This window comes from Pogoniulus pusillus, chromosome 33 (assembly GCF_015220805.1).
Source record: "Pogoniulus pusillus isolate bPogPus1 chromosome 33, bPogPus1.pri, whole genome shotgun sequence".
NCBI lineage: Eukaryota > Metazoa > Chordata > Aves > Piciformes > Lybiidae > Pogoniulus > Pogoniulus pusillus.
The window spans coordinates 11,340,802-11,459,913 of record NC_087296.1 but is presented as its reverse complement, the minus strand read 5'-3'; the positions used below and the strand labels follow the sequence as shown (position 1 = coordinate 11,459,913).

Sequence of the window (119,112 nt, the reverse complement as noted above, 5' to 3'; positions counted from 1 at the left end):
CGGGTGAAAACTGCTTTAAGAGCAGCCGGTTCAACGCTCCTCGAACCCTACCAAGCCTGGTGTTAAACCCAGTCCCTCAGCACCACATCTCTGCCTATTCCAAACAGCTGCAGGGACGGGGAGTTTTAAACCCCCGTTTCTTTCAGACCAAGCAATGGCTGGCCCGCAGGAGCAGGAGGCAATCCCTCTGCAACGACCTCATCTGCTCCTTTTCTCTGCTGCAGTCTGTCAAGGATCATACTGCAAGCACCTGGAGCTTTGCTTTGCTCTAAAGCCGGCTTCATACGAAACAGCTGGAGCCGAAACTGCGCCGAAAGCAGCGCTGCAGCGAGCATCTGCACACAGCTGGGCACCCGGCAGGCTGCTCGCTGCTCCAAGCACCGCTGCGCTGCAGGTGCTTGGCTGGCAGGAGCAAGCTAAACTGCAGCGAAAGCAGCGCCGCAGCGAACATCTGCACACAGCTGGGCACCCAGCAGGCTGCTCGCTGCTCCAAGCACCGCTGCGCTGCAGGTGCTTGGCTGGCAGGAGCAAGCTAAACTGCACCGAAAGCAGCGCTGCAGCGAACATCTGCACACAGCTGGGCACCCAGCAGGCTGCTCGCTGCTCCAAGCACCGCTGCGCTGCAGGTGCTTGGCTGGCAGGAGCAAGCTAAACTGCAGCGAAAGCAGCGCCGCAGCGAACATCTGCACACAGCTGGGCACCCAGCAGGCTGCTCGCTGCTCCAAGCACCGCTGCGCTGCAGGTGCTTGGCTGGCAGGAGCAAGCTAAACTGCAGCGAAAGCAGCGCCGCAGCGAACATCTGCACACAGCTGGGCACCCAGCAGGCTGCTCGCTGCTCCAAGCACCGCTGCGCTGCAGGTGCTTGGCTGGCAGGAGCAAGCTAAACTGCACCGAAAGCACGTTGCAGCGAACATCTGCACACAGCTGGGCACCCAGCAGGCTGCTCGCTGCTCCAAGCACCGCTGCGCTGCAGGTGCTTGGCTGGCAGGAGCAAGCTAAACTGCAGCGAAAGCAGCGCTGCAGCGAACATCTGCACACAGCTGGGCACCCAGCAGGCTGCTCGCTGCTCCAAGCACCGCTGCGCTGCAGGTGCTTGGCTGGCAGGAGCAAGCTAAACTGCACTGAAAGCAACGTTGCAGCGAACATCTGCGCACAGCTGGGCACCCGGCAGGCTGCTCGCTGCTCCAAGCACCGCTGCGCTGCAGGTGCTTGGCTGGCAGGAGCAAGCTAAACTGCGCCAAAAGCAGCGCTGCAGCGAACATCTGCACACAGCTGGGCACCCAGCAGGCTGCTCGCTGCTCCAAGCACCGCTGCGCTGCAGGTGCTTGGCTGGCAGGAGCAAGCTGCTGTCCTCCTCCTGAGAGGTGTGATGGTTTGGGAGCTACCCACCCCACACACACGCTTAAGGAAATCACCCAGACCAGGCTCAGCTGGCTGAAAGTTAAAGAATGAAGCTATATTTACAGCTTAGCACAATATAGCAAAATATAGAGAATCATAGAAACAGGCAGGCTGGAAGAGACCTCCAAGCTCAGCCAGCCCAACCTAGCACCCAGCCCTAGACAAGCAACCAGACCATGGCACTAAGTGCCCCAGCCAGGCTTGGCTTCAACACCTCCAGCCACAGCCACTCCACCACCTCCCTGGGCAGCCCATTCCAATGCCAATCACTCTCTCTGACAACAACTTCCTCCTAACATCCAGCCTAGACCTCCCCTGGAACAACTTGAGGCTGTGTCCCCTTGTTCTGTTGCTGGTTGCCTGGCAGCAGAGCCCAACCCCACCTGGCTACAGCCTCCCTGCAGGTAGTTATACAGTTATATACAGGTTAAAAGTAATACAGAAACACAATACCCCTCCCAGAAACAGAGTCCCCAGGAGGGCTCCCAACCCAACCTCCCCCTTCCCCTCCCTTCAGAAATAACCAGATCAACCCATGTACATCTCCATGATCAATCTGGAGAGACCTGAGGTGAGATGTCAGAAAGACAAGGAGGTTAGAGGGAAAAGGGTTAGGTCAGATTAGAGTTAAGGCAGAGGCAACCACAGAGACCAGGCCACCAGAAAGAAGGCACAGCCCCAGGTGAGAGCTGAGCAGTGTGTGAGAATCATAGAATCAGCCAGGCTGGAAGAGAGCTCCAAGCTCAGCCAGTCCAACCTAGCACCCAGCCCTGGCCAATCAACCAGACCATGGCACTAAGTGCCCCAGCCAGGCTTGGCTTCAACACCTCCAGCCACAGAGACTCCACCACCTCCCTGGGCAGCCCATTCCAATGCCAATCACTCTCTCTGCCAACAACTTCCTCCTAACATCCAGCCCATGTCTCCTAAGTGACCACCTTAGCTGTATTTTGACTAGTTGCCTTTCTCAGCAGGAGGAGCGATACAGGGCACATGTTGGCTTTTTCTTTCCTTTCTTCTCACAGCTAAGGATTTCTCTCAGTACAGTATTTCAATCAGTCTCAAACCAGCACAAAACTACTAATGGCTGTTCACTTTCCTCTTACTTCACACTAAGAAAAATGTTGCCACCCTCTCAACTCAAAGGCAGCAGGCTTGGTCCCCTTCATAGACTCACAGAATGCACTGGGTTGGAAGGCAGCTCTAGAGGCATCCCCAACTAGTTTCACATGCAGTCACAGCTTGTTTTCCCTTAATGCCACCTCTGCATGCCATAAGACCAATGAAAGCCAGGAGCCAATGCCAAAGAAGCTTCTTCACCCTAAGTTTCCTGCAGCGGAGTCTCAGGTGTCAAAGCCAGGTGGTACAGCAGAAAACCAGCTCAAGCTGGGTTGCTCTGGAGAGGCACCTGAAAGAAAAGACTCTTCTGGCAATCATACCCTTGCAAGCTAAGTTTCCCTCCTCTCACATGATAGTAACACTTGGGTCCCAGGCTCCCCACTGGATCCTTTCTGTGTCTCCAGGATGGCAGTTCCTCTCCTTATCTTGTGGTTGCAGCTTGTGCTGGTGAATGTGGCCACCTCCTTTTCCACAGGATGCACTTCTGCTGACAAATGTGGCCACCTTATTCTTCACAGGATGCAGCAGCCTCAGGGCCTTCCTTCATGTAACCAAGTGCAAGGTCAGCACAAGGTTACAGCTGTGTGACATGAACTGGGACACAAGAGGTTCTGCATAAACAGAAGAGAAATAATCTTCACTTGGAGGCTGCCAGAGCACTGCACAGTGCTGCCCAGAGGGGCTGCAGAGTCTCCATCTCTGGAGGCATTCCAAACCCACCTGGACACATTCCTCTGCGACTCGCTGTGGCTGCTGCTGCTCTGGCACAGGAGTGGACTCGATGGTGTTCAGAGGTCACTCCAACTAGGTCAGTCTGCCCAGGGCCACACCAAGTCTCATCTGGAATGTCTCCAGTTACCACGCCTCAGCCACATCCCTGGGTGTGTTTTCACTGCTCTCATTGTGAAGAGATTCCTCCTGCTGTCCAACCTAAATCTCCCCTGCTCCAGTTTCAAACCATTGCCTCCCATCCTGTCACTCCAAGCCCCTCTAAACAGTCTCTCCCCAGCCTTGCTGTAGATCCTCTCAGATAATGAAGTGTAGCTCACAGGCTGAGGAACCCCAACTCTTTCACAGCCTGTCTTCATAGGAGAGTTGCTCCAGCCCTCTGATCATCTTAGTGGCCCTCTTCTGGACCTGCTCCAGCAAGCCTACATCTTGTGTTGGGGATCCCTGGACTCAGCACTCCAGGTAAGGTCTCACCAGAGCAGGGTGGCAGAATCACCTCTCTCCATCTGCTAACCATGCACTTGGTGCCGTGGTCTAGCCTTGAGCTCTGTGGTAAAGGGTTGGACTTGATGATTTATGAGGTCTCTTCCAACCTTGGTGATCCTGTGATGCTGTGATGTGATCTTTTATTACGGTCAGCAGAACCTGTAACTTCAGGTGCAGCTTTTGCTTTTCAAAAGGTGTGTGAACACAAGAGCAAAGACCCAGAGGAAGCTTCTGAATGCATAAATTCCTTTATTGAAAATATGGTGATAGCACTGCATTACATCTATTAAATATCCATCGTTTCAAGGGTCACAGAGTTTGGATTGAACACCACTGTTTGGAATACAGACCACAGCGTTTAGATATGCTCTGACAAGGCTAACATCATGGAGTAAACTGTTCAGTAGCAAGAGTGAAATGTATGGCAAATGCTGAAACTTGGTTGGATCAGGGATTCTTTTGGAAGTGATCTGCCACCAGTTGAAGGAGCAAACAGCATCAGCTTTCCCTGGTCTCTTTGAAGCATTCTGCTGCTAGCAACTGCCCAAACGTTTCACAGCGTTACCAGTAAGAACTTCGCTTCTGGCTGGAGTAGACCATGTGGAGGGGAAGTGTGATAAAGCTCACGTGCAGCGTGGTACAGGCTGGCTGGATATAGCATTGGTTGTCAGACTGTGCAATTTCTGTGCAGGGCTAAGATGCAGTAGTGCTTTTGAAAGAGAACCACTTGGCTTTTGGTTGTTTGGGCTTTAATCTATTGAACAAGGGCAGAGCAGAAACTAAATGGAGTTGGGTTACTCGGTTAATAAGGTTCCCAAATTAGACTGTACTGGTTTAAAGCATGGAAGCACTCCACCATTTCTAAACCCTGCCTTTCTCAGGACAGTGAGAGGTTTGAGGCCAAGGGCAGGACAGCAGGCTAAGGCTGGTTGGCTCTGGATAGTGTAAACAAACGCCCAGCTTCACAGGAAGGCAGAATTCTGTAGCGAGCAGTGAGACTGCCAGCCCTCTGTCACACTCTGTTGACCAAAACAGTGAGATGCTGTGACATGAAGCCCTTTTCTCTTCAGCATTGTTTGTGTGTGTGCAATATCTGATTATTTCATGAAAACCAAAGAATATTGAGTTGCCTGTCAAATCCTAACCCAGCCTGCTCCTTCAAGTCTTGTTGAGGAAGGAAATCATATATATGATTACTAAGAAAGCAATTATTCCACTAACATGACCTGGCCTGTTGGGGAAATGGCATTCTTCTCTCTATCTCAGTTGTGTTTTCTCCTTAACAAAGCAAATACTCTTTAACTGGTGGAGAAGTGCCCATAAAAGCACAGTGGGTGGCTTACTTTGAATCATTTGGTAGTGCTAGAGAACAACAACCCTCTCAGAAACGTCCCTTTGTGAACAGCCCAATAACACTAGGGGCAGATACTCAGAGCATGCTGCCCCAACTCTGACTGCAACAGAGCTGATGCAGTCTATAGCAGGTGGCACTTTGCCCAACCTATCCACACCCTGCCAAAAACAATCCTCTGGGAACAGGAATGTGGCACCAGAGTTCAAGAGAAGCACTATCTGGATACCTTCTCTTTCAGTTCAGGGGAAAAAACAGCCAAAAAACCCAAACCAGAATTATGCACTCAAGTGTTTCTGCCAGAAAACAAACCCTTTGGATTAGGGGCAAAAATGAAACTCAAGATCTCATTTACAAAATAAAACACACACACATATATATATATATATAAATATAAATTAACTTAAGAAATGAAAAGAAACTGATTTGGAATAAATGCCAACTGCACAAGAGACCTACCTGAACAGTCATTATCCAACTGATTTGAAACATTAAAAAGAAACAAACCAAATCCTCGCAGCTAAATACATTTAGACCAAAAAAAAAACCCTCAAATCCCAACCCTGCTATACAACAACAATAAATTAAAACAAAAGAAGAATTAAAAACATGTTCCCTTAAGTGCTGTGCACACCTGCTTCTGACTCTCTTCCATGGCAAACAGTATGCTGCAGATTTTGGTATAAAGTAAGCTCTTCTTTTTTTTTGGTTAGCATTTGTAGGTTGAAGGTAAATGCAGATGGAATGTACTAGCCAGAGTTTTCCCACAGGACCTCTTTCACAGTTACAGAAAAGAAGTTTTCAACTTACACACCATGAAATGTTTTCATAAGCATCGTATCTTTGATGGAGAAGTGTTGGAAGAGGAAGTAAAAAACACTTCAGGCTGATCTCTTGCTGTTCTGTCTCTTACTGCCTCTCAGAACCAGCTCCCTCTTTCTCCTTAGGTTGCTTGGTGGAGTCATGCTCTGGTACAAACTTGAGGAAGAAGCGTGTAAGGTTGTGAGGCAGCCTGCACCTTCCAGTTAGCTTTTAAGTGCCCAATGGATCCAGTCCTTAAGGCAGTCAGTGTTTCATTCAAATGTCCATACTTCCACATCCTGTATTATGAAATCTTCTTTCTTAGATAAGATGTCATTATTGAAGGTGCTGCAGGAGTTGCTTCGCCCGTGATACAGATCTGCGTCTAACCATAAGCCAAACCTGCCACTAGAAGGGAAACACACAACACACTTCAGGATATCACAGAACCTTAGAGGTTGGAAGGCACCTCCAGAGATCATCCAGTCCAACCCCCATGCCAAGGCAGCATCACCCAGGGTAGTTCACACAGGAATGTATCCAGGTGGGTTTGGAAAGGCTCCAGAGAAGGAGACTCCACAACCTCTCTGGGCAGCCTGCTCCAGGGCTCTGCCACCCTCACTGTAAAGAAGTTTCTCTTCATGTTGAAGTGAAAGCTTCTCTGTTCCAGTTTGTATCCATTGCTCCTTGGTTTATTGCTGCTGACCACCAAGAAGAGATTGGCCTCAGCCACTTGACACCCACCCCTCAGATATTTGTACACATTGATCAGATCTCCTCTCAGTCTTCTCCTCTCCAGACTAACCAGCCCCAGGTGTCTCAGCCTCTCTTTGTAGGGGAGATGCTCAAATCCCCCACTCATCCTCGTGGCTCTCCACTGGACTCTCTCTAGCAGGTCCCTGTCTCTCCTGAACAGTAAAAGTGCTGAATGCTGCAGAATCCACCAGAGAAAGGATATGGAGGAATCTAAGGTCTGAGGAGCCCTTAGACCAAATGTGAAGTGCTCAGTCCCAGCAAAGTGCTTGCCAAGCAGAAGCTGATGGAGCAGTCTCCTCCTGTCTGTTTGCAGCAGTGAGCCAGCACCTGGCCTGTGCCCACCTCCCCAGTGCCATTCAGCTGTCCACAGCACCAGCACCAGAGATTGGACACTGAGGCCCTTCCTCAGCTGTCTGGAGGTGGGCAAGACCCCTCCTGCTTTAGAAGAGGTGTTTACACCACCCCAAAACAAACCATGCTTAGATGTCCCAAGCAGTGAGCTTTAATGGCTCCTGCAGCCTTGGACCTTGATTCCATACCCACTGACCTCTGAACCTTGAAACATAAATAAGCATTGCTCTATCAGGGGAGATTTAGGCTAAATATTAGATGCTAGAAAGAAATTCTTTACAGTGAGGGTGGTGAAACACTGGAACAGGTTGCCCTGGAAGGTTGTGGATGTCCCCTCCCTGGAGGTGTTCAAGGCCAGGTTGGATGAGGCCTTGAGCAAGCTGGGCTAGTGGGAGGTGTCTCTGCCAAAGGCAGGGGAGCTGGAACTAGATGATCTTTCTTGTCCCTTTCAACTGAAACCATTCTGATTCTATGAATCAACAGAACAACAACAACTTAATCAGGACCACAGGAAAAACCTCAGAGGCTGATGGCTAAACTGCCACTAGAGATTATTTTCTGGTGGCCAACTCCTTCAGCAATGAGACATGTATCTGCCCAAAACATCTGGGTCCCTTCTAGCTAAAAAAAACCCAACCCCACAAGATCTACTTTGCTAACATCAGCACTCTCCCTAAGCAATAGAAATTGGTCTGGGTCTGCAACAGAACTCAGACTGCTGAGGTATCTGCCCTGAACAGTGTGCTAGAAGCACATTTGGGCATTTTACTGGCTAGTTTTGCTTTCAACAACCATTTTTCCTATCTCATTTGAAACAACAAAAAAGTTAAAGACAAAGCTCCATGGTTTGAAAATCATTTACTCACCCTCCACCTCCGAGCTCCAGAGAGCTGGTGTCTCCGTTGATGAAGTAGGTGTTCTCTCCACTCCACTTGAATACCTGATCAGGGAGGGGGGAAAAACAAATCTGTTTGAACTGGGAGGACTCTTGAATCCTAAGCCTACTAAGGAGTGAATCCCAGCAGCTATTTTTTTTTTGGTGTGGCCATATTGTACTTTAGTTTTTTCCTTGAAGGGGGAGGAGGAAGAGATAATAGGTAGAAAGTAAAGGAACAAAATGCATTTGAAACAAGAAGGCACTCTAATCCTTTTTTGAACTCTGCTTGCACCTCTAATCAACAGGAGCTCTGCCACAAAGGAATCATGTGTTCAGGACTGAAAAATGCATTATGGGGCACTGCAGCTGCACTCCTGTCTCTGGGCTGCTGTCACTGTGGACCTAGGCATGTGTGAAAGTACAGCCTCTTCCTGATAGCCTGCCTTCCAAGGTGAGTCTTGCACAGTCACAGGATCACAGGAGGTTAGGAGTTGGAAGGGACCTCTGGAGATCTTCCAGTCCAACCCCACTGTCAGAGCAGGACCAGAGAATCTAGTGCAGATCACAGAGGAACACATTCAGACAGGGCTGGAAAGGCTCCAGAGAAGAAGACTCCACAACCTCTCTGGGCAGCCTGTGCCAGTGCTCTGGCACCCTTACAGTAAAGAAGTTCTTCCTGATGTTGAGGTGGAATTTCCTGTGCTGCAGTTTCCATCCATTGCCTCTTGTCCTATCCCAGGGCACAAACGAGCAGAGGCTGTCCCTGTCCCTTCCTCCTTGACCCCCAGCCCTCAGATATTGAGACATTGATCAGATCCCCTCTCAAGTCTTCTCCTCTCCAGACTAAAAAGTCCCAAGTCTACTCCTCCCTGCTCTCCCCTGCAAGCCACTGCAAACCCTCTCCTCACCCTCACAGCCTGTCCTCTCAGCACTTGAGACAACCACAGCCACTTCTGCTTAGAGAAGCATCGAGTGATAAATTGCCTTCATCAACAGCTGGCACAGCTCCTAAGCTCAATTATGCTGTCTTCAGAAGAACCTCATAAATGTTTCAGAAGTGGAACCTGAAAGTGTTGTTTGAGAAAGCAAACACCCACCTACCTTGAAATTTGGGCTGAATGTGTAGAGGAATGTTTCACCAGTGCCATAGTAATGGTCACTAAACCTGAAGGGATGTGTAGCATATGCTCCAAATATCTGTTAGAACAGAATGATTACTTCTTAAGCACAGTGCAAAACTCAAAGGGAAAAAAACAAATGAACATTAAAGTCTTTTCTAAAGAACAACTGAGCTGCTGGTTCATGTTAGAAGAACCAATCAGTTGGGTACATCACAGAACAGCAGGGGTTGGAAGGGAGCTCAGGAGATCCAATGCCAAGGCAGGATTGCCTAGAAAAACAGGAACATGGCCAGGTGGGTTTTGAAAGTCTTCAGAGGTGGAGAATCCACCACCTCTTTGAGAAGTCTATTCCAGGGCTCCATCACCCTTAAATTAAAGAATTTCCTCCTCATACTTAAATGTTCAAATCTGTGCATGGTGCCCCTGTCACTGGGCACCACTGAAAAATTCCTGGTCCCATCCTCCTGACACCCACCCTTTATGTATTGATCAGCATTGATGAGATTGCCCCTGAGTCTTCTCTTTTGCAGACTAAAAAGACCCAATGCTCTCAGCCTTTCCTCAAAAGAGAGACGTTCTAGCCCCTGAACCATCTTTGTAGCCCTGCTCAGAGGAGCAAACACTCCTGCCAATCTTTTGTAACCTGCAAGTTAAAAGCCAGACAACAGCAGCAGCAGCAGGCATATGTCAGTTCTGGGAGTTGGTGACTGCTAGACCTGCAGAGGCATTGTGACAGTTCATTGAGTCAGACACCCCATGAAGACACTTCCCTGTGCACAACTAACAGAAGCACTCAGTGCAGCTCTGAAGCTGAGGCAGGGAGTGCTTCTCTGAGTGCCGCTGCCCTGTCCTGCTGCGAGCGCAGAAGGAAAGCAGCAGTGTCTCATTTCGGAGTGATGCCAGCTCAGGGTGCAACGTGCACTTGACAGCCATGGTGCCCTGTGGGTGCCTCCAGCACTGCTCACCTGGTTGTCCATGTCCTTGATGACCAGGAGGACAGGGCTGTCGAGCGATGCCGACTTGCGGTACAGCGTCTTGAGGCTGGTGCCGTGCTCCAGGGTGCTGTATGCCAGGCGCCAGGGGTACCCCTGCACGCGTGCGGGCAGGCGCCGGGCCAGCTGCACGGGGAGGGGGGCAAGAGGGTTACACCTTCAGCAGCCTGGCTCCCAGCTGCTGCCCCGGGCTGCTCCCTCCCTGCATGGCCTTCTGAGCCAAAAGGAGGCTGCCACGGGAGCAGCTGATGGCTCCAGCTTAGCATCTCCAGCACACAGTCACAGAAACATTCCAGCTGGATCATCAAGTCCAACCAATATCCCTACCCTACAAGGCTCACCCTAAACCATGACCACCAAGCACCACATCCAAATGACATTTACACACACTCAGGGTTGGTGACTCCACTGCCTCCCTGGGCAGCTCATTCCACTCCCTGACCACTCTTACTTGGAAAAAATGTTTCCTAATGTCCAGTGTAAACCTCCCCAGTGGCAGCTTGAGGTCATTCCCTCTTCTTATGTCACTGTTTACCTGAGAGAAGAGCCCAGCAGCAGCCTCTCCACAGCCTCCTTTCAGGTAGCTGTTGACAGCCATGAGGTCTCTCCTCAGCCTACTCTGTTTCACACTAACCATCCCCAGCTCCCTCCATCGCTCCTCATCAGATTTACTCTCCAGGCCCTTCCCCAGCTCCCTTGCCCTCTTCTTCACTGTCTCCAGCACCTCCACCTCTCTCTTGTATCAAGGTGCCCAAAACTGAACACAAGACTCAAGGTGTGACCTCACCAGAGCCTAGTCCAAGAGGACAATCACCTCCCTGCTCCTGCTGGACATAGCCAGGATGCCCTTGGCTTTCTTGGCCACCTGGGCACACTGCTGGCTCACATTTAGCTACTTATCCATTAGAACTCCCAAGTTCCTTTCTGCCAGACAGCTTTTCAGTCACGCTGCCCCAAGCCTGAGTCCAAATGTCTGCATTCACATCACCTATCACAGATTTCATACTGTGTCCCAGCACTGGAAGAGCTGTCAGAACTCAACATCACAATTCCAACTCCAGAGTTGCAAAACATAAGTTTTCTGGGTGAGCCAGAGCTGCAGACCTCACACAAGGACACTCCAACATGGAATCACAGAATGGTTTAGGTTGGAGGGAACCTCAAGGATCATCCAGTTCCAACCCCCCACCTTAGGCAGGGACACCTCCCATTAGAACAGGTTGCTCAAGGCCTCATCCAACCTGGCCTTGAACACCTCCAGGGAGAGAGCATCCACAACCTCCCTGGGCAAGCTGTGCCAGTGTCTCACCACCCTCACTGCAAAGAACTCTTTCCTAACATCTAGTCTGAATCCCCCCTCTGCCAGTTTAAACTCATTACTCCTCATCCTGTCATGACAAGGAGACCTTGTCAATAGTCCCTCCCCAGCCCTCCTGTAGACCCCCTTCAGATACTGGAAGGCCACTATAAGGTCTCTTCAGACTCTTGCATCAAAAGCCTCCAGAAGGCAGAACATCCCACAGTGGGCACAGCCAGCACCACAGCTAACCAGGAACTTTGACTTTGTCTAGCCATACCTGTTCTATGTGCATATTCTCCAGGAGAGCACTGTGATGCTTCAAGACAGGCAAAGCATCATCATCTTCCTCTTCATAGTAACTGCAGACGCTCTTCCGCCGTTTGGCCTCTTCTACAGTGATGATCTGGGGCAAGAGAACAAGTGTCCAACCTCAGGCACAGCTCTGACACTGACACCCTCTGCAGAAGCAAACTGATTTAACCAACACACTCCTCAGCTGCTGCACTGCATGGAGCAAAACCACTCTGGCATGGTTGTATCAAACTCTGCACTGCTTAGACCACACCTTGAGTGCTGTGTTCAGTTCTGGGCCCCCCAGTTTAGGAGGGACATTGAGATGCTTGAGCGTGTCCAGAGAAGGGCAACGAGGCTGGGGAGAGGCCTTGAGCACAGCCCTACGAGGAGAGGCTGAGGGAGCTGGGATTGGTTAGCCTGGAGAAGAGGAGGCTCAGGGGAGACCTCATTGCTGTCTACAACTACCTGAGGGGAGGCTGTGGCCAGGAGGAGGTTGCTCTCTTCTCTCAGGTGGCCAGCACCAGAACAAGAGGACACAGCCTCAGGCTGTGCCAGGGGAGATTTAGGCTGGAGGTGAGGAGAAAGTTCTTCCCTGAGAGAGTCATTGGACACTGGAATGGGCTGCCCGGGGAGGTGGTGGAGTCGCCGTCCCTGGAGCTGTTCAAGGCAGGACTGGACGTGGCACTTGGTGCCATGGTCTGGCCTTGAGCTCTGTGCTAAAGGGTTGGACTTGATGATCTGTGAGGTCTCTTCCAACCCTGATGATACTGTAAAAACACAGGCAGCCTTAACCAAATCGCAGTCACAGAGCAGTAGGGGTCGGAAGGGACCTCTGGAGGTCACTGAGTCCAACCCCTCTGCCAAGGCAGGTTCACCTAGAGAAGGCCACAAAGGGGCATGTCCAGGCAGGTTTAGAATGTTTCCAGGGAAGGAGACTCCACCTTTCTGGGCAAGCCTGGTCCAGTGTTCTGTTACCCTTGTGCTGAAGTTCCTCCTCATGCTTAGAGGTAACTTCTTATGGTCATTTTGTGCCCATTAACCCTTGTCCTGTCATAAGACACCACTAAAAAAACCCTGGTCCCAGCCTCCTGCCACCCACCCTGTAAGTATTGATCAGCACTGATGAGATCTCCCCTTAGTCTTCTCTTTTCCAGGCTAAAAAGCCTCAATTCTCTCAGTCTATCCTCAAAAGAGAGATGCTCCAGTCCCCTGATCATGAGGAAAATCTAGCTGGCAAGGCATTTTTGAGACAACATGGCCTTAATTTCTTCATTCCCTGGTGACCATAGCTGCAGAGTTCTTTGGGATTAATAAAGATTGAGGTAACCAGGTGCCAGAATCATAGAATTAAGCAGCTTGGAAGAGACCTCTAGGATCATCCAGTCCAACCTAGCACTTAACCCTTCTAATTAACTACATGATGGCACTAAGGGCCTCATCCAGCCTCCACTATGTGGTCAGACTCAGACACACCTGGTCTCAAGTCAGAAGGCCAAGGTGCACCTACTTCTTCCAAGACACACAGCATGCATCTGAGTTTAGATGTCTTGTGGGAGTATAAATGAGGAAGAACAAAAATAAAAAGGTGTGGGGGGGTCCTGCATCTGGGTCGAGGCAATCCCAAGCACAACTCCAGGCTGGGCAGTGAGTGGCTGGAGAGCAGCCCTGAGGAGAGGGACTTGGAGGTGCTGCTGGAGGAGAAGCTCAGCAGGAGCCAGCAGTGTGCACTTGCAGCCCAAAAGCCAAGCAGAGCCTGGGCTGCCACAGGAGAAGTGTGGCCAGCGCCAGCAGGGCCAGGGAGGGGATTCTCCTCCTCTACTGTGCTCTGCTGAGACCCCACCTGGAGTCCTGCATCCAGTTCTGGAGCCCCTGGGACAAGAGGGCTGTGGAGATGCTGGAGTGTGTCCAGAGCAGGGCCAGGAGGATGCTCAGAGGGCTGCAGCAGCTCTGCTGTGAGCACAGACTGAAAGAGTTGGGGCTGTGCAGGCTGGAGCAGAGGAGGCTCCCAGGGGACCTTCTTGTGGCCTTCCAGGATCTGAAGGGACCTACAAAAAAGCTGGGGAGGGACTTTTGAGGCTCTCAGGGAGTGACAGGAGTGGGGGGAATGGAGCAAAGCTGGAGGTGGGGAGACTCAGACTGGATGTGAGGAGGAAGTTGTTGAGCATGAGGGTGGTGAGAGCCTGACAGGGGTTGCCCAGGGAGGTGGTTGAGGTCCTGCCCCTGGAGGTGTTTGAGGCCAGGCAGGCTGAGGCTGTGTGCAGCCTGCTCTAGGGTAGAGTGTCCCTGGGCATGGCAGTGGGGTTGGAACTGGCTGCTCCTTGTGGTCCCTTCCAACCCTGACTGATTCTATGGTTCTATGAAAGCTGGAAAATTGAGGGGGAAACAATGAGGGCAGAGAAGGTTCTTTGTCTTCTCTCATGCAGCTACTTGAGTAGAATTATTTTCTCAGGTGTTAATACATAAGAGTATGAAAACATTGAAACTTCACTTCTTTTTCCTAGAAGAACTTTCTCCTGGTTGTCTTTACTGGCTCAGCCATGGCTTTGTGGATACCAACTGAAACAGAATGAATATAGCAAAGAGGGGGAAATGTAATTCCACTTGGAATAAGCATTTGTGCTTGGAATAAGTATTTGTAAGTTCTGTCTTGCTGGAAATGTACTAAGAAAGGTTTTGAGCATCAGGTTCTTGAAAATACTCATTCTGAGAGTGAAGGTCTTTATCAACCACATTCACTTATTTCTTTGCTTGAGACTTTACAAAGAGAGCACAGTAATGTTTTGGAAAGGTGAGGCCAGGTAAATGCCACTCATGTCAGCAACACTTCTAAACCAAAGCCCAGGCTTCTCTCCAGCAGCTGCAGGTGAGCCACACTGCCTTCCCCATCCAGCTGAAACAGCAGCAGAACACATGCCCACACATGTAATGCTTGTCTGTAGAAGGACTTAGCAGCCTACAACATGCTGAGTGACACAGAAGACAAACTCTGAACCCCAAGCAGAAGCCCAAACATGATGCAAAGGAGAAGCTCTCAGGCTGGCAGCACCCTCACAGCCCAGAGCTCACCACAGAGGGGAGGAAGGCCCTTGGTGGTCCATGTATCCTGGCTCCCAACAGGCTGCTGCTGGGATGCTCAACCTCTTGGCTGGAAGAAAGCATCACCTGGCACAGCTGGAAAGCTGCTAACCCTTCAGTGCAGCCTGAGGCACTCAGCAAGCACCAGGAGCCCCAGCTCTGCACAGCAGTGGGAGGGGAGATGGGGCACACTGTGCCTGGCAGCAGGGCTTCAGCTGGAGCTCGGCGTCACCACGACAAGTAGGAAGTAATGGCTCAGAGATGGGGCTGATGAGAAAGAAGAGGGGAAGCAAAGAGGCTCTAACTGCAGAAGGATCACAGGAAGTCAGGGGTTGGAAGGGACCCAAAGAGATCAAGTCCAACCCCCCTGCTGGAGCAGAACCATACAATCGAGCTTAGAACCTTAAACCACCTTCCTTCCCGTAAGAGGTCTTGTATGGGAGCAAGAACCTCAAGATGTGACTGCAGAGCACTGCACCACTGCCACACACCTCCCTGCAAATACCTCCCAAGAGCTTCCCTGTTACAAAGGGGTAGCTTTGCATAACCCTTCTGAGCCTTCACCGTCACTGCTTGAACTTGCAGAAGCTGTCAACAACTGAGGCAATTGCCAAGAAGTGCCTGGAAGTCCTACACATACCTGCCCCACAGGCAAGAAACAAATGCTCTGGGCTGACTCCAGGTGCAGGTTTAACCACACCACACAGAAGGAGGTTTCCCTGAAGACCAGTACCGGTGAGTAGTCCCCTGTGGGTAGGACAAAGCTCTAACACTGCCAGTCACAGCCTGCAGCTCCAGGGGAATGTCTGCTGCAAACACTCACCTCCAGCCCATCTTCACCTGCAGATGCCCAGAGCTGAGCTCAGGGCAGCCACCTCAAGCAGGACACCTGGGCACCAGCTCTCCAACTACTCCATGGGGTTAGGAGGAAAGGAGAGGGCAGGACCACAGGGCACAACCCAGGCCTACAAAATGAGCATTGTTATGTGGCCCTGCACACCCAGGCAGCACAGGTGCCCCTGCAGGGGCTACGCAGAGAGCTGTGCAGGTACTCCTGCAGGGGCTACGCAGAGAGCTGTGCAGGTGCTCCTGCTGGGGATACTCAGAGAGCTGTGCAGGTACTCCTGCTGGGGATACTCAGAGAGCTGTGCAGGTGCTCCTGCTGGGGCTACCAGGAGAGCTGTGCAGGTACTCCTGCTGGGGATACTCAGAGAGCTGTGCAGGTGCTCCTGCTGGGGATACTCAGAGAGCTGTGCAGGTACTCCTGCTGGGGATACTCAGAGAGCTGGGCAGGTACTCCTGCTGGGGATACTCAGAGAGCTGGGCAGGTACTCCTGCTGGGGATACTCAGAGAGCTGGGCAGGTACTCCTGCTGGGGATACTCAGAGAGCTGGGCAGGTGATACTGCTGGGGCTACCAGGAGAGCTGCGCAGGTGCTCCTGCTGGGGCTGCCAGGAGAGCTGTGCAGGTACTCCTGCTGGGGATACTCAGAGAGCTGTGCAGGTACTCCTGCTGGGGATACTCAGAGAGCTGTGCAGGTGCTCCTGCTGGGGATACTCAGAGAGCTGTGCAGGTGCTCCTGCTGGGGATACTCAGAGAGCTGTGCAGGTGCTCCTGCTGGGGATACTCAGAGAGCTGTGCAGGTGCTCCTGCTGGGGATACTCAGAGAGCTGTGCAGGTGCTCCTGCTGGGGATACTCAGAGAGCTGTGCAGGTGCTCCTGCTGGGGATACTCAGAGAGCTGGGCAGGTACTCCTGCTGGGGATACTCAGAGAGCTGGGCAGGTACTCCTGCTGGGGATACTCAGAGAGCTGGGCAGGTGATACTGCTGGGGATACTCAGAGAGCTGGGCAGGTACTCCTGCTGGGGATACTCAGAGAGCTGGGCAGGTACTCCTGCTGGGGATACTCAGAGAGCTGGGCAGGTACTCCTGCTGGGGATACTCAGAGAGCTGGGCAGGTACTCCTGCTGGGGATACTCAGAGAGCTGGGCAGGTGATACTGCTGGGGCTGCCAGGAGAGCTGCGCAGGTGCTCCTGCTGGGGCTGCCAGGAGAGCTGCGCAGGTACTCCTGCTGGGGATACTCAGGGGGCTGTGCAGGTGATACTGCTGGGGATACTCAGGGGGCTGTGCAGGTGATACTGCTGGGGATACTCAGGGGGCTGTGCAGGTGCTCCTGCTGGGGATACTAAGAGAGCTGTGCAGGTACTCCTGCTGGGGTTGCAGGGAGAGCTGTGCAGGTACTCCTGCTGGGGATACTGGGAGTGCTGCGCAGGTATCCCTGCTGGGGATACTCAGAGAGCTGTGCAGGTGCCATATCCACAGGTTTCCTGAACACCTCTGGGGATGGGGATTCCACCACCTCCCTGGGCAGCCTGTTCCAACCCCTGAGCACTCTTCCATTAAAGCTATCCTAGCTCCTCCAGCCCAGGCTTTGATGGGATCTAGTCCTGTGGTTTCTGAGACTGCAGAAAATCCTGTGCTGGAAAGTTTTCCACATGGACAACTGGAGGGAAGGTTTGCCCAGCCAAGTTAAGATCAATTTTTAAAAAACAATGAGCTGCTAAAGGAAAATGTTTTTTTCTACTGTTACCCTTGTTCTTTTTCCCACCTCCTGAATGTTTTCCTTCTCACCTCCCAGACCATTATTTATTTTAGTGGTTTTTTAACTAACTCCTCTTCTCAAGACTACTTTCTAGGAACAGTTTCCCCTCTACACAGAAAGGAGGAAAAAACTAAATCTCCCAATAAATCAACCAGTAAGAACTGTCTGTAGCAAAACACAACCCAACTCAGACACAGGCAACCTCCCAAACCCTATCAGAATCATAGAATCAACCAGGTTGGAAGAGAGCTCCAAGCTCAGCCAGTCCAGCCTAGCACCCAGCCCTAGCCAGTCAACCAGACCATGGCACTAAGTGCCCCAGCCAGGCTTGGCTTCAACACCTCCAGCCACAGAGACTCCACCACCTCCCTGGGCAGCCCATTCCAATGCCAATCACTCTCTCTGCCAACAACTTCCTCCTAACAGCCAGCCTGAACCTGCCCCAGCACAACTTGAGGCTGTGTCCCCTTGTTCTGTTGCAGGTTACCTGGCAGAAGAGCCCAACCCCACCTGGCTACAGCCTCCCTTCAGGTAGTTGTAGACAGCAATGAGCTCTGCCCTGAGCCTCCTCCTCTGCAGGCTGCACACCCCCAGCTCCCTCAACAGCCATAAAATGCAAATCAAACCCAGCACCTGCTCTGCAACCTCTGAATGAAGCACATCTCTGAATGAAGTTCAGAGTCCACAACGGATCTGAAAGTCCAAATATTTACAGAGCATGCAAAAGTAGCAAGACAAAACCATACTAACCACTACAGAAACTGGATCCACAAACTCTCATTCCGCAGATTTGAGAGGACTGAGAGAAGTCCGGGGTGGAAACACCCTGTTCAAACTCATCCCAGCCTGAAGCCCACTTCCAGCTGGGACAGGAATGCTGTTCAAAGAGGGACACAGTTCAACATACCTCCACAAAAGGCTCCCTCTGCTCAGGTCTGGCATAGTAAACAATTCGAATATTCAAAGGCATTTGTTTCCCTTTCATCACCCACTGGTTTGTTTGGCAGTATCCAGCACACTGCCCTGCTCCAGTGGCATGACAGACAGCTACTGCCCGTGGCACGCTGTGATAAAGTTGCTTATATGCTCCTCTAGAACCACACTTTCTGTTTCCCCACAAGGAAGAGTGAAACTTTCACATGCCCAAATTTGGACTCCCGATAGAGACTTCCTGGCAGTCTTGTCGTTAAATTTGTAAAGCCTGAATACACCACGAATAAAAGAGACACACCTTTGGAAGCCCTTTCCAGCTAATTCTTTTCCCAATACACATTCAAACAAAACACTGAGAGACAAAGTGCCAGTGGGTCCGGATCTCTCCTACCTCTGCTTTTGGCATTTGGGGGTTGCATGGAAACGGAATGGAAAGGAAAACTGCAGAGAAACCTCCTGCAATGCTCTGAGCAAAACAAGGAATGAAGCAGCTCTGTTTTTTTTACCCAGGAAGAAACTACCAAGCTGTAAGAAAAGAAACTACCTGGGATTAGGGTGATGTTGCTGTATTTCAAAGGACAAGCCCCTGCTCTGCCTCTGAACAGGACAAGGCACTTTGAAGACAGGAATGCTAAAGAAAAGAAACCATCAGAGGACAAAAGAATGTTTAAAGTAAGTTTATCTTTCAGACAAATAACCAGATCACTTCCTATCCCGTTTTCAAGGGACTTCACAGACTGACAGAAGGGTTGGGGTAGGAAGGAACTTCTGGAGATCATTTGGTCCAACTCCACTGCCGAGGCAGGTTCACCTAAAGAAGGTCACACAGGAACATGTCCTTCAGAGATGAAGGCTTCACCACTTCTCTGGGGAGCATGTTCCAGTGTTCTGTCACCTCACATCAAGTTCTTCCTCATGTTTAGATGGAACTTCCTATACTCATGCTTGTGTCCATTACCCCTTGTCCTGTCGCTGGGCACCGCTAAGAAAAGCCTGGTCCCATCCTCCTGCCACCCACCCTTTAAGTATTGATCAGCACTGATGAGATCAGCATTGATGAGATTACTCTGCTCTTTTCCAGACTAAAAAGCCCCAATTCTCTCAGCCTTTCCTCATAAGAAACATTCCATCATCTTTGATGGAACCCCCTCATCATCTTTGTAGCTCTTTTCTGTACCCTCTCCACATAAGAACTGATCTGGTTTTAATTCATCCCATATCCTCAGCACAGCAACTACTTCACTGCTTAGAAATACTTTCAAATGTGTGCCAGCTAATTTACCACAGAAACCAGGCCTTGTGTGCAGAGCTGCTAGCCAGACAACAGACATGAGGCATGCCAGGTAGGAAAAACAGACTGTAAAAGCTCCCAGATGAAAAAAGCCAAACTCCAAGGATAAAACTGATCCATCTCCCAACCAATACTCCACCAATATTGCTGTGTGCACCTGAAAAGCAAGGGGCTGGCACTTCCACACACACACCAACCCATTTCAGCCAGCACACAGCAATCTCTGCTGGGCTTTACACATACAAGTTTTGGAGATCACAGAATCAAGCAGGTTGGAAGAGATCTCCAAACTCAGCCAGTCCAACCTAACACCCAGCCCTAGACAATCAACCAGACCATGGCACTAAGTGCCTCATCCAGGCTTGGCTTGAACACCTCCAGCCACAGCGACTCCACCACCTCCCTGGGCAGCCCATTCCAATGCCAATCACTCTCTCTGACAACAACTTCCTCCTAACATCCAGCCTAGACCTCCCCTGGCACAACTTGAGCCTCTGTCCCCTTGTTCTGTTGCTGGTTGCCTGGGAGAAGAGACCAACCCCACCTGGCTACAGCCTCCCTTCAGGTAGTTGTAGACAACAATGAGCTCTGCCCTGAGCCTCCTCTTCTGCAGGCTGCACACCCCCAGCTCCCTCAGCCTCTCCTCACAGGGTTTGTGTTCCAGGCCCCTCACCAGCTTCATTGCCCTTCTCTGGACATCTTCCAGCACCTCAACATCTCTTCTGAATTGTTAGAGATGTTAGTTGTGGCACACAAACACATCACAGCTTTAACCACACTAACACACACCTGTATAGGTTTGCAAATGGCTAACATCACTTAACCAAAAAGCTGGCACAGCTTCTGCTGGTTGTTCAGCAGAGCTTCCAGTTGTTCTCCTGCTCTTTACAGGGAGGAGAGAAAGGAGGGCTGAAGGAAAACAAGAACATTTCTGAGACAGATCACGAAGCAGCAAGCATTAGAAAGAAACATAAACATCAGGAGAGCTCAGGAGAGCAAATGCTGAGATCTGTAACAGAGGATGTGCACACACATGCTTCAGGTTAAAGCAGAAAGCACTCACCTCCCAGCTTTTGGTTGTGGGCTCACTGAAGAAGTTGTCTATCATGTCAAGCTCCTCCTTTTCCACCACCACAAAACCTTGCTCTTTGGCATCTTTCCCATAGATTTCTGGTGACCACTGAACAAAAAACGTGTACAGGTGATCCACCCTGCAAGCAGAAGAGGAGATAACTGTTGTTCAGCAGTCCATGAGCACACCAGTGTCATGCAGAGGTGAGGATAAAGTGAGGTGAGGATAAAGGTGAGGTCCAGTGACAAAGGGACAACCACACAAATAGGATACCTGTGTATTTCCACACTCACACAGTGCACAAGGCAGCAGATCCCTCCATGTGTCAGCCTGAAGCACTTCAAGGTTTCTCTGCCTGCACACCCCCCATTTTCCTTCTTGCTTTGCTAAACACAGAGCCAAAGCACCATGGTAAAACCAAGTGGCTTGTGCAGTCCCACACAACTCCCAGTAAGAACTGACACTGAGTGGTATCACAGATTCACAGACTGCATCCAATTGGAAAGGACCCTCAAAGGTCCTCTTGTCTAACAACCCTGCACTCAGCAGGGACACCTCCAACTAGATCAGGCTGCCCAAGGCCACACCAAGTCTGATCTGGGATGTCTCCAGGGATATGGCCTCAACCACATCCTGGGCAGCCTGTTCCAGTGTTTCACCACTCTCATTGTGCAGAACTCCCTCCTGATGCCAAATCTAAATCTCCCCTGCTCCAGTTTCAAACCATTGCCCCTTGTCCCATCGTTCCAAGCCCTTCTAAAGTGTCCCTCCCCACCCTTCCTGCAGGTATTGAAATGCTGCTTTAAAGCCTGCCCAAAGCCTTCTCTTCTCCAGGCTGAACAGTGCCAAGCCTTTCAGCCTGTCTTCATAGCAGAGCTTCTCCAGCCCTCTGATCATCTTCACAGCCTCCTCTGGACCCACTCCCGCAGCTCCATGTAGCCTTATCTGGGGGCACCAGAACTGGACACAGTGCTCCACTCTGCTCAGTGTCACTGGTAAAGTTCCAGAGATTTTTCCAGCCAAGCCTGCATTTTTTTGTCCTACACTTCTACCAACAAAGGGCTAGGGTCTGATGCCAGTTGTGGCAACATGAACTAACAGCCCTGACAGTTTTGCCCACTCATGACAGCTACACTAACTCACAGGCAGGTGAGAAACCTGGAGGGGGGTGACTCACTCTGGCCTCAAGAAATCACAGAATGTTAGAGGTTGGAAGGGACCTCTGGAGATCATCCAACTCAACTCTCCTGCCAGAGCAGGATCACCTAGGGCAGGTCACACAGGAACAAATCCAAGCAGGTTTTGAAAGTCTCCAGAGAAGGAGACTCCACAACCTCTTTGGACAGCCTGCTCCAGGGCTCTGTCACTCTCAGCATGAAAAAGTTTTCCCCTGTGCTCCCATGGAAGCTCCTCTGCTCCAGCTTGCACCCATGGCCCCTTGTCCTGTCACTGGACATCACTGAGAAGAGGCTGGCTCTGTCCTCCTGATACTTGCCCTTCACATCTCCATACATCTGGATTCAGACAAAGGATTGACTTGACTTCATCATGGAGATGTCCTTTAAATTATGACAAAGAAACAAACTTGTATTGCCACCAGATTTCTCCCTCCCCCTTGGCACAGTCACAAGCACTGCTGTGCCACGTGGCCAAGAGATGTTCCAGCTTTGCTCCATTCCCCTCAGTCCTATTGCTCCCTGAGAGCCTAAAAAGTCCCTCCCCAGCTTTTTTGGAGGCTTTCTTCAGACACTGAAAGGCCACAAGAAGGTCACCTGGGAGCCTCCTCTTCTCCAGCCTGCACAGCCCCAACTCTTTCAGTCTGTGCTCACAGCAGAGCTGCTGCAGCCCTCTGAGCATCCTCCTGGCCCTGCTCTGGACACACTCCAGCATCTCCACATCCAGAACTGGATGCAGTACTCCAGGTGCAGTCTCACCAGAGTGGAGCAGAGTGGGAGAATCACCTCCCTGGCCCTGCTGGCCACATGTCTCCTGCTGCAGCCCAGGATCTGGTTGGCCCCCCCCAGGCTGCTTTGTAGAAGGCTAATTCAGAAGGAGTCCAGATCTAAGCTATTTGATTAACAGGAGCATGGATGAGTGATCCTTCATCATCAGGGCCATCTTCATCACCATCCCCTTTTGCAAACCCCTGCATAAGCTCATAGAAGCATCATGTAGGTATTGACTCCAGTAATTGTGCTGCAGTTTCTTCCAGGGCTCAGCACAGCTTTGTATCAGCTACAGGACGTTAGGTATGAGGTACTACCAGGAGTCACAACCAGGTAACATCTTGCTCCACAAAAGGGAACTCCACAGAAACAGCAAGAAAAAGCAAACTAGACCTCACCCAGCTCCCTGAATCGTACCAAAAATGCCAATGGGACAGAAAGCTTTGACTGAAAAAGGAAGAAAGGCTCAACCATTGCTGCCTTTCCTCCCTGAAAATCTGCCTGCTCCTAGAAGAGAAGCTTCCAAAGCAACAGAAGCCCTCTCAGCTGCATGAGCTTGGGGCAACATCTACATCAACATCAATACCTTCATAAATCAAACCTGCCTGCCAAATTGATATTATAGACAATCAATGAGATCTACTTGTGGACTACACAGTGCCACAATGAGGAAATTACTGACCAGGACACACAGTCATAAACAAATTCTGCAGCAGTGTTCCAGTGCAAGGCATTCTCCTCTGCAGTAGGCAATCTGTCACCTAATTACTGACCTACTACTCCTTAAAATCCCCTAGGGTGGAAAAATCTACACCCTCTAAACACAAATCCATGAAGCAAAAGCAGGCACAGACTTACCCTCTCCTACTGTAAGCTACACCCATGGCAAAGCCTCTCAGCCAAATAAGCGATCTCCCTAGGAGCCTCCAAAAGCTCTGCTCAGGTGCAGCTGAGCAGAAGCTGCCCTAGCCTGAGGGATCTGTGTGTGGGGCAAGGGAAGATGTCCACCTCCCCCCCGGGAGCCAGCAGCCCCACGGTCACTGATTAACGCGGGTGTGCGCCGCGGCTCACGGCGTGACGCACGCCAGGGCACCTGGCAGCCAGCAACACACCTGGGGAGAGAGGAGACCTGCAGCAGCCCCCGAAAGGCAAACAAGAACTAAGGCTTCCTGACAGCTTTTAGAAAGGGTATCCACTTCACAGCAGTGGCTTCCTTCAAGGAAGTCAAGGAAGCCTCACAGTCTCCTCGTGCAATTGAGGATGTTTCCAGAGGCTTCCATTAAAAACCACACACTAACAAACAAACCAGAAAATAAAGGGGGGAGGAGGAGGAAATAACACTGTTAAAAGGTAAGAGGATCTGTTCCCTGCAGTGCAGCTTCCCCACAGCCTGCCAAGGCTCATCAGTCCGCTAAGGGGAGAGAAGTTCTGCTGGGAGTTATGGGGCCAGGCTGAAAACGGAGCTCTTCCTGCAGCTGCTTCAACAGCAAACACTAAGAAATCATGGGGAAAAGTAGCTAAGTGCAAATCAGAGGAGGACTCAATTTGCACAGTGATTATAGACATGCCCACCAAGTTCTTTACAATCTCAATCCAGATTTGACTGAGGCTTTAGGTTCGTTTTGCTTTGTTTTCAATGACTGTGTCCAGTTCTGGGCTCCCCAGTTTGAGAGGGACATAGAACTGCTTGAGAGAGTCCAGTGCAGAGCCACAAAGATGATTAAGGCAATGTAATATCTCTGTTATGAGGAGAGCCTGAGGGAGATGGGGCTGTGCTGCTGGGAGAGGAGGAGACTGAGAGGTGACCTCAGCAATGGTTATAAAGATGTGCAGGTGAGTGCCAGAGGCTGGAGCTGATTTCCCTCTGCTGGGGGATGCTCAGTGACAGCACAAGGAGCAATGGTTGGAAGCTGAGACATAGGAAGCTCCATGGAAGCAGGAAGAGGAATTTTTGCCTGTGAGGGTGACAGAACACTGGAACAGGCTGCCCAGGGGGGTTGTGGAGTCTCCCTCTCTGGAGATATTCAAAACCTGCCTGGATGTGTTCTTGTGTGATCTGCTCTGGCAGGGAGGTTGGACTGGATGAGCTTTGGAGTTCCCTTCCAGCCCCTGACATGCTGTGATTCTGTGCCTAGGAAACATCAAGATGCTGCACAAGCTACTGTGACTAACAGCACTGGACAGAAAGTGCTTTAATTATGCTAGAGATGAGTACAGCATTCTTGGTTATTTTCATACATGAATAAAACTGCACTCCAAATGTCCTTAACATTAGTAAACTCTTACAGATGTGTTGCAAAGCTACCCCAAGTGACCTGCTGCCTATGGCACCCTAAGGTGCAGTGCTGATAACTGCATACTGTGCAATACTGATACAGGAACAGCACCAGAGGGTAGGAAGTGATGCATCTTGCTCTGGGAAGGCATCCAAGAGTTTGGAGAAATCACTGACTTGTTAGGCAAAGACATGCCCTGCATTAATGGGAAGGAGTGGCACCTAGTTTGAGGAATTTGAAGGGGTTTTTGCCCCGAGTTCTCCATGATTTTTTCTGCATCTCTGCAGTGTTCAAATAGCCAAGTATGGAGCCAGGATGGAGAGTTGGGGCTTTTCAGTCTGGTGAGGAGAAGGCTGCAAGGAGACCTTACTGTGAGCCTCCAGTATCTGAAGGGAACCTACAAGAAAGCTGGAAAGGAACTTTTTAGGATGTCAGGTAGGGATAGGACTGGGGGGAATGGAACAAAACTAGAAGTGAGTAGATTCAGATCAGATGTTAGGAAGAAGTTCTTCAGCATGAGAGTGGCGAGAGCCTGGAAGGGGTTGCCCAGGGAGGTGTTGGAAGCCTCATCCCTGGAGGTGTTTAAGGCCAGGCTGGATGAGACTCTGGCCAGCCTGATCTAGTGTGAGGTGTCCCTGTGCATGGCAGAAGAGTTGGAGCTGGCTGACCCTTGAGGTCCCTTCCAGCCCTGACAGTTTTATGATTCTAAGTATGAATAGCACCAAAAGGAGCCAGACTTCTACCACCACTCATTTTGTCACTAATCTTATTATGATCTATGTCAATAATCTTATTCACCACTAATTATGACCAAGATCTGAACAGCAGCCTCAGCAACAGAAATCTGGCCTGTCAGCCAGGACAGGCAAGTGCTGCTGCAACAGCTCACTGCAGAAATGGCCTTTCCCTCCTCCTAAAATCGAGGATAAACCTGGTGTCAACACTTCAGTTTATCTGTGGGTTAGGGCCCCTCACTATTCAGAGAATGACAAGCAGAGGAGCTGCTTTCCAAGTCTGTGAAGCTTAACAGATTTACCTGTTGCAAAGATGACCCCAGCTCAGCAGCTTTACTGAGCATCAGATACACCACCCCCAAAGCCAGAGCTGGCCTTGTCTGGTATTACAGCATCACTCCAGCTCCTTCAAGTATTTACTCGCACTTCAACCTAGAATCTTCTGAACCTGCCCTTTTGCAATAGCTGAGGAGCCAAGGACTGGCTTCAGCAGATAGCAAGCAAACCAAAAGCTATCTTCAGCTACACTCCCAATGGTAACATTCCAGCTAGATTAAGCCTCTCCCCCTCCAGGCCAGCAGCTTGCACACTAGCGGTCTGCTCTAAACACTCCTTTCTAAGAGGAAAGAAACACTGAAATGCACACAGGTGCTACAGCTTTGAAAAGAAAAACCCCATGTCCTGAGAAATGATTTCAAACCAGAAAGAAAACTGCCTGCATCTTAAAAAGCCACCTCTGAGACTGGCTCAGCTGCACAGCTTCTTGCTTCTTGGCATCAAACTCAAAGAGTGATCACTGATTTCCCAGGTTTGGTTCATCGACAGAGTTGCTTTAGCTGCCTGCCAGCAAAAGGAGCAGGGATTCGATTCCTCACAGCCACTGGCAATTCTTGGGTGATTTAAGTGGAAAATCACAGGCCTCTACTTTCTTTGTTTTGCTGTAGCACACACACCCCTACAGGCACATCACCTAAGTGTGTGTTATCACAAAGGAAGAGACGTTTTTGTGGCCTCTAAGGCTACAACAGCAACAGCCATTCAGTTAGCACCACCTCCCTTTTCCACATCGTGTCCTTTGCCCATGGGAAATAACTCTTCTTTTAGCACTTGCACCTTAGTGGAGTCTTCTGCAGCTGTTACCCTTTTCATAGATTCATAGAATGGTTTGAGTTGAAAGGGACCTTAAAGATCACCATGTTCCTGACACTGGCAGGGACACCTCTCACTAGCCCGGGTTGTTCAAGGCCCCCTGCAACCTGGCTGTGAACACCCCCAGGGCATACCTACAGCCTCCCTGGGCAGTCTGTTCCAGTGTCTCACCACCCTCACTGGAAAGAATTTCTTCCTAATCTCCAGTCTAAACTACTACCAGAGATGGGCAAAGAAGCTGGTGAGGGGCCTGGAACACAGCCCTGTGAGGAGAGGCTGAGGGAGCTGGGGGTGTGCAGCCTGCAGATGAGCAGGCTCAGGGCTGACCTTATTGCTCTCTACAACTACCTGAAGGGAGGTTGTAGCCAGGTGGGGTTGGTCTCTTCTCCCAGGAAAGCAGCAACAGAACGAGGGGACACAGTCTCAAGCTGTGTCAGGGGAGGTCTAGGCTGGATGTTAGGAGGAAGTTGTTGGCAGAGAGAGTGATTGGCATTGGAATGGGCTGCCCAGGGAGGTGGTGGAGTTGCTGTCCCTGGAGGTGATCAAGACATGACTGGATGAGGCACTTAGTGCCATGGTCTGGTTGACTGGCTAGGGCTGGGTGTTAGGTTGGACTGGATGCTCTTGGCTGTCTCTTCCAACCTGGTTTACTCTATGATTCCACTCAAGTTTCAACCCATTGTCTTCACGTTCTGACCCACAGCATCCCCTAGTGCTTGTACCATGCTACCTGCATGCATATCCCTCTCTTCACCTTCCAAGTGGCACCTGATTCTTCCTCCCTCTTCTCTGGGAGCCACAGTAGATGAGAAACAAATGCTGCTTTACCCCTCTGGCATGAAATCAAGCAAGGGCAGTCCTCTCAGCACCCCTGCTGCACTTCACATCTTGACCCACCCAAGGACAGTCAGATGCAAGGCTAGAAGGTGCCAGGTGTTCACAAGAGAGCTGAGCATGTTTCTGTGCTACTCACTGCAGCTTACCTTTCTCGAGGAACAGCAAACCAATACTCTGGCTGCTTTATTTTTTTACTGTACTGCTGAGACATGGAGGTGCTCTGAGACACAAAGGACTTTCTCATGGGCTTCCCTACTTTAATGCACAGAAACATTGGAGGAGTCTTGCTCTTTTCCTCTTTTGAAGGAAGCATATCTGAATGAGAGAAAAGAAATGGGCTGCTTACAGACAAAGTACAGATACTGCAGGTGATAAAACATCATCAGACAGAATAACCTTGTGCAAAGGAACACTCAGAGGCACTGTACACAGAAATAAACCTCAGATGTCGTTCAATGGCAACACTGGTTTCATAAAGCCCTGTTTACCCTAAACTGTGGCCATTTAGTCCCATTTGGTCACAGCCTGTATCCCCCTCAGCTGTGCACAGCATAGCCCTGTAAAGCAAAGCAGTAAGATGATCATGGTAGGTGCAAACTGCAACATGGAGCAGGCAGGAAAAGGGGACAGTGTTTGACTGGGCTCAGGACACCCATCCAGTCAAAGAGTAGCAGCCCTGCACACACACACACACACAAAGCCTGATCAGCTTTTAATCTCTGACAGTCAGAGAGCCACACAACTACCTCTTGTCAGCACAGGCAGGGTCAAAGGTAAGAGCAGTTGGAAGTTCCTTGAACTGGTAGTGGGACAAAAAAATTGCTCATTAAACTATAGCCTGGATCACGCTGAAGCTGCCTTGTTCATTTCAGGAGCACATACAGGGAGCCTTTTAGGGATTTCTCTCTCTCAGTGAGAACAAATCACCAAATACAACTGGCACCATGGCAACCCCTTCCAAAAGAAGGAAAATTAGGTTTAAAACTGTTTTAAAGGACTCCACTCTAATCATCCCTCACCACATGACACAAATCAAGGCTATGTCCAACAGTTCACTGAACTACCACAGAATCACAGAAGCATTTCAGTTAGAAAAGCCCTTTAAGATCATTCAGTCCAACCATTCTCTAACTCTGCCAAGGCTGCTGCTAAATCATGGCCGTCAGCATCACATCTCTGCAGCTTTGAAACATCTCTACGGATGGGGATTCAAGCACCTCCCTGGGCAGCCTGTGCCAGTCTTTGAGAATGCTTTCAGGGAAGAAGTTTCTTCTCATATCCAACCTACACCTCCCCTGGTGCAACCTGAGGCCATTTTCTCTCCTCCTGTCATTTGTTACTAGGCAGAAGAGACCAACCCCACCTCACTGCAACCTCCTTTCAATGAGGTCTCCCCTCAGGCTCCTCTTCTCCAGACTAAACACCCCCAGTTCTCTCAGTTGCTCCTCACCAGCCCTGCTCTCCAGACTCTTCCCCAGCTTCGTTGCCCTTTTTTAGACCCACTCCAGCAAGTCAAAGTTTTTCTTGCAGTGAGAATCCCAAAACTGAACCCAGGACTCAAGGTGTGGCTCCACCAGTGCCAGTACAGAGGCGCAATCGCTTCCCTGCCCCTGCTGGCCACACCATTGCTGATCCAGGCCACGATGCTGTGGCCTTCTTGGCCACACCTGGCTCATCTTCAGTCAGCTGCCAACCAGCACCCTGAGGTCTTTTTCTGCTAGGCAGTTTCCAGCCACTCTGTCCCATGCCTGGAGCATTCACAGGGTTGCTGTGATCCAAGTGCAAACTGCACTGAAGCAACCAACGCGACCCATAGAGAGTGACAGCTCCTAGATCATCAAGTGTCCCTGCCAATACTGCAACTTGGTGACATTTTGCTGTCCTTAAGGCCAGTAAACAGAGGTGCAGAAGTGCCAGGGATAGTATAGGCTGGATGTTAGGAGAAAGTTCTTCACAGAGAGAGTAATTAGCCATTGGAATGGGCTGCCCAGAGAGGTGGTGGAGTCATCGTCCCTGGAGGTGTTCAAGGAAAGACTGGATGAGGCATTCAGTGCCATGGAGGAGGGGACTGAGTCCAGCATCAGTAAGTTTACAGATGACACCAAGCTAGGAGCAGCTGTGGAGGTGTTGGAAGGTAAAAGAGCCCTGCAGAGGGACCTGACCAGGCTGGATAGGTGGGCAGAGGCCAGTGGGGTGAGATTGAACAAGGCCAAGCACAGGGTTCTGCACTTTGGCCACAGCAACCCCAAGCAGCACTACAGGCTGGGGACTGAGTGGCTGGAAAGCAGCCAGGAGGAAAGGGACCTGGGGGTACTGATAGACAGTAGGCTGAAGATGAGGCAGCAGTGTGCCCAGGTGGCCAAGAGAACCAATGGCATCCTGGCCTGCATCAGGAACAGTGTAGCCAGTAGGACAAGGGAGGTTATTCTGTCCCTGTACTCAGCACTGCTCAGGCCACACCTTGAGTGCTGTGTCCAGTTCTGGGCTCCTCATTTCAAGGGAGATGTTGAGGTGCTGGAAGGTGTCCAGAGAAGGGCAATGAAGGTGGTGAGGGGCCTGGAACACAAACCCTATGAGGAGAGGCTGAGGCAGCTGGGGGTGTGCAGCCTGCAGAAGAAGCGGCTCAGGGCAGAGCTCATTGCTCTCTACAACTACCTGAAGGGAGGCTGTAGCCAGGTGGGGTTGGGCTCTTCTCCCAGGTAAGCAGCAACAGAACAGGGGGACACAGTCTTAAGCTGTGCCAGGGAAAGTCTAGGCTGGATGTCAGGAGGAAGTTGTTGGCAGAGAGAGTGATTGGCATTGGAATGGGCTGCCCAGGGAGGTGGTGGAGGCACCACCCCTGGAGGTGTTCAAGAAAAGCCTGGATGAGGCACTTAGTGCCATGGTCTGGTTGACTGGATAGGGCTGGGTGCTAGGTTGGACTGGATGATCTTGGAGGTCTCTTGCAACCTGGTTGACTCTATGATTCTATGCCCAATACAGCAAGAGCACAGAAGCTGCTTCTCCAAGTAGAAGCTTAGGGAATTGGAAGGATATTTTTGTCTCCTAAGGAGTAGAGAACAGAAGAATCCAATACCAAAAGACAGGGTGTTACAGAAAGAGGGAATTCAGAGCTATCAGTTCAGAGGTTACCATCACAGTGCTGCCCAAGCCTCAGAGGAAACAAGGATAACCAGAGACCTACCTTCAATTGGCACTTGAATTTTCTGCAGCAGCCACAGTCTGATCTCTGATTGATTCTCTAACTGCGTTTCTTGACAGGTCTTGTCTACAGCTGGTGCTAATGAAGAGTCCACAGACTCTTCCAGCTCCTTCTCCTCTGCTGCTGCTGAGCTGATTCCTAATGAAGGTGCTTTCCTTTCCACACAGCAAGAAGCAAGCTCCATACTTTTAACTGTATGGACTTCGTTAGCTTGGGACTTTGAACAGCTAAGTGTAAGGTCTATGCCAACTGCTTTATTGTTGTCACCTTTCTGGATTTCAGCCTTGTGTAAGTCTTCAGATGACTGAGACCCATTCCCATCTTTATTGAGGTAAAATTCAATAAGTTTATCTTTCTCTAGCTCTTTCTTAGTGTCCAATGCAGTCTCCACCTTACCTGTAGGGGAACTGACACATTTGTTTACTTCTGGAATAACATCTTGCTTTTCACACAGCTCTAAGTCTAAGTCAGCTTTAGGTTCAACACTGTCCTTTTTTTCCAAGGAATCAACTGTCAAGTGCTGCAGGACTTCTGTAGTGGATTTGGTTGCCTGCTGCTTAGTTCTCCCCAGCTCCCTGGGGTCAGCCAGCAAGCCTTCCATTACCAAGACTTTCCTGTCCAACCCTCTGTCCACACGAGGGGATGTCTTTTCCAGCTCAGTGCAGTCATCCTCTCCTTCTTTTAAGAGAGATTTTTCTTTGGTTTCGATTTCTGAAGTGGTTTTTTCCCCAGAAGGAGGCTCCTTGGCACATGGATCTGCAGCAAACTTTTCCAAACATTCTGTGGCAGTGATGTTGTTGGGAAACTCCAGAGACTTGGATTTGACTGACTCTGCACTCTCAGATGACTGAAGAACTTCAAAATCAGCAGACTTTTCCTCATCTGAAGGCTTTACCTGTTTGGCACCCAGAGCAATGGATGGATCTCCATTCAGTTGCCTCTTTTCCTTGCTAAGGGATTTGAATTTGCTGAAAGGATTGAGATCTTTCTCAGAGGAGAGGTCTTCCCATTCTCCTGGCCTGTACAGAGGACAAAGATCCTTTGGTATGTCACTGTCAGGGAAAATGATGGATGTACATAGGATGTTAAACAAAAAAAAATGGAAACAGAAAGTAAAATGGAAAAGCAAACAACTCAATAATGCACCAACTTAAGCTCTGAAACTCAACCAAAACTTGCTTTTGCCAAAAGAAACATACACCAGTGGAAAGAGGGGACTTGAAATAAAATAGATAAAAATGGGGCAAGGATAAGAGTGAAATAAAAATGAGTAAAACCACTTGGCAGAGTGTGCCAGATGGGTGAAGAAATGGCAGCCATGGAATCACAATGTGCAAGTCATCAGGATTTCAGCCGACACGACCTGTCCTGCCGACTGCAGTCAGGAGATGATTCAGTCACCAGGACGTGTACTTAGCTGCTGGAATTTCATTCATACCACTTTAATACTGTTATTTCCCACACCTGACAATGAGTCAACCTCTACAACCATCCCTGCTTCCCTAGGCTGTACAGCTGCATCTTGGAGAAGCAAGCAGATCAGACACTAAGCCAGACTCTGCTCCAACATGTTTGATGCAAAGCAGTAGCAGCCACCTGAGCTGGAGCTGTTCCCTTTCATTCTTCTGCCTTGCTCTAATGGGCTGCTGGAATTGTAGAATGGCTTCAGCTGGAAGGGACCTCGGAGGTCATCTACTCCAACCTTCCTGCCCTGGGCAGGGACACCTCTCAACTAGACTTGGTTGCTTAAGGCCTCATCCTACTTGGCATTCAACACCTGCAGAGAGGAGGCATCCACAACCTCTCTGGGCAACCTACTGCAGAGTCTCACTGCTGTCACACTGAAGAACTTCTTCCCAAGATCCATTCTAAACCTACTCTCTTTCAGCTTCAAACCATTCCCCCTTGTCCTATCACTAGACACCCCTAAGAAAAGTCCCTCTCCAGCCTTCCTGTAGGATCTGCTCAAGTACTGGAAGGCAGCTTTAAGATCCCCCCAGAGTCTTCTTTTCTCCAGGCTAAACAACCCCAACTCTCTCAGTTTGTTCTCATAGGCAAGGTGCTCCAGCCCTTGGATCATCTCTGTAGCCTTCCTCTGGACTTGTTCCAACCTTCAAAAGCTTTCAATACTCCTCTCAGAAGTCCTGGTTCCAATCTAAGCCTCTTCACTTCCACTGAATTGGCCATGGAGAGAGGCCAATGACATGCTACCTGTACTTTTAATTACTCCTTTTTAATGGTCTCCTTTACACTTTGGTTCCAGTCTAAACCTCCTCACTTCCACTGAACTGACCATGGAGAGAGGTCGATGCAGGAGCCCAACTATGACATGCTACCTGTACTTTTAATTACTCCTTTTTAATGGTCTCCTTTACACTTTGGTTCCAATCTAAACCTCCTCACTTCCACTGAATTGACCACAGAGACAGATCACTGCAGGAGCCCAACTATGACATGCTACCAGTGCTTTTAATTACTCCTTTTTAATGGTCTCCTTTACATTCTGGTTCTCCTATTCATGACCCATTTCTCTTTAGTGCCACTGAAACATCTCAACAAGAAAGTGGAAGAAGACCATGAATGAATCATTCATTTCCTGGCACTTTCCTCCCCTGTGTGACAACTCTTCCTGTCCATTCTCCTCCCTCTCCTTTTCCGTGCCTCTTCCTGAACTTGTGTCTGGAAACACAAGTTGACAGAATCACAGAATGCTAGGGGCTGGAAGGGACCTCAAAAGCTCATCCAGTGCAACGCTCTCTGACAGAGCAGGATCCCCTAAAGCAGATCACACAGGACTGCATCCAGGTGGGTCTTGCATATCTCTGGAGAGGAAGACTCCACAATCCCCCTGAGCAGCCTGTTCCAGTGTTCTGTCACCCTCACAGTGAAGAACTTTTTCCTCACGTTTCCATGGAGCTTCCTATGCCTCAGTTTCCACCCATTGGCCCTTGTCCTGTCATTGGGCATCGCTAGGCAGAGCCTGGCTCCATCCTCCTGGCACTCAGTCTTTATTTATAAGCATTAATGAGGTCACCCCTTGGTCTCCTCTCTAAACCCCAGTTCCCTCAGCCTTTCTTCATAAGGAAGGTAAATTCAGGGAAGAATGCTCCTTACGATGGCAAAGCATCTTTGATCTTCATGTGAGAGATGTCATTGTAGAGAGCTATTGAGACAACCTCCTCCATGGGGCATATGAGCCCATATTCTTCACAGCCATTCTCAATCACCAGAGGATCAGATTTGTGTGGGTCAAACATGATATTGTTTGGAGTTACTATCATGACTCCTCCAACAACACCCTAGAACAGGAGAAGGAAGAGTTAGCACATCACATGTAATGCACTCAGCACTTGCTATTTGATCTTAGGTTGCTATCCTCTAAAGACAAACCTCTCTCCTGCCTCTTTACACCCCACCAGGCAGTGTTTGCTAACTTTTTGGGTTTTGAAGTCAGACACTGTAAGATAAAAGCTTAGTAACACCCAAGTTCCTGGCTGATAAGGAAGAACATTTCATAGAATGGTTTAGGTCAGAAGGGATCTCAAAGCTCAGACAGTTCCAACCCCCTGCCATAGGCAGGGACACCTCCCACTAGAACAGGTTGCTCAAGGCCTCATCCAACCTGGCCTTGAACACCTGAACATATTTGAAGTATTCAACTTTCCATCCTGGTTCCCACAAGCTAAAAGTGAAGAATTTTAATCAGTCTCCCACAAAACATATTACTGGATAAAACCCAAAGCCATAGCCCCTTGTCCTGTCACTCCATGCCTTTGTTAACAAGTCCCTCCCCAGCTCTCCTAGAGGCCTCCTTCAAATATGGGAAAGCTGCTCTAAGGTCTCCCTGGAGCCCTCCCTTTTCCAGGCTGAACAACTCCAACTCTCTCAGCCTGTCCTTGTTTTGTTGGTTATTTGTTTTAATCCAGGAGATGCCAAGCTGGTGGGTTGACACTGACAAGTGAGTACATGTGTGCCTGCTCCTTTGTAAAGCAAAGTCTCTGTCTAATTGCCATTTGCTTCTCCTGTGGGACTCATGTAACAAAGACCTGGTTTGGATGGAAAAAGAAAACCCACCAATATCAAGTAGGGAGGTTTCTGTCACAGGTTTGTAAGAGCTGTGCTTCTTACCCATCCACTGCAGGAAGCTAGGCAGCAAGGGGTTTTAGTTAGACTGGCTAAGAAGCCAGTTCACTTCTGATTGTTCTGACTGCAAATCTCTTTTCCAGCCATAAAATTGGCAATCTGTATCCTCTGCATCTAGCACACATCACATCACAAAGCAAAGTACTGCCCTAATTCACATGGGAAAGATCAAGCAGTCCCCTATTAGCTTCTACAAAACAGCAGACTGAAAAATTACAGAGTGGTTAACTGCAGTCTACATTCACTCAATGCCAAGAGAAGCCCAAAATTGCAAATGTAAACACATCTATCTCAGAAAAGTCAGGATGAAGGGGAAAATGCTGCAGTGGTTTAATCCCAGCTGGCAGCTAAGCATCATGCAGCCACATGCTCACTCCTTCCCCCACAGTAGGATGGGGAGAAGAGTTAAGGATTAAAAAAAGAGAAGGAAAACTGCTGGGTTGAGATAAGAACAAAAATATTACTGTAATAATGAGGAAGATTAATAGAGCAAAAGGAGAGAGAAAAATAAAAGCCAGGAGAAGACAAGTGATGCAGAATGTGGTTGCTCACCACCCACTGACCGATGCCCAAGCAGTGATCTGCCCCTCCTGACCAACTCCTCCCAGTTTACATACTGGGCATGACATTCTGTGGAGTGGAATGGAATATGCCTCTGGTCAGCCTGGGTCAGGTGTCCCAGCTCCCTCCCAGCTTCTTGGGCACTTGCTTGCTGGCACAGCATGGCAACCTGGAAAATCCTCAGCCTCTACTTGGTAACATCTGAGAGATCTCTGTGTTACCAACCACAGCCCTGCACCAGCTACTAGGGAGAAAATCAACTCTACCCCAGCTGAAATCAGTACTTCTGTTACAACAGTTAGCATGCCCAGCCTTAAATCCCAGGGAACTTTAAACCCCAAATATGCAGACATCTGAGACCAGTATCAACAAGAGCAGATGTATCAAGCAGACAGTTCAAGGTCTTGCAACCTTGAGAAAAGAGGATTAAAATACTGCCAGAGCTGTGTGCCTTCTAAAACAGCTGCTGGAAAACTGAGGATTGCAGTCCCAGTGGGAATGTGTATGTTGTAAGAATGCATGTGAGGAAAGAAAAGAGAAGAGGTAGAGAGAAAAGAAGAAGCAGAGAGAAAAAACAGAGAGAAGAGGCAGAGAGAGAAAAAGAGAAAAGAAGAGGTGGAGAGAGAAAAAGGGAGAAATAAAGAGGAGAAGAGAAAAAAAGAGGAGAGGCACAGAGAGAAGATGCAGAGAGAGAAAAAAGATAGAGAAGAGGTGGGAAGAGAAAAAGGGTGAAGAGAGAATAAAAGAGAAGAGGCAGAGAGGGAAAAAACAGAGAGAAAAGAAGAGGCAGAGAGAGGAAAAAGAGAGAGGAGGCAGAGAGAGGAAAAGGAGAGAGGAGGCAGAGAGAGGAAAAGGAGAGAGGAGGCAGAGAGAGGAGGCAAAGAGAGAGAAAAGAAGAGGCAAAGAGAGAGAAAAGAAGAGGCAGAGAGGAAGAAAAGAGGTGGAGAGAAAAAGGGAGAAGAGGAGAAATGAAAAAAGAAAAGAGGAGAGAGAAATAAAGAGAAAAGGAGAAGGAAAAAAAAAGGTTGGATTATGCAATATTTATCTTTCGATTGCAGCTTGGTTGCCATTCATTAGGAACTGCAGAAGCAACATGGATGTGTTTGGAAATGCTGCTCTGGAAATAGTTAAAATTTAGCTTAAAGCCATAAATGAAACAGACATGGCTCAGTTTCCAAAAGCATTGCACAATGGAATGGAACTGGACAAGTAATCCTGACAAGTCGTAACTCTAAAGTGCAGTTCTCTCTGTATGTAGCAATACACTCTTCAAAAGGTCCTGCTGGCAAGTCACAGTAAGGGAATGAAGGCAGGTAGAAGAGCAATTATTTCATTAAGCAATTATCATAAGTGATTAAACCATAAAAAGAACAAAATGATAGAGCCTGCAACCACAGTACCAACACACAAACACAGCGGAGCCAAAGCCAGCAGAATGCTCAGACTCTATACAAATGTGGAGCACATCTGACTCCTGAAGTATTGCTGTCTTACTTATCCAAACAGATCCTGCTTCCAGAGCACCTCAAAGGATGCCCCAGAGCCAGGTCCCACCTACCTTGCCATCTGTGAAGTAACGACAATTCATCTTCAGAAACTTGACCACCACAGGCTCATCCTCTTCTGAAGTGGAGGACAGGACTCTCTCAATGGGTTTGAAAGCCTTTCTTGCCAAATCAGCATCCTTGGAAAAAGCATACAAGCTCAGTCTGGAGCAACAGAACCAGAATCACACAATGGTAGACTGTGGACAACTAAAAGACCAGGTTCAACCAAGTAGTTTGCTTTTGCTTGAGGAAAGAAAAGTGCTGGCTCTGTACTTACGCTTCATGCTGTGCTCTGTGTGGGGAAAAAACACCTTTGTAACATCACAACGAATCTCCATGCAAATGACAATGACAGGCAAGAAATGGAAACACACCAAGGCAAGGCAGCTCAGTGAGTTTCCAGGAAGCACAAGCATTAAAAAGAGGACTAGATCTAGTCCTGCCACACGAGCTACACTGGAGATCTCTGCACGCTGAGATTGCTGGTGTGAGTCCTTGTGCAGCTGGCACTAAGGCTAAACCCAGTTACCCACTGCAGGCTTCTCTCCACTTCCCTTTTCATTAGTTATGGATTTGAAATGTCTAATTGCTTTCACATCAGTAGGTGGACAGCTAAACTCCCTAAAATTACTGTCTAAGCCCATGTTGGTCACTCACTCTGCTAAGGAAAACTAAGTTTAGTTTAAGAGGGACAGGGATCTGCTGGAGAGAGTGCAAGGGAAGGCTATGAGGATGATGAGGGGACTGGAGCACTGCCTGGTGAGGAGAGGCTGAGGGACCTGGGGCTGCTTAGTCTGGAGAAGAGAAGACTGAGAGGAGATTTCATAAATGTCTATAACTATCTGAGGGCTGGGGGTCAGGAGGTGGGGCACAGGCTCTGCTCACTGCTCCCTGGCATAGGACAAGGAGCAATGGATGGAAGCTGCAGCACAGGAGGTTCCAGCTCAACACAAGGGGGAACTTCTTGACCGTAAGGGTCCCAGAGCACTGGCACAGGCTGCCCAGGGAGGTTGTGGAGTCTCCTTCCCTGGAGCCTTTCAGGGCCTGTCTGGATGTGATCCTGTGTGACCTGAGCTAGATTGTATGGTTCTGCTGTGGCAGGGGAGGTTGGACTGGATGATCTCTTTGGTTCCCTTCCAAACCCTAACATCCTGTGATGTTAAGGCCTTCAATAAAGATTGAGTCCAGCAGTCTTGTTTATTCAAGACAAGTCTATGAACCACCATAATTCCTGAACTAGTAAAACATCCTGAGATCAGACTGAACTAACAGCCTCCTCTGCTCAAGAATCTTGATGAAGGATCAAGGCTCTGGACTGCAGAGCAGCACAGAAATCTCCAGGGTGACCAGTAGGATGAGGGAAGTGATTTCCCCCCCTCTGCTCTCATGAGACCCCACCTGGGAGTACTGCATCCAGCTCTGGTGCCCCCAGCATAAGAGAGACATGGAAGTGTTGGAGCAGGTCCAGAGAAGGCCACGAATATAAGAGGGTTGGAGCACCTCTCCTATGGGGACTGGCTGAGAGAGTTGGGGCTGTTCAGCCTGAAGAAGAGAAGGTTCCAGAGAGACTTTTTAGTGACCTTCCAGTACCTGAAATGGGCCTACAAGAAAGGCAGTAAGGGACTGGACCAAATCTTGAGGAGGGCAGATTGAGACTGGAGATTAGCAAGAAATCATTGACAGTGAGGATGGTGAGACACTGGCACAGGTTGCCCAGGGAGGCTGTGGCTGCTCCCTCCCTGGAGGTGTTCAAGGCCCGGTCAGATGAGGCCTTGAGCAACCTGTTCTAGTGGGAGGTGTTCCCATGGCAGCATAACTGGAAGCAGATGATTTTTAAGGTCCCTTCTAACCCAAACCATTCTGTGAATCTCTGAATAAACTCTTCTTTAAGAGCTACACACTACACCATTCCCAATGACAGACTCTGCACCCAGCTGAACCTGTTTCCACGCTCAGGCAGAATTCCTTTCATTTGGAATGCTGTAGGAAGATGGCAGATTTTGTGGTACAGCAAATTAAAACTCGTGGCACTCGATGCACAAGGTCTGAACTGCAACCTCAAAATCTCAGCTTCAGAACCAGGAATGCCTTTGTGAGGCTAAGGGCAGGGAAGCAGCGTTTGACTCACAGGCAGTTTGTCGTACTCGGCGTCGGACGACGAAGGAGAGACAGGAGCACCAGGACTGAAAGACGACAGCCTCGCAGCACTCGTTTCTGGCACAAAGAGAATCTGAACACAAACAGAAAGACACCAGCTTTAAAATGCTATTTACTGCCACTGCTGTGTTCTACTGAGACAACCCAATCCTGAGCACTCGGTGCAAGGCAGTCCTCAACTGCCTACAACTACCTACAACTGTCCTACAAATGTTTACAACTACCTGAAGGGAGGCTGTAGCCAGCTGGGGTTGGTCTCCTCTCCCAGACACCCAGCAACAGAGCAAGGGGACACAGTCTCAAGTGGTGCCAGGGGAGGTACAGGCTGGATGTCAGGAAGAAGTTCTTCACAAAGAGTAATTTGCATTGGACTGGGCTGCCCAGGGAGGTGGTGGAGTTGCCATCCCTGGAGGTGTTGAAGCCAAGCCTGGATGGGGCACTTAGTGCCATGGTCTGGTTGATTGGCCAGGGCTGGGTGCTAGGTTGAACTGACTGAGCTTGGAGGTCTCTTCCAACCCCTAACATCCTGTGATATATATTTATTACATGTATATCCCATATGCATTATACATAGCACAATGTATTATATCCAGCATTTATCTGGGCTTCCCAAGAATTCAGGTCTCTTGCAACAGCTACATTGCCCTCCTGAGCTTCAGAGCCTTCCTTAAGTTTACTGACAGCAGATAAATAACACAAATCAGATATGGAAATTACAAAACTCCCTTCCCCAGCTCCAGGCAATGAACTGGTGAGCTCCCCTTGGAGGGATTTAAATGACCATTCCTTATCCTTGTCTTTAAGTACATAATAGATACATGAAAGCAGTAAAGAGCTGTTAAATAATCAGGTTTCAGGTATTAAAAGGAACAACCATAAAAGCCTTACCTGGCCTGGCACAATCGTCTGTGTGAAAAGTTTATTGAGCTCCACCAGCTTGTTTGGGGTGATGTTAAACTTTAGTGCTATGCTGTTTATGGTGTCCTGATTCCCAGCCTGAAGAAAGAATTGAAGCTTAAGATACTCCAGCAAACACATTTGGCAGACCAGCTGAACCCAAGCCCTCTGACAAGCTGTTTGCAGGGAATAGGTTTGATGATCTCAACACAGCCTCTGTTTACCAGCCTACATGATAATCCAGTAGCAATACAAAGGGAAAAAAACAGTCATTCTTTCACATTCTGCAGTAGATAAAATGGAGAGGTATTATAGGTGTCCCTCTCCTTCTCTCATCAAGCTTTCTAGCACCACCTCCTTACTTAGAACTGGTCTGGCAAGTGGGGAAAGGACTCACACCAGGAAGTTCACAACAGCTTCAGCAGTTGCAGAGGCCAGGCAATTGTGCTGCTTCCAGCTGGGACTGTGGCCTTTCCCACTCCCTCTGCATGATGGGGAGTGGAGTGCAGACCCCAAGAGGGACCTAGACAACTCACAGAGACCTTCTGGGTAGAGCTAGAGCTCTGAGCCAACACAGCAGTCACTGGTGCCCTGCTCTGGCTTAGAGAGAGAGGTCTCCCATGAAGCACAGCCCAACGACTTGACAATCTAATCAATATAGAGGAGTGGAAGTACTTTTCAGCATAGTGAAACAACTGCTCTAATAAAAAGCCATGGTGCAGAAGTAAAAACAGGACTGGCAGCCATGAGAAGAGGCAGAGGAGCCAGGCTGAGTGCAAGATGTCAGCCTAGCTCTCCCCACACGATGGTATCTGGGGCTGTCCCTACTGAGATAGGCACAAACTGCAGGCAGGTTTCACTTGGTGCCTTCACTTTGTGCACTGGCTCCTTCTTAACCCCAACAACTCCCCCTTCAAAACAGCAGAGATGGAAAACCCCAATCCCAATACTTACAGTGTATTCTATGGTACCATGGGGTTTCTGAGAAACCATTTTCTTCTCTTTCTTTTCATTGGTTTTGTTTTGATTGTCATCTAAAGAGAGGGGGAAAAAAAAGTCAGTATTCATGTAACTGACTTTGATGGTATTTCCTACCAGCAAGCTCTGAAAGATTCAGAGGATGTGCAAACTGCAGCTGTGACTAGGAAGAAAAGGACACATCCACAATATCTATCCAAGCCTCTAAACTGCACCACAAGGCAAAACTTCATCAACCACAGCAAGTTTAATAATCTCAGGAACTCTGCAAGAGTAACATATACATGATCCCACTTCAACAGAGCACTGCTGCCCTGGTTTTCCCCATGATTCCACATAACTCAGATGCTGGATAGAAGGGCTCTGTGTGAGGATATGCTCTCAAGGCTGAGGCAGAAACCAGTAGATGAACACTGATGCTGAACCCGCATCTGTACAGGCACAACAAATAATGGCTCATCCCCCCCTTCACCACCAGTGCATCATATTTAAGTACTACTTTGAACTCAGAAGGTGGAAGCCCTGCAAAGCAGACGAGCACACAGTCAAGCATCAGAAAGCACAACACTTGTTCAGGAGGCATCTTCCACCAGCTGCAGCACCTAAGAAACCCTCTCAGGACCCACAAGGCACAGCTGAGCTCTTGGAGCACGGTAGGATAGCTACTTCCCATTCTTAGCACAGCAGAGGTGAGCAAAGCTGGGGAGCACAGAGGGTGCCAGGCAGCCCCAACCCCACGGGGCTCACCCTCCCCAGCCAGAGGCACGTACCTGGGGGAGGTGAGAGTGGCACACAGCCCCAGCTCCAGGAGCGGGGCCGGGGCGAAGAGAGGCCTCGCATGGCTGTCTTGCTGGGCCCTTCGGAGAGCTCCTGCTGCTGCCTGGCCCAGGCTGGCAGAGGTGAGAAGGCAAGGCAGGGCTGAGCCTGGCCAAACCAGCAGCGAGGGTCGGGAGCTGGGGAACACTGCCCTCCTGGGAAGCACACTCCTGCAATCCAAGCCAGCAGCTCCAGGAGGAGATCAGGGAGGAGAGGCTGGGGAACGGCAGCACAGTGCTTCTGGCTCGCATTCAGGCTCTGCTGCAACCTTTGCTATTCCAGAGAGCAGGAGGCAGACAGTAAAAACAAGGGCGAGGACTCTCCTGCCCCACTGTAATGTACACAGAGCTGTGCTGCTCCTCACCCTCTGCCGGCTCTGCTTCAGCGCAAGGTTAATGCTGCGGCTGCCTCAGCATCCTAGGGGCAGAGACTGCTCTCTTAAGAGACTCACAAGAATCAGAAACATATGGGCAGGTGCTCCTGCTCCCCCTCCACTACCTCCCTCGGATGCAGCCATGAGAAGCACTTTCACAGCTCAGGTGGCAAAGATGTTTGCTCCACAAGGTAAGGGAGCATGCGGGGACTGAACACAGTCTAAGTGTGCCTGCACAGCATGCTTGGCACGGAGCAGAGAGATCAGGACAACGCTGGCCTCTCCTGCTCACATTTTGGGACAGAGCATCACCCAATCAACTCAGATATTTTCCCTCTGAGACTGGAGATCTACAGTAAAATGTCTCAAATTAGCACTGCTGCTGCCTTTTCCCAACGTTTGCCTTTCCCACGCCACCCTCCTCAGATCAAAGTCGAAGCAGACTGTGGTGCAGGGTGGGAAACCAGGTAATGACATGAGCAGGTTGTGGATGCTCCCTCCCTGGAAGTTTTCAAGGCCTGGTTGGATGAGGTCTTGACAAACCTTTCCTAGTGGGAGGTGTCCCTGTCCTTGGCAGGGGTGTTGGAACTGGATGGTATTTACGGTGCCTTCCAACCCAAACTGATCTATGAATCTGTGTTGTGTAGGCTGCTCAGCTACAGGATAAAAGCAGCAGTCAGACTCTGTGAACCTGCCTGAATCCAAAATCTGACAGTGTTTGGATGGGTTTTTTGTTTCTTTTTTGTTCACACTCTGGGTTATTTTAAATCCCAGCAAGGAGAGCTTCTGGACACCACCCTTACACTGAGCACAGCTACTTGGCAGGTCTTGGCAACTCCAAACACCACGGTATCCTGGCATGATCTGAAGACAGTGAGCTCCAGAGGTAGTTCTAAAGGCACCCAGAGCTGTGGAGGTGTGACAGAATCAGAGAGTGGCTTAGATTGGAAGGGACTTTAGAGATCACCTACTCCAACCCCCTTGTCTTGGGCAGGGATGCATCTCAACTAGACTTGGCAGCCCAAAGCCTCATCCAATCTGGCCTCAAACACCTCCAAGTAGCATAACCACTCTGGTCAACCTGTTCCAGTGTTTTCACCACCCTTGTACTGAAGAACTTCCTTCTAAGATCCAGTCAAACCTTCCTGTCTCTCATCTTAAAACCATTTCCCCTTCTCCTGTCTCCAGACACCCTGATGCAAAGTCTCTCTCCAGCCTTCCTGTGATCCCTTCATGTACTGGAAGGCAGCTCTAAGCTCTCCCTGGGGTCTTCCTTTTCCAGGTTGAACACTCCCAGCTCCCTCAGCCTGTCCTCATAGCAGAGATGCTCCAACCCTTGGATCATCTTTGTGGCCCTTTTCTGGACTCACTGCAACAGTTCTGTGTCCTCCTTATAACTGAGACAGCAGAGAGAGTGCTCAATAGCCACATTCCTTTCAGACAGAAGCAGATGGAAGAGCTGCACCTATCCACAGGCTGTAGCATAAATGCCACTGGCTACTGTTTGAACTTGAACCATTGCTTAGTGGTGAAGTGACTCATGGTCTGTCTGCACTGCACTACACTGAGGATGGGACTGCAGAGGTAGGAGAACTGACTCGGTGTTAATGCAAATCTGATCACACTGCATGTTCAGCGAAAGGGCAGAGTGGGTGGACTGCACCTCCCAAAGATTTCAGGCAACATGTAAAAGAATGATGTCAAATGAACAAGAAATGAGAAGAACAGGCAATAAAAGGCAGGCCTAGTGCACAAGGACAGGGTACCACAGAATTGTCTTGGTTGGAAAAGCCCTTTAAGATCATCCAGTGCAACCATCCATAAAGCTCCCTAAGCCTGGTGCTAAGCCATGTTCCTCAGCACCATGTCTCTGCTGCTTTGAAACACCTCCAGGGATGGGGATTCAACCACCTCCCTGGGCACCCTGTGCCAGTCTTTGTGGGGGGTGGCTTCTTCTCCCAGGCACCCAGCAATAGAACAAGGGGACACAGTCTCAAGTTGTGCCAGGGAAAGTATAGGCTGGATGTTAGGAGGAAGTTGTTGGCAGAGAGAGTGATTGGCATTGGAATGGGCTGCCCAGGGAGGTGGTGGAGTCACTGTGCCTGGAGGTGTTCAGGCAAAGCCTGGCTGGGGCACTTAGTGCCATGGTCTGGTTGATTGGCCAGGGCTGGGTGCTGGGTTGGACTGGATGAGCTTGGAAGTCTCTTCCAACCTGGTTGATTCTATGATTCTATGAACCCTCTTGGGGAAGAAGTTTCTTGCCTGTACCTGGATTTTCCTGCCTGACTGTAAGCAGGATGTTGAATTTGCACAAGAACTGGGTTCCTCACCACACATCCAGGTACCAAATGACTCAACAGCTTCTCCAGGCAAGTGACAGAAAGCAAGAATGACCTGCTCAGGCTGATCTAAGCACACACGTGGCTGCTTCTTGCAGTTCCCAGGGACACAGTTTGCCTCTGCAGTGCCCTCAGAGAGTGACACACTTTAGCTGTGCTGTGTGGTTTGATCTGGTTTAGGAGTTGATAGCACAAACATTTGCAGGTGGCCAACTTACTGTCAGTAAAGCTTTCACATGCAAAATGCTGTCCAAGGAAGCCTAACCAGAGGCTTCATTGCTCTATCAAACTGATAAGAAGGACACCAAGCAGGAAGCAGGAGCCTGGAAGGGATGGGAGTTCTCAACAAGAATGGCAAGCTCCAGGCAGCTAAGCAGCCCTCCTGTCTAGGACAGCAAGATGTGCACCACTGCATCTGAAGTTTTCTCTGTGAGGATCTGTTTGAAATGTGAGGGGAGGAAAGACCTCCCACCTTCTTCCTAGAGTAAAGCTGCCTATCTGCAGTGTGAACATTTGGAGTCGTGGGGCAAAACAAAGGGGAGCAACCTAAGACAGGAGGTAGGGAGTCATTATAGCAACAGTTAAGGGCAAAACAAGTCCCCTGTGGCAGGTACTAGGTTTCTGATAGAGTAATGATCACAGGATGTCAGGGGTTAGAAGAGACCTCCATAAAGCATTGAGTCCAACTCCCTTGCCAGAGCAGGACCACACAATCTAGCTCAGGGCACACAGGAACACATCCAGACAGGCCTTGAAAGGCTCCAGAGGAGACTCCACAACCTCTCTGGCAACCTGTGCCAGTGCTCTGGCACTCTTACAGTCAGGAAGTTCCCCACTGTGTTGAGGTGGAGCCTCCTGTGCTGCAGCTTCCATCCATTGCTCCTTGTCCTATCCCAGGGAGCAGTGAGCAGAGCCTGTCCCCCCTCTCCTGACCCCCAGCCCTCAGATAGTTCTAAACATTGATTCAATCCCCTCTCAGTTCTCTCATCATCATCATCATCACTTCTGTTACCATGCACCCTGGGTAACTACTTCAGGATGTCATCACAACTGTGGACTCTTCCTGACCTGCTTTTCATTTACCACTCCTAACTCTCTCTCCCCACTGCTATTTCACAAACCTCTATCAGCCTGTGACACGGACTTGGGAGCACACTGTTCACCTGGGCTATCAACATGAGAGACCAAAGTCCTATTACACATCAACACCACCTTAGATTAACTGAAGTCAGCAGCCAAACACCACATCTTTAGCAGTAAAGTGCTCTCTCCTCCTTCAGAGCAGGAGTTTATGAACCAGATTTATCAGCCAGACAAAAGGGAGCCTATGAGCTATGGATGTCCAGTACCCAAGGCAGGTTAAATAGCTCCCATTCATGAGGTCTATAGCTCAACCTGGAGGAATACATGCTATCCTCAACCTACTAAGTGCAAATCACAGCCAAAGCAAAGATGCAGCAATAGAAACATCATTAAGGGCTGCTAACAACTCGTTAAGTACACAGAGTAGGTACATAAGCACCCCAAAAGTGCATCATTATATCCTCCAGACTGCTTGGTAACAGTGTGGTCAAGTTCCTCATCAGCACGGTTAGCACTACACAAATATGCAAGGCTAAATCAACCTTCCACAGAAATACCAACCTGCATGAGGCAATTCACACATTCAGCATCCAGAAACCTCCTCCTTACCCAGAGCTCAGCTTTACTCAGAAAAAAGCATTCTGCAGACTCAAGAGGAGAAGCTGCTCGCACAACCTAGCAACACTGAGAACCAGAGAACCATGGAACTGTCAGGGCTAGCAGGGACTTCAAGGATCAGCCAGTTCCAACCCCCCTGCCACGGGCAGGGACACCCTACCCTAGATCAGGCTTCTCAGAGTCACATCCAGGCTGGCCTTAAACACCTCCAGGGATGAGGCTTTCATCACCTCCCTGGCAAACCATTCCAGGGTCTCACTACCCTCATGGGGAAGAACTTCTTGCTAACATCCAGTCTCAATCTACCCACTTCTAGCTTTGATCCATTCCCCCCAGTCCTAGCACTGCTTGACACACTAAAAAGTCCCTCCCCAGCTTTTTTATAGCCCCTTTCAGATACTGGAAGGCCACAATAAGGTCTCCTTGGAGCCTTCTCTCCTCCAGACTGAACAGTCCCAACTCCCTCAGCTTGCTCTCATAGCAGAGCAGCTCCAGACAGCTGAGCATCCGCGTGGCCCTTCTCTGGACACCTTCCAGCACCTCCAGACCTTTCCAGTAATAGTGGCTCCAGGACTGGATGCAGTACTCCAGGTGGGGTCTCATCAGAGTGGAGTAGAATCCCCTCCCTCACCCTGCTGCCCACACTGCTCCTGCTGCAGCCCAGGCTCTGGTTTGCTCTCTGGGCTGCAAGTGCACACTGCTGGCTCATGTTGACCTTCTTGTCCACCAGCACCCCTAAGTTCCTCTCTACAAGGCTGCTCTCAAGGCAGTCACTGCCCAGCCTCTATCAGTGCCTGGGATTGCCCTGACCCAGGTGCAGAATCCTGCACTTGGTCTTCTAGTTTCTAGTTCAACACAAGCCCTGTGAGAAGAGGCTGAGGGAGCTGGAGGTGTGCAGCCTGCAGAAGAGAAGGCTCAGGACAGAGCTCATTGCTGTCTACAGCTACCTGAAGGGAGGCTGTAGCCAGGTGGGATTGGGCTCTTCTGCCAGGAAACCAGCAACAGAAGAAGGGGACACAGTCTCAAGTGGTGCCAGGGGAGGTCTAGGCTGGATGTTAGGAGGAAGTTGTTGTCAGAGAGAGTGATTGGCTTTGGAATGGGCTGCCCAGGGAGGTGCTGGAGTTGCTGTCCCTTGGAGGTGTTCAAGACAAGACTGCATGGGGCACTTAGTGCCATGGTCTACTTGATTGTCTAGGGCTGGGTGTTAGGTTGGACTGGATGATCTTGGAAGTCACTTCCAACCTGGCCATGACTCAATCCACCCCAAGCTGGCTGTGACTGACAGGGCCATCTCTCAAGTACCCTGCTCTCCTTGTCTGTTTGGATAGGAAGAAAGCCCTCTGGGGTACACCCTGATAAAAACAGGTGGAAATGGGAGGACAAAAGGAATATTGTGCTTTGCCAGACTGATCAGCCAGTAGAGCCTGGGCTGTCTTAACACGTTACAGCAGTGACCCTAGCCTTAAAACAGAAGCCTACCCACTCAAAAACTGGCAAGATGAATTAGATGAAAACCAAATCAGAAACAAACACAAGATTCCCCTCTCTGGTTTTCTTTAAACACCAGGAAAAGCACTCCACACTTCCAATGTGACAAAGAGAGTAATGAAGCACTGGTAAGCACTTCCTTGGGCAGCATCTTCCCCGTTCTCACATGCACTCATTGCATGTGAAAGAGCTTTACTGGCAGTAAGTTGGCCACCTGCAAATGTTTGTGCTATCAACTCCTAAACCAGATCAAACCACTTTAGCACAGCTAAAGTGTGTCACTCTCTGAGGGCACTACAGAGGCAAACTGTGTCCCTGGGAACTGCAAGAAGCAGCCACGTGTGTGCTTAGATCCGCCTGAGCAGGTCATTCTTGCTTTCTGTCACTTGCCTGGAGAAGCTGTTGAGTCATTTGGTACCTAGATGTGTGGTGAGGAACCCAGTTCTTGTGCAAATTCAACATCCTGCTTATGGTCAGGCAGGAAAATCCAGGTACAGGCAGGAAAGCTTTCACAGCACCTTCCTGAGGCCTCTGTTGGATGGAGCTCACTTAGGTTCAGTGGTAGGAATAAGGAGAGGCAGACTTCCAGCAAGGAACACCAGAAAACACCAGCATGGGATTTAAACTGCACATTGTTTGGGTTTTTGGGTTGCTTTGGGAGGCTTTTTTGGGGGTGTGGGTGGGGGTGTTTGTTTTTCTTTACAAGACACAACAGATAGACCTTTTTTCAACCCTTGCTTAGTCTGAAATCAACCCTTTCACACATTGGACTTTTATTTCTTCAACAAAGCCTCCTTGGCAGTGACCAAGGCTTAATGCCCCTGAAAACAGACCCAAGAGAAATCCCTGTGCAACAGTTCCAGCTTTGGACACAGCTCCATGAGTTTAAGCTATGATGAAGCAGTTGCCCAAAGGTACAACTTTACCAACCTTCCTCCTCCGTGCTGCCTGCCACCAGCACTGCAACTGGCTGAGGTCACCAGATGCCAGCCCAGGAAAAGCAGCTCCTGACTCTCTGGGCTAGGGACACCTGAAGGCCAGGGGCCAGCCAGCTGGGAGCAAGACAAGGATGAGGAACACATCCTCTTTGAGCACCAGCATGGGCACCTTATGCTGGCTTAAACTGCTTATGAAAGCACACCATGGAAGGGATGTGGTGACAGAGCCAGATCCATCTTTCCTATCACAAAGGTTGGTGATTACTCCAAAAGATGAGGGATGGGATGCAGAAAAAGAGAGGTCAGTGAGTTTTTACTCACTTTGGATGTAAAGCAGGCTCAGAGGCATGCTGGAGAGAGCTGGGTGAGAAGCTGCAGTCTGACCTTGCTGTGGTCTGACAGGCAGCACTACACAGATTTGCAGAATGGTTTGGGTTGGAAAGAGCCCTAAAGATCATCCAGTTCCTACCCCCTGCCATGGGCACCTTCCACTAGCCCAGGTAGCTCAAGGCCTCATCCAGCCTGGCCTTCAATACCTCCAGGGACATGTTTTGCTTATCAGTGGGTGATTCCAAGGGCATAGTTTACAAACACAGATTAACACCACCAAAACTACAGCCCTGGGACATGTGTCCTACTTCCATCCACTGAGATGCAATCAGCATCTGATGTGCTGCTTACTGCCAGCACTTTGTCACCCAGAGCCTTAGGAGCCTCAGCAAAGAGGAGTTCAGTTTCTGCACACTGCTTGATCCCAAGATGAGACCTGACAAGCTGCAGCACAGACTGATGAGACATGAAGGGACAACAGTGTGGAAAGCCAGGAGTCACAGTGTTAGAAAATAAAACACTATCTGCTGTAGCTTGGTGGTAATATGAACTGCAGGTGAAAGGGGGTCTGGTTTTCAGAGCATTCAGCTTAACTTCCTCCAATTTATTTCAAGCACAACATGAGAACCTGTGGAAGAGGAGAGAAAGAAATGCCTGCCCTGAGGATATCAGGCTTGAGCTATGCAGACTCCATGAGAACCACTCCCTCTTGCTCTGCTTGGAGACCAGAAGAGCTGCTATGTGATTTCAAATGCACTATCTCTGTGCTCCTTATGTTCTTGGCTTATGAATATTCCTGCCTGAAAGAGATAAAAATGCACACCTCATGTTTGAAACTACAACGGGAATGCTCTACCTCTTCTCTGTGAGCAGAGATCCTCGGAGAGCTACTGGGAGTCACTGGGAGGGTAGAGAAGCTTAGGTGCTGACATACCTGGAGGCTGCAGAGGACTACCCTAGCCATGGACCCTGGAAATCTGGGTCAGGGAGGAGGCAAAGAATCCAGCCTGACTGGTCCACAGCCCTCCAGGAAATGCTCAAGAGAAAAGCCTGCAAGAGGTTCCAGCCCTTTTCCCTGAGACAAGAACAAGATACGCTGCCAGAATCAGCTCCAAGGAGCTGCTCATCCCCTGCAGGCACCCAGGGGAAGCTCACAGGATGCCTGCACTCAGCAAGCACAAGACCCAGCAGGTGGCTGGCACCACCTGTGAAAGTGCAGATTAGCCCCAATGTGATGAGCCAGTGGATGCTGGCAGGGAAGGAGTCACCAACCATACAGACACAGAATCGTGGAAATGGTCCTGTTGGAGGAGACCACTAAAATTAAGTCCAACCTTCATCTCAACACCACCACGGTCACTAAACCATGTCCCAGAGCGCCATGGCCACACATTTCCTGAACACCTTCAGGGATGGGGACTCCACCACCTCTCTGGGCAGCCTGTTCCAATGCCTCATCACTCTTGCAGGAAAGAAACTTCTAACGTCCAACCTAAACCTCCCCTGAAACAATTTCAGGCCATTTCCTCTCATTCTACTTGGGAGAAAAGACCAACACCCCCACCCACCTCACTCCAACTTCCTTTGAGAGAGCTGTAGAGAGCAATGAGGTCTCCCCTCAGCCTATTCCAGACTAAACAACCCCAGTTTGTGACATTTCCCTTCACCAGCCCCAGCAGAACCAAGACAACTCTCTTCTTGAATTCTCCCAACATACTTCCCCTTCCCTTCCTGCACGCACACCTGCCGCAGCCTCACCGTGTGCTCTGTGCTCAACACCTTTCCTCCCTCCCTTCAAGGGCCACTTTTCAGAGATGTTAAGTGCACTTCCATTTAAATATACTTAAGAGCCTAAGTGCTCACTCTTCCTGAAAAGCCAGGCCCTGGGACAAGAGAGCCTTTGGAGATGCATCTGGTTCTTTTGGCGGTGAGATCAGTTCTAGCTGCACAGACACCATCTGCGCCGCTCCCCAGCCTGACCTCTGCAGACCAGAACACAAGATGTCACTATCTTAAATGCTACTTGGAGTAACTGCTATTGTAGAACACACCTTCTAGAAGAGATCAAATCCTGGCATTTTCCCCCATGGAACAGAAATTCCACTGTAACTCTCTTTAATTTGCTGTCTCAATAGCAGTAGGTACTACCTATGGGCTACAGGCAAAACACCTCCCTCTGTCTTGTACTTCAGTTTTCCAACAAACAGCTCATCCACCAAGATGACCACATTAAGGAGGATGCCACACAGGGAGAGCTCAAGCAGCATTACAGAATCACAGAATCTCTTAGATTGGCAAAGCCCTTCAAGCTCCTCAAGTTCAGTCATCAGTTTCACACTGAGAAGTCCCTGACCAAACCAAAGCCCTCAGCACAACATTTGATCACTGTGAATCACTATGGTTGGAAAGGACCACCAGGAGCATCCAGTCCAACCTTCAGCCCAGCAGCCTTCATCACCAGACCACAGCCTCAAGCACCACAGCCACTCTCCTTTTAAACACCTCCAGGGATGGAGACTCCACCACCTCCCTGGGCAGCCTGTTCCAGTGCCTGACCACCTGCTCAGGAAAGAACTTCCTCCCAACAGCCAACCTAAACCTCCCCTGATGCAACTTGAGGCCATTGCCTCTTGTCCTAGCATTAGTAACTGGGGAGAAGAGACCAGCTCCAGCCTCACTACAACCTCCTTTTAGGTAGTTGCAGAGGGCAATAATGTCCCCTCTCAGCCTCCTCTTCTCCACACAAAACACCCCCAGCTCCCTCAGCAGCTCCTCACAGGCCATGTTTGCCAGAGCTCTCCCCAGCCTCATCACCCTTCTCTGCCCCTGCTCCAGCACCTCAATGTCCCTCCTGTACTGTGGTGACCCAAACTGGGCACAGCACTCGAGGTGTGGTCTCAGCAGTGCTGAGCACAGGGGCATGAGCACCTCCCTACTCCTGCTGCTCACATCACTGCTGAACCAGGCATTAAGATCAAGATGTTTCCATGCAAAATGTCAGTGCTAACAACATTACCTCTAGTATTTACTGCTCAGATCCAACCTCCTGCCTGAGGACAACAGCTTCTACAAAACATCAACTAACAACCCAGCCTGACCATAACCTGGTGGCCTTAACCCTGATCCACTGGGATTTGGAATAATTTGTTCTTATTCCAGAACAAGTGATCTGAAACCAGCTGCCTTGCAGCCATTCATCCACCTCATCCTTTATCTCAACATGGTTTCAGCCCCCAACTGCCTGAAGCTTCCTAACCAGTCACTGTCCACTACTCCCAGTTCACACACATAAGTTATTCCAAACCCCTTGTTATTTTACACAGGCAATTAACAATCCAATAAACTTTTGCCTGTGATGCTTACATTTTGAGAAGCTGATTCAGGAAGCAACAACTTATTTCCCTTTCACTATTCCTTCTATCTACTCTTGTGCTGTCTGAAGCCAACATAAAACACAAAGGTTAAAGCAAAGTCTCAGCGCTTGGGGAAATTCAGATCCTGTTCCTCTTACTGTTGTGTAAGCAACTCAGTGAAAGAGTACTCCAGTTTGGAAGTCACAGACTGCACTGGGTTGGAAGGGACCCTCAAAGGTCCTCTTGTCCAACCCCCCTGCAGTCAGCAGGGGCACCTCCAACTAGATTAGGCTGTGCCCAGGACCACACCAAGTCTGATCTGGGATGTCTTCAGCGATGGGTCCTCAACCAGATCCCTGGGCAGCCTGCTCCTGTGCTTTACCACTCTCATTGATGCCCCATCTAAATCTCCCCTGCTCCAGCCTCAAACCACTAACCCTTGCCCTGTCACTCCTAGCCTTTCTAAACAGTCCTTCCCCATCCCTGCTGCAGCTCCCCTTGCTGAAATGTAGCTGCAAGGTCTCCCCAGAGTCTTCTCTTCTCCAGGCTCCTCTGCTACACCCATAGGATTGACCAAGCCCCCAGAGACTAGGGCTGACTACAGTGAGATAATTACCAGCAAGAACTGATAAGGATTTTCTCAAACCCTAAAACTTCAGAACTTAAGTTTTAATTCTACATTTTTACAACTAATGTCTTAAGGAAGTCCTCAGCTGCACCCTACTGTTGAATCATTGTACCAGGTAGTACAAAAGACAAAGCCAGAACTCAGCAGCAGAAACTTTGATTTGCAACTCAGATCATTCAGATGAAGCAAATGACCTCACTATTACAAGCTAGAGTGCAAAGTGGGTTCAGCAAATGCCCTGCTTTCCTGTTTAGTATTTCATACATTTCCACTGCATTGCAAGCAGCTTTCAACTCTGAAACAAAGTACTGCTGATATCAGGCATGGGAGTTGCCTCTGCTGGTTCTGTGCCAGTCAGGGCAAATCCCACCCCACTCTGAGTGATGAAAACTGCTGTGCCCTCTCTGTTTTATTTATTAACATTTGTTCTTGGCCAGCTACCCAGAACACTTGGAGGCTTTCTGACAGCACACATGCTGTGCTACTCCCAAATCCCTCTCTGCCCGAGTGATGGCAGGGAGAAGGAAGCCAAAAGAGCATCCATTTTCTGCCTCTGGACTCTGGGGAGACATTCTGGCACCTCCTGCAATACACTATCTCATTAAATGGGCACAGAGCATTTTCTCTCTCACATCATTTAGGAGTCCTGCATGTTTTGGACAGAGATCAGAGCTACAACAGGAGATTTTGTAGTCTCACCTCCCACTCGTGTGCTGCAGAAGTTGAACAGCATAGAATGAGTGAGCAGCACGGCCTTGTGAGTAGAGAGCAGAGCCATAAGCTAGTCAGCTGGATTTGATTTGGCTGATAAAAGTGACTGGGTGACATGGGACAAGTCACCTAAATCAAGCTTCTCTTGCTGAGGCATTCTTTAAAGGAGATCCATTTCTCCCACCTGACAACTGCTTCTGTTTTCAACCCAAATCAGTGCAATTTAGGACTACTCTGCACTTCTGGTATAAAAAACATAACATGCTGTGCTGGAACAAACACCTGGATGAAATTCAGAGCCTAACTAGGCTCAAGCCTTACTGTTATATGCTGCCTGCTCTCACAGGGTCACACTTTTTCCTGTTTCAGTATCTTCAATGGCAAAACACAACCATCCTCATCCAGTTTAGCAATTCCTGACAGGAGTTCTGCTTTCCTAATGTGACAGGAGGCCACCTAACAGATCTACCCCCAGAGATGTGCATCCTGCTACAGAGCCAAGAAACTGCTGCTTCCTGGCTGTTAAGTTCCTGCAACTCACCTTACATTTGACAAAGTGTTTTGGAGCTTGTAACACATGGGGGGAAGAAAGCAAAATTGGGAGAGGAGAGGAAGAGGAGAGGGAGAGGAGAGGGAGAGGAGAGGGAGAGGAGAGGGAGAGGAGAGGGAGAGGAGAGGGAGAGGAGAGGGAGAGGAGAGGGAGAGGAGAGGGAGAGGAGAGGGAGAGGAGAGGGAGAGGAGAGGGAGAGGAGAGGGAGAGGAGAGGGAGAGGAGAGGGAGAGGAGAGGGAGAGGAGAGGGAGAGGAGAGGGAGAGGAGAGGGAGAGGAGAGGGAGAGGAGAGGGAGAGGAGAGGGAGAGGAGAGAGAGGAGAGGAGAGGGAGAGGAGAGGGAAGGAAAAGAAAACAAGACAGAAAAAGAGAGAGAAATAAAAATCATACTGAACCTTAGCAAGCCAACACCTTCCAACAAAACCTGACTTCCCACAGACAGTGTGCCTGAACCAAGCAGCCAAGCTGCAGAAGCAGGTCTGCCAGGTCAGCCCATGAAGAAGGGGACAGCATCCTGGGCACTGGCCTGCACAGCCATTGCACTCTGTCAGAGTGACACATTCTGGGAAGTCTGAAATCAGATCACTGGAGCAACAACAGCAGAAAGGGTAAGAAAACACTTCCCACATAAACCAAGAGATGCAGTAAAAATAAGGGGAAAGGAGTGCCACTGCCCTTTGTTCTCAGCAAAGGGCAACAAAGGCTATCAGCACCTCTGTTGTTTAAGGCAAGAAAACAAGGGCAAGAGCAAACTGCACCAGGTGAGGTTTAGGCTGGATATGAGCAGAAAGGTCTTGACTGAAAGGGTTTTCAAAGACTGGCACAAGCTGCCCAGGGAGGTGGCTAATTCCTCACTCCTGGAGGTGTTTCCAAGAGGCAGAGATGTGGTGCTGAGGGACTTGGTTGAGAGATTTAAACTAGACGTTAGGAAGAAGTTCATTAAAGTGAGGGTGGTGAGACACTGGCACAGGTTGCCCAGGGAGGTTGTGGATGCTCCCTCCCTGGAGGTGTTCGAGGCCAGGCTGGATGAGGTCTTGAGTGACCTGTTGTAGTGGGAGGTGTCCCAGCCTATGGCAGGGGTTTGGAACTGGCTGAGCTTTGAGATCACTTCCAACATAAACCATTCTATGCTTCTATGGCTTAGCCCCAGGCTTGGTAGAGTTAGACAATGGCTGGACCTGATGATCTTAAAGAGCTTTTCTAACTGAAATGATTCTGTGGTTCTGCAAAGCAGTGTCTTATGAGGTGAGATTTGGAGACTGAATGGTACAAATCACTCCAGAATTCCAGAACCACTGAAGAACAACACAAGTGCCAAGAGAAGAACAAAAATTGAGTCTACACTGGAGAAACCTGGCAGTGGGAACTGTTCAGCCATCAATACCTGACACCGTGAGGTTATTTCCAACAGTGCCAGCCTAGTGACAGTAGATGCAGAGAACAACCCTGCCTGGGGAGATGGATGCCAAGCCTGCCCCGGGGAGATGGATGCCAAGCATGCCCCAGGGAGATGGATGCCAAGCATGCCCCGGGGAGATGGATGCCTACCCCGCCCCGGGGAGATGGATGCCTACCCCGCCCCGGGGAGATGGATGCCTACCCTGCCCTGGGGAGACGGATGCCCACCCTGCCCTGGGGAGATGGATGCCTACCCTGCCCTGGGGAGATGGATGCCTGAGGTTCTTCCTGGAGAACTCTCAGCTCCTCCTCGGCTCGGCCATGCCCCCTGCCGGCCGCAGGCAGCAGTGCAGCACAGCATAGAATAGAATCATAGAATCAACCAGGTTGGAAGAGACCTCCAAGATCATCCAGTCCAACCTAGCACCCAGCCCCAACCAGTCAACCAGACCATGGCACTAAGTGCCTCATCCAGGCTTGGCTTCAACACCTCCAGGGACAGCGACTCCACCACCTCCCTGGGCAGCCCATTCCAATGCCAATCACTCTCTCTGACACCAACTTCCTCCTAACATCCAGCCTGTACTTCCCCCCAGCACAACTTGAGACTGTGTCCCCTTGTTCTGTTGCTGGTTGCCTGGCAGAAGAGCCCAACCCCACCTGGCTACAGCCTCCCTTCAGGTAGCTGTAGACCTGTATAGCACCTGTATATCAAGTCAGGAGCCACTCCCTTCTAAGCTGCACCTCTGCCTCCTGCCTATGAGAAGTCTTCTAAACACTCTTCTCTACAAAGCATGGCAGGGAGCACCACCAGCCCCCAGTTCCCAAGCACTGGAACGGCCTCCCCATGGAGAAGCCAAAGCTTCGTTCCCTGGAAGTGTTTCAAAGAGGCAGAGATCTGGTGCTGAGGGCCATGGTTTAGTAGCAGCCTTGGTGGAGTTAGGGAATGGTTGGACTGGATGACCTTAAAGGGCTTTTCCAACCAAAACTATTCTGTGAGTCCTTCAGAGTCAACCACTCATGCACACATGTGTGAACAGTGAAGAAGTCTGCTTTGAGGACAGTTACCATTTTCTGTTCCCTTCCTTCTAGGATTCCTTGCAAGATGGAATCAGAGTTTTCTTAATCTAAGAGTTCATTCCTACAAAACACCAAGAGACAATTTGGAGGGAGAACTATTTCATAAATCATCTTTGAAATAGCTAACAAATTGCAATCCAGAACTGTAAACAGACACATGTTTGACTCACCTCACAGATTTATGCATGAACTGATTTCTTTCTCAATTACCTGCAAGTCTAAACCCAAAAAATTGTATTTGTGATTAACCAAGCTACTGATACTGTTGGGAGGAGTGAGGGTGTAACAAGTTCTCCAGCACACAAGACCTTCAACACTTCGTTTTAAAATGAGTAGGTAATTTACTTACTTGTTCACACTTCAACAGACAAAATGAATAGGAATTAAGATGGAAACCTTAAGCAGCATTGTAAGGCTTTGAAGCAAATAACCCTGAGCCTCAATGCTACAAACCACAGAAGACAACCCTTAAAAAGCAGTCAAAATGCAAGGCAATAATAAACTTGCACATTTTAGACCTGAGAAACAAGGAGAGAGCTCTCTCTAGAGAGCTGCAAGGTTAAAATTACAAGCAGGTGACATTCAGGAGTACGTAAATGTTGCTTGGGGCTATCCAAAGCCAACTGCCCTCTTACAGATGGCCTCCAGGATAGGACACAAGGACATCATGAAGAGAAATACATCTCAAAGCACTGTGGCAGGAACTCAACTCACCAGTAGTGTAATATCTCTTGAGTTCTGTGCGTCTGATGTCTTTCAGCTGATTGTATTTCTTCTTTTTCTTCTCTTTGTCTGGAGCAGTTTCCTTTTCCCCAGCACATTTACAGGTGTCTTCTGAGGAACTGATTTGCTCCAAAATAACTTTCCTTTCCTCATCTTTCTCAGGAGATAGTTTGGAAATAGGAGAGCCAGGGGAATTGGCAGAGACGGTCTCAGGGTTTGGTTTGGCTTGCCTTCTCTTTTTCAAACTATGCAGAAAGAGAAAAGCCACAACATTAAGATGCAGCCAACCTCTACAGACACACCTGCCAATTTGATTTTCAAAAACTATTCATTTGATACCAGAATTCCTTACAAATGTGCAAACCCCAAACCCTCTGCATCAGTAAATCCATAGAATCATGGAACGTCATAGGTTGGAAGGCACTTTACAGATCATCTCTCCCAACCTCCCCACCATGGGCAGGGACACATCTCAACTAGACTTGGCTGCTTGAGGCTTCATCCAACCTGGCCTTGAGGCATCCACAACCTCCTCTGGGCAACCTATTCCAGTGTCTCACCACCTTCATACTGAAGAACTTCTCTTAAGCTCCAGTCTAACCCTGCTCTCCCTCAGCTTCAAACCATTTCCCCTTCTCCTGTCTCTAGACACCCTTAGGAAAAGGCCCTCTTCAGCCTTCCTGTGGCAGGCAGCTCCAAGCTCTCCCTGGAGTCTTCTCCAGGCTGCACACCCCCAGCTCCCTCAGCCCATCCTCATAGCAGCCCCTGGATCATCTTTGTGGCTCCCTCTGGACTCGCTCCAATAGAGCTCCGTGTCCTTCTTACGCCGGGGACACCAGGACTGGATGCTAATGGATATCATCTTCATAACAACAAGAAAGGTTACAAAGCTTTTACTGTGGAGGAGGAATGGACAAAAAGCAACAAACAACACTGAAAAGCTGTTCTGTTTTAAACCATCACACATCTGAACAGAGAAACAAGACACCGAATCCTGTTTTGGAGATGAAACTCCGGCTAAAACCTCAGCTCATAATGCCTGATGATGCAACAGGTCACAGTTTCACAGTCCACTGCTCCAGCTTTAGAAAGCCACTTGTTTGGACATAAACTTGTTATTTCTTTCCACTTCCTCCAAGGTTATGTCCCAGTGGCCACTCGTGCTGCTCCACATCTGTTCTTGCACTACCACCAAGCATCACCCAGCAGCTCCTTCCTCAACGTGACCACCATGGCCACGAGCTGCCTGCGTGGGAGCATTTTCCAGCTGCTAGAGCTCTGCTGACACAAATCTTCATGAGCTGCCCATACATCTTCCAACTTATCACTGTAGTAACAAGAATGTTTTATTCTTACAAGACTCCTTAAAGTACAGCTTGAGTGAGAAAGGTGCCTCAGGAATTCTAACATGGAATTCTTTGCAAGTCACAAGAAATTATTCTGCCTCTCTGCTTGGCTCTGGCGAGACCTTGCCTGGACTACTGTGTCCAGTTATAGGACCCCCCAATGCAAGAGAGATATGGACCTGATGGATTGGGTCCAGAAGGCCACAAAGATCATCAGTGGGCTGCAGCACCTCTCCTATGAAGACACACTGAAAGAATTGGAGCTGTTCAGCCTGGAGAAGAGAAGGCTTCAGGGAGACCTTATGTGAGGCCACATCTGGAGTACTGTGTCCGGTTCTGGGTACCCCAGTTCAAGAGGGACATAGAACTACTTCAGACAGTCCAGCACAGAGCCACAAAGATGAAGGGAATGGAACAGCTCTGTCACAAGGACAGACTGAGGGTGCTGGGGCTCTTTAGCTTGGAGAAGAGGAGCTTGAGGGGAGACCTCATTCATGTTTACAAAGATGTAAAGGTGAGTGCCCAGAGGAGGGAGCCAGGCTCTGCTGGGTGATGCCCAATGACAGGACATGGGGTAGTGGTGGAAGCTGAGGCACAGGAAGTTTCATGTAAACATAAGAAGGATTTTTTTCACTGTGAGAGTGACAGAGCACTGGAACAGGCTGCCTGGACTCTCCCTCTCTGGAGATATTCAAAACCTGCCTGGATGTGTTCCTGTGTGATCTGGTATAGGTGATCTACAACTACCTGAAGGGAGGCTGTATCCAGCTGGGGTTGGGCTCTTCTCCCAGGCAACCAGCAATAGAACAAGGGGACACAGTCTCAAGATGTGCCAGGGGAGGTTCAGGCTGGATCTCAGGAGGAAGTTGTTGGCAGAGAGAGTGATTGGCATTGGAATGGGCTGCCCAGGGAGGTGGTGGAGTCGCTGTCCCTGGAGGTGTTGAAGCCAAGCCTGGTTGGGGCACGTAGTGCCATGGTCTGGTTGATTGGCCAGGGCTGGGTGCTAGGTTGGACTGGATGATCTTGGAGGTCTCTTTCAACCTGGTTGATTCTATGATGATCCTGCTCTGGCAGGGTGGTTGGACTGGATGAGCTTTCAAGGTCCCTTCCAGCCCCTGAAATTCTAGGATTCTATGAACTACATTTCAGTATCTGAAGGGGACCAAGAGGAAGGCTTGGGAGGAGCTGTTTAGAACGGCTTGGAGCGATAGGGATGATGGTTTGAAACTGGAGCAGGGTAGATATAGGTTGGACCTAAGTTCTTCACACAAGAGTGGTGGAGCACTGGGATGTGGCTGAGGCTCCATCTCTGGAGACACTCAGGATCAGACTCAATGTAGCTCTGGGCAGCCTGTCCCAGTCGGAGATGCCCCTGCTGTGTGGAGAAGCATTGGACAAGATGGCTGTTGAGAGTCCCTTCCAACTGGACACAATGTATGAACCATCATCTTCAGCACTGCCTTTGCTCTGTGAAAGCCAAGGCTGACTTCACTAAAGCAGTCCTCACTCACAGTCACTGACACATGCCACTGAAAATAAAGATCTAATTTATCCAATGCTCCTTTTCTCCAGTCCATTAACTTCTTAGTCACAAGGCACCCGAGGGAAGGAGCAGGATACTCATCTTGTTGATGCTAAAAACTTTTGTTAAACACCCAGGAAGAATTATGCAGGGAAAACACAGACACTGAGTCATCACAATCAGGGGAAAGGTTACAGCATCTCACAGCACTGCTCTACAGAAGGGAAAACTTAGTACATGAACTTATTCACACGAAGCAGCACTGCACAGGTTCTTCCTCCTCCCTTCCGAAGTGTACACTATCAAGGTATTTTTTCAGCCTCCAACAGAAAAAGGGATACACAAAGCATTTGAGAATGACAGGAAGACAGCCCAGACGACCCTCCTTTAGTCAGTTAGTTGACTAACATCAGAAAACAGTTTCCAAGTTTACAATATCCAGCTTCAGACCTCTTGGAAGGATCAGTTTCTCAGGCCACATGATGGATGCTGCCCAGAGAAACACTTCAAAAGCAGGTCTGACAAAAGCTGTGCCTGCCACCTACAGATGTACACACGTTTCTTAAATGCCTCCCAAAACACTGAGTCAGGAGATTGATGTTCTGCAGTCACCTTGTGGGTGGCTTAGCCTGGAAATCAGAAGAAGCTTCTCCACTGAAGGGGTTCTCAAAGACAGGAACAGGCTGCCCAGGGAGGTGGTTGAATCCTCATTCCTGGAGGTGTTTCAAAGAGGCAGAGCTGAGGTGCTGAGGGCCATGGTTTAGCAGTTTCACTTGCTAGAGTCAGAGAATGGTTGGACCAGATGACCTTAAAGTTCTTTCCCAATCAACATGGATCTGCAAGCCTGTAGTTGAGTGAGGATGTTGTGGTTCCCCACTCATTCAGAACCACTCATTTCTAAGACACTCAGTAGCAGCTCATGTTCTGTACAGCAAAAGAGACTGAATGTGTGTGTGGAACTTTACACATCAGGTCCTGACTAACTATGAAAACAAGCTACAGGGATTTCTAACAGATGGAAGTGAGTAACAACAAATGAAGTGTTTTGTTTAGACTAATGAACATCTGTGCATGCAAAGGAAGCTTGGTTTGGACTAACATGCCCAAGTCCTGATCAAAGGCTGCTGTAGCAACTGCAAAACATCACACACACAGTATCACACACACAGTATGATGAGGGTTGGAAGAGACCTCACAGATCATCAAGTCCAACCCTTCACCACAGAGCTCAAGGCTAGACCATGGCATGTTGCAGACAAAGCCTTTGCAGAGCAGCCCTCTCCACTGAAGAGGCAGATGCTTATTATGGTTGATTCCAGACTCACAAATAAACACAGCCCTGGTGTTATACTCCAAGGAATCAACAGCTTTCCCATATCTGGGCATATCATAAGGTACCCAAACCACCTGCATCAGCACAGGAAAACTGGCAAGCACCCCCTGGCAACCCCACTTGTACTCATAGTACCACAGACTTCCCTCCTCAGGTACCTACCTTGCTTGTTTTGATTACAAACTCTGTCCAGCAAGCTTTCTGTAACAGAAATGTAGCATCTCAAAGCAGCAGTAAAAAGCTGCCAGTGGGAACACAGGACCCTTTTTTGCAGGAGCCTGGAACACAAGCCCTGAAAGGAGAGGCTGAGGGAGCTGGGGGTGTGCAGCCTGCAGCAGAGGAGGCTCAGGGCAGAGCTCATTGTTGTCCACAACTACCTGAAGGGAGGCTGTAGCCAAGTGGGGTTGGGCTCCTCCTAGTCAATCAGCACCAGAACAAGGGGACACAGTCCCAAGCTTTGCCAGGGGAGGTTCAGGCTGAACATTAGGAAGCTCTTCACACAGTGATTGGCATTGGAATGGGCTGCCCGGGGAGGTGATGGAGTCACCATCCCTGGAAGTGCTTTTAAAAGGAGGCTGGATGAGGCACTTAGTGCCATGAGTTAGTTAATTAGAAGGTGATAGGTTGGACTCCATGATCCTAGAGGTCTCTTCCAACCTGGTTAATTCTGTGATTCTGTGAAAAGGGCTCAAGTCCCTCACCTACCTGAAGGGAGGCTGTAGCCAGGTGAGGTTGGTCTCTTCTGCCAGGCACCCAGCAACAGAAGAAGGGGACACAGTCTCAAGCTGTGTCAGGGCAGGTCTAGGCTGGATGTTAGGAGGAAGTTGTTGGCAGAGAGAGTGATTGGCATTGGAATGGGCTGCCCAGGGAGGTGGTGGAGTCGCCGTGCCTGGAGGTGTTGAAGTCAAGCCTGGCTGGGGCACTTAGTGCCATGGTCTGGTTGCTTGCCTAGGGCTGGGTGCTAGGTTGGACTGGAGGTTTCCTCCTACCTAGTTGATTCTATGATTCTAAATATAAAGAGAAAAACCTCTCTAGAGGTGAACAGTCCTTATGACAAAAGTAACAGCTCCCACCAGCATATTCCCTAAATCATAAAAATCATTTTGGTTGGAGAAAACTTTGAAGGTCATCAAGTCCAACCAGCCTCTGACTCTAGCCAGCCTGTTGCTAAACCCTGTCCTAGCACCACATCTATATGCCTTTTAAACACCTCCAGAGATGAACACAGTCATTTCAGCTAATTTTCAAAGTTGCCATGGGCAACATTAAGAACAAGCAGCAAAATCAGAACTGCTCCATTAGTGCTGGCAAAGCAGAGCAGAAACAAACATCTGAACTGACAGCAACAGAACTGCCTAATGCTTCTCTGTGCAGTGTTTCCATCTTGTCCAGTTCCCACATACCCCAACCCACCAAGAGCTCCTCACACAAGCTGAAGGACCTCCAGCACACAGCTGCTGCAGATGGGCAGTGTCACTGCTCAGGTAACAGTGATCAAGAACTTGGGTACTCCACAGTTTCCACTCCACCCTACAGCAGGTGTTGGATTTTCAGGCAGTTCCAAGCCTACTCCTTCTGCCCACTGCTCTGTTTCAGAGCACTGACCACTGAACTCTCAAAGCAGTGACCTCTAGTACTGCACTCACAGGCTTGCTGAGATAGGTAAGAACAAGAACATAAACACAGATAAGAGAGTCTCTCTCTGGGCTTTGGGGCTGCATGAACTTCTCTCTAACCTAACTTGCTGCCTGACTAATCTGTCTGCTTCCAATTCCCCCCTGGCTGACCTTCAAAACTCACCTTGAGGCAAAGTCTGGGGTAAGGCAGAGGGGTGGGAGAAGGTGGAAGGGTGGCTGGGAGCCGCTCCTGGGGACTCTGGTTTCTGGGAGGGCTGTTGTGTTTCTGCATCACTTTTTAACTTGTCTATTTCTGTCTATAGCTGTAGACATTGTAAATACCTTCTGCTAAGCTGTAAATATAAAGCTGCATTCAATTGCCAGCTCAACTGAGCCTAGTCTGGGTGACCTTTCTTAAGTGTGGAGGGGATGGGTAACACTCAAACCATCACACTCCCCTGAAAATCAGAGGGGCACTGTGAGCTGGTTGAATCTACCAGTGATGGACTATGCAAAATTAATCACCTGTATTAACTTAGCTATCCAGGCAAAGACTGTTAACAACTATGAGAACTGTTTATTAGCATTAAAACTTGCCAGAAAGCTTATTCCCAAGGTTCAAAACACACAGCTGGGAAATTTATACATGCAGGGAACAGGCAAAACTAGAGCATTTCTTTCTTAAAGTGGCAAACTCTAAGGGTCCCAGAGCACTGGCACAGGCTGCCCAGAGAGGCTGTGGAGTCTCCTTCTCTGGAGCCTTTCAAGGCCTGTCTGGATGTGTTCCTGTGTGACCTGAGTTAGATTGTGTGGTCCTGCTCTGGTAAGGGGGTTGGACTCAATGAGCTCCTTGGGTCCCTTCCAACCCCTACTATCTTGTGAGCCTGTGATGTGGGAGATTGAGGAAGAGGAGGCTGAGATCTTATTGTCCTCTACAACTACCTGAAAGGACAACAGAGGGAGGTTGGTGCTGGTCTACTCTCTCAGGTAATCAGTGACAGAACAAGAGGGAGCAGCTTCAAGCTGCACCAGGGGTAGGTTTAGGCTGCACATTTGGAATGCTTTTTTACTAAGAGTGGTCAAGCACTGGCACAGGCTGCCCAGGGAGTCACCACCCCTGGATGTGCTTAAAGGTCATTTATATGTGGTGAACTTGGTAGAGCAAGGTTAATGGCTGGACCTGATACTCCCAAGGATCTTTGCCAACCTGAATGATTCTGTGTTCCAAAAACTCCTAGGAAAAGAAGTCATGAGTTTAATGATGTATTAGCTTAATAAAATTCATGCAGCATGGACAGTCCTTGCTTTAGGGGGTAAAAAAAAAAGGCATCTAACAAAACAGGCCTCCAAAAGTGTTTCAAAAGAAAAAGGAAGGGACAAGAAATCTTCATTTTATCTTGAAGGTGACACAGTCTTCCTCTGGGGAGTTTTTTCCACAATGTGCATCCTCTAAATGTGCCTTGATACCTGGCAAGCAACCAGCTTAACATCCTGCACAGCACAAACAGATCATGTCCTACAGCAACCCCAAGCAGCACTACAGGCTGGGGACAGAGTGGCTGAGAGCAGCCAGGCAAAAACGGACATGGGGGTGCTGGGAGAGAGCAGCTGAAGATGAGGCAGCAGTGCCCAGGTGGGCAGCAGAGCCAATGGCATCCTGGGCTGGCTCAGGAGCAGTGTGGGCAGCAGGACAAGGGAGGTTCTTCTGGCCCTGTGCTCAGCACTGCTCAGGACACACCTTGAGTGCTGTGTCCAGTTCTGGGCTCCTCCATTCAAGAGAGATGTTGAGGTGCGGGAAGGTGTCCAGAGAAGGGCAGCAAGGCTGGGGAGGGGCCTGGAGCACAGCCCTGTGAGGAGAGGCTGAGGGAGCTGGGGGTGTGCAGCCTGCAGCAGAGGAGGCTCAGGGCAGACCTCACTGCTCTCTACAACTACCTGCAGGGTAGCTGTAGCCAGGTGGGGTTGGTCTCTTCTGCCAGGCAAGCAGCAACAGAACAAGGGAACAGAGTCTCAGGTTGTGGCAGGGGAGGTCTAGGCTGGATGTCAGGAAGAAGTTGTTGGCAGAGAGAGTGATTGGCATTGGAATGGGCTGCCCAGGGAGGTGGAGTCGCTGTGCCTGGAGGTGTTGAAGCAAAGCCTGAATAAGGCACTTGGTGCCATGGCCTGGTTGATTGGCTAGGGCTGGGTGCTAGGTTGGACTGGATGAGCCTAGAGGTCTCTTTCAACCTGGCTGACTCTGTGATTCTATCTCTAGAGGTCCCTTGACTCTGTGTCCCCTTGTTCTGTTTTATATCAAGATAGAATATGTATATATGTTTTTAAACTGTTTTATATACACAGATACATTAATGATTCCTATATAATATCCATTTATTTCTTTGTACCCTGCAAACCTTTCTCCACCTCAGCAAAACACCTAAATAAATCAAGTTTGTGACATTAATAAAACCTCTATGTACAGAAACTTTACAGTGGAAACCCCCATTAGGCACCCACTGCTCTGCTCCTGCTCAGCTATTCCACCCCAGCCCACACAGGTCATCATCCACCTCCCCTTCACCCAGCTTGATGCTCTCATCCCAGCTGATGTAACCTGACAGATAAACCATCCCAGGCAAAACAAAACACTACTGCTTGCAAAGCCAAAGGAAGTCAGATGCTTGCCAAACCATAAGATTTCATTTCCTACTTCCTTACTGTGTCTTACTTTCACTTCACAACAGAAATGAACACAAAATCCATCCTCAGGATGAATCTTAAAACGCTGCAAGACAGCACAGCCCATGATGAAACAGCAGCCTGCGGGTGGTATCCATCCTGATTCGGAAAGGAGCAAGCCACAAGTCACAGAATCACAGAATTAACCAGGTGGGAAAAGACCTCTAAGATCATCCAGTCCAACCTGGCACCTAACATCATCTAATTAACTAACCCATGGCACTAACTGCCTCATCCAGCTTCCTTTTAAACACCTCCAGGGACCATGACTCCACCACCTCCCTGGGCAGCCCATTCCAATGCCAATCACTCTCTCTGACAACAACTTCCTCCTAACATCCAACCTAGACCTCCCCTGGCACAGCTTGAGGCTGTCTCCTGCCTAGGAGAAGAGATCAACCCCACCTGGCTACAACCTCTCTTCAGGTAGTTGTAGACAGCAGTGAGCTCTGCCCTGAGCCTCCTCTGCAGCAGGCTGCACACCCTCAGCCTCTCCTCACAGGGCTGTGCTCCAGGCCCCTCACCAGCCTTGATGTCCTGCTCTGGACACATTCAGCACTTCAACATCTTTCTTAAATTAAGGAGCCCAGAACTGGACACAGCACTCAAGGTGTGGCCTAACCAGTACTGAGTACAGGAGCAGAAGGACTGGCCTTGTCCTGCTGGCCACACCATTCCTGAGCCAGGCCAGGATGCTATTGATCTTTTTGGCCAGCTGGGCACTCTGCTGGCTCACATTCAGCTGCTGTCAACCAGCACCCCCAGGTCCCTCTCTGGCTGGCTGCTCTCCAGCCACTCTGTCCCCAGCCTGTAGCACTGCATGGGGGTGTTGTGGCCACCATTTACTGTCAAAACAGTATTAGGTTTGCTGCCTATGAAAGCAAAACTAAAGGCTGGAACAATTGACTGCAGGGGGAGGGGAAAAACACTCAAAAAAGTAACTCTGGAATTGTTGTCAAAGACTTTGCACTTCAACTTCTTCACTGAGAGGGTTCTCAAACACTGCAACAGTCTCCCCAGGGCAATGGCTGAATCCCCATCCCTGAAGGTGGTTCCAGAGGCAGAGATGTGGTGCTGAAGGACATGGTTTGGCAGCAGGCTTGGTAGAGTTAGAGAATGGTTGGACTGGATGATCTTAAAGAACTTCTCAGTTCAGGAGAGACAGGGATCTGCTGGAGAGAGCCCAGCAGAGAGCCAGGAGGATGACTGAGGGACTTGAGCATCTCCCCTGTGGGGAGAGACTGCAAGCCCTGGGGCTGTTTAGAGAAGACTGAGAGGGGATCTCATTAATGTCTATAAATATCTGATGACTGGGTGCTGAGTGGCTGGGGTCAATCCCTTTTTGGTGCTGTGATAATAAGCTGTGTATTAAGACAAGGAGCAACAGCTACGAACTGGAACAGAGAAGGTTTCAGCTCAACATGAGGAGAAACTTCTTCACAGTGAGGGTGCCAGAGCCCTGACACAAGCTGCCCAGAGAGCCAGTGGAGTCTCCTTCTCTGGAGCTCTTCCAAACCCACCTGGATGCATTGCTGTGCAAACTACCCCAAGTGATCCTCTTTTGGAAGGGGGGATTGGCCTCGATCTCTGGAGGTCCCTTCCAACCTCTACTATTCTGTGATTCTCCAACCAGAACCATTCTGTGATTCCATGACAAGGCTGTGGCTGCAGATATGCCTCAGTAGCTGCACTCTGGCCATTCCCAGTGACTCACAGCATCTAAAGAAAGCTCTGCTGTTAGTAGCAGAGGTCAAAGCTGTTATTGGAAGTCTTGTTACTAATTTACAACAAACACCAGCACCAGGTTTTTACACATGGCCAGTTATCAGCAATGCCTAGGAAAGGTGGCATGCTCCAAAGAGTAAAGTGCTGTGCTGATCAACCAATGTATCACAGTATTATTAGGATTGGAAGAGACCTCACAGATCATCAAGTCCAACCCTTTACCACAGAGCTCAAGGCCAGACCATGGCACCAAGTGCCACGTCCAATCCTGCCTTGAACAGCTCCAGGGACGGCGACTCCACCACCTCCCCGGGCAGCCCATTCCAGTGTCCAATGACTCTCTCAGGGAAGAACTTTCTCCTCACCTCCAGCCTAAATCTCCCCTGGCACAGCCTGAGGCTGTGTCCTCTCGTTCTGGTGCTGGCCACCTGAGAGAAGAGAGCAACCTCCTCCTGGCCACAACCTCCCCTCAGGTAGTTGCAGACAGCAATAAGGTCTCCCCTGAGCCTCCTCTTCTCCAGGCTAACCAATCCCAGCTCCCTCAGCCTCTCCTCGTAGGGCTGTGCTCAAGGCCTCTCCCCAGCCTCGCTGCCCTTCTCTGGACACGCTCAAGCATGTCTGTTTCCTTCCTGACACTGCCACCAGCTCACACAGATTAAGTCATTCTAACTCTGTTCCAGCATCTGCAACACAGAGGGAGGGATTTGTAGTGAAGCTGCTCTGGAGTTTTAAAGACCTTTTGCCTTCTGATAGAAAAAAGTTCTTAGATTTAAAAAAAAAAAATGTTCATTTCCCCACCCTGAAGTCTTTTGGATGATATGAGGAAATTTACAACACCCCACTTAAGCTGTCTTATGTTTTTTTCCTAGGGAGAGGAGGGAATAATCACAATTTCCCAGGGTAGAACTCAAGTTGGAGTTTTGAGCTGTCAAAAAGGTTTTGTTTTCTTACACTTAAGAATGCAGCATTCTCACACAGCTTAATAAACTTTCTCTTCTCCAAGGCAAAAGGTATCCCCACCTCCCTCTCCCCTGCATCCTCACCCCTCTCTCCCCTGCCCCTCCTGTTCACTTAGTAAAACAAATTATGCTGTGTTCAGCACTTTGGTCCCAATGACAACAATTTAATAAACTCTTTCCCATAGGGAAGGGATTTTGAAAGCTGTTTTGTTTGATTTAGACCTCTATTTAATCCCATCTCTTAGAGCCTCAGTTACTGCAGGCTCTTCAAAGAACAGCTTTAGGCAGAATGAGGAGGGAAGAAATCCTCCCTTCAGACAGCTCCTTTAACTCTGCCTGAAGCTCCCTACCAGGCTCATTCACTCACACCCACACCACAGATCCATCTTGTCACAAACACTTGACTTTTACCACACTCTCATCCTGCTCCTCCTCTGCTATCCATGCCAGACACTCTCCCCTACTGTGATGTTTATCAACCACATGAAAGCCCTCCTACATATGCAGAGAAGTCTTCTCAAAGCAGTTCAGCAAGAGGCTCTCCCTCCACCAAAGCCTTGACCAGGGAGTAACAGCCTTGCTCCGTCACCTCCAACCAGTGTTGAGCTCTAGCTGCTCTCTCCCACTCTCAGTGCCAACTCCCCAAGCCACCAATCCCCTTGGCATCAGCTGGGTAAAACTGTAAGGAAAAGGCAAGTGCAGTTACAGGAAGATGTTACAGGGAAGCCATTCAGGTTCTGCACAAGACAGTTACACCCTAGACAGAGATTCACCAGATGGTTTGGGTTGGAAGGGACCTTTAAGCTCATCTAGTTCCAACCCCCCTGCCATAAGCAGGGACACCTCCCACTAGATTAAATTGCTCAAGGCCTCATCCAACCTTGCTTACTAAAACTATCAAGGTTATTTGATGAGGACATTGCACATGGCAATCAGGCTGGCTGGAACACATCTCAAGTTCTCCTTGAAGCTCTGATAAACTCTTCCCTCCCTGCCTCAGGTTGAACTCTTCAAGAAACAACTTCCCATGAGACAAAGAGGATGGCTCTTTTAAATCAGTCATCAGCTAACACAGGCAAAGCAAGTGCAGGAATTGAGAATGACCCAAAAGAAGAATGAAGGTGATGGGATACAAGGATGGCACGTCTCTTGATCTTGGGCTGCAGCAAGAGAAGTGTGGGCAGCTGATCCTCCCCCTCTACTCTGCACTGGTGAGACCCCACCTGGAGTACTGAGTCCAGTTGCGGAGCCACTATCACAATGGATGTGCTGGGAGGTGTCCAGAGAAGGGCCACAAGGATGAGCAGAGGGCTGAAGCTGCTCTGCTATGAGGACAGACTGAAAGAGTTGGGGCTGTTCAGTCTGGAGAGGAGAAGGCTCTGAGGTGACCTTATTGTGATCTTGCAGTTATCTGAAGGGGGCTACAAGAAAGCTGGGGAGGGACTTTTTAGGCTGTCAGGCAGTGACAGGACTGGGGGAATGGAACAAAGCTGGAAATGGGTAGATTCAGACTGGATGTTAGGAAGTTCTTCACCATGAGGGCGGTGAGATCCTGGAATGGGTTGCCCAGGAAAGTGATGGAAGCCTCATCCCTGGAGGTGTTTAAGGCCAGCCTGGATGAGGCTCTGGCCAGCCTGGTCTAGTGTGAGGTGTCCCTGTCCATGGCAGGGGGGGTGGAACTTGATGATCCTTGCGGTCCCTTCCAACTCTGACTGATTCTGTGGAGAGCTGTGAGAGATGTGCAGTGCTCCACACAGCTGTGGCTGCACCGCAACTTTCTCAGATGAGGTCAGCACCAAACTTTCCTGATAAGAGAGAGCCACAGCCAGCTTTAGTACTGATTAAACTGGCTGAAAACAGTGGGAAAGAAATGTAGTGCTCAGTGACTCAAATGGCAATAAACATTTACAAGGAAGCAATGAAAGAGCAGATGAAAATCGAAGATCACTTAAAGCAAAACCCACAGGCAATGTGTCATGCATTGGGCAATGGCCAGGGAGCTGGAGCCCACCCCCAACAAAAAACCTCAGTGTTTCTTACAGGAGAAATACCAAAGGCACCAAAGTCTTGCAAGAAATACTTTCAGATCAGGGGGAAAATAGCTGAAAATAAAGAGCTGAGGCATGCCAAAGATGTAAAGAGGTGCAGCCAGTGACTAGTGGTGTTCCCCAAGGATCAGTGCTAGGCCCAGTCCTGTTCAATATCTTTACTGATGATCTGGACAAGGGGATTGAGTCCAGCATCAGTAAGTTTGCAGATGACACCAAGCTAGGAGCAGCTGTGGAGCTGTTGGAAGGTAGGAGAGCCCTGCAGAGGGACCTGGACAGGCTGGATAGGAGGGCAGAGGCCAACGGGAGGAGATTTAACAAGGCCAAGTGCAGGGTTCTGCACTTTGGCCACAACAACCCCAAGAAGCATTACAGGATGGGGACACAGTGGCTGAGAGCAGACAGGCAGACAGGGACATGGGGGTGCTGGGAGAGAGTAGCTGAAGATGAGCCAGCAGTGTGCCCAGGTGGCCAAGACAGCCAATGGCATCCTGGGCTGGCTCAGGAACAGTGTGGCCAGCAGCACAAGGGAGGTTCTTCTGCCCCTGTACTCAGCACTGCTCAGGCCACACCTTGAGTGCTGTGTCCAGTTCTGGGCTACTCAATTCAAGAGAGATGTTGAGGCGCTGGAAGGTGTCCAGAGAAGAGCAACAAGGCTGGGGAGGGGCCTGGAACACAAACCCTATGAGGAGAGGCTGAGGGAGCTGGGGGTGTGCAGCCTGCAGAAGAGGAGGCTCAGGGCAGACCTCATTGCTCTCTACAGCTACCTGAAGGGACATTATAGCCAGGTTGGTCTCTTCTGCCAGGCATCCAGCAACAGAACAAGGGGACACAGCCTCAAGCTGTGCCAGGGGAGGTCTAGGCTGGATGTTGTTAGGAAGTTGTTGGTAGAGAGAGTGATTGGCATTGGAATGGGCTGCCCAGGGAGGTGGTGGAGGCACCATCCCTGGAGGTGTCGAAGCCAAGCCTGGCTGGGGCACTTAGTGCCATGGTCTGGTTGACTGGATAGGGCTGGGTGCTAGGTTTGACTGGCTGAGCTTGGAGGTCTCTTCCAACCTGGCTGATTCTATGAAAAAGCAGCTTGTGGCAGGGCTATGAGAGACTCATCATGAAGTGCTCTGGAGAACACAGGCACAGGGACTCAGCTTTTTCCTCTTCAGCAGGTACCTACAGCACAAATTACTAAAAGCATCTACTCCTGTAGGCAAACTCGTGAAGGATCCCTGGATGCACCCACATTGTTCCTTCATTCTTAAGCATCCCTGAGTGGCCCCTGTCAGAAAGCATGGGGAGTGCACCAGGAACAGGGAGAAAAGCTTAGCAAGCCCCTGGGATTCAGGAGGAGCAAGTCCTGTTTGAGGCAAAGGAGACTCAGCCCAAAGCTTGTAGCTCTAAGAAGTGTTACATCTATTGTCATCAACAATGATGACAGGATGCCTGCTTCTCTGCTCGCCACTGATCCTGTCCCCAGGAGCTGTTCCCATTCACACAGCATTTGCTGTGGCTCCATGGGGACCAGCTCTGGGAAATTACTAATGTAAAAGATAAACCAGCAAAAGGGCTGGGTCAGGAAAGCTTCCTGGCACGTTGGTCCTACCCCTGCTCTGGCAAGTGGGTGGGCAGCTGCTGGTCTCCTCTCCAGTGCCCTGGCATTTCACTCTGGGACCTGCTCCCACCGCTCTTGCTACAGCTCTGCTCCTATAAGCAGCTTTCAATGTTCTCCTAAGGCTAAGAGTAGGATTCTTCATATGCATAAAACTGCTCAAATGCACCAGCTGATGGGATCAGATTTAACCCACTCTGGGAGACTGCCAAAAAGAAGCAAAAAAGAGGGGAGGCTGGCAGCATTTGTAAGACACAACCCTTCTGCAACAACACAAAACCCTTCTCAGCCTTAGGGAAGCAGAACTGCCACATGCGGCACCTGCTGCGGTCCAGGTGGAAAGGAGAGCATCAACCTTCTACCACAGATGTTGAACACACAGGTAAATCACCTGCTGAATGGGATCTGATTTTTACAGGCTGTCTGACTGAAACAAGTGATTTACACCTTGAAGCATTACTGAAAGAACAATCCACCAGCTTACAGAAATGGAAGCATTTCAGCTGAGCTTGCTTGGGACTGGATGTTAAGTTTACAGCTGCTGAAACGAGCAACAGCCACTCCAGAAAACAGTGACAGAAAGCTGGAGCTGTTATCAGGACACTCAGTGCTATATCTGGTATGTTCTCCGTGCCAGAGCCTGCAGTCCGACAGGAAAACACTTGGTGCACTAAGGCACTCAACTGATTTATGGCTCATTTACATGACAAAGGTTTTGCAGCACAAGGATAATTCTCTCCCTCCTCCCCAAATTCCTAACCGGTTCTGCTGCTCTCCTTGGGATTTTCTCTCACACAAATCAACAAGACAAATCCCACAGACCTCAATGGAATAGCAGGAGAGACTGAGTGCAGGGCTGACATACGTGCTCACATTTCAGATGATCCTAGCAAACACTCCCTGCCCAGACTGCAGAGTAGAGCAACAGGAAAACCCCCACCACAAACCTACATTTACAATCCACCTCTTCATAATCAGATTGGCAGGGGTGAGGTGGGGAGAAATCTCTTCCAAACCCAGTCTGGAAGCTGGATTAATGCTGAGAGCATGAGCTTAGCAGCCTGGCACCACGTGGAGTCCAATGCCATCAGGAGTACTCATTGAGCTTTTCACCCTGTCAGCCTCAGGGAAAAGAGAAAAGTCTTCATTTTCTGGGAGAGGAGGGAATGGGGAGCTCAGTGCCCAGAGCTCTGCAGCTGAAACTGCAGAACTGCAACTAACAGTGCAGATGCAGGCCTCCTCATGCAGGACCCACAGCATTCCTTCTCTTCCCAACAGAACTGCCCTAGCTATAAAAATGCTTTCCAATTCGTGAAACAGAGAGGGGGAAAAAATCTGTCCCTCTTCAAAAGCACATTCCTGCAGGTATCACTCGTGTCCTGTCTTAAGCATACAGCACTTTTAGCAGAAGTGGACCATCCCATCAGCCAAAGCAACAATCCAACACAGCATGGCACATGCCAGCATCTAATGGGCAAAACTCTTGAGCCACCAGAGCAGCTAGGGACAGGCAACTTCACCTCGGGGCCAGAGACACCAGCAGCCTTCCTGCAGGGTCACATCTAGCTTACCAGCCTGGGTTTTCTTCAGTCCAGCACACTCTTGACTCAGCTCATGATGCTGACTGCTCAAAATACTGCAACCCCTACTCCCTACAGGATAGCAAAGCTGACCAAGACTTGTCACAAGGGAGTAGAGCAACTCAGAGAGAGCACAAGCAAGAGATGATTAAGAGCACCACCAAGAAGTCAGTACCATTAGGCATCTCTTCTGGTGTACATCTCCAGGTCACTTCAAACAGTGACTGCCTCTAGAAAGGAGTTTGGTGCCACAGTAGTTCCTTGATGGTATCTCTCCAGTCCCCATGAGATACAGCAAAAGAGAAGGCTGAGAGGAACCATCTCCTTCAGTAGCATCTTGCACAGCTTGCTTTAAAATCGACCATGGAACCAGACAGCTGCCAAGTACTGATGCTGCATTGCCACCAGCATTTCCCCCAGGTTCAACTTAAAGCAATTCTCTGGGATTAAGCAGAATTCTGTGCAGTAGGTTCCAAAAGCAGAACAGCAGACATGCCTAGGAGGCTGAAAGGCCAAGACTATACCTGCAGACACTAAAGGAACACAGTGTAACTTTGAGTGGTATTGATTTCCTACAGACAACTGGCAAATGTCTGTACCATACCCCCCCAGAAAGCCATTGCCAGAAAGCTCCCAGATGTTACAGCATCACAGAATGGTTGCAGTTGGAAAAGACTTCAAAACCTTCTAGCTGCAACCTCCCTGCAATGGGCAGGGACACCTCCCACTACACCAGGCTGCTCAAGGCCCCATCCAACCTGGCCTTGAATGCCTTCCAGGGAAGAGGCATCCACAACCTCTCTGGGCAACCTGCTCTGTATCTCACCACCCTCACTGTCAAGAATTTGTTCCTAGTCTCCATCTGTGGAAGGTGTCCAGAGAAGGGCAACAAAGCTGGTGAAAGGCCTGGAACACAAACCCTACGAGGAGAGGCTGAGGGAGCTGGGGGTGTGCAGCCTGCAGAAGAGGAGGCTCAGGGCAGAGCTCATTGCTGTCTACAACTACCTGAAGGGACATTGTAGCCAGGTGGGGTTGGGCTCTGCTGCCAGGCAAGCAGCAACAGAACAAGGGGGGACAGTCTCAAGTTGTGCTGGGGAAAGCATAGGCTGGATGTTAGGAGGAAGTTCTTCACAGGGAGAGTGATTGGCATTGGAATGGGCTGCCCAGGGAGGTGGTGGAGTCGCTGTGCCTGGAGGTGTTCAAGAAAAGACTCAATGGGACACTTAGTGCCATGGTCTAGTTGACTGGATGGGGCTGGGTGCTAGGTTGGACTGGATGATCTTGGAGGTCTCTTCCAACCTGGTTGATTCTATGATTCCATCTGCCCTCTTTCAGCTCAAACCATTGCCCCTCATCCTGTCACTGCAACCCCCCTCCCCGGCTCTCCTACAGCCTCTTTCAGGTACTGAAAGACTGCAATAAGGTCCCCCCAGAGCCTTCTCTTCTCCAGACTGAACAGTCTTTAAGATTCAACATCTTTACATCACTCCAAGAATGCAAAGGTAAACTGGCATGGTCCATAGGGAGCCCCCAGCACAGTCCTCATGCCCAGGACACACAGCTGTAAGCCATGGGGAAAGGAAGGGGAGGAAGACAAAACACTTTGCAATGATGTTAATAGCAACCCTTATCAAACCCACACAGACTTCTACATCAAAAGACCTAGCATGTAACTATTTATGTCCTATAAAAAAGGCTAAGTAGGTTTCCTTATTTTTCCTTCCCAGTTCCTTTTTAAAGGCTGGTAAGAGACACCCAAAAGTCCCTTTGGGACAAGCAAACAGCAGGTCACTGTGTGCCTGCTGCCTCACAGCCCAGCCTTACACATACCTTGCATGGTGACCAGTTCAGATTCTGGAGGTGCTGGTGTGAGACAACCTGCTTGGAGAGCAAACAAACAGAAATACTGTTCTCTGTTTTGTGAGGCAGCCCTCAAAGAAACCAAGGGCATCATGAAACTCTCTCTTCTCTTCCCTGAAAGCCTCTCCATGCCGAGCCTACAGCTCCCTCACTGCCCATGCAGAGAGAAGCAAACAGGTGAGGAGATGGAGCAATGGAGCTGGGGTTGTTTAGTCTGGAGAACAGCAGGCTCAGGGTAGAGCTCATTGCTGTCTGCAGCTACCTGAAGGGAGGCTGTAGCCAGGTGAGGTTGGGCTCTGCTGCCAGGCAAGCAGCAATAGAACAAGGGGACACAGACTCAAGCTGTGCCAGAAGAGGTCTAGGCTGGATGTTAGGAGGAAGTTGTTGGCAGAGAGAGTGATTGGCATTGGAATGGGCTGCCCAGGGAGGTGGTGGAGGCACTGTCCCTGGAAGTGTTGAAGCCAAGCCTGGATGAGGCACTCAGTGCCATGGTCTGGTCGACTGGATAAGGCTGGGTGCTAGGTTGGACTGGATGATCTTGGAGGTCTCTTCCAACCTAGTTTGAGTCTGTGATCTTCTGCAAGCTTTGGAGCTGCATAAACAGCACTGCTGGTACTGGGAAACCCTGAAAGATCCTCAGGGCTCCATCAGATACTTTCATTCTCCTAGCCAAAACCAAAATTCTTCTTCTATCCTACATAACTCTACTACTCTTGAAGGCACTGGAAACCACTGCCTGTTGATGCTTCCCAAAGGAAGAGGTCACTTTGGGAGCCACTCTGTGACTCACAGGCTAAGCAGAGGACAGTAACTCATGCTCTTCTGCTGACTCTCATCCTGCACCACAGAATCACAAGGCTAAGCAATGAGAGATGAGGAATCAGCTCCTGAGCTTTTCCACCTGCACTGCAACACTCTTCAGAAAAGGCAGCTTCAACTTTCTCCTCAGTTCTCATTCTCCAAGTCTACACTTTGGATCTAAAGAAAAGCCCCCACAGATTTCAGTGTAGCCCACACAAAGTTCATCACCACTGAACAGCAAGTGTCTCCTAAACATCTGCAGGACCTGACTGACCTCCCAAAGCCCTGCTCAGAAGCTGGTTGTGGAACTCCAGACATTCATTCTTCCATGTCTGAAAACCATAATGGTTGCAAGGGAGAGCTGAAACACTAATACAGCTGAACACCTACACAGCAGCAGGCACAAAGTCTGCCAAACCCCACTGAAACCTCTCCATTTTAAGTCACTGGAAGGCAAATCACAGTCCTGTATGTTTCTGAGAGTATTTTATGGCTTTCCTCAGCACCCAACTCAGCAAATCAACCATCACTCACAAGCACCTCCAAACAACAGAGCAAATAACATTGACTGCACCTCATAAATCTGAAGGAGTGATGCTTTCAGCTTTTGCTGAAGACAATAAAATGTCTCAGGCATGCATGTTTGCTGGTTGAAACAACGTGAGCAGAATGCTGTGCTGGTTTTTCATTTGAATAACAGGGTTATGAGGTAATGTTTGCATGCCTGGAAGCAGAGCTAAGAAATTCCCATTATACAGATGAGCTGAAATGATGTAGGATTTCCTAGAGCAATTTAAAAGGAAAATTAAGCATCTCCAGGATCTTGGCTTGATTATTCCTCACGCCCAAGATAAACCTCTCTGCTGGGTTGTGTTTAAAAAACAATGTGTGGAAACTTTTCCTTCTAAAGGCAAAAACCCCCCAAATTTATGGGTGCTACAGGAAACCTGAATAAGCATCACCACTTTGGCTCAGCACAGCCAGAACAATTGCAAGGAGTTGATTGCCAGAGGAACAGTTACTGGAGGAGCACCCAACCTTTTAAGCCTACTGCTGCAGCAAGATGAAATGGGACCAGCAGGATGAAAGAGGTGTTTCTGCCCCCCAGCTCTGCTCTGGTGAGACCTCACTTGGAGTACTGCATCCAGTTCTGGTGTCCCCAACACAAGAAGGACATGGAACTGTTGGAGTGGGTCCAGAGGAGGCCATGAAGATGATCAGAGGGCTGGAGAACCTCCTCTATGAGGACAGGCTGGGAGAGTTTGGGCTGGTGAGCCTGAAGAAGAGAAGGCTACAGGGAGACCATAGAGCAGCCTTCCAGTACCTGAAGGGGGCTACAGGAGAGCTGGGGAGGGCCTTTTAACAAGCATTTGCAGTAATAGAACCAGGCTGAATGGACTGAAGCTGGAGGAGGGCAGATCTAGAATGAAGATCAGAAAAAAAATTCTTCACAGTGAGGGCGGTGAGTAACTGGCACAGGCTGCCCAGGGAGGCTGTGGATGCTCTCTCCATGGAGGTATTCAGGGCAGGCTGGATGGGACTTTGAGCAACCTGCTCTAGTGGGAGTTGTCCCTGCCTATGGTAAGAGACCTGGAACTAGATGATCTTTGAGGTCCCTTCCAACCCAAACCATTGGATGGGTGGGCAGAGGCCAATGGGAGGAGATTTAACAAGGCCAAGTGTAGGGTTCTGCACTTTGGCCACAACAACCCCAAGAAGCACTACAGGATGGGGACAGAGTGGCTGAGAGCAGACAGGCAGAGAGGGACATGGGGGTGCTGGGAGAGAGGAGCTGAACAGGAGCCAGCAGTGTGCCCAGGTGGGCAGCAGAGCCAATGGCATCCTGGGCTGACTCAGGAGCAGTGTGGGCAGCAGGACAAGGGAGGTTCTTCTGCCCCTGTGCTCAGCACTGCTCAGGACACACCTTGAGTGCTGTGTCCAGTTCTCGTCTCCTCCATTCAAGAGAGATGTTGAGGTGCTGGAAGGTGTCCAGAGAAGGGCAGCAAGGCTGGGGAGGGACCTGGAGCAGAGCCCTGTGAGGAGAGGCTGAGGGAGCTGGGGGTGTGCAGCCTGCAGAAGAGGAGGCTCAGGGCAGAACTCATTGCTCTCTACAGCTACCTGAAGGGAGGCTGTAGCCAGGTGGGGTTGGGCTCTTCTCCCAGGCAACCAGCAACAGAACAAGGGGACACAGCCTCAAGCTGTGCCAGGGGAGGTCTAGGCTGGATGTTGTTAGGAAGTTGTTGGTAGAGAGAGTGATTGGCATTGGAATGGGCTGCCCAGGGAGGTGGTGGAGTCTCTGTGCCTGGAGGTGCTGAAGCCAAGCCTGGCTGGGGCACTTAGTGCCATGGTCTGGTTGCTTGGCTAGGGTTGGCTGCTAGGTTGGACTGGATGAGCTTGGAGGTCTCTTCCAACCTGCTGGATTCTATGAATCTAAGAACATGAACTTGGTCAACAAAAAGCACCTAACAGAAAAAGAGACCTGTGACAGTCTCACACATAGGAGATGCCTTCAATAAAGTATTTCTGCACATATTCTTTATGTGGGTTTCCCTCTTTCCTAGCTACCACTGACACCTTTCTTTTGGCACATTCCTGCTGTATCTGCTTTATCTCATGTTTTCATCTTCCTGTGTCCTAATAGCCACAGGAATAAAAAAAACCACAACATGTACAAACACTGAATGTAAGAATAAACCAGAACAAAGTCAGAAACACAGAAAACAAGAAACTTATAAAGCTGTTAGCTTGTCTCATGCAAAAGACTGACCTCAGTGCATCAGAACAAGGGTCTGTGTGAGCCAGCATCTTGTCTCTATCTGCAACCAACAGCAAGGACCAGGGAAAGACCACAGCAGTATCACAGAATGTTAGGGGTTGGAAGGGACCTCCTGAGACCGAGTCCAACCCCTGTGCCAGAGCAGGACCATCATCTAGTGCAGCTCCATAGGAATGTATCCAGATGGGTTTTGAAAGTCTCCAGAGAAGAGACCCCACAACCTCTCTGGGCAGCCTGTTCCAGTGCTTTGGGATCCTTACAGTCAAGAAGGTCTTCCTGATGTTGAGGTGGAACCTCCTATGCTGAGGTTTACATTCATTGCTCCTTGTCCTATCACAGAGCACAAGTGAGCAGCGGCTGTCCCCCCACTCCTGACCCCCAGCCCTCAGATATTTATAGACATTGATTAGATCCCCTCTAAGTCTTCTCTACACCAGACCAAACAGCCCCAGGTCCCTCAGCCTCTCCTCACAGGGCAGTGCTCCAACCCCTTTACCATCTTCCTAGCCCTCCCTTGGACTCTTTGGAGTAGATCCCTGTCCCTCCTGAACTGGGGAGCCCAAAACTGAAGGCAATGTACCAGGTGAAGTCTCACCAGGGTAGAGGTGATAAGAGAAGTATATTTGAGCCCTTCTGCAGCTAAGCTTTCCAGACTCCAGCTGTTCACAGCTCAGCACCTATGCATTAATGATTCCTGCCATCATGGGTTGTGAACATTTAAAAGGAAAGCTAAGCTCAGGTAGCAAACTAATGTGATTAGAAGGCTCTGTACTGCTTGTTGTATGGTTTGTTTTACTTAGGTATTAAAACATAATTAGGAGAAGAAAAAAAACCCTGCAAATTAGAGCCTGGTAAGAAGCAAACAATAACCTTACTAAACACTCACCTCTTTGTGAAACTTGGGTTTAATGTACAAACCTTTAATTGAATGGATGGAAATTTAGGTATTCCAAGTCAAGAAGCTAAATGAAAACATGCTGTAAATGCCTTTATTTGCCTTAAACATTCACACCACGAGGTAAACAGATGAGGTAAACATCAGGTTGTGAGGTGAGCACCAGGTTATACAAGTGGCTTCAGGTTCTGACAGAGCATTAGTAAGCTGGAGCTAAAAGGAGTCTCTGCCTACTCAGATGAGCTTTGGAGCATGTCCCAGACATTTATGTAGCTAATCATAGAATCAGCCAGGTTGGAAGAGACCTCCAAGCTCAGCCAGCCCAACCTAGCACCCAGCCCTAGCCAATCAACTAGACCATGGCACTAAGTGCCCCAGCCAGGCTTGGCTTCAACACCTCAAAGGATGGTGACTCCACCACCTCCCTGGGCAGCCCATTCCAATGCCAATCACTCTCTCTGACAACAACTTCCTCCTAACATCCAGCCTAGACCTCCCCTGGCACAACTTGAGACTGTGTCCCCTTGTTCTGTTGCTGGCTGCCTGGCAGAAGAGACCAACCCCACCTGGCTAGAGCCTCCCCTCCGGCAGTTGTAGACAGCAACTTTGGGGTTTTTTGTTGCTCTTTTGATTTGGGGTTTTGTGTGTTTGGTTTTGTTGTTGTTTTGTTACTTTATGACCTTTTTTGTTTCCCCTCCAAAGAATGACAGTAACAACACCAATGTAAATTCAATAAACACAAAAGCACTCAAACCCCTCTGAGAATATTTTCCCCTAACTGATCTTCCATATCACAGGTCTGGCTCTCAGTGGTGATAAAACCAAACCAAACAAACAAACCCAAACAACAGATTAAGACCTTTAAGTTGTTCAGCATGAGAGTGGTGAGAGGCTGGAATGGGTTGCCCAGGGAGGTGGTAGAGGCTCCATGGCTGGAGGTGTTTGAGGCCAGGCTGGCTGAGGCTGTGTGCAGCCTGATCTAGGGTAGGGTGTCCCTGCCCATGGCAGGGGGGCTGGAACTGGCTGATCCTTGTGGTCCCTTCCAACCCTGAGTGATTCTATGATTTTAAGTCCCCTGAAAACTATTAAAACCCTCATTCCATGTCAGTATCAGTTTTAAGGCTCTTTTCTCTACAGCATTGTTTAGGTTAAGGTCACCACAAGTTAGAGAGGTAACTACTCATAAAATTGCTGTCAGCATCTCTGTCTCTCTGTTGAAAAGTAACATTTATTCAAATAAAGGGCACTTAGTGCCATGGTCTGGTTGATTGGACAGGGCTGGGTGCTAGGTTGGACTGGATGAGCTTGGAAGTCTCTTCCAGCCTGGTTGATTCTATATGATAGTGGGTTTTACATTCCCTCAGCACTCCATGCTCTGCTTAGTAGCCCTTGGTGTCAATGTGAAACTGAACTCTGGCCCGTTGGTGCCCTTGCACACACTGCAGTGTAGTGGAGGTCTCTACCAACCTGGTTGATTCTGTGATTCTCTGCTAAGAAAGTCATAGAGAGCTACCTGAGAGATCTTAGATCACTAGGAAGAAATTCTTCATCCTAAGGATGGTGAGACACTGGAACAGGTTGCTCAGAGAAGCTGTGGAGCAACCAAGCCTGGAAGTGTTCAAAGCTAGGTCGTGTTGGACCTTGAGCAACCTGCTTTAGTGGAAGGTGTCCCTGTGTTTGGCAGAGAGGTTAGCACTAGATGACCTTTAAGGTCCCTTCCAAACCATCCTGTGATTCTATATTAGGCACAGAAGATGCTGAGTTACTCACAATGAGGATTGGTAATAAGAGAGACAGAAAAACTGAAACTAAAAAAGGCCCTTTTGTCTTTTTTAGCAAACTACTCCAACTCTTCCCTTGTGATTTCTCATCTCCTAGAACTTCTTGTCCACATATACTCAGTATCACACAATAGCACATGAAAGCAGTTCCAGATTCAAGCTGTATATTTAGCATTCCTGACTATGCAGACTATCAATTTCTACCCAAGGCAATTCACTTCATGTCACACCCATCACTCAGCTCTGCTAACTTCTGTTCAAATTAAGTTAAAATGTTAACAGCTATTCATTTTACAAGGTGAAATATCTCTGAACTTGACCCTATACAATAGCAGGGGAAAACCAAGAGGTTCTCCATTCTTTGAGGAGAGAGAAGGTAAAGGAAGCACAAGGAAATGACAAATTGCAGGAGGGTTCAAGGGCAGAAAGTACCAAATATCCCAGTAGACCCAAGGACTCAATACACAGAGATGTGCCATTCTACATCCACATTACATTGCACTGTTTGGTTTTGAACTTGTTAGACACCAGGACAGGCTTCACAGCAAGAGCAGACAGCTCTCTGCAAGAGCTAGGGTAGTACAAGTCCATTTGACCTGCTGCAACAGGTCCAGAGGAGGTCATGAAGATGATTAGAGGGCTGGAGCACCTCCCTGTGAGAACAGGCTGAGAGAGTTGGGATTGTTCAGCCTGGAGAAGAGAAAGATCCAGGGAGACCTTATAACAGCCTTCCAGTACTTGAAGGTAGCCACAGAAGAGCTGGGGAGAGACCATTTGGAAGGGCTTGCGGTGATAGGATGAGGGGTAATGGTTTGAAACTGGAACAGGGTAGATTCAGGTTGGACATCAGGAGGAAGTTCTTCACAGTAAGAGTGGGGAAATACTGGAACAGGTTGCCCGGAGATGTAGTTGAAGCCCCATCCCTGGAAATCATAGAATCAACCAGGTTGGAAGAGACCTCCAAGATCATCCAGTCCAACCTAGCACCCAGACCTAGCCAGTCAACCAGACCATGGCACTAAGTGCCCCAGCCAGGCTTTTCTTCAACACCTCCAGCCACAGCGACTCCACCACCTCCCTGGGCAGCCCATTCCAATGCCAATCACTCTCTCTGACAACAACTTCCTCCTAACATCCAGCCTAGACCTCCCCTGGCACAGCTTGAGACTGTGTCCCCTTCTTCTGTTGTTGGTTGCCTGGCAGAAGAGCCCAACCCCACCTGGCTATAACCTCCCTTCAGGTAGTTGCAGACAGCAATGAGCTCTGCCCTGAGCCTCCTCTTCTGCAGGCTGCACACCCCCAGCTGCCTCAGCCTCTCCTCACAGGGCTGTGCTCCAGGCCCCTCCCCAGCTTCATCGCCCTAAATATTCCAAGTTGATGGGACCCTCAGCAAGCTATCTCATTGAAGGTGTCCCTGCTCACTGCAGGGGGCTTTGAGGGTCCCTTCCAACCTGATGCAGTGTTGTGTGCTTTTGGAGCTAGTGACACAGAAGGCAACATAAGAGGCTAAAAAGAAGGTCTGAAGAATTAGGCAAGAAAACTTCACTACAGAGAATGGTCTGCTGTAAGTAGGGGTAGAAGTCCTAAATAAGGACTATTTCATAAGAAAAAAATATGCTTGGAAGTTACCCTGATACTTTTATTAGTCTTGCCTGTAAACTCCTACAAGCTGTAACATCTTCTCTGCTCAAGGAATCCAAATTGGTCTTTAAAGAAGTCTTGTGGAGATTTCAAGTTCAATTTGGTTTGAGAAGGTATTGCTCCATTTCTTGCCAGCCAAGGCAAAAAAAGCAAGCAGCCCTTTATCACAGAAGATAGCAGGTCAAGGAGCATTTGGTAGAAGGCAAAAATGGGTGGTGTGGGGTTTATTTTGGCTTCACTTGCCATAGGGAGAGGCAGAGACACAGGAAATCTGAAGCAGACTGTGCTGGGTGGTTCTTTTCTACAGAGAAACTCATAGAATGGTTTGGGTTGGAAAGGACCTTGAAGATCATTGAGTTCCAATCATCCTGCCATGGGCAGGGACACTTTCCACTAGCCCAGGTTGCCCAAGGTCTCATCCATCCTGGCCTTGAACACTTCCAAGAGAGGAGGCATCCACAATCTCCAGCTCATTTACAGCACTAAATTTGGGGACAGAGGTGCAGTTATTTCAGGTTAATCCTGCTTCCTCTGCTTCAGGAGCTGCTTTGTCAGCACATCACCACCACTAGGCTAACCCTACCAAAAATTACAGGGTTCTCAAACTGACCTTTCCAACAACTGCCAACATAACCAGCCAGGCAGCAAGTGCCACCCCTACCAAATCTGTGCAGGAGCAGCCAAGGTTACGTTAGTCTGAAGGCCAAAAGCCACCTTCTGATGGGAAGTCAGAGACTTTGGGATACCAGCAGGGCAGAGAAGCTGCTGCTCATGCACACATGCTCCCTTGCTCTGCCAACTGAGAACCTGACTTTCTGTTAGCAGGCACTTAAGAGCTCTCATCTCCTGTTTTTCAGTTAATGCCTTTGTCCTTGTTTGTGCTACAATAACCCTTCCCCTCCACATAAAAGAGAGAGGTTTTCTATTAGAATGTCTTTTTTTTTCATAGAATCGACCAGGTTGGAAGAGACCTCCAAGCTCAGCCAGCCCAACCTAGCACCCAGCCCTATCCAGTCAACCAGACCATGGCACTAAGTGCTGCAGCCAGGCTTGGCTTCAACACCTCCAGGGATGGTGACTCCACCACCTCCCTGGGCAGCCCATTCCAATGCCAATCACTCTCTCTGACAACAACTTCCTCCTAACATCCAGCCTATATTTTCACAGGTTTAAACTGTCAGAGGGGAGATTTAAACATCTACAGGGTAGGAGAGCCCTGCAGAGGGACCTGGACAGGCTTCATGGGTGGGCAGAGGCCAATGGGGTGAGATTTAACAAGGCTAAGTGCAGAGTTCTACACTTTGGCCACAACAACCCCAAGAAGCACTACAGGATGGGGACAGAGTGGCTGAGAGCAGCCAGGCAAAAAGGGACATGGGGGTGCTGGGAGAGAGGAGCTGAAGATGAGGCAGCAGTGTGCCCAGGTGGGCAGCAGAGCCAATGGCATCCTGGGCTGGCTCAGGAGCAGTGTGGCCTGCAGGACAAGGGAGGTTCTTCTGCCCCTGTGCTCAGCACTGCTCAGGACACATCTTGAGTGCTGTGTCCAGTTCTGGGCTACTCCATTCAGGAGAGATGTTGAGGTGCTGGAAGGTGTCCAGAGAAGGGCAGCAAGACTGGGGAGGGGCCTGGAGCACAGCCCTGTGAGGAGAGACTGAGGGAGCTGGGGGTGTGCAGCCTGCAGCAGAGGAGGCTCAGGGCAGACCTCATTGCTGCTGTCTACAACTCCCAGAAGGGAGGCTGTAGCCAGGTAGGGTTGGTCTCTTCTGCCAGGCACCCAGCAACAGAACAAGGGGACACAGTCTCAAGCTGTGCCAGAGCAGGTCTAGGCTGGATGTTGTTAGGAAGTTGTTGGCAGAGAGAGTGATTGGCATTGGAATGGGTTGCCCAGGGAGGTGGTGGAGTCACCGTCCCTGTAGGTGCTCAAGCAAAGCACTTAGTGCCATGGTCTGGTTGATTCACTAGGGCTGGGTGCTAGGTTGGACTGGATGATCTTGGAGGTCTCTCCCAACCTAGTTGATTCCATAATTCTATGATTCTAAGTGGCAGGGTCCACATGCTGGAGAAGCAGCTGTTAGCTTAAGAGGAGCAGAAGCTGGCAGAAGTAGGGTGTCTGCAGTAGCACACAAAAGAGCATTAGCACCAACTCTTAATGCACTCAGTGCATGATGAACTGCAGGACAGGTGTCCACAGGCTGCAAGACATCAAACAACCAAACCTGACAGCAACATCAAAGCACATACCTGATTAAATTATCTCAGTGTCCCAAGACTGGGCACCTAAGCTGGGAAATTGCTTACATCAAGTTAAAAGCCAAGTTAAAGTTTAGGTGTGTGTATATATATATATATATATATATATATATACTATTAAGGGTATTGTTAGAAGTGCCTCTGTACTAAAGGCAATAAAGGCTGATTATTATTTTCAGGTACTCAGATGACATTTACATAGATCATGATGCAAAGCACTCAAAGCATCCACCTGCTGGGACACCTGTATACAAGCAGCAGCTTGCCAGACATGACAATTCAGTTCTGCTTCTCTTTCTGACTGCACACAGACAACGTACACGAAGGTAAGCTGGACACAGCCCCTTCTGACTCAAGGGTCTGCAAGAACATCCCTGCAGAAATCACACAGAGGTTTGCTTAGACTGGAAACTCAACATTTAAGGGCCCACAACCTCCATAAAGAAAACAGATGCAAACCAGGAGGGCGAGGCAGATGATCTCCCCAAAGTTACACAGCATAAAAGTGCTACAGTTAAGAACTAATTTCAGGTGGGCTCACAGGATATTAGATGTTGGAAGGGACCCAAAGAGATAATCAAGTCCAGCTCCCCTGCCAGAGCAGGACCACACAATCTATCACAGATCACACAGGAACACATCCAGACAGGCCTTGAAAGGCTCCAGAGAAAGACTCCACAACCTCTCTGGAGAGACTGTTCCAATGCTCTGGGACCCTTACAATAAAGAAGTTCCCACTTGTGTTGAGGTGGAACCTCCTGTGCTGCAGCTTCCATCCATTGCTCCTTGTCCTATCCCAGGGAGCAGTGAGCAGAACCTGTCCCCCTGACCCTCAGCCCTTATATGTTTATAGACATTGATCAAATCCCCTCTCAGTCTTCTCTTCTCCAGACTAAGCAGCCCCAGGGCCCTCAGCCTCTCCTCATCAGCCATGCCCTCCAGTCCCCTCATCATCCTCACAGCTCTCCACTGGACCTTCTCCAGCAGATCCCTGTCCCTCTTCAACTGGGGAGCCCAAAACCAAATGCAGTACTCAAGATGAGGTCTCAGCAGGGCAGAGTAGAGGGGAAGGAGAACCTCCCTTGATCTGCTGGCCACACTCTTCTTAATACACCCCAAGATCCCATTGGTCTGCTTGGCCCCAGTGGCACATTGCTGTCCCATAGTTAACTTACTATCCACCAGCACTCCCAGGTCCCTCTCCCCAGGGCTGCTCCCCAGCAGATCACCTCCCAACCTAGGTTTGACCCTTGCCTAATGTCCTGCACCCTTACAAGCACAATACCTTGTAAGAGGAACCACAGAGAAAACAGCAGAGCTGCCAAAACAGGTTAAATAAAACGTCAAGGACTTTGCTGAAAGCCTCTTGTGGCTTTCCATTCTGTTTAACAGACAGCATTTAGAAAGGACTCAGACATTCTTTTCAGTACTAAAGCACCTTACTCAGACATCTAAAAGCCTGAATCATCCTCAACAAGAAGCTACTTGTTCCTTAGCACAATCTCCTTAGTCACTTCTGCTTTCCCCTGCTTGGTATCTCCTCTGCTGGAACTGCCATGGTTAATTTCACCTTCTCTAAACCCCAAACTGCAACACCCCCTTCTGTCACCATCCACACAGCTGCATTTCTCCACATGGAAAACAAGTTACTTGGCACTAAGAGACATCCTTCACCACAGAACTTCCTCAGGTCTCCAGCCACCACTACACACCACCTGAGCAGCAAAAAGGGCTGCAACAGGCAGCTCAGAGCCCCTGCTGCCTGCATGCACCAGAGTCAGTGTTCCACTGAAGCTTCAGTAGTACTCTAGGACAGAGTAGACGTTTCTCCTCTTCCACTGTTCAGAAAGTGTTGAGTCAAAGATGATTTTTATACTCATTTCCCTCTTCTTGTCCCAGAAGAGTCAGTGAGCTTTGCTTTTGCTGGTACATCAGAGTTCAGAGCCCATTACAGACTTGATAAATTAACAGTTATTAAGCAATCAACATCACTTATTTCCTAAAAATATCCAATCATGATCAAAATCATCATTTCCTCATCGAGTGACAAAACCAATTGACTGAAAAAACACTGCCTGTATTTGTAAAGATGATACAGCCTAACCTATTCAGCACACAATTACCCTCCCTCAGCTGATCACCTCCTATGACATCATGCTACTTAGCCTGTGCATTATTTGAAAGCAGATTAGACATATTTATGCTTTAGATGTACTTGGATTTATAAACACCCTTCAGGAACTGGGTGCTGGAAGCTCAAATGCATTGCAATTTACAACTGAGTACCCAAGAAGAGTTTTGTGTTACAGGTAATTATTATTCAAGTTTATCTCCACTTACCAAAACCTTGAATTATTATTCAAGTTTATGTCCAGTTACCAAATCCAACCTCACACACTTCAACATGAGGAACAAAGCAAGAAAGCACTTTCTGGATACACAATGCAGCAGGGCTTTCATTTTTATCCCTGCTTTACAAAGCATAAAGCCTTGTGAAAAAGACAGACCAAGGAGCTCCATGTTTTCATCAACACTGAAACAAACCCTGCAACCTTACCGAGCAAAATAGCCTTGTCTTCTTTCCTTCTTCTCTTCCTTGGTCTCCATCATGCACAGGCAAAGGAGCAAGGTGAGTGGCCAAGCACGATGCCCTTCTTCCTCCTCAGTATCTCATAGCCAGGCAGCGTCCCCTAGATATAAACAAAGAGAGTTCATAAATCAACATGGCAACAACACCTCTAAAAACCAACAGGGTTGTGGAAACACACCTGACACAGTGATAAAACAAAGTCAAACTTTAACCAGTCAGTATTTGTCAAGTGATAGGCATTTACTGCACGATGAGACTGAAGCCAAACAAGGCACTCGGGTCGGTTTCTCCTGCAGAGGAAGGGATATTGCAAGGCAGGTAACTCCCAAGTGCAGTAGCAGGTTACAAAAGCTTGGAAGGATTAAGGTATCACTCTCTCTTCCCAAAGAGAGTGACTTCCCATTGGAATGGGCTGCCCAGGGAGGTGGTGGAGTTGCCATCCCTGGTGGTGTTTAAGTAAAGCCTGGCTGAGGCACTTAGTGCCATGGTCTGGTTGATTGGCCAGGGCTGGGTGCTAGGTTGGACTGGATGATCTTAGAGGTCTCTTCCAACCTGGTTGATTCTATGATTCTATGATTTTGCAAGCTGTTAAATAGCTTATAGGAAACATCTTTCTGTTTTCACATGTAACCACAGAATGGTGGAGGCTCTAGAGTCTAACTGCCCTGCTAAAGCATCAGGTTGTGCAGGAGCACATAGAATGGTTTAGGTTGGAAGTGAGATCAAAGCTCAGCCAGTTTTGACCCCCTGTCATAAGCAGGGACACCTCCCACTAGAACAGGTCGCACAAAGCCCTCATGCAACCTGGCCTTGAACACCTCCAGGGAGGTTGTGGAGCACAGAAGCACAGAATGTGATCTCTGATCACTGCCCACTGCAGTTAAAGTCCATGGCTCCAAAATGCACTTTCCCTTACTCATTAATTCTGAATAGCCTCAGTTCATCAAAAGGGCTCTCAACTCTCTGCTCTTTAGGAGCCTTACAGCCACAGTCCCTCTTTAACGGCAGATGTGCCCAGGACATCCTTGGCTTTACAAAGAGAACACTGTTTTAGCTGTGCAACTTAATGTTTGCCACAGAGTCCAGCCAGACACAGAAACCTACATGACAGCAGTGTAAGAGCAGCATCAAAACAGATTGTCCTGCTCTGATGTCCAGGCAGGAGCAGATTATCACATGTTGATGTGCCCTTATCTTCTCTGTTGGCACAGGAGCTAAAGTGCTGGCTTTGTTAGCACTGCATTTAGAGTTGCAAGAGATCTTTCAAAGCACACAGCTACAACCTCTGCAGCAAAACACCAAGAGCTCAAAGACAGAGGAATTGCCCTTTCCCCTCTGCCTGCCTAGCCTCCACTACACTGCAGTGTGTGCAAGGGCACCAACAGGCCAGAGATGAGTTTCACGTTGACACCAAGAGCTACAAAGCAGAACAGGAGTGCTGAGGGAATGTCAAACCCACTATCATATGGAATCAGCCAGGCTGGAAGAGACCTCCAGGATCATCCAGTCCAACCTAGCACCCAGCCCTGGCCAACCAACCAGACCATGGCACTAAGTGCCCCAGCCAGGCTTGGCTTCAACACCTCCAGCCACAGCGACTCCACCACCTCCCTGGGCAGCCCATTCCAATGCCAATCACTCTCTCTGACAACAACTTCCTCCGAACATCCAGCCTAGACCTCCCCTGGCACAGCCTGAGGCTGTGTCCCCTTGTTCTGTTGCTGGGTGCCTGGCAGAAGAGCCCAACCCCACCTGGCTACAGCCTCCCTTCAGGTAGTTGCAGACAGCAATGAGCTCTGCCCTGAGCCTCCTCTTCTGCAGGCTGCACACCCCCAGCTCCCTCAGCCTCTCCTCACAGGGCTGTGCTCCAGGCCCCTCCCCAGCCTTGCTGCCCTTCTCTGGACACCTTCCAGCACCTCAGCATCTATCTTGAATTGCAAGACCCACAGGCACAAGAAGAAAGTGTAGAGAGCCCCTCCCTCTGAACATGACAAACTGGGATGAAGTGAGAGGAAGTGAGAGCTGTCTTCAGGGCCTCACCCCATGCAAGAGCAAACAGCACACTCCTTCCCTTCACTCACTTCCTCTCTCACCATGTACTGAGCCCACCCAGGGTAATACCAGAGAGCCAGGAGGGAAAAACCCTGCCCATCCACAGCCCTGCCTCGTGCTGCTGCAGCCAACCTGTGCTTCAACCAAGAGGGGCACAAGGGAAAGGAGATGAGGCTTGGCTCTAGACTTAACCACGGATGCTGCAAGAGATCCTCCTAACACCCAGCCTAGACCTCTCCTGGCACAACTTGAGGCAGTGTCCCCTTGTTGTGTTGCTGTTTGCCTGGCAGAAGAGCCCAACCCCACCTGGCTTCAAACTCCCTTCAGGTAGACAGCAATGAGGTCTGCCCTGAGCCTTCTCTTCTCCAGGCAAGAGACTAGGAAGAAATTCTTTCCAGTGAGGGTGGTGAAACACAGAACAGGTTCCTGAGAGAGACTGCAGATGCTCCCTCCCAGGAGGTGTTCAAGGCCAGGTTGGACAAGACCTTGAGCAACCTGGACTTGCTGAATCCCTGCCCATGGGAAAAGGGCTGCAATTAGATGATCCTTAATGTCTCTTCCAACCCAAACCATTCTGTGAATCTATAAATCTACTCCAAAATTGGCACTCTGCAAATTTAGCCAATGTCAGCATTTAATAATGACATGAAGAAAAGAACAACCTCCATGGAAGTACATTAAAGTACAGTGTGACTGTTGCTGTTGGCCTGCATTTGGTTAATTTTCACCAGCATGTTTTTGGATACTCCCTTGGTTTGTTTCAGGCTTGCTGCCAGAGTTTTGGGGATCCTACTGGGTGTTTGTTATGAAAGTGGGCCACAAAGAAAAGTTGAACACACAGAGAAAACAAAAAAATGACAGCAACAGATGGAAGGTCCTGACTCTGAGCACCCACAGCACTGCGACTGCCACCAACCTCCCACCACCTCCAGCAATGCTGCTTCCAGCTCCTGCTGCTTGCCTTGACACCTGGCACTGGGGGACAGCAGCCTCCTGTCATGGGACATTCCAAGCTAAACAAAGGCAAAGAGAAGCCTCATTTTTGAGGAGAACATTAAAAATAAATAATATGTCACAGAATGGTAAGGGTTGGAAGGGAACTATGAAGATCATAGAATCAGTCAGGGTTGGAAGGGATCACAAGGAGCAGCCAGTTCCAACCCCCCTGCCATGCCCAGGGACACCCTACCTTAGAGCAGGCTGCACACAGCCTCAGCCAGCCTGGCCTCAAACACCTCCAGCCATGGGGCCTCAACCACCTCCCTGGGCAGCCCATTCCAGCCTCTCACCACTCTCATGCTCAACAACTTCCTCCTCATGTCCAGTCTCAACCTACTCATCTCCAACTCCACACCCCCTGCCGCAGCAGGATCGCCTAAAGCAGATCACACAGGAACATGTCCAGGTGGGCCTTGAAAGTCTCCAGAGATGGAGACCCCACCACCTCTCTGGGCAGCCTGTGCCAGTGGCTTTGCCACCCTCAAAGTAAAGAAGTTCTTCCACATGTTTAGATTGAGCTTCCTAAATTCCAGTTTGTGCCCACTGCCTCTCATCCTGTCACTGAGGACCACTGAGAAGAGTCTTGGCTATGTCTTCTTGACACTCACCCCTTAGATAATTGTATTCCTGTGTGAAGAAATATTAAGTCCTCTAAAGGCTTTGATAATTGGATCCTATTTTTTCCCCCATGAGACAACAAAAGGCTTGCTGCACTCAGGGCTAAGCACCCAGAAATCCTGTTTCCTGCCTGTAAAGCATCAATGAGCAATCCTCCAACTGTCAGCATCACTTTCCGGAAGCGTACATGTGAACAGCAGCAGCAAATGCAGAAGCCAATGCAGCATCTGATTATTTTTAGACCCTTCACTGGACTTGCTAGCTTGTCCCTGGCCATCTGTGTCCACTGCACATCCTGGAAAGACACACAGAGGGGGAAAAACAACCCAGAAAACACCAACCACAGTCAAGATCATTCTCTTCTCCAAATAAACCTTCCAGACCCTCTAGAGTCAACATCTCTCAGCTTTCATGAGGCTGGCAAATACTTTACTTCTCTACTTTGCAAATGGGGAACTGAGCTGCATGAAGCACCTCCACATGTTAACAAGAGCTGGAGGGTGGACATCCTCCCACTAGCTCTAATCCAACCAGTATCAATAACCAGTAACAATGACAACAAGAGAGTAGACTATCACAAGGATTTGGATGTGCTGGAAAGTGTTCAGAGAAGGGCCACGAGGTTGAGCAGAGATCTGGAGCACCTCTCCTAGGAGGAGAGACTGAGGCAGTTGGGGCTGTTCATTCCAGAGAGGAGAAGGCTTCGAGGTGACCTTATTGTGGCCTTTCACTATCTGAAGGGGGCTACAAGAAAGCTGGGGAGGGACTTTTTAGGATGTCAGGCAGTGATAGGACTGGGAGGAATGGAACAAACGTGGAAATGGGGAGATTCAGACTGGATGTTGGGAAGAAGTTCTTCCCCATGAGGTTGGTGAGACCCTGGAATGGGTTGCCCAGGGAAGTGGTGGAAGCCTCATCCCTGGAGGGGTTTAAGGCCAGGCTGGGTGAGGCTCTGGCCAGTCTGATCTAGTGTGAGGTGTCCCTGCCCATGGCAGGGGGGCTGGAACAGGCTGATCCCTGTGGTCCTTTCCAATCCTGATGATTCTATGATTCTATACTTTGCCAAGGAGCCAGTTATTCTGTAAAGTTCAAGTGTGCTGTCTTTGGAGATGGATAGCACAGGCTCACCTTGACCTGGTTCTGCACTCAAACTCAGATCCACAAAAGGAAACAAAAAGCCTGACTCCTGTGAGGCTCTAGACTTAAATAAGCTCCCTCAGGAAAAAGAAAACAGCAGTAAGTGACTCGAGGGAAACCAAGCCAAGGGCAGTGCCTTGCACCTTATCAGGGGCTCCACAAGGCCAGCAATGGCAGAAGAGATCATACCACAAAAACAAACAGAGGAGGTGAGAGGCCTAAGCACCAATTTCCCACTTAGGCAGAGAGAGAAGATTAAGGCAGGAGATTCCCAGTGGGCAAGCCAAGTGAACTTGGTCATGGCAGTGATGGGACACGGCGACTCCACTGGGTAAGAGAACAGGATGCTGCCCACACACGTGGCTGGTGCAGTATCCCACATAGCATGAGGTTCTTATTTCTGCCTCTCTGCTCCTGAGACTACAGGCACCACACACATCTGCTCATAGCCCTGCACATTTCCTTCCCTCTGCTGTAATATGAACATGCAAATGTTGCCACCAGTCATTTTTGTAGGTGAAGCATCGCTAATGAATCTGCTTACATCTCCAACTCAGCAGCAGTGCCCTCTTACCAACAGCAAGTCTGCCAAGTGCATGCACCAGCTCTGACTCCTGAACAAGGATTACACCACAAACCAAGACTATGGCTAAAAAAACCCAAACAACATGTATGTAGTGCTGTACTCAAGACCTTGAATACAAAGTTCAGTTTTGGGCCCCTCAAGCCAAGAAGGACATTGAGGTGCTGGAGCATGATCAGAGAAGGGTAACAAAGCTGGCTACAGGTCTAGAGAAAGAGTCTAGTGAGGAGCTGCTGAGGTTGTCTGATCTGAAGAAGAGGAGGCTGAGAGGAGGCCTCACTGCTCTCTACAACTACCTGAAAGCAGGCTGGAGCTAGGTGGGTGTTGGTCTCTTCTCCCTAGTCATAAGTGACAGGACAAGAGGAACTGGCCCTGGGGAGATTTGATTTGGACATCAGAAGAAACTTCTTTGCTGAAAAGGTTTTCAAAGACTGGGACAGGCCGCTCAGGAAGGCAGCTGAATTCCCATCCCTGGAGGTGTTTCAAAAAGGCACTGATGTGGTGCTGAGGGCCATGGTTTAGCAGCAGCCTTGGTAGAGTTAGAGAATGGTTGGACTCAATCTTAAAAGGCTTTTCCAACCAAAACAGTTCTGTGATTCTACAATTCTAGTACTAACCTAACACTTCAAGAGCAATACTACAAGTGACTATCAAGCTGGCAGCACAGTAAGCTGCAGAACCAATCACAGAGGGGAAGCATTTCAGCAGAGCTGAAGCTGAACACTTGGGGGTTGCCATCTGCACCTCTGGTGCAGTTTCCAAGGCGCTGTGCAGATGTAAATAGGTACAGACACAGACCAACAAGGACGCAGCACAGGGTCACAACTGACACCTTTAGGCATAAGGCAACAAACCAGGTTAACAAGGATGAGGAGATGTCACAATTTGCTACTGGGTCATACAAATGGCCATGATTTAAGCTTTGCAAACCAATGCACTAACATAAACTCCAGCTTTGATTCCATCAGGCATCTCATCTGCTAAAACAGGAGGATGAAAGCACATTAGCACCTTCTGAGAAATGGTCAACTTTGCAGTATTTCATGAGTACTTCAAGTGGCTCAACCAACCAGGCTGAATTTTACTGCTTTTATATTCTGCTTGGGTACTCCATTTAGCAGAGGAGCAAAGATAAAAAGTTGCAGAATAAACAATACAGCATCTATAGTAAAGCAACAAAACTGCAGAGTCAGCAAAAAGGAGAGCAAGACACAGTTTCTGAGCCTTTCCTTCAGGCAGAATGACCTAGCTATGCCTGAGATAGGAAATGTTCAGGGAAACACTAGCAGCAGACGAGAACAGAGCACAGAAGGAGTTACATTAACTTATAGTCAGCAAAATGAACAGAAGCACTGTTTATCCTAAAGCTATCTGGAGATAAATATGGAATTGTTTTAATACAGTTATATAGTTACAATTTTATTTGCCATGTAAAGTGCATTGTCACTGTTAAAAGATTACTAAGCTCTATAAAACAGCTTCCAGTTCATTATACATAACTGGAGGGTGTTAAACCAACCCATAAAGGCTTCTCCACCTTGGTTAAAGTTGAGGCCAATGCCTCAACTGTTGCTTAGGTAATATTATTCACCTTGAGCAAGTCTTGTTTATACACACAACTCCACAGACCTTTAAAGTATTATGTCTGGAGTGTTTCTGGCAAAAAAAAAGGTGCAATGTTAAAGTCCCCAAACAATTAACAATTAACTGAAAAGAGATTTCTGGGCAGAAGTGATTTCTGGATGTTTTGTTCAGCTTAAACACAGAGCAGTGTCACAATTTCCATCTCCAGTGGAAAAAAAGAGAGAGACTGGATGTGGCTATTTTGCTCTGTGGGCTGTCAAGGACAGTGAAGGTAAGATCTGGAGATAAGACAGGAAAGGAAACAAACACTTTTGCTCTTCAGGAACTGGGTGCAGGCCTTAGGAGGGTGTTACTACTGCGGAGGTGCAGGAAGATGACAGTCCAAGCGGTTTTGCTTCCTACTAATGCACTAAGGACAGCTAAGCTTTGCTCACCATCAAGTCACCAAGGACACCTAAGCTTTGCTCACCATCAAGTCACCAAGGACACCTAAGCTTTGCTCACCATCAAGTCACCAAGGACACCTAAGCTTTGCTCACCATCAAGTCACCAACTGTTCTCCTACCTCTTACTGGAGCACACAAGCTTGAAATACTTTAATGGGTGCACCTAGTGCAACTGAAACACCAAGTACTTGTAGTTCTCTCTGAACTGTAGCAACCCTTACTTTCACTTGCACACCTGTTTTAACAAGGTCAAAACATACACATACAAATAACTTCATTATTGCCAGAACCAATGAGTTACAGGTTCTCTTTCAGGTTTTTAAGGGACATGATCAAGTTCTCTTTAGGCTCCCCCCTCTGAACCAAGCAAAGGAGCAGAAGCAGCAATGAGAAAGTTACTCTGTCCTCACCACTCCCATGCAGCAGGGTGTTACAAGAGCAAGCCAGGTAGCAAACAAAATCAGCCACTGCCTGGTGCCAACTCCACCCATCCCAAACAACTGTCCTACAGCACATCCATGGAATGCTGTTTAGGTTCATTGGATCCAGTATCACAGAGTCCAGGCTTGGCCATACATCAGAACTGCCTTTGTGAATTAGCTCAGAGGGCTCCTGGGGGACTTGCACTGGCAAAGCAGCAGCACCACTGCTGAGAGCTGCACAGCAAACATCCTTTGGTGATCAGTGGGCTCTTGGCCAAAGTGCCAAGCCAGAGAAGCTGGGCTTTCAGCTCACCACTCTCAGGCTGTTAAAATAAATCCATGCAGCAAGCAGCTGCCAGTTTGAGGTAGTACTGCCCTTCACCTTCCTCCCTTTCACCTACTTTGCCTGCTTGCCGCCACTCCACCCAAAATTACCAGGCAAGTGACCTGCAGCAGAGTCAGCAGAAGTGGCTATCTGCAGGTCAGTTATATCCTGCCATGCCAGCACATGCTACCTTCCAGCAGGCTTTGCTGCACACAGCTTAACTGCAGCACACTCCTGCTCCTGGCACAGAAGGCAGACCTGCGGCAGAAAGCTTTGGCAGATAAGCCCTGACACAGCTCCCTGAGCTACTTCTTTCAGTGGGCCTCACCAACCACACACTTTGGGAGATGAGTGCTGCTTACAGCTATGGCCAACACTCACAAGCTGAGGAGGAGGCTACAAATGCATGTTCTCAGCTGAACTGCAACCTTGCTTCTCAGCTCTTCTCTCCAACCCAATAAAACATTTATACCAATGATACATCAAGCAGAGGAAGGGCAGGAGGAGGCAGGCATTTGAAGAGTCACTCAAACAACAAACATGAAGCCTGCACCATAAATCACATGCTGTACATCACCTCCTGCTTACAGTTTGCTTGGTCCCAAAGTACTTAAAGCATAAAGATAGGTGTTCAGTTGTGACTGTTTGGGTGTTACCCACCCCCCTGCTTAAGTAAAATCACCCAGACTAGACTCAGCTGGGTGGAAATTAAGAAATGAAGCTTTATATTGACAGCTTAGCACAAGATACAAGCAGATAGTTACAATATACACAGAAACAGACCAGTTGAAAAGTAACACAGAAACACAACAACCCTCCCAGAAACCAGAGTCCCCAGGAGGGGCTCCCAACCACCCTTCCACCTCATTTCCCTTCCTCTACCTTATCCCAGAGTTTGCCTTATGCACAAGGTGAGTTGGGAGGATCACCTAGGGGAGTCAGAAAGAAAAGCACAGACACCAGCTGCAACAGAGAGCCACTGCAACTGCGTTATCTATGTTTGTATACATCTCAGCAAGCCTATGAGTGAAGCAGACATCACCACTGTTTCCCTTTCAGAGTCTATCATTTAATTCTTCTCACCAAAGCATTCCAGCTAGTCTCAAAGTAGCAGAGTTGTAAATACTCCCCACTCTACTCCCTAAGACTTGCACACCATGTTCTCAATGCTTTACACAACAAGGCCAGGCAACATATTAAATTAAGAGCAACAGGAAGCAGTAGAACTGATCACTGGCTTTAAGGTTAAGCACACCTCAGTAAGTATCATAACCTGTGCTAGTTTGAAGCTAGCTAGAATGTTCTGGTGAAAAGAATTAGAATACAGGCTGTGAAAAAGAAAACAATGGTGATGTCTACTCCACTCATAGGCTTGCTGAGATGTATAAGAACAAGAATGTAAATATAGATAACAGAGTCACTGCCTGGGCTTTGGGGCTGAACATCTCTCTCTAACCTAACCTGCTGTCTGTGTGACTAATCCATCTGCTTCCTAACCCCTCCGGCCAACCCTCCAGTCTTCCTTGGGCACAAGGCAATGTCTGGGGTAAGGTTGAGGGTGGGAGAAGGGTGGTTGAGAGCCCCTCCTGGGGACTCAGGTGTCTGGGAGGGCTGTTGGGTTTCTGTATTACCTTTTGCCTTGTATATTTCTGTATATAAGTGTAGATATTGTAGGTATCTGCTTGTCAGCAGGAGCAGGGAGGTCATTCTGCCCCTGGACTCTGCACTGCTTAGACCACACCTTGAGTACTGTGTTCAGTTCTGGGCCTCCCAGTTTAGGAGGGACATTGAGATGCTTGAGCGTGTCCAGAGAAGGGCAACGAGGCTGGGGAGAGGCCTTGAGCACAGCCCTACGAGGAGAGGCTGAGGGAGCTGGGATTGGTTAGCCTGGAGAAGAGGAGGCTCAGGGGTGACCTTATTGCTGTCTACAACTACCTGAGGGGTGGTTGTGGCCAGGAGGAGGTTGCTCTCTTCTCTCAGGTGGCCAGCACCAGAACAAGAGGACACAGCCTCAGGCTGTGCCAGGGGAGATTTAGGCTGGAGGTGAGGAGAAAGTTCTTCCCTGAGAGAGTCATTGGGCACTGGAATGGGCTGCCCGGGGAGGTGGTGGAGTCGCCGTCCCTGGAGCTGTTCAAGGCAGGACTGGACGTGGCACTTGGTGCCATGGTCTGGCCTTGAGCTCTGTGGTAAAGGGTTGGACTTGATGATTTGTGAGGTCTCTTCCAACCCTGATGATACTGTGATACTGTGATACTGTATCTTGTGCTAAGCTTCATTCAATTGCCAGAGCCCCTGAGTCTAGTCTGGGTGATTTCCAAAGTGTGGGGGGGCAGGGAACACCCAAACCATCACATAACCATAGAATTGTTTCACTTGGAAAATACCTCTAAGATCACAGAGTCCAACTATCAACTCAACACCAGCATGGCTATTAAATCCTGTCTCCAACTGCCACATCCACAGGTTTCTTGAACACCAACAGTGACTCCAGCACCTTCCTGGGCAGCCTGTCCCAATCCCTGACCACTCTTGCAGTGAAGAAACTTTTCCTTATCTCCAACCTAAACTTTGTCTGGCACCATTTCAGACCATTTCATAATCACATTGTGAAAGTTATTGGAAACTTTTCTTTGGAAATTGTCCTTTTTAAAGCATCATTTTCAAGTTTTTAGCCCCTCAAATTGACAGCCCATGAGCACTACATGGTGAAAGATGAACATTTAAATACTTCCTCACTTCAGAAAGCAACTCAAGACTCCTCCTTTACTCTGCTCTCATCAGACCCCACCTGGAGTACTGTGTGCAGTTCTGGAGCCCCAACACAAGGAGGACATGGAACTGTTGGAGCCAGTCCGGAGGAGGTCACCAAGATGCTGAGAGGGCTGCAGCAGCTCTGCTCTGAGGACAGGCTGTGAGAGTTTGAGCTCTGCAGCCTGGAGAAGGCTTGGAGAAGACCTTGGAGTGGCCTTGCAGTATCTGAAGGGGGCTCCAGGAGGGCTGGGGAGGGACTACTGACAAGGTCTTGTAATGACAGGATGAGGAGGAACGGGTTTAAAGTGGCAGATGGAAGACTTAAACTGGATGTTAGGAAGAAGTTCTTTGCAGTGAGGGTGGTGAGACACTGGCACAGGTTGCTCAGGGAGGTTGTGGCTGCTCCCTCCCTGGAGGTGTTCAGGGCCAGGTTGGATGAGGCCTTGAGCAACCTGTTCTAGTGGGAGGTGTCCCTGCCTGTGGGGGTTGGAACTGGATGATCTTTGAGGTCCTTTCCAATCTTAACCATTCTATGATTCTGTAAGACAAAAGAGGTACTTTTACTAAGTAAAACTACCATTTCTCAGTTTCACCTCAAGATCCCTTTTTCATTTGACTGACTCATGCCAGTTCCAGGCCATGGGGCTTCACAGGATGTTAGGGGTTGGAAGAGACCTCCATAAAGCATTGAGTCCAAACCCCCTTACCAGAGCAGGACAATAGAATCTAGTGCAGGTCACACAGGAACACATCCGGACAGGGCTGGAAAGTCTCCAAAGAAGGAGACTCCACAACCTCTCTGGGCAGCCTGTTCTAGTGCTTCAGGACTCTTAATGAAGTTTCTCCTCATGTTGAGGTGGAACTTCCTGGGATGTAGTTTACATCCCTTGCCCCTTTTCCTATCACCTCTGTCACCTAGCTCCCAACTCAGAAGCCAAGGAGCTAAGGAACAGAGGTAGAAAGGAGTCTTGTAGTAATGCAATGCAAATGGTTTCCTAGCTGAAACACCCTGAACAGACCCAAAATGCCAGGTTTCCATAGCAGCCTTAACTGTCACACAGCATACACTGCACATGAAGTCACATACTGAGCAGTGTCATTTTAACAGAACATCCTGTAGATTTCTAACACACAAAATGAACACTGGAAACCTCCCTTGGTTATTTTTCCACTTCCTTAACCTGCAACACTTACTGCAGCACAGTCTGCTGAGTGTGACCTGCTGATACAGCAGCCAAGGCAGCTTCACAGGTGCTCAGGGGCTGGCAGCATTGGATGCATTAAAATTACAGTGAGCAAGTACAAGTAAATCACACCCTCACAGGATGTTAGGGGTTGGAAGGGAGCCAAGGAGATCATCCACAGTTCAAGCCCCCTGCCAGAGCAGGACAATACTATCTAACACAGATCACAGAGGAACACATCCAGACAAGCCTTGAAAGGCTCCAGGGAAGGAGACCCCACAACCTCTCTGGGGAGCCTGTGCCAGTGCTCTGGGACCCTTACAGGAAAGAAGTTCCTTCTTGTGTTGACGTGGAACCTCTTTTGCTGCAATTTACACCCATTGCTCCTTGTCCTGCCCAAGGGAGCAGTTAGCAGAGCCTGTCCCTCCTCTCCTGGCAGCCCTCAGATACTTATAAACTTTTATCAAATCCCCTCTCAGTCTTCTCTTCTCCAGACTAAACAGCCCCAGGTCCCTCAGTCTCTCCTCATCAGCCATGCCCTCCAGCCCCCTAATCATCCTCATAGTGCCTCGACCCACTGCAGTCTGAAGACCCTTGCAAAAATAGCAATTGTTTCCTTCCTCCTTCCAAAATTCCTCTAGGTATTGTGTAATTCCTTTTTTTTTACTTCTCTTGCTACAAGGTTCACTCTAAGCCATATCCCCAAGCACCACATCCAAACAACTTATAAACACATCCAGGCTTGGTGACTCCACCACCTCCCTGTGCAGCCCATTCCAATGCCTGACCACTCTTGACACATTCTTATAACCTTTATTACCTTACCTATTTTGCTTCCTCCATCTCCAGATTCCTGTACAACACTACACAGCTTCTGGCCTTCTACTCAAGAGTCACTCTGCACTATATACTGAGCAAAATCTGCCCTCTCTAAGTGAGTTCTCCTACCTAAAAGGAGGCTGGAGTGAGGTGGGGGTTGGTTTTCTTCAGGACCAGAGAAATGGCTTGAAAGTACACCAGGGGAGGAAAAAATTCTTCACTGCAAGAGTGGTCAGAGATTGGAACAGGCTGCCTAAGGAGGTGGTAGAGTCTCCATGCCTGGAGGTGTTCCAGAAATGTATGGACATGGCACTTTAAGACGTAGTTAGGTGGTGCTGGGTTGATGGTTGGAGTCAATGACCTTGGAGGTCTCTTCCAACCAAAACAACTCTATGAATCTTCATTAGAGACTGGTGCTGGTCTCTTGTCACAGGTAAACAGTGACAGCACAAGAGGGAATGGCCTCAAGTTTAGACTGGATACTAGGAAACTTTTTTTTTCCCAGCAAGAGTGGTCAGGCATTGGAATGTGTTGCCCAGGGAGGTGCTGGAATCACCAGTCCTAGATGTGTTTTTAAGTTGAATGTGGTGCCTGAGGATATGGTTTAAGATGAACCTTGGAGGGACATTGGTTAGATTGGTGACCCTGAGGGGCTTTTCCAATCTCCATGTTTCTGTGATACCTTTACATTTACCTACATTTACCCCTCTGCTGAATGGTTGCTGGCTTATTTCCACAAAGAAAGGATTTTTTCTGTGTTCTAACCACCTCTGCACAGCCAGCTGCTTGATATTATTCAGGAAAACAAAAACTTAGCAACTTATTTCTGTATATGCAGAGAGAGTAGTGGAATGGTTCATCTAGAACAGCCCTGTGCTACCCTTTTTTCAGCATAACTAATCTGGACTTTTATTTGCTCAACTCTAGCTGTGGTCAGTCAGTCAGATGGCTCAGGACTTTATAAATGAAAAGGAGAACAAAAAGCTGCAAATATGCCTGAAAGAAGGTTGAGCATTGATGCATAAGAAAAACAGCAACTCAGACATCTTCTGAGAGAGCAGCAGCAGTATGTATTTTACTTTCAGATTATTCAGGTGTTTTAGAATGATAGAATCAATCAGGTTGGAAGAGACCCCCAAGATCAGCCAGTCCAGCCTAGCACCCAGCCCTAGCCAGTCAACCAGACCATGGCACTAAGTCCCTCAGCCAGTCTTTGCTTCAACACCTCCAGGCACGGCAACTTCACCACCTCCCTGGGCAGCCCATTCCAATGCCAATCACTCTCTCTGACAACAACTTCCTCCTAACATCCAGCCTAGACCTGCCCTGCCACAACTTGAGACTGCGTCCCCTTGTTCTGTTGCTGCTTGCCTGGGAGAGGAGACCAACCCCACCTGGCTACAGCCTCCCTTCAAGTAGTTGTAGGCAGCAACGAGGTCAGCCCTGAGCCTCCTCTTCTCCAGTAAGCATTCCTATAGAACCAAAGTACTCCAGCTGAACAAAACCAGCTGATTTTGGAACTCAGACTCAAGCACCTTGCACTGACAGCATTAACATCCCCCTGCATTTCTGAAGCCTGCCACTACTGTTTGCTGGAGGAGGGAACTTTCAAAAAATGTGACCTCATTCACAAATTGCTTCAATTCCTCCAGAGCTGCACTTGCACAGAAGCCATCTCAGATCCATCACCTGGTACCACAACACTGCTGAGCTCCCTACTCATGCACCAAGCACATACAGAAGGACTGCTCACACAAGTTGGCTCATTCCTAGCAGAGCAGGACCCCATTCTACAAGGAGCAGCATGCCTCTGCTCTGCCAGGTCTTGGCCTGCATATCCTTCCCAGAAGGAACACAAGGAAGGGAACACATTTTCCTTGCTCCTAAAATTAATCCAAAGTACACTCAGAGTTGAACAGCAGGGCTGGGAACCCCTCTCCTGGGTACAGTGTTTGTTCCACAGTTTGTCACCTGTGGAGCCCAGAAGGACTGGATGTGTTAAAGGGTGGTTTGGATGTGGTGCTTAGGGATATAGTTAAGGTGTATCTTGTAGAGTTATAGGTTGGACTTGGTGACCCCGAGGGGCTTTGCCAACCTGCACGTTTCTGTGACTCTGTGGGACTCTCCAAGACATGCAACTGCATGTCTGCTTGTTTCTTGTGGTTCATGTTATTTGCCCTTCCCACACTCCCTGTAGATGCTGGATTTCTGGTACTTGCTGCACCATTTTGGTCTCAGGATCAGTCTCTAGTTCCCTTCCCATAACAACTGTTACCCACCAGGCTCAGTCTGGGAACCACCAGAACAGGGCTGAGGAAAGGACACAACTAGTTGACAAAACACTGAAACTTACTACTCACACAGTAGAGTCAAGTGCACAGTGTCAACAGAGCAGGAGAAAACAAAACTAATGCCCAGCTCTCTAATGTCTTTGCATGACACCCGATGTGTAGTTTGTGCTAACAGAAACTGTGCATTACAAAGAGAAATCCAATTGTCACAACAAATAATACACTTTAAAACAAGCCACTGAGTGGTCAGCTAGGGAATCCAGAATCCTTGTTTGTAAGGAAACAAACCTGCCCCAGCCAGCAGCCAGACTGGCACTAGGCCAGCACAGGAGGTATGACTTTCCATCCTGCATGACTGTAGCAGGACACACGTGTAGTTGTGACCTCAGGTTCCTGCCTAAGTTCTGTACAGTGATGTGATGGTGCCAGCCATCTTCCACCATCTACTCACACCCAACAAGGCATACCTAACCAACACAGCTCAGCACCACACACTAAGAAATAAAAACGAACCAAAAGGAAAACAAATTAGCAAATCAAACTAAGTTTCTTCAGCTGATATCTAAGCACAAGGACTGGAGAACTCACTACACTGACCAGAAAGGCAACCAGGCAACAGAACGAGGGGGGACAGTCTCAAGTTGTGGCATGGGAGCTCTAGGCTGGATGTTAGGAGGAAGTTCATGGCAGAGAGAGTGATTGGCATTGGAATGGGCTGCCCAGGGAGGTGGTGGAGTCACTGTCCCTGGAGGTGTTCAAGAAAAAAACTGGCTGAGGCACTTAGTGCCATGGTCTGGTTGATTGGCTAGGGATGGGGGCTAGGTTGGACTGGATGAGCCTAGAGGTCTCTTCCAACCTGGTTGATTCTATGAAAGCCACCCCTGTCATTCCTTCGTGCTTCTCAATCTCCTAACTGCTCTGCTGACTCCTCAGACTGCCTGCTACTTGACCCTGTGCATCTGGGTGGCAAGGGGACTTGGATGTTCATCTGTTGTTGCATAGCTGTTAATCATTGGGGCCATATCTGCACAAGTGAGTGGCTTACAGCAGGCAAAGTCAATCTTTCACCACATACCTGGACACCTTTCAGCACACTGTTCCATAACAAAGTACAAGTCAAAGTTTTATCTCCTTATTTCTCCACCTTTTGTCACCAGGATGTCACTTCTGCATCTACCAGACAACATTTGCATTTCAGGAGCTTTTGAAGCTGGAACAGACAGAACTCCCTGGATTTTGTCACAAGCTATCACAGTTGCTACCTTTAGCCATCAGTGTTTAACAGCTTCACTGCTGCAAAAGGTTTGATCAGCAACCAGGATGAAAAAAAAAACCAGGAGTAAAAAAAATAACAGTTAAAAAACCCTCAAACATTGCTTATATATTACAAGTGAAGAAATTGTTTTTAGCATCTATTCCAAGTATTGCACAAATACTCTCACTGTGTCCAGTTACTTTATTATACTCTTCAATGCTTCTCTCTGAATTACCTAAACCTTTGTGAGGAAGTATGAAGGAAAAACTCAAGCCTTGTTACAGCTACCAGAATCTGCCTGCAGTGCCACAGCCACTTTCATCAGGACTGCCCAGGCCTTTGGCATCCATACAGCTCCTTAAAAAGCATTAGAGAAACACTACTTCTTATGCTGATGGTAAAAATCAAGCCCCTGGCACCAGACTGGGGCATTACTTGACCATAAGTCCATTAACTGCAGCAATGGGTAAGTGCTACCTACCACTGTGACTACTGACACAGCATGCCAGCACTGCTGAGCCACTGAGGACAGACTTATTCCTTGTAGCAAGCATCCTCTCCAAGGCAGTTCTGTTTGTTTCTGCAATCACAGCATCACCTGACCTAGCGGGAAGCCATCCACACCTCTTCCCCTCAGAACAAAGGTGGCAGTGATGGTTCATAAATATTCATACTTCTTCCACGCTGCATTAGCTTAGAGTATTTTAAAACGAAAACAAAGCAGAAAATAAGACAGATGGTATGTGGGACAAAACCCAGAAAAACACAGACAGGAGTACAACAGATAGAGAGAGCACTAAGAGAAAAGGTTAGATTCACTTGGAAAATGAGTCAGGAATAAATTCCCTTTTCTTAAGATAAGGCTAAGCTCATGGAAGCAGCAGCTCTCACTGAACCTCTGTAAAACACAGCTGTGATTTCCTCTAACTGGTGTGCTGGGACAGCTCTTTGTCTGTCCAGGGAGTCTTATATTTTGGGGAAATGGCTCTCAGATATCTAAGGAAACACTATGGGAAGATCCCAAAATCAGTCACTAGTGGGTGAGACTATAGTGTAAAGAAAATCTCCTCTCCAGAAATCAGTAGTTATTAATAAAAGCCTTTTAAATCCCATTAAATAAAGACAGAATGACACATAAACAGCTCTAATTAGACACTGCAATCAATAGGTAAACACAAATCTTGCCTGTATAAACAAGGGTAACTTTCCTGCTTATACTGGATGTCTTCTGCTCCTGTAAACCATGTCTGAAACACGATGAGCAGTCACAGAGCCTGCATTTCAAACACAGGGCTTAAAAAAAGACCTATGAAACAGCCATAGCAAAGGAAACGAGAAGTGGCACCTCAGTGGAAACCACACATCACAGAGAAGGCCAAATGCTTAATTACAGAGCATGAATATGAGAGGGGACAGTAACTGAGAGCAGGGAGAAGCTTCATCCAGCTGATAAGGCCAGAGGACCACACAACACATGGAATGTGAGAAATGCAGCTGAAAGCACAGCTCACATTAAAAACAAGATAAACAATAATCAGAACGGCTTATTATGATGAGTACTCTATCCACTGAGAGTTCCACATCTAAGTCAGAAGTGGTTCCATCACATTTAATCCCCTTTAGGTATAGGCATGTCATTAGGATCCTATTTAGTAAGACTTCTCCAAGTCTGGTCAACAAGTGTAAGAGCAAAACACTGCACCTGGAGTAACTCACCCTGAGCACTTACTATTACCTTCTGCATTGCAGCTGATCAGGAAGCACCAACAGACCCCACACAAACTGCTTACACCCTGTGCTTGAAGGCAAGCAGAAAAGAGACTCCAGACACACAACCACAGCCTTGCCCTGCTACCCACCTCAAGACCAACCAGTTCTTAACACACCTTCCAGCTGGGGCACAGTCACTCACTGGTGTCTGACATGTTGATAAGCACCAAGTAGTGTATGTTCCACCTACAATCAGAGGGGTCTGCTAAGAAAAGGGGATTAAAAAAGAAAGAGCACTCTCATGCGTGTGTTCAATGTACCAATCTGAAACACCATGTCTGTGGGTGAAATACAGTCCCTCTAGCTTGTCGTGCATTTTGTCACTGCCTCACTGTTCCCTGAATCCAGATAGGGCCAAATGCCACAGGAATAAGGAAACTAATCAGATTTCAGAAGAACATATCTGAAAACTTGTCTCTCCTGCTCTGCTCTTCTTCTGGTCAAGGGAGGCTGCTGCCTAAATGACTCCTCTTAATGCTGACTTCTCACTCCTCAACAGTTTCCTCTTTTTGGGAAGGCAACCTTAACCCCCAGGAGAATCTTGCAGCAGCAGCATGACTTGTGCATTGTCCTCCACGAGGACACAGATCCCGTGGCCAGGCTCACTCGCAGCGAATCCATGGCAGGTGGCCATCCCCACCGCCAAAAACTGCACAGTAAGTGGATCCCTCACTAAACCAGGAGCTGGCCCCATACTCTTACAACCTTTTTTTTGCTTACCAACCAAGAGGAGGAGGAGGAGATCCGTCAGCCTGCTGCTTCATGGGCGATGGCACTACAGTCACCTTGTCAATAAAGCTGAGAGCCACCACTGTCTGCTGCTGCATCTGGCACCTGCCGACACACAGAGGGCACAAGCCGGGTGCTGAGCAGGGAGTTCTACTGTTTTTCTGGACACTGGTCATACTCCAGCTTTGCTTCACTGCCTATTGGAAAGCAAAGGGAAATTGAGTCCTTTTATCCTTCATTTCCATCACAATTATCATTTGTGAACATCTCCAGTTGCCTGAAGCAGTAATTTTTTTGGTGTCAGGTCATGCTGTAAAGGCTCACACTAATTTCCCACCTCTGAAACACCCAGCTGGGTAACAGCAGGGAGCAGTATCCATCTGCAGAACCTTCATAATTCAGTTTCTTTTTGCCAACCCAAATCACTTCCCAACGAATTCATCTCTATTTGAATAGAGGGAAATATTCCCTAACACTTAAGGGATTTGCAATCTGTCTGCTGAACTCAAGACCAGAAGCCAGCCAAATATTTACTAGAGCCAACCCTCAATCAAGCTTTCACAGCACTGTTTGCCTGTTTAGCTCCTTAAAACATTTTGTGTGTCTCTCTGTACATTTTCCAGGTAAAAAGAGGAAAGAGAAAGCAGCCTAAAATGCACCAGGACTCACATAGTTTTTAAGCATAGCTTACATTTAAAGACATCTATCCATGATAAAGTAATCCTAATTCAGAAAGCATATATGCACACATCCTGCCCTTGGCACTTTTCCCTTGCCTCCTCCATCAATTTTCTGAAGGCTGCACATTTCCACATACACATCCAAAGGGACATTAGCAAAACAGGATTTCCACACTCTGCAAACCCTTGCTGGGACAATACACTGGGAGAGCTCATCAACATGCAGTCTAAGCATCATCCAACCACAGGCCCTTAGCATCTGAGGCAAAACATAATCGACTAATAGGCACCCACCCACCCTGAAAGTCCATCATTATGCATTAATACAACAAATGTACATCTGCTTAATGGGGGAGCAGTAATTGTGGCATGTGAAGTAAACACACAGTAAAAGCCTCTTATGGAGTCTAAGCATTCAGCAGCTTGTTTCACCACCTAGAAGACAAACAGTTACTGCATCCTTTAGCACCCTGACATTGCACACACACCACCAATACACAGCTCAACGCTGCACACACATCACCAACACACAGCTCAACCCTTTCACCCAAAAGCAACTCTGAAGTTGACTTTATCACTCTCTACAACTCCCAGAAAGGAGGCTGGAACCCGGTGGGGTTGGTCTCTTCTCCCTAGTAATGAGTGACAGGACAAGAGGAAGTAGCCTCAAGTTGCATTAGGGGTTAGGGTGGGTATGAGGAAAGACTCTTCACTGGAAGGGGTCTCAAACACCGGAGCAGGCTGCCGAGGGAGGTGGTTGAATTCCCAAGCCTAGAAATGGTTCAAACAGGGAAAGATGTGGTGCTGAAGGACATGGTTTAGCACCAGGCTTGACAGAGGTAGCGAATGGTTGGACTCTTAAAGGGGTTTTCCAACCAAAATGATTCTATGATGAGGTAGATAAAGTCCGTTGCACACATTCGAGAGACTGTATCCATTACTGACACACCTTTGCCCCTCGGCAGCACTTCTTAATCATGACAACCCAAGACTAGAACATAAAGAGAGCCTGGAACATTCCAGTAAATCATCCAGTATCTGGGGAGGGAGGAAATAAACGAGGTTTGAAGCCCTGCAAGCCAACAAAAGCAGCCCGCTCAGCGCTATCGGCTGGGCAGCGGCGGCAGCAGAGGCGGCCCCGGGTCTCACAGGCACAGCGCGGCGGGCAAGAGCCGCTGCTGCCCGCAGCCCCCCGCGTCCCCCGGCCGTACACGCAGCAGCAAGAACACCCCACGGACGCCAGACACAACACATCACCACACGGCCGCCGCCAAATATCGCTCGCCCTCGGCGCTGCGATGCCGAGAGGGCTCTGTAAAGAAACGAGCAGCCGAACAGCTCCTCTGGCACCACACCGCCGGCCGCGCCGCCGCCCCCCACCCCGCCGGGGCTCCGCTCCCAGCCTGGCTCCCGCCAGCGAACAAGGCCGTGGCCGAGCGGCGCCCGCCCTGCCCCGGCCCCGCGTCCGCAGAACACGACGCGCCCCCACCGCGCCGCGCACCTGCAGGGCGGGGGCCCAGCGCCATGGCGGCCCCGCGGCACTGCGCCCGGGCCCCGCAGCCGGAGGTCTCTGCGGGAGCTCCGACTGCAGCTCTCCCCGCTCGGCCACAGCAGCGACGGCTCCGCCGTTCTTCCCGGGCTCCGCCCCGCCGCGGCGACCCCGCCTCACACCCTGCCCCCGCGGATCGCTGCCGGCCCGGGGCTGCGGCTGGTGGGAGGCGCCGCGCGTCGGGAGCGGGCCCGTAGCGGAGCACTGGGCGGGGGCAGGGGGCGTGCTTCCCCCAGCCGCCTCCCGGGCCCGCCGTGCTGCCGGCGTGCCCTGTGCTGGGCAGCGGGATCCATCTTCAGGGCCGGAAAAGAAGCCGTATGATGTATTTCTTCATAAAGCCCAAGCGCCGGGCTCTGCTGCCGGGGATGAGCTTGGTCAAGGGCAGAACTGAAACAAAAGCATCGATTTTGGTAAACGGAGGTTAACCAATGCCTCTAGGTCCACGGGAAACTGAAAACCCTGCCATCTCTACCGGCTGTTTCCATTCTGCCAGCATGCAGGCTTCTTGGCCCAACACCCAACACCACAGTCTCAAGTTGTGCCAGGGTAGGTATAGGCTGGATGTTAGGAAGAAGTTCTTCACAGAGAGAGTGATTTCCCATTGGAATGGGCTGCCCAGGGAGGTGCTGGAGGCACCGTCCCTGGGGGTCTTCAAAAAAAGCCTGGATGAGGCACTTAGTGCCATGGTCTGGTTGACTGGTTAGGGCTGGGTGCTAGGTTGGACTGGATGAGCTTGGAGGTCTCTTCCAACCTGGTTGATGCTATGATTCTATGAACAGAACAGGTACCAGAAATCCCATTCCCTTACCTGCCACGGCTCCAGACCTCTGTGGTAGCCTAAACAAGATCTGGCTTCCCATTCCTTCCCGTTCCCTAGCTCTGAAGCACTGGAAGGCTGAGGAAAAGGCCTTTGGTATTGCAGTACCTCTAAATCCCCAGTTCTAGCAGTTCAGAAGCCTGCAGATAGGCAGCGGCATAGAAAAGAACAACACAACCTGTATGCAGACCCCTACAGCTGCTGAAAGAACGTGCAAAAATAAAAGCAAGCATCGAGCAGACATCCCCAGGTAGGAACCTCTCTACAACTACCTGAAAGGACACTGTGGAGAGGCTGGTGCTGGTCTCTTCTCACAGGTAAAGAGTGAGCAAGAGGGAACGGCCTCAAGCTGCGGCTGGGGAGGTTTAGACTGGACATGAGGCAAAGAGTGGTCAGGCATCGGAATGGGCTGCCCAGGCAGGTGGTGGAGTCACCAAGCCCAGATGTGTTCAAAAATCGTTTGGATGTGGTGTTTAGGGTGAACCTTGTAGAGTAGGGATATAGGTTGGACTTGGTTTATCCTGAGGGGCTTTGCCAACCTGAATGTTTCTGTGATTCTGTGGTTCCTCTAAGTTGTTAGGATGTTACAAATCCAACAAGTTTTTACTAGGACAGCTTCTGCCAGCAGCCTGTTTTTTAAGCTAACACATCCTTAAATATCCCTTTCAAAATCACACACGTGGATTTCAGGACTGAATACCTTGTACATGGAGCCATATCCCATCACTACCACTGCCCTACTCAACAGATGCTTTCTATCACCCAGTGTCAGCAACGGGACAATTGCTGTCTCAACTCCTCCACTAAACTGGCTGCTGTACTTCCAGCTAAAATTGGCATCTCCATGTGTTTTCTTTCTGTTCTTCTCCAAGACTGTTTGTGTTTTAAAGACAATCTCTGTCTTGTAAAAGTTTCCTGTTTACAGGACACACTTTGCTAGAGAGTGATTGGCATTGGAATGGGCTGCCCGGGGAGGTGGTGGAGTCGCCGTCCCTGGAGCTGTTCAAGGCAGGATTGGACGTGGCACTTGGTGCCATGGTCTAGCCTTGAGCTCTGTGGTAAAGGGTTGGACTTGATGATCTGTGAGGTCTCTTCCAACCCTGATGATACTGTGATACTTAGTGCCATGGTCTGGTTGACTGGCTAGGGCTGGGTGCTAGGTTGGACAGGATGAGCTTGGAGGTCTCCTCCAACCTGGTTGATTTAATGATACTGCCTGGGGTAAAAGACAGGTAAACCCAAAGTTACACTGGTTAAAATCTCAAAGAGCTCACTGGGTTTTCTACCACAGCACAGAAGAACGAGGCTCTGCTCTCTGCTACTGCTTAGGTAACTAAATTGGGAGCAGAACGGTGCTGCTATTCGAGCCTCGGCCATTTGTGGCCGGAGTTATCGTCAGGGGAACGGCCACGTTTTCCACACAGGTCTTCGTGCAGGATCCAACAGCAGCCGAAGGGAACAGGCACGGCTTGAAGAGGAAAGGCCCCGGGGGAAAACGTCCCTTGTCAGTGCGTGTGGCTGCCAGCAACTGGGGGAAAGAGGAATAAGACTGCAGACATAAATAAAATAGTATTGCTTACTTGGCTGCTTCTGGGTTTGCCAAAACAAGGTAGAAGGTATGCAGCCCTGTCCATCAAAGCAGGGGAAAACCTACTTAATCTCTTAGCTGAACTTGCACAATGATAGTGATTAACACCTTACTTTAGCTCCAAGAGAGACTGTCATTGTCCCACTAAGGAAAAACTTTTTCCCTGTGTGGGTGACAGAACACTGAAACAGGTTGCCAAGAGAGGTTGTGAAGTGTCCTTTTCTGGAGACATTCAAAACCTGCCCAGATGCCTTACTGCATGATCCTGCCTTGGCAGTGGTGGTGCACTTGATAGAGGTCCCTTCCAACCCCTACCACTCTGTAATTCTGCAATGTACCAGTTCACTGCCCAGCATTATTCCAGCATCTCTGCTGTATTGTGTAGGACAATGCACAGACTCCATAGAGCAGACAAAGAAACTCCACTTCTCTATAGTATTGACATTGCCCCGAGCATCTCAAATACATAATAGAGTCCACTGGCATGAGGAAGAAACCACTCAAACTCCTGTCAGAGCAGCAGAGTAAGCAAGTTGGGACTGGAATAGAAGCATCATTACAAGTTTTGGTTACAATGCTGTGTGTTATCACTCAGAGCTCAACCCACAGACTTCATGTCATTGTAAGAAACTCTGTGAGTGGGATCATAGAATCATAGAATCAACCATGTTGGAAGAGACATCCAAGATCATCCAGGCCAACCTAGCACCCAGCCCTATCCAGTCAACTAGACCATGGCACTGAGTGCCTCATCCAATCTCATCTTGAACACCTCCAGAGACAGCGACTCCACCACCTCCCTGGGCAGCCCATTCCAATGCCAACTACTCTCTCTGACAACAACTTCCTCCTAACATCCAGCCTAGACCTCCCCTGGCACAACTTGAGACTGTGTCCCCTTGTTCTGTTGCTGCTTGCCTGGCAGAAGAGACCAACCCCACCTGGCTACAACCTCCCTTCAGGTAGTTGTAGACAGCAATGAGCTCTGTCCTGAGCTTCTTCTTTTCCAGGCTGTACACCCCCAGCTCCCTCAGCCTCTCCTCACAGGGCTGTGCTCCAGGCCTCTCAGCAACCTTGGTGACCTTCTCTGGACACTTTCCAGTATCTCAACATCTCTCTTGAATTGAGGAGCCCAGAACTGGACACAGTACTTAAGGTGCAGCCTGACCAGTGCTGAGTACAGGGGCAGAATAACCTCCCTTGTCCTACTACATGGATCTAACTTTACTGAGTCTCGAGGCAAGAGGATCTGCCTTTACTGAGTCTGGAGGCAAGAGGCACCCAGGCATTCAATGACAGAACAAGAGAACATATTCTCAAACTGCACCAGGGCAGGTTTAGGCTGGACATTAGGATGAAGTTCTACACAGAAAGAGTGATTGGCATTGGAATGGGCTGCCTGGGGAGGTGGCGGAGTCGCCATCCCTGGAGGTGTTTACGAGGAGGCTGGATGAGGCACTTAGTGACATGGGTTAGTTAATTAGAAGGGTTAGGTGATAGGTTGGACTCGATGATCTTAGAGGTCTTTTCCAACCTGGTTGATTCTGTGATTCTGTGACTACCTGTTAAAACAATTCAGATAGATATGCACACACATATGATCTTTGAAACAACAATTAATTTTGGTCTCTCCACAGCACAGAGGATAGAAGATAGTCCAAATTGTTTGCTCTTTTCCATAGCAATGTATTCCATGGCAATTGATATGAATGCAAATGCTCTAACATGATTTAATTAACTGTCTTTGTGATATTGATAATTAGAATACCTGAGGAAATCTTGAAGTCGCATTGCCCATTCCTTTCAGGATCAGGCAATTTTCCTTTGTCACCAACAGCAATATTTTGATGGAGATAAAACTGAAATTTGCTTTTTTTAATGACTTCCAAATTGTGAATTTTAACCCTTGGAAAAGATTTCTCACACAAACTCACATGCTTAGAAAACCCATGGAAGACAGAACCATCTGAAGACACTAAAGGGCAATGTTTGAATGGGGATTGATCTCCCACACTACACACTTCAGTGTACAGAGCTGCATATATCGCAGAGAAAAAAGACTGTCAGAGGTCCTAACAATGTTTATGGCCTACATTCAGATTAGCTTATGCTAGTATCAGAAACTGTTAGCTTGTAGCCTAAGAAAGAAAGTCTGTGATAAAGCATAACACTGCTGAGCTTTGACACCATCACAGTCCAGTCTCAAATAAGTATAAAAATAAAGGTGACACTAATCTTTTCTTTTTTTCCATTAGCAGCCATCCTGCTTTTCCCAATTACTCTTACAATTATTCACCATGAAGTCACAAAATAGGTTTCATATAGGCAGATTTTCATGCATAATTGAGGCTCTGCTTGATCCTGCCATGGACTGGGGGCTGACTTCTGTAATAATACATGGCTATTTTTAGTCTGGCTTCTTCCCTTTATATAATGATGAAATTTCTGAGTGTCCTCAGCTAACCCTGTAACTTGGAATTGATTGTCTAGATAGAACTCCATTTGATGGAAGTGTTGAAAATTTCTGCAACAAAAGAGAACTAAACCACAGTTTAAAACTTTTACTTCTGCCCTAAGAACTGATTCTGTGCACCCATTTCTAACTGTCCAGTACAGCAAACCAGAAGTCGCTTTCAAAATGCTCTGCAGAAGAAAGAGTGTACAAGAAAAGGAATTTGCTCAGATACATAAGAAGATTATAACAGGTCCTATTTGTTCCAGCTGAGGCACTTTGTTGAGCGCAGTGGGCACCCCACCACCATACCTTATGTCTAACCCCAGAATCACCTCCATTATAACACCTGCTAAGAAGCAAAAGCTGACACGAGTCTTTGTAGAGGAAATACGGTGTCAGGGGAAGACCTGAAGAGCAAGGAAAACATGAACCCGTGAAGGTTTTTGTCCTGAAAGCTCTGCTGGTGAGCTATTTTTCCCCTTTCTTCAGGATCTTTAAAATGTTTTCTGTGACTAGCACATGACTAGTTGGCACATTAAGAGATGACACTGCAAATTCTCCCGCTCTGCCCCCTACCTCTGTTCCAATTCAACTACAAGGAGATTGAGCAAGCCACTTACAGCTTGGAAGATAATGGAGCTAGGAGTACCAGAGCTGTTGTGACGTTTAGACAGCACCTTTTGAGGTGTTCCTGAGGCTCTTTCCATTAAAACATTATTATCATTAAAACAGATACAAGAAATATAAACTACAGTAATACTTTTCCCCTGAAAATCATTATAATCAGATAGTTCAGTAATCACAGAATCATACAATCAACCAGGTTGGAAGAGACCTCCAAGATCACCCAGTCCAACCTAGCACCCAGCCCTAGACAATCAACCAGACCATGGCACTAAGTGCCCCAGCCAGGCTTGGCTTCAACACCTCCAGCCACAGAGACTCCACCACCTCCCTGGGCAGCCCATTCCAATGCCAATCACTCTCTCTGACAACAACTTCCTCCTAACATCCAGCCTGAACCTGCCCCAGCACAACTTGAGACTGTGTCCCCTTGTTCTGTTGCTGCTTGCCTGGCAGAAGAGACCAACCCCACCTGGCTACAGCCTCCCTTCAGGTAGCTGCAGACAGCAATGAGGTCTGCCCTGAGCCTCCTCTGCTGCAGGCTGCACACCCCCAGCTCGCTCAGCCTCTCCTCACAGGGTTGTGCTCCAGGCCTCTCTGCAGCCTTGCTGTCCTTCTCTGGATGCATTCAAGCACCTCTTTCTTTAACAGAGGTGGTTTTATGAGGAGCATGGAGGGAGGAAGGCACCCTGCCATCACCCATGACAACCCATCTTTCACAGAGCCAGAAGACATCTTAAGAACCTGGGAGGCTCAGCCCTGCCTTCCTCCAAGATGTCACACAACCAGAGGCAGTCTAAGTACAAGCAGTGCCAATGAATGATCGTTATGTCACACACATCTTCATCACTCCAAACGCAGTGCAAATGGACCTCCCCTATTTTTAACTTCTCTGTCTCAAGTGCTGCTACCATCACAGCAATCAGTACCCCTCAAAAACCCACTTGAGAAGCACCCAGGGTAGGGAAGCATAAGCTTTTAACCATGAGACAAGGGAGCCTGTGAAACATAGAAAGCCCTTTAAAGCTGGCTCAGTTTCTCCAGTCTGTTACCACCTTACTATCTGTTGGTGCTCCTTGCAGGTTCTGGGGCCAAAATCATCACTTCAGTTGCACTGGCAATTTCCCCCTTGTCTCAGAGTTACAGGAAACCAGGTCCCACTTTGCCTTGCTCTTCAGCTAGGGGCACAGATTGCTTTCTGGGCCCAGGTGGCCTCTCTCACCTAACCACATCCCCCTCTTTGCAATGGCCTCAGGTCTCTGTGGTGCCTCAGTGTGAGCTGTGCTCTGCCTCCAACACTCCATGGCTTAGTCTCAAGGACTGAAACTCCTTGGTCTTATGAAAGAAAGCTCACGCCAAGTGCAGTCTTGCAGGATGTAAGCCAGCTGATTGTATCTAATAGGCTCTGTTTGTAACCTCATAGTTTGTGAGTTATCTCCATCATGGCAGAGTAATATTGCTCACATCAGATAAAAGAAAGCTCCATCACAATCAAGATACAGATTTTCCATCTTGGGATGAAACAAACCCTTGGCTGCACAGGGGCTCTGGTGAGACAGACCCCAACCATCCAAACCTCCTGAGGAAAGCAGGCTCCTTAAGTTTGCCATCAGACTCTAAAGCTTTTCAGGATCACCATTCCTGAAGGTGTTGAAAAGCCACATAGATGTGGTGCTGGGGGATATGGCTTAATGGTGGTTTTGACCAGAGCAGCATTAATGGTTGGACTTGGTGATTTTGAAAGTCTTTTCCAACCTAAATGATTCTGTGGTTCTATGAAAATAAACTAAGGTGTATTTGTGGGGTCCACAAGCATGACTTCACTACCTGAAGGGGCATTGTAGCCAGGTGGGGGTGGCCTCTTCTCCCAGGTAACCAGCAATAGAACAAGGGGACACAGTCTCAAGTTGTGCCAGGGTAGGTATAGGCTGGATATTAGGAAGAAGTTCTTCACAGAGAGAGTGATTGGCATTGGAATGGGCTGCCCAGGGAGGTGCTGGAGGCACCGTCCCTGGGGGTCTTCAAGAAAAGCCTGGATGAGGCACTCAGTGCCATGGGCTGGTTGACTGGCTAGGGCTGGGTGCTAGGTTCGACTGGATGATCTTGGAGGTCTCTTCCAACCTGGTTGATTCTATGGTTCTATGATTCTATGAAGTCTGAAGCTTATTCTCAGCATGGGAAGGGAGTAACTTCTGCTACTACAGCCTGCACAACCACTTTGCTCCTGCAACCAACACAGCGGAGAGAACAGGGCTCACACGGAGGTCACCTGTATTGATGGCTGAGTTCCCTCAGAAAACCTTACCCGAAAAAGCCATCTCAGACCCCTAGGCACGGTCTAAGGGGGCCCTGGCAGTGCCGCAAGGCAGGAGAAGCGCAGACTGCTTTCCCTGCACGGAGCCATGGCTGGCCTTTCGGTTCGGCTCTATCCCGCGGCCGAAGCACCGACGCCCGGAGCTGCCGGACTCTCCTGCTTCCTGCAGCCTGTCTGAGGAGCGTTTCAGACGGAGCAAAGCACCAGCAGCACTCCTGCTCCTCCCCGGAGCCGCCGGCCGGGGTCTGCAGCGCAGGGCGCTAGGCTGACGAGGCTCTGCCTCCGGAGCCGCTACAGCAATACCCGGCAGCGACGCTGTCTTGTATGGAGCTGCGAGCACCGGCAACGGAGAACGAGGGAAGAGTCCCGCGCTAATGGCCCAGCAGCCCGGAGCAGCGAGAGGAGGAAGCCCCGGCCCGGCCCGCCCTCTGCCCGGGCCGCGCAGCTCTTGCCTGTCGGGGTAATGCGGCTACTGTTGGCGCCGGCGCCGCTAGGCGGGCGGCACAGCGCGCCCGAACCTGCGTCCCGCCCGGCCTCTCACCGCCACCATTTCTCCCGCCCACAGCCAGCGCCCGTCACCCGCCTCGCCAGTGGCACCTCCTCCTCCCCAGCCCGCCGTCGTTTCCCTCTTCCGTGGCGTGGAGTGGAACATCCCTCCCGACACATTGCTGCCTCTGGGGCTTGGTACTGCCCAGAAGGGGGGAGTACCAAGCAGAGAAACAAGCTGGACAGTAAAGCGGGGATGGGGTGTAGGTGTGGGGCGCTGATCATAGTTACCTCTTGAGAAATACAGGCAAAACGGTGTGCGTGGATCCCTGGTGGTCTAGTGGTTAGGATTCGGCGCTCTCACCGCCGCGGCCCGGGTTCGATTCCCGGTCAGGGAAGCTTCTTTTTCGTCCCAATCCTCTTTACTTTATTTCAGTGTTCTTCCAACCCTCTCCTCCTGTTTTCACAGCCCAGAAATCATCCAGCTGGCTGCTGTGCGAGGCGTCGACGTTGGGGCCCCGCACCAAGTTTTAAGAGGACTGTGTGCAGAATCTCAGCCTGCACAGAGGTAGCATGCGTCTGGAAGTGCTCCTGTCACAAAACTGCTGTCTAATGGCCTTTTCAGTCTGGTGCCAGACCCTCATACAGAGAATAAACAGCACAGAATCCTAGATTTGCTTCGTCTGGAAAAGCCCTCCTTGAGCATCAAGTCCAACCGTCAGCCTAAGACCACCATGGCCAGCAAACCATGTTCTGAAGTGCCATGGCCACACATTTCTTGAGCACCATCAGGGATGAGGACCCCACCACCGCCCTGGGCAGCCTGTTCCAATCCCTCACCAATCCTGCAGCAAAGAAATTCTTCTTAATCTCCAACCTAAACCTCTTCTGGCACAATTTCAGGCCACTTCCTCTTGTTCTGTCACCTATCCACGCAGCAAGGAGTGGGAACCAGTCCTCTTGCTGCTGTCCTATCACCTCAGGTCCCGTTGTTATGGTCTGGAGTGTCAAGACCCTAGGATCAGTGTTCACCTTCACTGTGGTTGCAATCAGACAATTCCTGAATCCCTTGGATTAACATGAAGGGGGGAAGGAAAAAGCACATCTCCTAGAGTCTTAACTGATGTTCCTACTTTAAATAAGAAGTGCCTCATGACACTGGAACACGTCCAGAGAAGGGTGACAAA

General features: G+C 49.2%; 1 protein-coding gene and 1 non-coding gene across 7 annotated transcripts; one reads left to right on the top strand and one right to left on the bottom strand.

Moving 5' to 3' along the window:
• Positions 1-3,964: 3,964 nt before the first annotated feature.
• Positions 3,965-109,788, bottom strand: NCOA7 (nuclear receptor coactivator 7). 6 transcript variants are annotated; one of them, XM_064170270.1, is made up of 18 exons: positions 109,594-109,788; positions 107,404-107,609; positions 106,773-106,869; positions 88,415-88,547; positions 57,398-57,651; positions 40,956-41,035; positions 39,993-40,100; positions 39,076-39,177; positions 36,959-37,084; positions 33,811-33,995; positions 30,679-31,748; positions 27,641-27,809; positions 20,544-20,691; positions 11,562-11,687; positions 9,958-10,110; positions 8,973-9,068; positions 7,861-7,934; positions 3,965-6,295 (listed from the first exon to the last, which is right to left on the bottom strand). In XM_064170270.1, exons 4-18 carry the CDS (start codon positions 88,465-88,467, stop codon positions 6,160-6,162), a joined length of 2,880 nt encoding a protein of 959 aa, XP_064026340.1. In that variant the 5' UTR covers positions 88,468-88,547; positions 106,773-106,869; positions 107,404-107,609; positions 109,594-109,788; the 3' UTR covers positions 3,965-6,159. The 6 variants fall into 6 exon arrangements, with proteins under 6 accessions (XP_064026340.1, XP_064026338.1, XP_064026344.1 ...); XM_064170268.1 differs by lacking the exon at positions 106,773-106,869; XM_064170274.1 differs by lacking the exon at positions 106,773-106,869 and having other exon boundaries at positions 31,093-31,748.
• An 8,463-nt stretch (positions 109,789-118,251) lies between these two features.
• TRNAE-CUC (transfer RNA glutamic acid (anticodon CUC)) lies at positions 118,252-118,323 on the top strand. Its single transcript has one exon. It is a non-coding gene; the product is annotated as a tRNA-Glu (tRNA).
• The last annotated feature ends 789 nt before the right edge of the window (positions 118,324-119,112 follow it).

What these genes read in the sequence shown, in the direction of transcription:
- NCOA7 (XM_064170270.1), bottom strand. Translation starts at nt 88,467, where the DNA reads ATGATGGAGACCAAGGAAGAGAAGAAGGAAAGAAGACAAGGCTATTTT. An exon ending in AGACAAGGCTATTTTGCTCG is followed by an intron (nt 57,652 to 88,414) that starts GTAAGGTTGCAG and finishes CTTTCTGCATAG; the next exon opens with TTTGAAAAAGAGAAGGCAAG. An exon ending in TCAAGGACATGGACAACCAG is followed by an intron (nt 9,069 to 9,957) that starts GTGAGCAGTGCT and finishes CTGTTCTAACAG; the next exon opens with ATATTTGGAGCATATGCTAC.